General features: G+C 43.6%; 1 protein-coding gene, 1 non-coding gene and 1 pseudogene across 8 annotated transcripts; 2 read left to right on the top strand and 1 right to left on the bottom strand.

Moving 5' to 3' along the window:
• Nucleotides 1-24,414: 24,414 nt before the first annotated feature.
• LOC114680180 (uncharacterized) lies at nt 24,415-94,417 on the bottom strand. 7 transcript variants are annotated; one of them, XR_013397065.1, is made up of 9 exons: nt 94,031-94,417; nt 93,147-93,542; nt 86,736-86,845; nt 86,254-86,326; nt 55,826-55,948; nt 54,142-54,263; nt 35,070-35,159; nt 34,567-34,663; nt 24,415-26,418 (listed from the first exon to the last, which is right to left on the bottom strand). XR_013397065.1 is itself a non-coding variant. In XM_077943017.1 (7 exons), exons 3-7 carry the CDS (start codon nt 86,762-86,764, stop codon nt 26,282-26,284), a joined length of 426 nt encoding a protein of 141 aa, XP_077799143.1. In that variant the 5' UTR covers nt 86,765-86,845; nt 93,147-93,542; nt 94,031-94,410; the 3' UTR covers nt 24,415-26,281. The 7 variants fall into 7 exon arrangements, 1 of the variants encoding a protein (XP_077799143.1); XM_077943017.1 differs by lacking the exons at nt 54,142-54,263; nt 55,826-55,948 and having other exon boundaries at nt 94,031-94,410; XR_013397063.1 differs by lacking the exons at nt 34,567-34,663; nt 35,070-35,159; nt 54,142-54,263; nt 55,826-55,948 and having other exon boundaries at nt 86,254-86,323; nt 94,031-94,410.
• On the top strand, nt 47,328-47,428 carry LOC114680451 (U6 spliceosomal RNA; annotated as a pseudogene).
• Nucleotides 94,418-131,412: 36,995 nt separating the features above from the next.
• LOC114680448 (U6 spliceosomal RNA) lies at nt 131,413-131,516 on the top strand. The gene has a single exon (XR_003732674.1). It is a non-coding gene; the product is annotated as a U6 spliceosomal RNA (small nuclear RNA).
• Nucleotides 131,517-144,179: the final 12,663 nt, after the last annotated feature.

The raw sequence follows: 144,179 nt of genomic DNA on the forward strand, positions 1-144,179 counted from the left end.
AGACCAGCCTGACCAACTTGGAGAAGCCCCATCTCTACTAAAAATACAAAAAATCTGCTGGGCACGGTAGCGCATGCCTGTAATCACAACTACTCAGGAGACTGAGGCAGGAGAATCGCTTGAACCCAGTGGGCAGAGGTTGCAGTGAGCTGACATTGTGCCATTGCACTCCAGCCTGGACAACAAGAGTGAAACTCTGTCTCAAAAACAATATATATATGGCATGGTGTATATATATATATAGCATGGTGTATACACACACACACACACCATACACAATATATACACCACACACATATACACCATACATATATATACACACACACACCATACACATGAATATGGTATAAGCAGAGATTTGAGGACAGAGGCAAACAGAGACAGAGCGAGAGAAGACAAAGAGAAGGAAGGAAGACCGAGAGACAGAGGGAGCAAAGGAGTGAGGAAAAGAAAGAGGGAGGAACAGAGGAGGAGGAGGGAAAAGAGAGAGACAGAGACAGAGAAAGCATGATAACATAAACAGAGAAGCAAACAGAAAGATGGGGAGAGACACCGAGAGAGAAGGAGAGACATACATGAAGAGTTAGATGTACACACATGAGCATGCACACACATGAGTGTGTCTCCGGGAAAAATAAAAGGTAAGTCCAAGGTTAGATTTTGTAGTCAAAACCTTGGAAAGGCTTGTATTGGAACATAGGAAGTGGAACGGCTCATACAGTTGCTGAAGCTGTTTTGATGAACACAATCCAGTTCATTTCACGTAGATCTAAGCTCACGCTGTTTGGAAGGAAATTGCTCACTGCAGCTATGCTTTAGGGGTGTGATCAGAGGGGCTGGCATTGATGGAAAGCTTCTCCCCACCGCCCTAGGAGGAAGCCGGCAGATTGTGAACAGCTCTGTTCTCACAACTGTGGCAGTGTCATCTGTTTGTCAGAATCGTGCCCTGAATGCAGCATTTGGGATGTGCACATGCTTAGCCCGGGATTAGAATTCTCCTGGCTGCAAAATCGTTTTGCTTCTTGCTGATTTCTTACCTTTGGCAGAGAATGGCAGCACAGCAAGGAGAAATTGCTATTGTCTGGTTAAGAGTTATTTTCGGAGAGTCTTGGAGAGGCTATCTGTCCCTGAGGGAATGCAGGAGAAGGAAGCCAAGAGGTAATTATTTGGCTTGACAGGTGACATGGGGTGATGTGGCTGAAAGGCCAGCAGGAGGCTGGGGTCTCCAGGAAGAGCTTTGTAAACAGAAACTTGCTTTCACTTGGAAAATGCTGTGCATACTGCTCCTCGCTGCACATCGAAAAGGACAAACTGAGCTGCAGAAGGCCTAGGGAGGGGCCAATGCAATAGTTAAGGGCATGGAGATCTGGGAAGATGGCAAGCATTAGGATCTTCAGTCCAGAGCGGCAGAGGATGAGGAGGGAGAGGATAGATCTCTGAAACAAAGGAAGGGAAAGGGTGGGGTGCATGGGCTCGGTCACAAGATTCCTGGATATCAAACCCTTGAAGGTTTAGAAAGGTCATTTTAGGAAAAAAAATTTTAAAAAGCATGGATTTTTATGGTGAACAGTAAACTTGGGAAAGTGTTAGACAAACTCAATGAACATGTTTAGAAATGATAAATGTTGAAGATATTAATAGAGGCAGGAAGGGTGTAGACAAATCTCTACAGTGCACAAGAATGGCTTCGTCTGCTCACATCCCTTGCTAAGGGGATGGCCCTTTCCAGGCTTCTCCTGCCTAACTAGCTTGGCTTCAGTTTGCCCTTCCTGGGCCCCACAACCAACTGGGCTAGGCGGGGGCACCTAACCCAAGGGCAACCAACTCTATCCTATTGTTATTTCTTTTTTTTCCCCCCACTCAATCCTGCATGAAAAAGCTATACCTTAGACAATCCCATGACATAAAGAAGAGCATCGTCAGTACCCGGGACAGGGCAGGGCTCAACCCTCCTAAGAGTTAACTCTACATGACACCTACTGTATGCCGGGTACTCTGCTAAGTGCTTACCGTACATCGCACAGTCACATTTAATTCTCATAACTCAATAAGGCAGCAACTATTTTTAATTCCATCTCACAGAGGAGAAAGTCAAATGGAGAAGGATTAGCAAACAGCTAGGATTGGAGCTCCAGTCAGTCTGACTCCTGAGCCCAAGCTTTAACTCTATACTTTAGCTCTATACTGACTCCCATCAACTCTGGCCTCTATCCTCCTCTTGTTTTCCTTTTCTATTCATTCCCATTCTCTCCAATAACCCCTACCCTTTTCTGTGTCATCAAACTTCTATGACTGGTTGTGAAGCTCCTAAGTGTCATTTCGGGTACTTTCAGTAAGTCCATAGAAAACAAACTAAAATAATTTAAATAATAAAGATGATGATTTTTTTTCCTTCACATAACAGGAAGCTTAGAGGTAAAGAAAATCCAATGTTTTTCTAGCTAATGACTCAGCATCAATAACAAGGCTCTATCTTTCTGTTCTACCATCCTTTGCTTGTTGGCTAGCTCCCCTCAGGCTCACAAGATGGCTACAGCAGCTCTGGACAGCACATCCTTAAACCCCAGTTTCAGAGAAAACAAACATGACTCCTTTCTTATGCGTTTCCTTTAAATAATGAAGAAATATTTCTCAAAGTCCCTGGCAGATTTTTCCTCACATCTCATTGGTCAGGATTCAGTCATATGGCCATGCTAAACCAATCACTGGTAAGAAAAGTGGGATAACTGTTATTGTTTAGACCAACAATAATATACATGATTCGACAAGGGGACCAGTGAACAGAAGAACAGAAATCAGAATTCTGACAATGTAAAAGAAGGCAGAAGTCATTGTCAGGTAGGCGACCACAGTTATTTTCTTTTGATCCCAGCAAACATCTGCTTCAGTCAGTTAGCATCCTTGCACCTGACTCATTCATTCTTGCCTCATTAATTTCTCATACTGTTGTTTCCTTCCTAGACACTTTCTACCTGGTCAATCTCCCCAGGATCCAGCCTGGGTCTCTCCACAACTGTTTCTCTGATGTTTAATCCTTACTAACTTTTTCCTCTCTGAACTTTCTTATATTTACTGTGACTTTTTTTTTTTTTTTTTTTTTTTTTTGAGATGGAGTCTCGCTCTGTCACCCAGGCTGGAGTGCAGTGGCTCAATCTCAACTAACTGCAAGCTCTGCCTCCCGGGTTCTCACCATTCTCCTGCCTCAGCCTCCCAAGTAGCTGGTACTGCAGGCACCCACCACCACGCCCGGCTAATTTTTTTGTATTTTGAGTAGAGACGGGGTTTCACGGTGTTAGCCAGGATGGTCTCCATCTCCTGACCTTGTGATCTGCCCGACTCGGCCTCCCAAGGTGCTGGGATTACAGTCGTGAGCCACCACACCCATATAATGTAGCTATTAGCTGTTATGAAATTGTCAGGATTTACTCCTGTTTCTCAAAAAATAGTTTGAGAAATTTCATTGGAATAGAAATTAGGAGAGATGATCTTTAAAGAGACTTTCAACTCTCATATTTTATGACTCCACAAGTCTACAATAACTGGTCTCTCTCCTTTGAGACTGTTCACTCACTGAGGACAGGGTCCAAGCCTATGTGTCTTTATGTGTTCAACAACATGTAACATGGTGATTGATGCATTTTGGGAATTCTGTAAATAATCATTGATTGACTGACTGGTCAATGGCTGCTCTAAACACCACTAATTCACTACTCAAGAGATTCTCACTGACTTTGGACATGAACTCTCCTAACTAGATTCAAGCAGGTGGTTGATAATTTGTTTTTCTGTCATGGCTGGATCTTAATGTTGGTATCTGCCCTAGAATATAGGTGATTTGCCCAACGACATTTGGACACCTGGTGAAAGGTGGAACACAGACAAGTGAGCAGGTGTACAGAGCATGAAAAAGAAGGTGTTCTAGAAGTGAGCTCAATAAACACCCACACAGAAATAGCCAGCATAGACCATGACAGAGAGTCATGGGTAACAGCACAGGGAAAGAGCCTTAGGTGATCCAGAATTCACCAGAGAGGGTGGAGCAGATCCCCCTTGAATGTGACTCAGGGCCAGGAGGGTTAGGCATATTTAATATACTTCATGTCAGTGTAATGTTCCTAAAAATAGAAGATCAAAGGTGTTCAATCTGCTTGATTGGTAAAGATATTCAGGAAATACTTTGTGCACGGTGGCTCACACCTGTAATCCCAGCACTTTGGGAGGCCGAGGTGGGTGGATCACAAGGTCAGGAGATCAAGACCATCCTGGCTAACACAGTGAAACCCCATCTCTACTAAAAATACAAAAAAATTAGGTGGGCGTGGTGGTGCGTGCTTGTAGTCCCATCTACTCAGGAGGCTGAGGCAGGAGAATGGCGTGAACCTGGGAGGCGGAGCTTGCAATGAGCTGAGATTGTGCCACTGCACTCCAGCCTGGGTGACAGAGCGAGACTCCGTTTCAAAAAAAAAAAAAAATTAAAGTTAATCAGGAAATAAAGAAAGCATTGTAGTGAACATGAGATTAAAATATAGGGAAACACCAGTCTGGCGTGGATGTCCCCTGCCTGTCTCCTGTAATTCCCAGCATTACCTATCCCAACACCTGGCATGCTTCACAGCAATAGTCTGTTTATGTGTCTGACTTTGCCAGTATTGTGAGACCTGTGATGGCAGAAGCCCTGCGTCGTTCATCAACATATCCCCTGTGTCTGTTGGATGAAGAGACCCAGTGTCCACTTGGCACTAACAGGATATGTGGTTGTCACTGTGACCTCCATATATTTCATCTGCCCTTCCGGGGCACTTAGCACCCTCCCTGGGGCTCCTCTTCTCTTCTGTCCTCAGATACAGAAGCCACCCCATAGAGGATTCGATGTCCTTAGAGAACATGGAAGCTCCACTGCACAGATGAGGAAACCAAGGCTCAGATCAGGAAAATCAGGGGAAGCCAGAGGGAAGCAGTGAATCCGCAGCACATCTCGAGCCTCAGCTGAGACCACCTCTACATCCTCACTCTTGTTGCTAGGCAGCACTGCTTCAGATTTTCAAAGGTTGCTGAAATTCTAAAATAAACCACTGAAATTGGTTTGCTCACTTTTAGCTTTATGGAGGGTGGAAGTGAAAGGGGGTGAGTTAATACTTCATCAGTCCTCTTACACATAAGCTTTTATTTCCACTATAACATCGGTGAAGAGACATGGATAGTAACGTGAGTAGTACAGAGGTGAGGGGTAGGGGAAGCTGATGGAAAAGAGGAGCCCAGTGGACCTGCTGAAGCCATTGTTCCCCTTCACCACTCATTCAGTTCCACTCCTTAGCTTGGCATTTAATGTCCTTCCTGATTCTTGCCTCACCTGCTTTGTTGGCCATATGTTTCCTAAATAATAATAATAACGCAACTAGAATTTTCAAATAACTTTCACATTCACTCTTGATTTGATCTGCAGATGACTAGATGTATCAGGGAGTAGGATTTGTCCAGGAGGAAAGGTCTGGGGCATGCAGTCTGTTGACCTTGCTGAGGTCAGTATGAAGTCCTCCCAGAAGCCACCTCTTCTAGATCTTGCCTGGGGCTTTCCCCCAAAGCCCTGGTCTCCCTCCACACCTCACTCACTCACTCTGCATCATTGTCACCACTCAGAATGCACAGCTGGCTGAATCCTTCCTTAACTCCTTTATTTTTAATTAGAGACAGGGCCCTACTCTGTCACCTAGGCTGGAGTGCAGTGGCATGATCACAGCACACTGCGGCCTCAAACTCCTGGGCTTAAGTGATCCTCCCTTCTCAGTCTCCTAAGTAGCTGGGACTACAGGCACAAGAGAGTACACCCAGCTAATTTTTATTTTTTTATTTTTTTATTTTTTGTAGAGATGGGGTCTCGCTCTGTTGCCCAGGCTGGCCTCAAACTCCTGGCCTAAAGTGATCCTGATCCTCCTGCCTCAGCCTCCCAAAGTGCTGGGATTACAGGTGTGAGCCAGTGCACCTGACCCTCTTTCCTCAACTCCAAATTCAAATCCCACTTACTCCATAAAACCTTCCCTGAACACTCTGGCCCTCTCTCAGTCCTCACAACTTGAACCTGTTCCGATGGCCCCACCTTATGATGGGCTGCCTTGGACTACTCAGTGACTATGATGTATTCATGTCTGTCTCTCCTGAGCATGTCAGATACAACATGCCTCAATTTCATTTACCCACCGAGCCATTGTCAGTATCAGTTGGTGACTGACAGCTCCCCTAGGGTTGTGACAAGGAGCATGAGTCAAGCTGGCACGTACCAAACGTGAAGACTCAGTCTACTTGGTGGAACTCAACTAGCCCCAAAGATCCCCTGATGCCTAACGTCTGGGAAAATTACAGCTGAGACTGGGACCTCGAATGTCATTAATGTTTTCTATTAAAAGCACCATTTCCCGTTAATATTTGGAGGGTAATTGATTTCTAGCAGTGCAGCTCAGGGAAGGGCTGAAGGTGTTATGGCGAGGGGGGAATGACTTCATAAGTCTCCCACTGAGCTGCCACAAAGCCAAATGAAACTATCTCCAGCTCCCTGAGGACCGAGAAGGAGATTAGATAGAGCTCAGGTGAAGACTATTGGATGAGTCACTCAGTCTTCAGAGGAAAAGCCATGCTTGTAATAGCATTGGCTTGCCAAAGATAAAACAGAATTTAAAAAACAGGTAATTTTAAAAGCCCCAAATCAGGCCAGGCGCGATGGCTCACGCCTGTAATCCCAGAACTTTGGGAGGCCAAGGTGGGCGGATCATGAGGTCAGGAGATCGAGACCATCCTGGCTAACACGGTGAAACCCCGTCTCTACTAAAAATACAAAAAATTAGCCGGGCCTGGTGGCGGGCACCTGTAGTCCCAGCTACTTAGGAGGCTGAGGCAGGAGAATGGTGTGAACCCGGGAGGCGGAGCTTGCAGTGAGCCGAGATCGTGCCGCTGCACTCCAGCCTGGGCGACAGAGCGAGACTCCGTCTCAAAAAAATAAATAAATAAATAAATAAAAATAAAAGCCCCAAATCAAAGGTTGAGATACTTTATAAACTTTGAACCATGCCAAAAGAAAACCCTGATCATTTATTGCATCTGGAAAAGAGTGTGTTTACAACGAGTAAAGAGAAATTCATGAAATTTTCATATTTTATGACTGCCAATTCACTGATGTAATTATACCCTCATTTACTTATTCTCTCAAAAATGGTATTTTTCAGGATTTTCTCTGTGCCAGGCACTACTCAAAGGTTTGCGATAAAATCTTATGGGACAAATATGCTTACATACAAGTAACTCCTGTTCTAGTGGATTGTCCTTATGTAATAAGCAAAAGATATTATTTCCATTTAACAAAAGAAGAAACAAAATTTCAGAGGAACTTGGTGAATTTCTTATGTCACATCTCAAATAATTAAGAAAGCCTCTGGCTGGGTGCGGTGGCTCATGCCTGTAATCCCAGCACTTTGGGAGGCCAAGGCGGGTGGATCACGAGGTCAGGAGCTCAAGACCAGCCTGGCCAAGATGGCGAAACCCCGTCTCTACTTAAAAAAAAAAAAAAAATTAGCCAGGCATTGTGGTGGGCGCCTGTAATCCCAGCTATTTGGGAGGCTGAGGCAGGAGAATCACTTGAACCCAGGAGGCAGAGGTTGCAGTGAGCCTAGATTGGGCCACTGCACTCCAGCCTGGGCGAAAGAGTGAGACTCCATCTCAAAAAAGAAAAAAAAAAATAAAGCCTTTAAATAACTGTTGTGAGAACCTTCTCTCAAACCTTGACAACAGTCCCCAAAGATCTACATTTTATCACATAAGTCAGTAATTCTCAACTTGATACCTCTATTCTCTCTCCCTGAATCACAGTAAATCTTGAAGTCCACAAAAAATGGAGGTCTTGAATTGAGGTATGCATGTCTTCAGAATTCAGGATTATATGGCCAAACTCTCTATTGCCTCCCCCAGTGGTGTGGGGAACAAAATGGTTAGCCTGAGAACCCATGCATCCCAGATTTATGTGCACAAGTCATTTTTTATACAGACAAGAAACTCTTTTCTTGCACCAACAGAGCTAATCTTAGGGTCAGGAATATTCCTGAAGAATCTGGCAGAGACTCAACTCTGGGGTGCTGGGTAGCTTGTTTTAAGGTTGCATGAGACTAAATTTATTCTTCCCTCATGCTTAATTGGAGCATTCATTTCCCCCCTCTGGCTCCCTGATCTGAAAGAAACATCTATTACTGACACAGAGGAACAAAAGGACGTCTCCTCCAATTTGTTAATTATGTTCTGTTCTGTGACCAACAACAGGAGAATAAACTGTTGAAAAGAGAAAAAAACCCAAGTTCTGGCCCTTCTGGGAGGGGTGGGGCATCCGTATACAGGAAGAGATGGAGCCATCTCTTTAAAGGACGAATAGGTTGATTTTTGGTGGGCTTTGTCAGTTTCATTTCCACACATTGGCTCTGAGGGGCACCCGCGGAGCAGCTTGATTTGGCTGGGCCCCAGCAGCATTTTCATACTTGTAGGTGGAAGATGAGGAAGCCAAGTGGAGAGGAAGTGAGGGGCTCTGTATTAACAGACGATGACTTATTGCCGAACTGAATAATGTGATGGTTTCAAATGCTGTGTACCTGATTGATCTGTCCTTTTCTTGTCTTCAAGAATTCATGTATAAATGTTTTAGAAGATTGCTAATGTCGTGCCAATGAATCTCTTCAAGAGCTCTTTTTTGGGGAATAAATAGCTATAGTCTCTTCTGCTTCGATGTTGCTCATCTTTTCTGATGGCATTGTGTGGAATCAACGGGCAACATTTCAACTTTCCGCATGCAGACACAAACCACGCACACGCACACACACACACACGCAGAGACACACACTCTCACTCTCTGTTTAGAAATTGTTGCCTTGTAGCCTACTTTTTAAGGAGGCTCTTAGCTAATTTTTTAAGTCCCTAACTGGCCTTAATTTTTTTTTGTTTTTTTTTTTTTTGAGACAGAGTCTCGCTCTGTTGCCCAGGCTGGAGTACAGTGACAGGATCACTGAAGCCTCTATCTCCCCAGACTTAAGCAGATCCTTCCACCTCAGCCTCCTGGGTAGCTAGGACTATAGGTGCATACCACCATGTCCAGCTAATTTTTAAATTTTTTTTAAGGACTGGGTCTCCCTGTGTTGCCCAGGCTGGTCTCAAACTGCTGGGCTCAAATGATCCTCCTGCCTCAGGCTACCGAAGTGCTGAGATGAAAGGCATGAGCCACTGCACTGGGCCAGGCTTTTATTTATTTATTTATGTGAGACCGAGCCTCACTCTGTCACCAGGCTGGAGTGCAGTGGCCCAGTCTCGGCTCACTGCAACCTCTGCCTCTCAGGTTCAAGTGATTCTCCTGCCTCAATCTCCCAAGTAGCTGGGATTACAGGCACGAGCCACCACGCTCAGCTAATTTTTGTGTTTTTAGTAAAGATGGAGTTTCACCGTGTTGGCCAGAATGGTCTTGATCTCTTGACCTTGTGATCCATCGCCTCGGCCTCCCACAGTGCTGGCCAGCACGAGCCACCTGCCTGGCCAGCTTTCACTTTTTAAAAGCCTTACCTGTCTATTAACTCTCCTCAAGTGCATTCTTTTTAGACAATGGCAAGGCTGGAAATACAAAGGCTTTTTTGTTTTAGTTCAATGCTGGGCATAAAACAGGCCCTCAAACTATTGGTGAATGGAGGCGCCTACCTGGGGAAACTTCCTAAGCCATGAGCAATAGGAAGCCTTACTCCTAAAAGACAGGAGCTATTACCGTGATTTGCAAAACACTGTTGAGGATTAGAGCTCAATCAACAGACAGAAGGCAACTCCATCTTAAGCAGAAGGCAATGCTAGTTTTATCTCTGAGGACCAACATTTTAACCTTGAACGAGGTTAAATTAATCTTGCTTAAATTTTCTGAGCCTCCATGTCCTCGTCTGTAAAATAGAGACAATATTACTGCGTGGCTTGGAGAGCTGTTGTGAGAATCGGATGATACAAGCATGTATAGCATGTATAGCACAGTGCCAGGCATAGGAAAAACACTCTGTAATTGAGCTCTTATAATTTTTAGAATACTCTGATAATTATTCCAGTAACCCAGAGGCCTTCTGGTGGGGTAGAAAGATCACTGGCTTAGGAGCCAGAAACCAGGGAGCCTGCATTTAAAGTATCAGTCAAAAGGTAGCCGTGCCTATCACTGATTTCACATATGATGTCCCATTCCCCAGTGCAATTTAAATGGCAGTGGAGTTACACACATTTTCTCTCCCCACTAAGATGTGGGAAATAACAGGGAAAAGTCAAAGTGTGACAAAGAGTGTTTCCATTTAATTTATTGAGTAGGCTACCTTTATGGCCTTTTTTTTTCTTAAAATGCTTGGGGCCGAGTTGGAGAAAAGCTAATAGGAACATTTTCTGAGGAAAAGTGTTCTACAAGCTTCACTGGAAGAAGATGGACCATCTTTCTCTTTTAAAAGGCTTTTTGTGAGGAGCTCCAGATGAGCCACAAAACAGCAAGATCCATCATTTTGGCAGGATGGTTTTGCAAGGGGGCCCTGCAGCCCTAACCGTAGCCCTAAATGGCAATCTCTACTTATCTGGGACAATTTCATAGAAAAAGAGAAGCAAAACCACTTTTCATAGAGTTTCAGTTTCTTATTAGATCTGTAGAGAGCTCCCAAACTTTAGAAAAAAGGACAATAGAATGTTTCGGTGGTTTTTATGATGATTTCCTTCCATTGCTTATTCCTTATTTTTACTCGGCATGTCTACACAGCATACGGCTATTTCCAACCTCATTCTTCTACTTAATATTATGATGAATATACGTTTTCATGAATTGGCAGAGCTTACATATTCATCAATTATAATATTTCTCAGCTGTGAGATTTCCTACATGTCATAAAACTAGAATTATTAAATGATAAAGCTAGATAGATAGCTATATTACATCTCACAAAAGCCAACTTTTATGAAATCTTTACTATGTGTCAGGCACTGTGCTAAATGCTTTACATATTCATTTCATGTAACCATCCTAATAGTCCTATGAGATAGGTCCAACTAAACTTTCCATTTCATAGATGAGGAAACCAAGGCTAAGGTGGCTAAATGGCTTGTTCAGAGTCATACAGCTAGCAGGGCTGAAATGCAAACTTACACTTAGCCACTAGGCTATGAGCTAGGTACCATATGGTCTTTATGTTTCAGAAGAGGATCCTTGGAGTCCCAAAGAGGTGTGTGAGTTTGCTCAGAGCCATCCAGGGCTGGAACCCAGTTTTCTGGACTCTGAGGTCCCTGATCATTCCGCTGTATACCTCACTCTGCCTCTCAGCAAGAGAAGTGGGGCTCCTGTATCTTTTTGGAACTCTCCTTTTCCTTCCCGTGTTTGCAAAATTCACAGTGAATACTCTTATGTAATTGAAAATTAAATTTTTATGTAAATTAGTTTTGACAATGACACAGCTCCTGTTTTTTCATTCCTGCTCCTCAAGTCATATTCTCTTGGAGCAGTCTACATTTTCCAAAGTTTTAGGTTCAGAAAGCTCCCTTGAAATCCACAAGAACTCTCCTGGAATCCTCAAATGACAGCTCTGAGGCACCAGATTCCCCTGGGACAAGATAACTGTCCACTCCAGTCGATCAGTTGCTAGGGCTTTGTCTCTTTAGGAAGCAGAAGAAAACCCACGTGTCCTCCCCATAATAGAACCTAAATGAAGAAAATGATCAGATAAGAAATGCACCCAGATTCAAATTAAGTTTAAACAAGCTAAACAATCTTGTTTTCAGCCTGTTCCTTCTAGATATAGCCGTGGCAGATCCTTAAACAAATGGTCTCAATGTGCATTACCCACACCTGTCAAAATCGCATGCAGTCCTAGCCGATCCGGGTATCACTGTTTGTATCCCATGAGGAGAATGATGGATGAGACCTGTTCCTTGTGTGTGGCATTGTTTATTTACTTTCCAGATGAATTCATATTACAAGAAACCTCTGGAATGGTTGTTATCCCTGTAATCTAATTTACTGCTCTGGGCACCTGATATGTTCTATACCTTAGATAATGTTAATTTTATTCTTTTGTGAGCTGTGCCTGGTGTTCACAAAAAGCCATAAGATGTAATTTATTTCTCCCCACTTGCCTTCTAAATATTAATTCTATTGAAAAATGGTTAAATAGATTATGTAAATCATGGTCATTGCAACCACTTTAAAGGTTAATCCTGCCATCATGTAGCCAGATAATTAATTTGAATTCGCTTCCAAGCACTAACTCTCAGGAAAGCCAAGGTGTAATGGGTTGGAGTACCCTATTATGGAGGTCACTGTGTGCCTGCCTGTGATTAAATTTGGAAGAAACAAATCTCAAAGTTTTGAGAACAAAAGCTCCTTCGGGCCATCGAAGAGCCCAGTGCATCATGGGATTAGAGCCACACTTTGTCTGGAATTTTAGGAGATAGATTTTACTTATACATCTTCTGCTTCCTTTGAGTAAGTGCCACTTCCTTTATTGGGAAGCCAGGCATGGTTTTGTTTCAGGGATTCTGGGGCAGTCCTGCTGCTTCCAACGAAAAAAACTTCACCCACTTTCCAAAAATTACAGGCCAGAGGAGACCTTATCAGATGTTGTCATTAGCTTCAACTGTCTGTTGCCACACCTTACACCTGAGCACATCCACTGATGAGTCATCCATCCAAGGGCATGAGCCACCAGTCTGGGTTGATAGAGGATCCCTCATTGCCAGCTGAATCGGAGGATCTTTTCCACTGATTCATGCTCCTTAGTCAGGGTGATGTGCACTTGAAGCTTATTCAATTTTTCAGGCCTTCTTTTTTTTTTTTTTTTTGAGACGGAGTCTCGCTCTGTCTCCCAGGCTGGAGTGCAGTGGCTGGATCTCAGCTCACTGCAAGCTCTGCCTCCCGGGTTCCCGCCATTCTCCTGCCTCAGCCTCCCGAGTAGCTCGGACTACACGCGCCCGCCACCTCGCCCTGCTAGTTTTTTTGTATTTTTTTAGTAGAGACAGGGTTTCACTGTGTTAGCCAGGATGGTCTCGATCTCCTGACCTCGTGATCTGCCCGCCTTGGCCTCCCAAAGTGCTGAAATTACAAGCTTGAGCCACCGCGCCCGACCAGGCCTTCTTTTAAGAAAAAACCCCGTCTCTACTAAAAGTACAAAAAAATTAGCCGGGCGTGGTGGCGGGCACCTGTAGTCCCAGCTTCTTGGGAGGCTGAGGCAGGAGAATGGCGTGAACCCGGGAGGTGGAGCTTGCAGTGAGCCGAGATCACACCACTGCACTCCAGCCTGAGCGATTGAGCCAGACTCCGTCTCAAAAAAAAAAAAAAAGAAAAAAGAAAAATATAAATTTAAAATTAGATGCAAAATGAGTATGTACTTAGAATGTGAAAAGAAACCACAGTCATGAATTTTAAAAAGCTAACACTATAAATATAACTGAAGCCATAAAATGACACTATTTTATTTTTTAATTTCCTGACATGCCTTTATAATACATTTTTCCTAATTTTCTGACTGCCTACTCTTTGATCGTGTCTTTGTATGACAGCAATTTTGTAATACCATTTTCTATAGAGAGAATAGGAAGATAATTTCATCCTTCCTCTACCATAGATCATCGGAATTTGTTTCTTATTATTGATAGGTTGAATAAAAGATACCAACTTTACAGAGACATACTTGCTATTTTTAATACAGTTTCAGATTTAGACCCTACAAAAAGAGGAATTCTGATGAATTCTATTTCATGTAATTTCCATCAAAAAATTAAAAAAGTATATTTAAGGTGAGTTTATAGTTGTATATCTTGCATTATCGAGTATCTCCCTGACAAGAGAGAGCTTCAATTTTGACTAGGCATTGATGCGAACCAAGTCATTCTCTACTTCAGTTTTACTCGTGTGATGATTAGAACTTTCCTAGACTAGCTTGGCTCCAAACATCTCAAAGCTTATTTCTTCTCCAATACCCAGATACTTTCCTGCCAGTTGTGGTGAATTCATTTATATTCTGATGCAACTTCTGGCCTTGCATCTTAAGTTATGATGCTAAGTAAGTCAGCACAGTCAGTGTTAGGTATATTTCTGGAAGTATTCCTCCACTGAAATGACTACACATGGAAGTGATTAAAAGTCATATGCAGGCTGGGTGTGGTGGCTCATGCCTGTAATCCCAGCACTTTGGGAAGCCAAGGTGGGCAGATCACTTGAGGTCAGGAGTTGGAGACCAATCTGGCCAACACGGTGAAACCCTGTCTCTACTACAAATACTAAAATAAGCTGGGTGTGGTGGCGGGTACCTGTAATCCCAGCTACACAGGGGGCTAAGGCAAAAGGATCACTTGAACCTGGGAGGCAGAGGTTTCAGTGAGCCGAGATCAAGACACTGCACTCCAGCCTGGGCGACAGAGCGAGACTCCGTGTCAAAAAAAAAAAGAAAAACAAAACAAAAACTATATATATGTGTGTGTGTATATGTATATGTATATATGTATACATGTTTTATATATCTCCCCTTAAACCCAGACTAAATGTATCCCCAACTCAAATTCCCCTTAGCCAGCCCATGACCATTGCAGAGCCACCTGCTAGATGAGGAAGCAGGACAGAAGGGAAGTTGTAATGAAAAGCCACTGACCTCCCCTCCAATTAAAATATCCCCCCTCCAATTTTGCCCTTCCTATGATCATATGGATACATTGTTAGCACCTCTTATAAGCCCTGGAAAGGGGCCTTTGGAATGACTTTCAAACTTCACCTTCACAGTGTCTCTGCCTCTATTTCTCCATGGTGTTTAGTGGTTTCCTGTCTTCCCTCTCCTGCAGGCACCTAAACCTACTTGTCAAACTTTGAGCACCAAATTACATCTCTGCCTGCTTGACTTCATTTCTTTTTGACTGTCTCTTGGATCTCTTGGATTACTCTTCTCTTGTCTACAAACCTCTCATTCTAATTATCTAGAACATTCCAAAGTATACCTCAAATATTTCACCTTTTCAAGAAGCTGACATCTGTCGCTGACATCCACAGCCTCTATGATTTGTGAATATCTCAGGCGGGTGACACACAGCACAGACTCTGCCTTCTGGTCACCTGCATGTTCCTCCAGGGTTTCTCCCCTACCAGCCTAGCTCAAAAGCCCTCTTGTTTGATCCCAAGAAATTGCTACAGCACATGCTGTTGGGGCACCCGAGTGTGTAGGGGGCTCCTGGAGGGATCCTTTAAGCCTGCCTCTCCCTCTTTGGTAGTTATAACTAGAAAGGGTATCCTGCAAAAAACACCAAATTTCTCCCTGGATCTTCTCAGCCTCCTTACCAGGCAGCAAGAGCTGAGAGAACTTTGCGTAGAATATTCTAAACCTTGCTCCTGATCTGCTTCCTTGCCTTAAGAAAAATCTTTTCTCCCAGATTCTGCTGTCTGTAGACTCATTCTCAACTTACTGATCTCTTTAAAATTTCAGTCATTCTCGGAGATTATAGGGCAGAACGCAAAGAACATAACGTAGGAGTCAAATGGAGCCGAACACTTCAATCACTCATGAGGTGGCTGTGTGTGCTTAGGTAAGTTCTGTAGCTTCTCTGAGCCCCAACTTCCTTATAACATCACTGAAGTCCTAACAGCTGTGAGAATTACATATGATACCTGCAAATTTCATGAAACAGCACTTGGTGGTTAGTAGTTGGTTTTGAAAAGGTTGTGCTAAAATTCCAGGGCCTCTTGGGGGTGATGCTTTGCTAGGTTTTCCCTTTCTCCAGGTAGCTTTCAGAGGTAAAACCTTAGACCCAGACACTGCCCACCCCTGCTTTTTTTTTTTTTTTTTTTTTTTGAGGTGGAGTCTCGGTCTGTTGCCTAGACTCTAGTGCAGTGGTGGTAAACCCCAAACCCCAACACTGCCCACCCCTGCTGTTGTTGTTGTTGTTGTTGTTTTTGAGACGGAGTCTCGCTCTGTCGCCCAGGCTGGAGTGCAGTGGCGCCATCTTGGCTCACTGCAAGCTCCGCCTCCCGGGTTCCCGCCATTCTCCTGCCTCAGCCTCCGGAGTAGCTGGGACTACAGGCGCCGCCACCTCGCCCGGCGAATTTTTTTGTATTTTTTCATGGAGACCGGGTTTCACCGTGTTAGCCAGGAAGGTCTGGATCTCCTGACCTCGTGATCCGCCCGTCTCGGCCTCCCAAAGTGCTGGGATTACAGGCCTGAGCCACCGCGCCCGGCCTCCCTGCTTTTCTTTTTTGTGAAGAGTATAACAGACTTCTCCGGGCTTTGTGTGTCTTGATCATATCTATAGATTGGGCTCTAAAATATTCTGGGGTCTGGTGGATAGAGTTCTGTCGGCTCAGCCACGAAGTGCCACACAGCCTGACTACAGAGAATAAATATTCATTTCCCTTCCCTTAATTTTAAAAGAAGTTGATATTATAACGAACAAGCCCACTGGTGACAGCACAAACATCAGCATTGTCTGCTCGGTGAGACGGCAGCGGAATGTTCTGCACATCTCGTCTTGCAGGAAATGTTCCAAGCATTCAAATGCAAATGAGCACAGAGCCAGCCGGCACTGATCACTGATTTGCATTCGCTCTTCGGGAACCTGGTTTTTCCCTCTTAAATTCACATTATGTGCAGATACGATACTGCACTGATGGGGCCAAAATAACGTTTTGCCTTTTCCACTCTGTCCTTTTTATCCAGTTTTGCAAATCCTTCCCCCTAAACCCCATTCTTTCACCATATTGTTTAATTTTGCCCTCATTTTGCCAAAATTCCCTTGTGCTGTGCTCCCGCCAGCCCAGCCATCCTCTCTGGCTTCATTCTGTGTCCCAGTTCACTCGGTGCCTTCTTCTCCTGAGGGATTTTGCAGCTGTTCTCTTGCGTTCTTCTCCCACCGTGACCTCTTGCCCAAGTTCTACAAAAAGCACATGAGAGGCAGCCCATAGTGGACACATGTGGAGGACCAGGAAAGCTGGATATGCCTAGAATCAGATGCCAGACCTTGAGGGATTCAAGGCTCCGTTAAAGCAAATTTTATTGATGTCTCACATACATAGAGAAAGTGCAGAAACCACGGGATCTGGATGAATTTTCATAAAAATACAAAATAATTAGCCGGGCTTGGTGGCGTGCACCTGTAATCCCAGCTGCTTGGGAGGCTGAGGCAGGAGAATCACTTGAACCTGGGAGTCAGAGGTTGCAGTGAGCAGGGATCATGCCACTGCACTCCAGCCTGGGCGACACAGCGAGGCTGTCAGGGAAGGAAGGAAGGAAGGAAGGAAGGGAGGGAGGGAGGGAGGGAGGGAGGGAGGGAGGAAGGAGAATTAGAATAGTAGGGCATTGCTAGAAAGTAATCACTTCCCTCTCCCAAGGGTAACTACTCTTCTGACTCCTAGACTGTAATTTTGCTAATAGTGACCTTGACCTAATAGAATAATACAATATGTACTTTACTGTGCTGCTGCTTCTATTTTGTTTGTAAGGTTGATCCATGCTGCTGTTGCTTCTCACCTCTGTGTGCTGTCTTCTGTTGTGTGGGTATCTTGGAGTCCGTTTATCCATTCTGCCTGAAATGGATTTTTGGGTTGCTTTCTATTTGGAGCTATGAACATTCTTTCGTGTGTCTTTTGGTGAGTACATGGACACAATTTTGTTGGATATGTGCTTACAAGTGATGCTGTTGCCTCATAAGTAGACCTTATGGCTTTTCATGAGACTGTTTTGATGACAGGGGTGTTTTGAGGAGGTCTGAAGAACTTTGGTAATTAAGTGACTTGTAAAATTACAGGTTTGTTATGTGCTATGGACTGAATCGTGTCCCCCCCAGATTCATTTGTTGAAGCTCTAACCCCAATATGACTGTGTTTGGAGATAGGCCTTTTAGGAGGTAATTAAGGGTAAGTGCGGTAAAAAAAAGATGGGGTCTTAATGTGGTAGAATCGTTTTGAGAGGAGGAGGAGGAGAGAGTTCACTCTCTCAACGTGCACACACCAAGACAAAGCCCTGTGAGCATAGAGCAAGAAGGTGGCCTTCTGCAAGCCAGAAAGAGAGCCCTCACCAGAACCTGACCCAGCCAGACCTTAATCTGGAACTTCTAGTCCTCAGAACTGTGAGAAAATAAAATTCTGTTTAAGTCACCTAGCCTGATACGGCAGCCTGAACAGACTGACATTTTGTTCTGTTTTGTTCTTTGAAGTTGGAAAAGTACCTTTTTTAAAAAAAATTATGGGCTGGGCATAGTGGTTCACACCTATAGTTCCAGCACTATGGGAGGCTGAGGTGGGAGGAAACTTGAGCCCAGGAGTTCAAGACCAGACCAGCCTGGGTGACAGAGAAAGACCCTGTCTCTACAAAAAAAAAAAAAAAAAAAAAAAAAAATTAGTCAGGTGTGGTGGTACATGATGGAAATTATATGAAATAGAATTGATCAGAATTCCTCTGTTTGTGGGGCCTAAATCTGAAACTGTGTTAAAAATAGCAAGTATGTCTGTGTAAAGTTGGTATCTTTTATTCAACCTATCAATAATACTTAGGAGGCTGAGGTGGGAGGATCACTAGGGCCCAGCAGGTCAAGGCTGCAGTGAGTTGTGATGGCAGCACTACACTCTAGCCTAGGCAATAGAGGGAGACCGTATTTAAATTTTTTGTGTGTGTGTGGTAAAATAGACACAACAAAATTTGCCATCTTGACCATTTTATTTATTTATTTATTTATTATTTTTTAGACTCTTCCTCTGTCGCCAGGCTGGAGTGCAGTGGCATGATCTCAGCTCACTGCAACCTCTGCCTCCTGGGTTCAAGCAATTCCCCTGCCTCAGCCTCCGGAGTAGCTGGGATTACAGGCACCCGCCTCATGCCTGACTAATTCATCTTAACCATTTTTAAGTGTATAGTTTAATGGTATTAAATACACTCATAATGTTATTCAACCATCACCTCCATTCATCTACATAACTGTTTTCACCTGGTAAAGTAGAAACTCAATACCCACTAAACAGTAACTCCTCATTCCCCTCCCTTCATTCTGACAACTACCATTCCACTGCCTGTCTCTATGATTTTGATTACTTTAATCACCTCATTTAGGTAGAATCATACAATATCTTATCCTTTTGTGTCTGGCTTATTGCACTTAGCATAATGTCCTCATAGTTGATCCATGTTGTGGAATATGTCAGAATTTCTTTCCTTTTTAAGGCTGAATAATACTCCACTGTATGTGTAGACCACATTTTGCTTATTCATTCCTCTGTCAATAGACACTTGAGTTGCTTCCATATTTTAGTTATTGTAAATAATGCTGCCATAAACGTAGTATGCAACTATTTCTTTGAGACCCTCTTTTCAATTCTTTGGGAGTGCATACTCACAAGTAGAATTGCTGCATCATATGGTGATTCTATTTTTAATTTTTTAAAGAACCTCCATACTATTTTCCACAGTGACTATAACCATTTTACATTCCTACCAACAGTGCACAAAGGTTCCAATTCCTCCACATCCTTGCCAACACTCATTTTCTGTTTAGTTTTTTTTTTTTAATAGTAATCATCTTATTAGTATGGAGTGAGTGGTGTCTTACTATAGTTTTGATTTGTATTTCTTTCTTTTTTTTTTTTTCAGATGGAGTCTTGCTCTGTCACCCAGGCTGGAGTGCAATGGCCTGATCTTGGCTCACTGCAACCTCCATCTCCTGGGTTCAAGCGATTCTCCTGCCTCAGCCTCCCAAGAAACTGGGATAATAGGCACACGCAACCATGCCTGACTACTTTTTTGTATTTTTAGTAGAGATGGGGTTTCACCACATTGGCCAGGCTGGTCTCAAACTCCTGACCTCAGGTGATCTGCCCGCCTCGGTCTCCCAAAGTGCTGGGATTATAGGCGTGAGCCACCGCGCCAAGGATATACTGATTTGTATTTCTCTTATCATGAGTGATGGAAAGGTATCATTTTAACATTGCTTATAATTTTCTATTATTTATGGACCACTTTCTTCATTTGGGGGAAATCACCAATGGGCCCTTAGTCATGTAGATGTGAAGCAGTCACTGCCCCGTTTGAAGGAGCCCTGATGTCACCCTATTGGCTGCAATGCAGATGTTTCATATAAGAGGTGGGTTTAGTGCATTCTTAGCAGGACTGAGTCTTTGCAGGCTTGAAAAATGCTCATCTGTCTTGCCTCTAATTTGAATTTAGAGTGGATTGGTCCTAAAAATTGTTTGCTTTGGGGAGATGGGCGGTCCTCTATGTGGAAGGGAGTGGCTCAGAAAGGATCAGCCTCTATTGAGGGCTGCTCGGTGTCTTGGACCCTGAAGGGAGGGGGCCTGTGTCGCCCAGAGGTCACCATGAGAGGGGGACGTCACACCGCCTGGGGTTTCCCATTGAGCTGCCCCTTGTGTTGAGCACTTTATAGGAACTATCTCATTTAATTGGCATAAACCCATTTAAGGTGAGTAGTATTATTATCTTCATTTTATAGATGAGCAAAATAAAGATTAGCGAAATTAAACAACTTATCCAAGATCATAGAATTCGTGAGTCACAAGGCTAAGATTCAAGATGAGTCTGATTTCAGAATCTTTAGCCAGTGTGTCCTGCTCACACATACTCATACACATGTGTGCACGTGGGCCAGGAGAGAGATGCAGATTTAGTCTTCCCTTTGCTGATCATGGAGGAAAGATTCTAGAAGTACCTAAGACTAAGTTTGGATGTTGCAATTTCATGGGTGTGCCAGAGGCTCCACTGGTGTGCAGGTTATTCTCTCTCTGCCCCACTCCCTCCCCAATGCATTCTCTGCCCTTCTCTATTCTGTTCTATGCCATGGGACACTGATGCCTGTAGCCTGCATCTCTACAGCCTCTTGCTGGCTGACTGCCATGTCGATTTGATCCTGGGAGACAGTGGCAGGGCATCAGAGAGTGGAGGGAGAGGACAAACGGAAAACTCTCTCCATGACTTCAGCATCTGCCAGGTGGCCTCGCCTTCGCCTTCCAGCTCTCACCCAGCTCTGGTAACTCTATTTCTTCCTTATCTTTCGAATTTTGGGGTGCTAATAACTTCCAACGTTGCTAATCTCTGCATATCTTTAATCTCTGATGTGTTTCCATAATGCAGATCACACATCGGTAAATAGTTCTTCATAAAATCTCTCCATTTGAGGAATGAAGAGAGTCTTCATTCACCTATTCTGTGTCCTCTCAGAACCCTGAAGGATACACATGGTTTTAGTTAAGTCAAATGAGCCAGACTTTGGCAAAAGCACTGTTAACAATTGTTACCGTATTCCTTGGACTTGGGAGCAAGGTCACTGTCAGTCAGCTTGGTACTTCAGAGGATGGGAGTCTTGGACTTCTTCCTCTCTGGAGCCAGGGAAGTTTGAGGTCTGGACTTGAAGAAAGAGACCCAAGGTCTCTTTGGTGGGCAGTCATCTGGCCCCTGCAACATGGTGATAGGTGGAGGGAGATACTAAGGATAGACAAGGCCAGTAGGAAATTCCTCATGGAAAGTCATGGTCCATGGACTCAAACCAAATCAGGCTCAGATTAGTTAACAGTGGCTCAAAGATGGGGAAAAAAATACACACTTTCCCCTTTTATTTTTTGAGATGGAGTCTCGCTCTGTCACCCAGGCTGGAGTGCAATGGCGTGATCTTGGCTCACTGCAACCTTTGCCTCCTTGGTTCAAGCGATTCTCCTGCCTCAACCTCCTGAGTACCTGGGATTACAGGTGCCTGTAATCTTTCGTATTTTTCATAGAGATGAGGTTTCACCGCGTTGGCCAGGCTGGTCTTGAACTGCTGACCTTGGGTGATCCACCTGCTTGGCCTCCCAAAGTGTTGGGATTACAGGCGTGAGCCACTGTGCCAGGCCTCGTTTTTAACTAGTTCAGTTAAAAACTGATTTTGGCACCCCACCCTGCACCCCCCAAAAAAACCTTACAAAACCAGAAAACAAAAATAATGAAAAAGATAAGATACTCCAAACTTGAGGTTCAGCCAAATATATATGTATCTATTTAGTTGTCAGCTTTGGGGTTTGGGACATCAGTGCACTCTGCGACGACTTTGGTCACAATTGTCAGCATGTGATTGCAGAAAAACAGGAGGAATTCTCCCCTGATGTATCCTCTACAGTAGACATGCTCCTTTTTCTGCCTGCTCTGCCTCTCTTCCTTTGGAACTCTCCTACACTTCATATGATTTGTGGGTCCTGTCAGTCAAGAGTTCTTACTTCCTCTGCCATGAGGGCAGGTTCACAACCCAGTCTGACTAACAGGATTACTCTGGAACTGTGCATGCTTTAGGGACAGACCTGAGGCCAGTCAGAATCCTGCATTAATGTAGATCTTGGGAAAGGAGCGTTAAGAGCCAAGTAAGCTGGAAGCCGCCCCAGCCATCTTGCCTCACAAAGAGAAAGTCTTTCAGATCATAAAGCCAAGCAGAGTGAGAGATGGAATAGGAAGAGGGCCCTTGGCTGTTATTGGACCCCCTGAAACCAGTGAGGCCTGTAGCCCGCCCCTGGGACATCCATTCATGTGAGCCAATTATTTCCCCATTTAAAATTAAGTGGCCAGGTGCAGTGGCTCACACTTGTAATCCCAGCACTTTGGGAGGCTGAGGCGGGAGGATTACTTGAGCTCAGGAGTTCAAGACCAGCCTGGGCAACATAGCAAGACCCCATCTTTAAAAAAAAAAAATTAACCTGGCCAACATTGACGAAATCCCGTACATATGTATATGTATATGTATATATGTATGTGTGTGTGTGTGTGTGTGTGTGTGTGTGTGTATAAAATATCTGGGTATGGTAGTATGGTTATAGTCCCAGCCACTCAGGAGCTTGAGGTGGGAGGATCACCTAAGCCCAGGGAGGTCAAGGCTGCAGTGAGCCAAGATTCTGCCATTGCACTTCAGCGTTGGTGACAGAATGAGATCCTGTTTCAAAAATTAAAATAAGTAGAGCTAGTTGTGTTTCTATCATTGTAAAGGGAAAAGGCCTCCATTAATTCTTCTACCCTCGAGAATAACTAATGTTAATATGAGAGGGTGTGTTGTCTTTCTCCATAAAGCTTCAAAGAAGAGAGTTGTTGCTGTTCCACCTGTTTCAACAGAGAAGCTCCTCCTTCTACAGATCTCCCTAAATTCCTCCTGTGGCAACGTTACTACATAACTACGATTCCTTTGTTCTTTTCTTCAGTTTAATGTGCAAAATAGCTGGTTACCATCTTCCATAGAGTAATCTTTGTATCCTCCAGGGAAGACAATTGTTGACAGTTAACACATTACCCCAAAGCTCGTTTCCTCCAGGCTGACAATCCTAGTATAATAACTTAAGTCCTTCTCAAAGATATTTTTTAGTATGCTTATCTCTGAATTGTAGACTTTTAAACCTTCTCTTTTGATCTGGAAAGGTAAAGGAAGCCCCCCAAAATTGGCATGGAAGGTCTTTATTGAAAAACCATAAAAATTCTATTACTGAAATGAAGTAAGACTAAGTAAATGCCGTCCAAGTAAATAAGGCACAAAAAATTTCAGGCAGAAAAAAATACAAATATGTGTATCTATAAACTTTTTTTTGGTTCAGTTCGAAATAGTTTAAGAGCAGATGGCAGTTTTGTGGGGATGCAGTTAGTGGTTGGGTTTTGCCATCTTATCAATGTGTTGTGTGAAGAAGGAGGTAAGGGAGCCTTTGATGTGTAGGAGGTGGGGTCTCTATGGGGTTCCTCACTGCTTGAATCTTCAAAGCTCGTAAGTAGAGGCTTGGTTGCTCCCAGGTTCTGTAGAAATAAGCATTTTGGGAATCAAGCCAAAATATGGGCTTGGTGGCTCATGCCTGTAATCCCTGCACTTTAGGAGGCCAAGGTGGGAGGATCACTTGAGGCCAGGAGTTCCAGACTAGATTGGGCAATATGGCGAGATCCTGTCTTGACTATATATATATATATTTTTAAAGTAGCAGGCCCTTGGGGCACACCTGTAATCCCTGCTACTTGGGAGGCTGAGATAGGAGGATCACTTGATCCTGGGAGGCTGAGGCTGCAGTGAGTTATACTTTGCCACTGCATTCCAGTCTGGGTCTCAGAATGAAACCCCATCTCCGCAACAACGAAAAAAGAGAATCAAGCCAAAAAGACTAGAATTCCTAAAAGCATGTCTCATACCAGGAAGCTTTAATTAAAGTAGGGGAGGTACCGATTTTCCTAAAGAAAGACCTCTGTTAAAGATCTATTTGTGACCTTAATGAATATGCTATTACTTCAAAAGCCTTTTGGACAAGACCCAAAATTTTACCATGAGGTCCTTTCTTCTGTCTTTAGCCTAGGAACATGATACAAAATCCTTTAAATAGAAAACTTGTTAGGTTTAAAGAGAATTCTTCTCTCGGTAAAATAACGTTCAGAACAATTAACTTTCAATTTTCTTTAATTACTTTTAAACATACATAAGTTCTCCAACATCAAAATAACACTGTGCCCCAGGGAATCCTGGGGGTCGAGTGGAGGCAGGGGGCTTGGTCCTCAGATAAGCTGTATTGCAGATAATCAGCAAATATTGCATGCATGTTCCCCAATAAACCAGTTAACAAAAGTCAACTCTTCCTTCTCCTCCCCATTTCCCCTCTTACCTAGTGTCTAAATATAATTCAATCATAGTTTGAGTAACTTCATTAAATTACCACCACTATCTTCAAAAACAGTATCTATTCCTGGTTAGCTAAATTACTTTGAGGCAAATTGAACATGTAAAAGTGGCTTGCACCTCTGTTTGCACATTCACGTTACCTGGGGAGCTTTAAAAAAAATGCCACTATCCTGGCTCCACTCCCAGAGGTTCTGTTTTAATAGGGATGGAAGGGAGGGCAGCAGCTATTAGTATTTTTTTTAAAGATCTGTACAATTTTAACCTGCAGTCAAGGTTAAGAGTCACTGATTTAGAGACTAAAATAGATCAATCGCGGGTTTCAAAGCAACTCACTAGGAAGCAGTGTGGTGTCACAGGAAAAGCATGAGAATCAGAGCTAGGTGTTTTTATCCTGTCTTTGTTCACTGGGCTCGATCAGTGTGCACAGTCTCTTTGTGCATCATTTCCTCACTGGTAAAACTGGGATAATTATGCCCACCTTACAGGGTTATTTTGAAGGAAAAAAGCTCCTGGCTCATGACAGAACCTTTACAGCAAGATCTGCTATTTGTGTAGCATTAACTTTTCCTGGAAAAACCATCTTCTCCCCTGTTCCTCTTAGTTGCCTCCTTGTGCCAATAGGAATCCAAATCCACACTGTTTCTGTAGACTCTGAATTCTCTGAATGTGCATGGATGGCACCAAAAGCCACATGAAGGTTGCAGTGTCTTAGGGTTTAAAAGACTTATTACTTCCTGTGCTTTGCTGAGAACACCTGAAGTAGCGTGGCTCAGTGAAATAAGCCTGAAGGTCTGAGTTCAGTTTTCTTACAAACCTACTGCGTTACTATCTCTGTTACTATGGAAAAATTATTAACTAGCTCCCATCCTCTCTGTGTCTTAATTGGTAAAATAGGATTCGACTAGATGATCTCCCAATTTTCTTTTAATAATCAGAGCCTGTTAGCTTTAAAGAGACTGTACGATCCAAGCCAGAAAAGCCTGCACATATTTTTTACCTGCTACAGGAGAAAATAGTGTCCAAGCAGCTTCTGCCATGAGGAGGTTCCATGAAGAGAGTAGATTTTTCTTCTGGAAGGCTGATTCTTTTGTAATCAATAGTGGAAAGCAGTTCTATCCTGACTTTTGGCTTGAGGACAGCATACGTGAGTCTCCCAGTCAGTCTTGATGGAGAGTAAGGTCTCTCAATTGATCTTAGGCTCAAAATGAAACCACATCAGAGCCTCCAGAGAGACTGAGCTTTCTGATTGCCAGAAAGGGACTTTACTGAATCCATAGGACATAGAGATTAAATTGCCCATGCAAGATTTTGGACTAAAATTGTCAGTGCAGGTTGCACTTTAGAGGCTCTCTGGGTCCATTGTTTTCAAACTGAACATGCATCAGCATCACCTGGAGAGCTTGTTAAATCCCAGATTCCTGGAACCCACCCCCAGAGCTTCTGCCTGAGGTGGTCTGGGATGGAGCCTGAGGCTTTGCTTTTCTAACAGATTCCCAGGTGATGCATGTGGTACAGGTGGTGCTGTTCCTAGGATCTCACTTTTAGAAACACTGCTTTAGGTTTCACTCCACACACTTCTGTGTTGGTCTATTCTTGCACTGCTGTAAAGGAACCCCTGAGGCTGGGCAATTTATAAAGAAAAGAGGTTGATTTGGCTCCTGGTTCTGCAGGCTGTACAAGCACGGCACCAGCATCTGTCCAGCTTCTGGTGAGGTCTCAGGAAGCTTTTACTGATGGCAGAGGGCAAATGGGGAACAGGGGTGTCACCTGGTGAGAGATGAAGCAAGAGTTAGAAGGGAGGAGGTGCCAGGTCCTTTTAAACAGCCAGCTCTTGTGTAAACTAATAGAGCAAGAACTCACTCATGACCAAGGGGAGGGCACCAAACCATTCATGAGGGATCCAAACACCTCCCACGAGACTCAAGACTCAGCTCCACCATTGGAGTCACATTTCAACCTGAGATTTGGAGGGGGTGCTTATTCAAGCTATGTTAGTTGTTAAGAATCACCTGGAGCATTTGTCAAAAACACCAATTCCTGGCCCGGCACGGTGGCTCGTGCCTGTAATCCCAGCACTTTGGGAGGCCGAGGCGGGCAGATCACGAGGTCAGGAGATCGAGACCATCCTGGCTAACACAGTAAAACCTCGTCTCTACTACAAATACAAATATTAGCCGGGCGTGGTCACAGGTGCCTGTAGTCCCAGCTACTCGGGATGCTGAGGCAGGAGAATGGCATGAACCCGGGAGGCAGAGCTTGCAGTGAGTGGAGATCGTGCCACTGCACTCCAGCCTGGGCAACAGAATGAGACTCCATCTCAAAAACAAAAACAAAAACAAAAACAGCAATTCCCAAGTCACTCCTGATTTAGTAGAGAGAGTCTGATTTAGTAGATTTACAGTGTGGCCCAGGCTGTTCTTATCATCAGGGGCCATGAGGAAACCCTGAGTCAATCAACTACCCATTAATTGCATGAGAGTCACTTGGGGAGATTTTAAACTCTGAAATGCTGATCCCTGGGACCTAGTCCCAAGACTCTAATTCTGAAGAGTGGAGCTGGGAGAGACTGCATTTTTAAAGCTCCTCAGATGACTCTGATGTGTAACTAAGTGGTCTCATTTTGTAGATGAGGACCCTAGGGAGGGTAAGGCATTGCTCGGAGCTACTGGCAGAAGCAGAGCCAGAACCCACATGGCCTAAATCCCTGTGCTCAGTCCACACTACCATTTTCCTTCTTGTCTTGAAACTGTCCCCACAGGGTTGCTAAAAACTGCATGCCAGGTTCTAGACAGAAACAGAGTTATAATAAAGCATAATTTGGGCTTCACTGCGGCCCACTTCCTTCTTGCTAAGTTATGCAGCACTAGATACTAACCCATTTGCATCCTCATTGTTCCTGTAGACAGGATCTCTGACATTAGACTCACAAGCCTTTTGTTTAAGGGTTGCTTAAGATGTTTTTCAGATCCTGAATTCCAGCAACCAGTTTAAAGACTCCACAGAGGAATGGGACCAGCATGAGAATACAGCTTCTTCATTTCCCTGTCCCAAGATTTCACTCTGCCTTCTTCGACTAAACAGTGACCACACTTCAGCCCACTCCAAAACTCTTAAAAACCCTAACTTCAAAGTCCTTAAGGGGGTGCATTTAAGAATCCCCTCTCATTTCCTCATTCAGTGACCCTATGATTAAGCCTCTTTCTCTGCTGCAACCCAGTATCTTGGTGTATTGACTTGCTTTGTGTCCCAGGCAATGAACCTATTATGGTTACAGTCTGGTCAGAGACAGTGGCTGTTTCCTCTGCCATTGACTTTCAAATGGAGAAGTCCAAGGAATGGGATATTACACTAAGATCCAATACTAGCTCTCTGACACCAACTGGAAGTCTCACAATTCAATTCTAACATTGACCTACTCTGAGTTAGTGTCAGATCCCACAAGTTAAAGGGCAAAGTCTCCAACAAGACTGCCGTTACCTCAGATGCCAGTCACAAATGTGGTCCCCAGGATACCCACACTTCTGTCTAATTTGACTACAAATTTTCATCATCTCACTATACAACCCCTCAAGTTTGATAACTTGTTAGAATGACACAGAACTCAGGGAAGCACTATATTTTGGATTACTGTTTTATTATAAAGGGCACAAATGAATAGCCAGATGAAGAGATACACAGGGCAAGGTCTGGAGGGTCCCCAGCCTAGGATCTTTGGTGTTCATGGAGCTGGTGTGCACCATCCTCTTGGTACATTGATACATTCACCAGCCAGGAAGCTCCCTTCTACTTTGGTGTCCAGAGTTTTTGTGTGGGTTTCATTGTGTAGTCTTGATTGATTAAATTATTGGCCATGTAACTGAACTTAAATTCTGGTTGCTCTGTCTTCCACAGAGGTTGGGGGAAAGGCTGGAAATTCCAATCCTCCAATCACATGCTTGGTCTTTCTATTAATAGCATGATCAGTCCCTCCCTTGAAGCTCTCTAAGGGCCCACGACCAGTCACATTAACATAAGCTCAAATGTAGTCAGAAGGGTCTTGTTATCGCCTGTTGGGAAATTCCAAGTATTTTTGAAGCTCTGTCCAGGAACTGGGGACAAAGACCAGATCTATTTTTTATGATATCACATGCACCCACATCCTCCCAATCTCAGCCTCCCTTGGAACACAGCTTCTTAGATTATCATCTTCCTACCCCTCACCATTTACAAGGAGTAGAGCAATTAGGCAGATTCAAATGCAGACTGAACAGCTGCTCAGCTCAAAAAAAAAAAAATTATCTTTGCCTTCACAGAAACAGCCTCTGGGTTCCAGTTCTGCTTAGCCTCTTGAGCAATGTTTTCTCTCTAGATGTGCATAAGGGATTTGGTTTCTGGCCAGCAAGGTCCCAGCTGTAACTTGCTCATTCCAAGTAACACAGTTCAGAGAGCTCTGCATCTTGGTTAATAACACCTAGTTTTGGCCAGGTGGGGTGACTCACGCCTGATGGGAGGCTGAGGCAGGCAGATCACGAGGTCAGGAGATCGAGACCATCTTGGCTAACACGGTTAAGCCCTGTATCTACTAAAAATAAAAATAAAAATTAGCCAGCTGTGGTGGCAGGTGCCTGTAGTCCCAGGTACTCGGGAGGCTGAGGCAGGAGAATGGCGTGAACCCAGGAGGCGGAGCTTGCAGTGAGCCAAGATGGCGCCACTGCATTCCAGCCTGAGGGACAGAGCAAGACTCCGTCTCAAAATAATAATAATAATAATTACAATAATACCTAACTTTTGTTTATTGCATTACTACTTTCAAAATACTTTACATTTCTAAGTTAAGCTCCACAGTGAACAACCCTGTGAGACAGGCAGGAAAATGTAATAATAATTTCCTTATTTTTTATTCAACAAACAACAAGTGCTTACTGTGGATGTGCTCAGCACAATTCTAGCTACCGAGAAACAAACATGAACAAAATGTGGTCCTTGCTGTCATCAGATTGGGAAACCATAGTTCAGATAAATGGAGTGACACCTACTCAAAGCCAAGCAGACCTTCTGATTCTTTTCCCAGTGCTTTTTCTGCTACAGGGTGCTAGGAGCACGAGCCTTTCATTAGAAAAGTCTCAGGGTTAGGCTGACAAAGTGTGAGGTGTACCAAGGGGACCTGTGCAGGACATAGAGCTTCTCTAGGATGCAAAGACCCCAGGTGACTTTCCCCTTGTTTTAGCTTCCTGTGGCTGTTGTAAAAAAAAAAAAAAATGACCACAAACTTGACAGTTTAAAACAACAAAAATTTGGTATTTCCCAGCTCTGGAGGCCAGAAGTCTGAAATCAGCATCAGTATCACTGGGCTGAAATCAAGGTTTTAGCAGGGTTGCACTTTCCCCAGAGGCTCTCAGGGAGAATCTGTCCTCTGCCTCTTCTGGCTTCTGGTGGCTGCTGGCATTCCTTGGGTTGTGGCCACATGGCTCCAATCGTTCCAGCCAACATTGGAGAAACTTTTCCTGTTCCATCTTCACATCACTGTGTGTGTGTGTAAAATTTCCCTCTGCTCTCTCTTATAAAGATACTTCTGATGGTATTTAGGGCCCACCTGGATAATCAAAGGCTCTTTTTCCAAATAAGATAACACTTACAAGTTCCAGAGATCATTTATGACCGTTATTCAGCTTACTAAACTCCTGCAAACCAAAGCACTCTTTGAGAAGCGGTCATAAGTGTTTATCTTTTCATCTCCAAAGATGCTCCACACAGAGGCCGGAACACCGGCTCTAGAAGGGAGCATGAAAAATCCAGTCCAACGCAAGCCTTTCACAGGTTACTTGTGCCAAGTTAATGCTCACAGAAGGATCTGGCCTCCTACTTTCCAGTTTTCCAGTCTTGGGCTGTTTTGCAAAGAAGTTGAGACAGGCCACAGACCCTTCTTGGGGGCCTCCTGGGCACCCCCCAAGCATGGAAATAAGGGAAAATTTTGAGTTCCTTCAAGGGAAACTCCAGGCACCGAGCCAGCTTTGAAAAGTAAAGGAGCAACTGATAAGCAAGAAGGCAATAGTAGCCTAAAACAATAGCCAAGGAAGTCAGAGTCACAGAGTGTTTGGTTCCTTTATAGAAACTAAAGATATGGGTTTATTTGGGTTTTTTTAATACTGAGTCTCGCTTTGTTGTCCAGGCTGGAGTGCAATGGTGCAATCTTGGCTCACTGCAACCTCCACCTCCCGGGTTCAAGTGATTCTCCTGCCTCAGCCTCATGAGTAGGTGGGATTACAGGTGCCCGCCTCTGTGCCCGGCTAATTTTTGTATTTATTTTATTTTATTTTATTTTATTTTTTAGTAGAGACAGGGTTTCACCACGTTAGTCAGGCTGATCTTGAACTCCTGACCTCAGGTGATCTGCCTGGCTTGGCCTCCCAAAGTGCTGGGATTACAGGAGTGAGCCACCGTGCCCAGCCAATAATATCTTAATATATGTCCCCTGAGAAACTTAGAAACCCAGCCTAACTTAGAAACCTAGACCTCTACCAAGTGGACCCACTGGCTGCACAGACCTCAGATGAAGGGGAATGGAGGACTGAAGTCTGACTGTGATTCTTTATTCTAAATTTCTTCCTGAGGGGCCTGGATGGAGCCACACCCACAGGTCAGAATTTAAAGTTCCTTCCTGCCAACCCCAAGTTTTTAGACAAAACTTTCCTTCCTTAGCCAACTGCAAATCAGAAAATCTCTGAATCCACCATCCACCTGTGGCCCCACTTTGAGATGTCCCACCTTTATAGGTCAAACCACTGTGTAGGCTTCACATATTGATTTATGACTTTGCCTGTTACTTCTGCCTCCCCACCTTTAATGGAAGCCATTGAGGAGTTCGGGTCTTAAGCAGTAGCTGACTGATTCTCTTGCTTAGTGGCCTGCAATAAGTGCCTCACCTGTTCTCACTGCAAATCCTGATGTCAATGTTTGGCCTTGCTGCACCAGGTGGGCAGACCCAAGTTTGGTTCAGTAACAAAGTTTTCCACTGAGATCAGGATATACACTCTTTACATATATGAGTCCCTCCCCTCTGGACTCACTCACTGCCTGGGACTCTCTCCAAAAGTTGCTACTAGGGTGCTGATGTGAAGGCAGAGGGGATAGAGGGTGGGCAGAGGAGGTGGGCAGGAGGTCACAGCCTGGTTGGGAACTGAAAGAGGGTGGAGAGTGGACACTGTCCATCTGGCATAGGGAAGATCCTTGGTCTGGTCCAAGGATGGTCCGGAGACCACTGCCAACTATTCCTTCCCCCTCCATCTCTAAGCAATTCTGCAATAGACCTTCCCAAGGGAGCTGGTTCACAGCCTCCCTACAGAATCCCAGGCTGCCAAGGCTGATAAGAGACCAGAGCAAAGGCATTGCCATGTCTCATTAGAGCCAGGCTGCAAGGTAAGGGCTCTGGGAATGCGGAGATCAGGGAGCCTTTGAAGTGCAAATTCAGAACTGCTGAAGGGCCTTGGTTCTTTAAAGGGAGATTCCTCTTAGTGACTGGTTAGATGAAAACTCTGGAAGTTTCATGTCATATAGCATAAAAGCCAAATACTAGCAGGGAGCTTGCCTGAAAGGACAAATACATCTGGAAGAAAGTCATCCTCTTTCTTAAACTAGCTCCCCCTGCCTGCATGGCTGCTAGCAGCCTAGCAATTCTCTGCCCTGCAGGCTGAGCCTCCATTGTCAATGGAGGACAATGAATTCTCCATCATTCCTGATATCCAACCAGCTAGCAAATCTTAGAGACTTGCTCTCTGCAATTCAATTCACATCAGTCGTTTCCTTGTACCACTGCCCTGTTTATGGTCCTCATTTCTACGCCTCATCTTTATTTTAATTACAAAAATAGCACATGCTTGTTTCAGAAGGGCCCAAGAGCCAAAGAATGCAAGGAGTGAAGTTCTAGAAGCTGCAAAAGACACGAAAGCAAGTTCTCCCCTGGAGCCATCTTGATTTTGGACCAGTGAAACTGGTTTTGAACTTCTTACTCCAGAACTGTACGAGAATAAATGTATGCTGTTTTAAGTCACCACCTTTGTGGTAATTTGTTACAGCAGCCACAGGAAACTAATACAGGTTGTTTCCAACTTTTCAGAATTATAAATATTTTATTGTCTTATAAATCTTCATGGGAACCCTTGACTCCAATCTCCCCTGGCTTGGGTCTGTCCTAAGTAGCCACTCCTCTGCTACGGGGCCTGTAATGATTCCCCTACTGCTGGAAAGTGAAATCCAAACTCTTTAGCTCGAAGATCCTCCACAACCAGCCCCAAACCACTTTTCTAGCCTTAAAATCAGCTATTTGTTCTATGACCACTCCACTCTCAACATGCACTTTGTACATTCATTGCCGGCTCACAAGATTTTCTATCTATGAAATGGCTTCCTTAGCCCTTAGCTCTTCTCTGCAGATGGCTCGAAGCTCCGGCTCAAATGGGATCCCTTCCTATAAGGTCCCTCTTTGTCCTCCACCCACACCCAACAGGATGTTATTTTTGCCTTCATTGAACATGCATAACACTTTGCATCTCTTTCCTGGCAAATATCAATTCTATCTTGTGTTTGAGTTATACATTTATATATTATGTGCCTAGCACTTAAACAGTTTGCTGAATTATTTGTTCATTAAATATTTGCTGAATTGAATTGAAATGTGAACTATGCTATGTAGAGAAGAAGGCCTACTTGTTGCTTGTGCTCTAGTTTGATATGGTAAGATGGAATCACCATTGATTTAACCAATTTTTAAATTTATTTTTATTTTTATTTTTTTGAGACAGTCTCACTCGGTCCCCCAGGCTGGAGTGCAGTGGCGCAATCTCGGCTCACTGCAAGCTCTGCCTCCCAGGTTCACGACATTCTCCGGCCTCAGCCTCCCGAGTAGCTGGGACTACAGGCGCCCGCCACCACACCCGACTAATTTTTTGTACTTTTAGTAGAGATGGGATTTCACCGTGTTAGCCAGGATGGTCTCGATCTCTTGACCTCGTAATCCGCCCGCCTTGGCCTCCCAAAGTGCTGGGATTACAGGCGTGAGCCACCGCACCCAGTCCAACAATTTTTTTAATTTTAATTATTCTGAGTGTATAATAGTTGTATAAACATAATTGATTTTAACAACAAAAGATGGTCATTAGAAATGGCCAAGTAAAGTCAGCTTAAATCATGCTTCTAATTTTTCAAACCTAATCCTTAATTTATTGTGCCTTTAGAGATGCAAGAATAAATGTGATGGCAATTCATGAGAAAAGAACTGGAGAATATGAGCTGACCCCAAACTCAATAGTGATTCCCCACTGTGATTCCGTTGTTAAAAACACTAATACCATCTCAGATGCATTTACAAGAGTTGCAAGTCCAGAACAAAGAGGAGATTGTCTCATGGTTCTTTCAGATGCATCTTCTGTGGGAGATCTGATCAATGTGGTCACTGTGTTTTTCAGACCTAGTAGAGCCTCAGAATAACTTGTGAAGCTGTTAAAAAAAAAAAAAAATACAGACTTCTGCATCCCACCTCCAGGAAATTCTGCATTCGTAGGTTGGGAGAAAGCCTAGGAGTTTGTATTTTAACCAGCACAAATTATTGGAGGCTCACTGGTCTAAAAAAAATTCTTGTTTTTTTCAGTGATGGAACTCTATTATTCAGAATATTGTGTCCAGTTTCCGGTTCCAGAGTCTCAAGCTCCCTGATTATTGTTTCTGCCAGGTCTCAGCATAATCCATCCCAAGTGTTGGTCTTTGATGCTGTACCTACCGGGAAACCAACGGAGCAACAAATCAATTGGCTAGCAGGGAAGGTCTGGGGTTTTAACTAACTGGTTATTTTTTGGTCAGTCACTGTCTTAGTTCATTTATGTTGCTATAAAGGAATACCAGAGACTGGGTAATTTATAAAGAGAAGAGGTTCATGTGGCTCACTGTTCTGCAGGCTGTACAAGAAGCATGGCATCAGCATCTGCTTCTGGTGATGCCTCAGGCTGCTTCCACTCATGTTGGAAGGAAAAAGCGAGGCTGCCTGTGCAGAGATCACACGGAGAAGGAGGAAGCAAGAGAGGACGTGAGTGGAGACGCCAGGCTCTTTTTAACGATCAGCTCTACAGGGGACTAACTGAGCAAGAACTCACCCACTCCCCTCTACCCCTGTCTCCTGAGGGGCATTAGTCAATTCAGGAGGGACCCACCCCTGTGACTGTAACACCTCCCAGTAGGCCCCACCTCTAACACTGAGGATCGAATTTCAACATGAGGTTTGGGAGACACACGTCCGAATTATAGCAATGAGCTTCAATTCCTCCATCGGGAATGTGGGCTGTAATTCACAAGCTCCAGCCACCTGATTGATTTCACAGAGATGAATGAAACAGGCCTAGACTATCATCACAGCAGAGGAGCCACCAAAAACAAAAATACGTAAGTGTTACCGGTAGTCTTGTGAGTGTGGTGGTGATAAGATCCTCAAGTGACCGTGGTGCAGGTAGAACTGGTACCTTGTCTGAGTCGATCCTATATTCCTGAAGGAGATCTGAATGATTCAAGGAAGTTATATTACCCATAACCCTTCCCTCACTCCAGAGGCAGAAACAGTATCAGCCATTCCCACTGCCTGGGGTGGAAGCAGTGGAAGTGGTGGGGAGAGCCAAGGCCATGGGTCACAAAGCTCTGCCTCTCTCACGCTGTCCATTCTAATGTCAGAGATTTACTGCTGCCACCCACATTAACAAAGCCACTGGAAGAGCCCAGTCCAGACAGATGACCAAGAGGAAGGAATCATTTCTCAGCCTTAGCACTATTGGTTTATCTTGTGCCCACTGTCATTAACCTGTGAGAGTGAAAGCAGGCTGGCCCATTTCATTTTCCGATCACCCAGTTTATGGCATCGTTAAAATTAATAGAGCACTCATCTCAGCACATAACGAGCAGACCATGTTGAGGAGGCAGTGTTCCTGGAAAAATACTGGCAGAGGCCCCGAGTCTATGTTCACTGTCAGCGTGGTGCAGCCCGGGCCCAGGTCCCACGCAGGTGCTGAGAACAGCTGGGAACCTTAGCTAAGATAACTGCACTGTTAAAATGGGCACTCTGTGTTCTCAGCCCCATTGTTCCTTGGTAGAAGGCACTGATGAGCTGAAGCAGTACTTGGAGTCAGAGAGGAGAAAGTAAGACAATTTGCACATTGATTTCTTTTGGGTAAAAGAGGAAGTGGAGGCTTTCTGTTTGGGATGATGAAAAAGTTCTGGAAATGGATGGCAGTGACGGTTGCCCAATATCGCTCAATATACTTAACACCACTGAACTGTATACTTAAAAACGGTTAAAAGTTTTCTGGGTAAGTTTTATGTTTTGTGTGTTTTATCACAATTTTTTTCAAAAAAGAAAGTGAGTCAGCTCATTCATAGAGAAGTCCAGTCATAAGTCTGAAGGTAGCTAAACATTTGCCACTATGTTGCTTCTTGATTTTAAATGTCACACTGAACACATAACCCTCTGTCCTCTCAGTACAGTTGACTTATCTTGGGAACAGTGACAAAAGCTGCCTCTTGTGGTAGGGACCATACATGTGCTTTTGCTGGTTCTAATTATGGGGCATTTGAGAATAAAGGGGGCTTCTTCAAACACTTCAGTAATTTTCAGAAAGGCTTGAGCCCTGGCTGGGTGCGGTGGCTCATGCTTGTAATCCTGGCACGTTGGGAGCCTGAGGCAGGTGGATCATCTGAGGTCAGGAGTTCAAGACCAGCCTGGCCCACATGGTGAAACCCCATCTCTACTAAAAATACAAAAATTAGCCGAGTGTGATGGTGTGCGTCTGTAATCCCAGGTACTTGGGAGGCTGAGGCACGAGACTTGCTTGAACCTGGGAGGCAGAGGTTGCAGTGGGCCGAGATGGCGCCACTGCACTCCAGGCTGGGCAACAGAGACAGACTCTATCTTAAATGAGAGAGACAGCAAGAGAGAGAGAAAGGCTTGAACCCTTTTTAAGACAGGAATAATACAGCATAGTTGCAGGACAATAGAAAATTCCAGGCAGCAGTTTTACATGACTAGCAAAAGGAAACTATTAAAATAGCTGCAGAAGCTAGGAACGGCTAAGACCCTGAAAAACCAGGGTGTGGACCAAGCGCTGACTAAGACCGACTGGACCAAACGTGGTGCTGGACTTGAGCCAGGTTTCACCTAGGACCTCACTATCTGCTCATTAACATCCTAAATCACACATTCACCAGAGCCATGACAGTTCCAGGAACAACCATATTCGGTGTAAAAATGGGCAGCACCACAGTTCCAAGAAATCTCCACCTTTTCCCAGGAATTTTCATGGATCTTCTACCCCTTGGTTAAAGAAACCTATACAGGCAGCAGCCCCGAACCCCCTTGGTGGATCTCTGTCTTGAGTACACCTGCATTCCCGTTTTACGAGTGTGTGCTTTTCCCTTTGCAACAAATCTCTGTACTTTCACTACTATTTCCCAATTCATCTTTGAATTCATTCTTGCAATGGCGTCAAGATCCTGGACACTGGTTGTGGTCGAGGTTCCACCAGCATTTGGGGACCTCCCTCAGCCTACTGGTGTCACTTTTATCCTTTGAAAGATAGATAGAAAAGCATTTGTCCCGGGGGTAGACCATCCTATTTTTCCTATGGAAATAATAAACAATTCATCCTAGTTAGTGTAGATAATATATTGTTTATATACCAACTCACCATTTGTCTTTCTCTTCCAGAACTGGATACTTCAGTAGAGTGCTGGACTACGTAAGGACTTTTGCATTTCTGGCCCAGATTCACATCCCTCTGTTAAATTAAGTTTAGCCTAAAGCTGCCTCCTTACATATTTTAAGTTCAGCCTAAAGGTTTCTCCATACATTGTGAACTATTACCTAACTGGATGTGTGAATAGACTGTAACCTACTCTTTTGCCAGTCACCAAGTTTTGGCCAATCAAAGATAGCCAGCTGTTCAAACCATGTTCAAATAAGGCAAACACTGAGCTCTAACCAGTCCAGCTGTTTCTGTGCCTGACTTCCGTCTTCTGTACCTCACTTTCCTGTTTCTCTCCATACATCCTCTGCGACCACAGCACAGAGTTCTCTGAACCTATTGAGGTTCAGGGGACTGCCCAATTCATGCATTGATTTGCCCAACTAAAACTCTGTTAAATGCAATTTGTCTAAAGTGTTTCTTTTATCACCTCTGCCGTATTTAGGCCTCTGAATGTCTTCACCATCCAGAGACAAATAGAATGACAAGGCTGAAAGAGGCCTGAAGTGTCCACTTCTCTGAAACCCCATGCAATGCTTGTCAAATAAATGGTCCAGACACCTCTGACTTGGCTTTCTCTTTGAGAAAAGTCACACCCTGTAACTATTACTCATTCTATATCCCCAGAGTGCCTGCCGACATACATCAGAGCTCAGACATAAATTAGGTTTCAGACACAAATAGATTTTTTAAGTATCTTCCACCAATCTCTAGATCTCTATTGGCTTTAGATTGGGTTATTTTAATCTTCCAGGAAGACTTTTGTAGGCTCAGAAATTCCAGATCAATTCACATTTTCTACTTGCAGTTTCTAGCTGGAAATCATGTATGGAAGCTGAGTCATCTCCGTTTCTCCTAGAGCCTGAGCTGGCTGTCACCGAGGCCTTGCTCATTATGCAGACTCATTCACCTGCATACCAAAAGCAGCACCTGACGGTCGGTCGTGGAAGATTTCCATCCTCACAGGTCATGGAATGCGTCTGCACTGGAATACTTGTTGTTTATCACCTACACTAAGGATTTACAACTGTCTAAGCGTTGTATTTCTAGTGACTGTATTCTGAATGAAAATCTCCTGCCCTGAAGCAAGGACAACTTCTTTATTCACATGGAGAATTATAGCAGGTAAAGGGGGAAAAAAAATCCCTCTCTTCATATGTGCAGAATAAAAATCTTATTAAAATAAGACCTTTCAGGTGCTTCCTTTCACTGTTCATTTGGGAAGGTATTTCACAGATGGTACGAACACCCTGAAATGTTGCCCGGTCGGAAATCTTTTATCTGCATCTTTAGAAGAACAAAGGGTATAACATATGGAAAGGCAGTAGATGGCACAGCTAAGGACAGGGACAGGAATGCAAATTATGATTCTTGTCTCAAAATATTTCTGGTTGGTTTCTACCCACCGAGGGCCATCTCTGGGTGCAGGGTAGAGATTGCACATGGCGTGATTAAGGGCACTGTGACTTCTTGACACCAATGCAGAACTGCGAGCTTTGCAAGTCCTTGCCCTTTATCAAAGACACACTTTTTTTTTTTTTTTTTGAGATGGAGTCTTGCTCTGTCGCCCAGGCTGGAGTGCGGTGGCGCGATCTTGGCTCACTGCAAGCTCTGCCTCCTGGGTTCATGCCATTCTCCTGCCTCAGCCTCCTGAGTAACTGGGACTACAGGCACCCACCACCATGCCTAGCTAATTTTTTTTTTTTTTTTTTTGTATTTTTAGTAGAGACAGGGTTTCACTGTGTTAGCCAGGATGGTCTCAATCTCCTGACCTCGTGATCCGCTTGCCTTAGCATCCCAAAGTGCTAGGATTACAGGCGTGAGCCACTGCGCCCGACCCAAAGACATACTTTTAAAAGAAATGAGGAAGGTGGATTTTCATTTTTACAAAGTCATCGTCGGGATGGGTAAAACTGTGTTTCCCCAAAATTTGTATGTTAAAGTCCTAACCCCTAGTACTTCACAATGTTACCTTATTTGGAAAAAGGTCATTGTAAATGTAATTGATAGATGATACTGGAGTAGGGTAGGCCCCTAATCCAGTATCACTGGTGCCCTTATAGATAAAGGGGAATTTGGATACAGAGACAGAGAGAAGACCGTGTGAAGACACAGGGAGATGCTATCTACAAGGAACACCAAAGATTCCCAGAAAGCCACCAGAAGTAAGGGGAAAGGCATTAAACTGATCTTCCCTCATAGCCCTCAGAAGGAACCAGCCCTCTTGACACCTTGATCTTGGACTTCTACCCTCTTGAACTGTGAGAAAATACATTTCTGTTGTGTAAACTACCCAGCTTGTGGTTTTTTGTAATGATAGCCCTAGAAAACTAACACAGTGGTCAAACTGAAAGCATTTATTTCAGTGTATTGTTTTTGCAAAGTCATAGAAGCTGTAATACCTAAAAGTACAATTTTATTTTCAAAGCATTATGACTAGAAATATTTCTTACTATCTTGATTTCTATTCTATTGCTCATACACACTCCTCATGCACACATGTAGATTTGTATATAATTCATAGAGTCTTTCTCTATTCCTGATTCCTTATGTTTGGAATTCCTATTCTTGGCCCTTAAAAACATTTCCAAAGACTTCTTGTCTTAGATCCCTCCCTCCCTCCCTCCCTCCCTTCCTTCCTTCCTTTCTGCCTGCCTCTCTGCCTGCCTCCCTGCCTGCCTGCCTGCCTTCCTTCTTTTCTTCTCTTTCTTTCTTGCTTATTGCAGCTGAAAATGTTCTCTCACAAAGACACACAGAACCAGATGGAACAAGAACCTCTTTAGATGCTCATTTTCATTCCACTCTATCGATTGTGTAAAGGTTTTCGTTTAAATTATGCTAGTAATTTTTATTTTCTTTGATGTCAAGAAGTTCCTCTTCCTAACTGATCGCAAGGTACAGTAGCTCCCCCTTATCCATGGGAGATACTTTCCAAGACCTCCAGTGGTTGCCTGAAACCTCGGATAGTACCAAACCCTATATAGACTACGTTTTTCCCTGTACCTATTTATCTATGATAAAATCTATCAGTTATGCACAGTAAGAAAATAACAACAGTAACTAATAATCCAATAGAACGTTTATAACAATATGGTGTATTAAAAGTTACATGAATGTGTTCCTCTTTCTCAGAACGTCTTACTGTACTGTACTGTGAGTAACTAAAACCACAGGAAGTAAAACCACAGATGGTGGGGGGACTAATGTATTTCATTTTGGTATTTTTAGCAAATAGGTTAAAAAGTCATTAAAACTTTTTTTGAAAGAATTTTTAACAGATTTTTTTTTTTTTTTTTTTTTTTGAGATGGAGTCTTGCGATCTTGGCTCACTGCAAGCTCTGCCTCCCAGGTTCACGACGTTCTCCTGCCTCAGCCTCCCGAGTAGCTGGGACTACAGGCGCCCACCACCAAACCCGGCTGATTTTTTTTTTTTTTTTTTTTTTTTTTGTGATGGAGTCTAGTCTAGCTCTGTCACCCAGGCTGGAGACGCCTGGCTATTTTTTGTACTTTTAGTAGAGACGGGGTTTCACAGTGTTAGCCAGGATGGTCTCTATCTCCTGACCTTGTGACCCACCTGCTTCGGCCTCCCAAAGTGCTGAGATTACAAGCGTGAGCCACCGTGCCCGGCCCATTAATAGATTTTTGATAGTTTCTTTAAGTGTAATAATATGAGAGTTTTTATATGTGACACACAGAATTTTTAAAGTGAAAAAAAAATCACATAAACTTGAAAATGTTTCCAAATATTCACTTTCAAATTATTCTTTTCATAGCATGCATTTCTTCAAAAAGATCTTCTCACAGATTGGCCATCTTGTTTTAAAATCTGATAGATCATCTCTGATTTTTAAAATAACTCATGATGTGGGCAGATACAGAGCCTACTTGGCAAGTAGAATAAATGTCAGGTCTTCCTTTTTCTTGATGTTCTCTTGTGCGTACGTTCTTATTATCTTCAATGGACTACTCAGGTTGTTTGGACATTTTCTGGGTCAGAGTTTTCTGCAGTGATGACATAGGCAATTCCTTGAAGGAATTGTTTTAAGCCACTTGTTCATTTTGTGAGGATTAGTTTAATCTAAATACAATACCTGTAAGTGCATTTAACTGGGAGCATGTCCAGTGCAATATTGTCCAATAACCTGATAGCCTGATAGTTCATGGCTAAGTAAGGGGCTTCCATCATTATTCTTTTTTTTTTTTCCTTGAGACAGGGTCTTGCTCTGTCACTCAGGCTGAAGTGCAGTGGCACAATCTCGGCTCGCTGCAACCTCTGTTTCCCAGGCTCAAGTGATCCTCCCACTTCAGCCTCCCTAGTAGCTGGGACTACAGGCACATGCCACCACACCCAACTAATTTCTGTGTTTTTGTAGAGATGGTGTTTCACCATGTTGCCCAGGTCTGGAACTCGTGAGCTCAAGCGATCCACCTGTCTAGTCCTCCTAAAGTTCTAGAATCACAGGTGTGAGCTACTGTGCCCAGCCCATCAACATTCTTGATCAAAGAATCTCCACTCTTCTCTTAAGATCCTGGGAACACTACATGGGTCCCATGATGATGTTTGGGACCTATAGACTAAATGAGACTGCCAATTTAATACATCTATTAATATTAGTTAAGTTAAACGTCTTATTTTTTGATAAAACTAAATATAAGTGGAGGTTTTAGCATTTTCTCCAGCGCTCCAACGAATCAGTGCTGGACATTCTGTTTGGGACATTCTAGATCAAGGGCAGTTGGAAGGGCTGTGAAATTCTTTAATACTTAAAAAACAATTTAATTTAAAAAATGGACAGATAACATGATGTTTTGAAATATGTCTACTTTGTGGAATGGGAAAATCAAGCTCATTAACATATGCATTACTTCACATAAATCCTTTGATACTTTTGATTAGATTCTGCCACATTGCTTACTATAGCTTTGGGAAACACAGGGGCAATATGGATAGATCACCATTGTACAGTCAAAGAAACTCACAGTAAGGCACCCTGGTCACTTCCAAGATTGTGGATTACTGGGGCCATCTCTGTTTAATTACCTCTAATTACTAAGTGAGTCTTAGCCCCATTTTCTTAAGGCTGTGTTGTTCTTTTAGACTGACTCCAGTGGGGCTTCCAAACATAACCCATAGAATATCCAATAGCAAACAAGCTGCCAAGTTGGCCAGAATGATTTGTTAGGATTTCTTTTTTGGCCAATTAAAAAATAGCTGTCAAAAGCACTACTTTTCAGGACTCATTAAGGTAATGTTCAAATTGTCTCTAATGATTTTTTGACCATGATTAAGCAAAACAAATAACACAAAACAAAAATCTTCCTATTTCCCAGAGTCCTGGGTTGATCACAAATGCTATTAAGGTTACGACAAGTTTTGTTCTTTGATAAAAGAAGAACCAAGTTTGGAAATTATCATTACCCTTTATTTTTCAACACACACACACACTCCTACATTGATTTGTTTCTGAGTGATGTGTAAGGGAATTTTAAAAACCATTTGGTAAATACATGCACTAGTGTGAATGGGTAGAAGTTATTAGTTTTAAACACTTCATATAATATGGAGTGCAAGTAAAAAGGCTCCCAGCTGAAATGATTAAAAAGTGATATTGTAGAAGAAGATGTGGTCCCAGACTCTTCCTGTACCAGTGTTACTTGTTGAGATTGTTCCAAATCTGCCTATTCTCAGGTTCCTCCTCCGGGATGCTGATATAGCAATAACAGGGATTTTTCAGCCGATTCTTAGGAACACTGGAGTTTAAGCACCATTGGTCTAGGCTGTGTGCCAATAGAGATAAAGGTATCAACTCAAGCGTTTACATAGTGCAGTCTGCTGTACTGGAAATGACTTATTTATTCTAGGTTCATTCACAGCTTCTGTTTATGGCATAATACCTTCTGAGACTAGGCCATTATGACAACAATGCCTCTGTATCCTCCAGATTCTTGGCTGTCACTATCCTGACCTACCACCTGTGTCACATCCCATCAGGTTCTGTGGATGAGGCATGGTGCTTGGCACAGACTGACACACTTTGGGGCAAACTTGGCAGAGCAGCCTGAGCCAAAGCAAAAAACAGAAATGAACCAAGATACAACCTTTGTGGAAAACCCTATTGAACAAAAGCAACTCTGTGGAGTATCCTCTCAGCTGCAAATTGAGACAGAATTGTGGGGCGAGCTTGGCCACTGATGGAGGTGATGAGCCTGGGGCTGGCATGAACAATGGGGACACAGATTGTTGGCTCAGAGCCAGTTTCTCTGACATGCATTTCCCAGCGTGTGTTCTATAGAACACCGATCTTACCCGATATTCCAGGAATAAGGGGTTTCATGGTTAAAACCCTTTCTTGGATATTCTTAAGTCTTTTTTTCTTTAACTTTCTATTTTGAAATAATTATAGACTCAAGGAAAGTTGCAAAATAGTCTTGTGTATCCTTCATCCAACTTCCGCCAGAGGGACATTTTGTATAGCTGTTGTACAGTGTCAACCAGGAAATTGATATGATACAGTGCCATTAACTACAGGCCTTATTCCATTTTCAACGTTTTTTACATGCATGCATTCAGGTGTGTGTATGTGTACAGTTTGCTGCATTTTTATGCTGTGTGTAGATTTGTGTAACCACATCATCACAAAGTGGCTCCCTTGTACTATCCTTTTGTATTCATCCCCTCTTTCCATCCCTGTTCCCTGGCAACTCTGATCAGCTCTAATCTTTACAGTTTTGTCATTTCAAGAACATTGTATATATGGACTCACACAGGTATGTAAAATGTTGAGATGGGCTTTTTCCACTAAGCGCAATGCCCTTTAAGATGGGTCCAGGTAGTTGCATGCATCAATAGTTTGTTCCTTTATGTTGCTGAGTAGTATTCCCTGGTGTGACTGTACCATGGTTAGTTTAACCATTCATCATTGAGGGATACTTGGATTGTTCCCAGTTTGGGGTGATTATAAGTAAAGACATGACCGTTCAGGTACAAGTTTTTATATGGACATACATTTTCATCTTTCCAGAATAAACGTCCAAGAATATAATCGCTTGGTTGAGTGGTAGTTGCACATTTAGCTTAATAAGGAACAACCAATGCACCATTTCAAATTTCCTCCAGGGATACACGAGAAATTCAGTTTCTCTGCTTCTTCTCCAGCATTGTTGCTGTTTTGTAGCTGTTCTAACAGGTGTGTCGGGATATCTCATTGTAATTGTAGTTTGCATTTTCCTAATAGTTGATGATTATAAATATCTTTGCATGTTCTTATTTCATCTGTATCTCCTCTTTGGTGAAATGTCTGCTCATGTTTTTGCCCATTTTGTAACTGGATTTGGGGTTTAATTGTTGAGTTTTGAAGGTTATTTACATATTCTAGATTCTAGTCCTTTTTAAGTTACGTGTATCTCCTCCCAGGAGTAGGTTGTCTTTTATTTGCTCAACTGGGTTTTCCACAGCACAAAAATTTTTCATTTTGATGAACTCTAATTTACTTTGTTTTCATGGACTGCATTTTGGTGTCATGTCTACTAATCTTTCACCTAACCCTTGGTCCTGGAGATTTTCTCTTATGATTTATTCTAAAAGTTTTATAGTTTTACATTTAAATCTGTTTAAATACAATATATAGTCCCAGTTTTACATTTAAATCCATGATCCATCTTAGATCACCTGATCTAAGCTATGAGCTCATAAGCTAGGCTTATGGGTCAAGATTTATTCTCAACGCTTTGTCATATATTAAGGGCTAATTAACATTCCAAAGTCAAAGAAATGTATTTTTAAGTTTAACCCCAGTTTCTGAAACTTGGCCATCTCTTCGTGCAGTCAGTATTTATTGTGCAATTTCTGTATACAAGGCACAGGGTTGGATATTGGGAAAATGGGCAGAACCTCTGTTCTCTATGAACTGGTTTATTTTTATTCATTTGCATACATATATTATTTGTTTACACAACACCTTTGGAACTGTATTTTGTGGAAATATTACTGAAACACCAGGGATTCTGTCTGGATTCTGTGGCTTGCTACACAGAAAGCCAGTGACTGACAGCCAATGACTGAGACTATGAGTATTGCCAAGGAAGAAGGCTTTAATCGGGCGCTGCAGCTGAGGAGATGAGAGCTCAGTCTCAAGTCCATCTCCCTGACCAACTAAAACTAAGGATCCATATAGCAGGGAAGAAAACAGGAACTAGGAAGGGGCAAGGAAGCCATCGTGATGAATGAGGGGTCAGGCATCTCATTGTCTGGATGTGGCAATCTGGTGAGTTTCAGTTCTTTGATACTTTTTTGGGGAGGTTGGAGGTCATTTCCTGAGGAAGGAACTCAGACAAAATAAATGTAGTTTCAAGTTTTAAGACCAGAAAGGTCAATCTCTATGTTTGTCCAAAAAACTACCTATGGGAGGATTGAGTTGGTTTCAGAAATTCTTTAGGAATTTCTGCTCAAGGCAGCAGACAAACAGAGAGACTGAGTCAGGTACCAGTGGAAGCAAAGAGAGATGCAAAATCAGAATGGCACACAGGCGGGAGTCAGGATCTGTTAGAAACCTAGAGTCAAAAGCCAGGAGGGCAGACAGAGGAAGAGGGCTCGGGAGCTGGAGGGACAGTGCCAGGGATCAGACACGTCTGATGGACTGTGATGGTCAGTTCCCAGTCCAGTTTTTAAAGATCTGAGGGCCTTTTTCTTTCCTTTTTATTTGCTGGGCAATGCAATGTTAGTGTCTGGCAGGAATCAGCTAGATTTATATACACACATACACGTTAAAAAAAACTTTTTTAATGCAAGGAGGCTTCCTTGTCCCTACCAGTTTGGAAGCAAAAACATATGGTCACAGCAATACTTGCAATACATGTCTCTGGCATTTCCAGCTGCCCCGCATCCTGTGAAATCATGATGGAGGTGCCTATGTGTTGCCTGTGCTCCACGCCTCTTCCCAATGACCTGAGGAATGACCCCTTTACTGTTTCCTATTCCAGCTCACAGTGGCCACACCTGGGGCTTCTAATGTGAATGCTTTTGTCACGGATGCTGCTGCTGTTCCTGGTTCTTACTCTGCTTACACCAAGGAGACTGATGTCCCTGCCATAACCCTACTTCCAATGCAGGCAGCATTTCCAATGCATTGCAGCTTTCAGGATTTTCTCACTGTGTCTTTGCCTCTCGTTTTCTTTAAGACACGAGCATTTGTCTACGGGGATGGCCTGAAGTGCAGTCTCCATTACCCAGAGTCATCTCACTCTCTGACCTTGACTCATGATCTGAGAACAAGTGCTCCCCTGCTTGTCTTCCTGAGGGGCATCTGTCCCTCTTGCAAACAGATATCCTTTGGGCTCTGTCATTTAGAAATGCCCTTATTTATCTGAATTATAGTTCCAGTTCAGAACATTTACAAAGGAACAGATTGTTCCCAATTTAAAAGCAGGTAAATTCTAAAAGTTGGCGAGACAGTCATTTAGAATTTGAGCCTCATATTCCATAGGTATGAAATTATACATAATGAAAAAGCTCCCAAGGCAGCTCACAGAAAGTCTACTTATACAAAATAAAGCTAACCTGGGGTAATACAGCTCTATGGCTTAGCCACATTCAGCAACGTGTTTCCACTAGAATGCATGTCTTATATCAACTGGGAAGCCAAGAAGGCAGTTCAGAATTGAACTGAAATCTATCCTGTTGTTGGGATTTTATAGCCAGATATCAGTAAACCAGGCCCCAATGAGTGGAGAAATCTTGGATTTAGATTCTCATGAAATTCTTTATCAAATCCCGGGATCTTCCAAAAGACTGCGTAAAATGGTAATTTAATTCTGCAGAAGCAGAACCTCAATTGGATATCATCTACCAAAGCACTGCAATGTCTATCTTTTTGGGATCATGTCAAAGATCCTAAATCTGTGCTTACTTTGGCAGCAAGTATTCGTATTTAGTACATTAGTAATTAGCACATTGGAACGATACAGAGAAGATTAGCATGGCCCTGCACAAGGATGCTGTGCAAATTTGTGAAGTTTTCCATATTTTTATTGCATTTACTCAGTTATATGTGGGAGCTAAAAGAAGGTGATTTTATGGAGGTAGAGAGTAGAATGTAGTTACTAGCAGTTAAGAAGGACATGAAGGTGGGAGAATGAAGAAAGGTTGGTTAGAGGTATAAACATATAGTTAGAAAGAGTAAGTTCTAATGTTAGATAGTAGAATTGGGCAACTGCATTACATATTTTGAAAATAGCTTCTAGCTATCTTCTAGATAAGGCTTGAAATGTTCCCAGCACCTGGAAATAAATACTCAAGCTGGATACCCTGATACCCTGACTTGATCATAACACATTCCATGCATGTAACAAAACATCACATATACACCATGAATATGTGAAAATATTATGTATCAATTACAAAAAGATACTAAATCAAGAAGGAATGCAGGCACCGCTGTTGGGGGTGGCCCTGGCATCTGGTGATGAGTAGTGGACAGAGAGACACAGGTGGGACATAGGAGAGGCAGCAAACTGTAGGTGCCTGATGCAGGAAGCCCTTTTGATCCACTGTGAATGTAATTAAGTTGTGTTTTCTGTTCCTAAAGGATAGCTTTCTCTTTGCCATTTGTCTACTCCCCATTTTTCTGTACTAAGATTTCCTTATCTTACACTGATCAGGTGAAAAGATTATTAAATAATACAAGGAAGAAAACGTGAGAGATTGTCTTTAAAAGTGATCAAACAGCAAAGAGGATTCCTGACCAAAGGGAAAGAGGAATGGAGTGACACCTGCTATGTGCCAGTCACTGTGCTGTGTCTTTGTTTGTTTGTTTATTTATTTATTTGAAAGGGAGTCTCGCTCTGTCTCCCAGGCTGGAGTGCAGTGGCGTGATCTCAGCTCACTGCAAGCTCCGCCTCCCGGGTTCCCGCCATTCTCCTGCCTCAGCCTCCCGAGTAGCTGGGACTACAGGCGCCCGCCACCGCGCCCGGCTAATTTTTTGCATTTTTAGTAGAGACGGTGTTTCACCGTGTTAGCCAGGATGGTCTCAATCTGCTGACCTCGTGATCCACCCGCCTCGGCCTCCCAAAGTGCTGGGATTACAGGCGTGACCCAACCTGCCCGGACTGTGCTGTGTCTTTTCAACTGCCTATCTTTATCCATTCTCATTAAACACACGCACACGAAATGGGTATTGTTATCCCTACTTAACTGATGGAAATGGAAGCCTGGTGGGTTACAGTAGACTGAGAGCCTTTAGTCAGTAAGTAAGGGGCATTGCAGGGATTGAAACACAATTTCTCACATCAGAGTGACACTTTTTCTGCTGCTCCTACCACTGAAATAGAACATTTCCATGTCACCCCCTCTAGAAACAAAAACATTCTACTCAATTGTTTTTCAACCAGGAAATAAAAATATTCAAAAAGCGAAGATCACCCCTTCTCCTCTTAACTATATTTAATACGGGGAAAGTGATAGAGAACACAGTAGGTTTGGCAGTAGCTATACAAGGCTGGTCACACTGAATTAGAAGGGCACAGTTTGTTGACAGCCCCGATAGACGGTAGATTCTGTGAAATGGACCCCGAGCCAGTTAACAGTGATGGAGAAGAAGCCCACCTGCTCGTTAGACTTCGTGTGGGGCCCGGCTCAGTGCCTTAAAGAAGGGATCATTATGTATACAATTTGAGAGTAGAAAGAAAGAAAGAAAAAAAAAGCACCGTGCTGTAGAAAAAGTGTGTAAGCTTTTTAGATTACAAAATGGGAGCTATAACATCCACTCTGGTGGCACAAAAATTAAATCTAGCCACCAAATCATATCGAAGCCAAAACACAAAAAAGAGATGTGCTTCTCGTTAGAAGAGCCATAGGCACCAAATCTAATCGCGTTCCAGCTCAGCCTCCCCAATACCAGCTCCCGCGGTCCTGTTTCTGGTGCTGCATGACAAGCTCCCCCTAGTGGGAAGCAGAGACATTTCAGCATCCATGCTCAGCTGATTCAGAACAATAGAAATGTCTCAGGGTTTCCATTTTTTTAAATGCTGCTTTAGTTGGACACTGAGCAAAAACTGGAGCCAAAACCAGTGGATTTTCATGGAATGCAGGTAACAGTGGGACTTTTCACCCTCCCCTTGTGCTTATGCTCAGGAAATCCTAATAGGACACACCCTGAAAGTGCAGGGATGTGTGAACAATCCCGTTCGTGCCTATGCACACATCCGTCTCTCTCAATCCCTTACCTCCAATGGGATCCAACAACAAAATGTATCCTAGGTTGTCGCAAACACTGTATGCGGTGCACATCATCAGAAGGGCCCTTCGAATGCTGCTGACCCGTGACTTAGTTGGGTAGAACCCCAGCTTCACATCTGCTTTGCCTTCAGCTTTACCAATAGCCTTTGTGTGCACTCAAAGGGCTGCTGACAAGATATGTCCAGTGACATTTTTATGTGTCCTTTAATCTTATTTTACTGACAGGTCAGCAACCTGAACCAAGTGTGAGGAAGCCACTTGCTCCAAATCACAGTAGAAGGTTGAGCATATGACTATTACCAAGAGGAAGTGGAGATACAAGTGATGCCATCTTGGGGGCTAATTTGCTGTTTTCACTTCTGATTAGCCCTTGTCTCGTGAATGCCTCCTGATTATTACTTGATTTACTGTCCCTAATGTAAGAACATGTCAACCTGGATGTTGTTGCACAAATTACAGGCTTTGATGCATGCAGCATTCTTGCCTCTTCTGGAGGGTAGGCTTTCATTGTCTTGCACAGGGCACCCATACCCTTTCCCTATGGTATATAAGCCCTGGTTCTGGGGGTGACAGGTGCAGAGATCTACCTGTATTGCTGCCACTAAAGACCATGCTTCCATCTGTAAGTTCCCCCAGTAAAACATCCTTTACTAACAAACTGGAGTTGTCTGCCTTGTTCTTTGGTTTCTTGGCTCTTTTCACCTTTGGGGGCTACTTTGCATATATGACCCTTTCATGGAGCAGGCATGTTCCCATGATATTCAGCTGGCTGCCGCCACTGCCATAGAGCAACTCTCAGAGAGAACTCGGCCACCTCTCCCTTTAAGTGTTGAAAAGAGCAGGAAGTACAGGCTACTCCATAGGCCCAATGCCCAAGGCCCTGCTGGAGCTATCCAATTCTCACTGTTAGCCTAGGCACCCTCCAGGAGACCAAACATTTTGTACTTAGGCAGCCCTCAAGAAGAGGCAGTAGAAGAATTAAGCACACTTCCCAGGTTAAAAACTCCTTGTGTTACATACACCATGGAATACTATGCAGTCGTAAAAAAGGATGAGTTCATGTCCTTTGTAGGGACATGGATGCAGCTGGAAACCATCATTCTCAGCAAACTATCGCAAGAACAGAAAACCAAACCCTGCATGTTCTCACTCATAGGTGGAAACTGAACAATGAGAACACTTGGACACAGGAAGGGGAACATCACACACCAGGGCCTGTTGTGGGGTGGGAGAAGTGGGGAGGGATAGCATTAGGAGAAGTACCTAATGTAAATGACGAGTTAATCGGTGCAGCACACCAACATGGCACATGTATACATATGTAACAAACCTGCACGTTGTGCACATGTACCCTAGAACATAAAGTATTTAAAAAAAAAAAAACCTCCTTGTGTTGCAGATCTCAGGACAGGCTGAAGCTCTTCTGGGGAGCATTTATAGCCATTAATGCATTGTCATCAGGGTAGGGGGTATAACCTACAAAGAAAGTCATCACACAGTGATACGACACAGTATCCAGCTGCCATAAAAGAAAATCGATTGTGCTGCATGGATTTGTGCAATATAAATATTTCTTGAAAGAAAGAAATAATGAACAATGACATCACTAGTTTTTAGGCACTGATTTTTGAGAATTTGTATATGTAGAAGTTGGGTGTTCTGAAATTAGTACATTATGAATGGGGAAGGAGTCAACTCGCTTAAGGGAACAAAATAGCTGCAGGGAGCTGGAGACAGAGTAGGATGAGGCAAGAAGAAAGGCCTGGAGCAGGGCCAGGACTGTGAGACCCACAGTTGGTGATTTTTTTTTTTTTTTTTTTTTAGATGGAGTCTTGCTCTGTTGCCAGGCTGGAGTGCAGTGGCGTGATCTTGGCTCACTGCAACCTCAGCCTCCTGAGTAGCTAGGACTACAGGCATGCGCCACCACGCCCAGCTAAGTTTTCTATTTTTAGAAGAGACAGGATTTCACTGTGTTGGCCAGGATGGTTTCTATCTCCTGACCTTGTGATCCACCCTCGGCCTCCCAAAGAGCTGGGATTATAGTCGTGAGCTACCATGCCTGGCCCACTTGGTCCTTTTAACAGGGACCTCCTAGGGCCTAGGGGATGGGATTAGCCCCAGACCTCATTGTATCCAAATGTCTCTCCACTGTTAGGGAGAGAAGAGAGGAAGGCAGAGAAGGCCTGACCAAGCCTGGCTGGGGAGGGCTCCCAGGGTCCTTGTGGCAGAGATGACTACCCACATTTGGGAAACTGATGTGTCAGGAAAGCATGCAGAGGTAACTGAGATGCTAGTTCAAGGAATCAGAAAAGAGAGTCGGAAGGGATCTAGGCGTTGATATGAAAAGCCATGCTGTCAAACCAGAGTTCAGAGCCTGGGCTCGGAGGGTCTGGAGGGTGAGACGGCAGTGCTGGCCAACCACACAGACCAGGCACTGGAGCCAGTGAAGGCCTAGGTGTGCTGGCTGCAGCCCAGCTCAGGGCTCAGGGGAAGCTGGCTGCATTTAAAGGACTGAGGCACTGCAAAATGTTACACCCCTAAACTGTGGAGGTATTGGCCAAAGCTCCTTTCAGGAGTGGCAAGAGCTGTGTATCTGAACCAGTCCTAGTAATGGCCCTGATCCTGATAACGTGATTACGTGTGCTCTTGAGTTAAACCAATCTACAGAGGTCACCTGGAGTGTTGGCTTCATTCCCTCCTTATCCCACACAAACCCCCTAATGCTTTGCAGAATAGAGACCTCTCAAATACTGTAAGAAGAGGTACGTGAATTTGGGTTAGCCCAATTGGTTTCGTGGTTTCTGTTTGGGCTGTCAAGAATTTGTTCTGATGGGTTTGGTTGGGTGACACAGTTATTAGTTAACCAGACCTAAGAAGAGGTGGGAGCCATGTATAACCTGCGTAGCACTGGTAGTTGGCGTCAAACCCGAGAGAGGCTCCCATCTCTCTCAAGTGGAGTCTTATCAGGTACGTCTCTCCGTCCCCACTACTCCACCTCATTTAGTACAGAATAAAGGTACACATTTATAGGCTCCCAGAGGGCAGGGACCATGTGATGTAATCCTTTATATCCAATGTTAGACACTGTCTAATATGGTAGCCTCTAACCCCTTCAGAAAGGGCTACCCTGAATTGAGATGTGCTGAATTTTGAAGACTTAATATGGAAAAAATAATGTAAAACATCTTATTTGTATGTTCTTACATTAATTATGTTGGAATAATAATATTTTTGTTAAGGGAAATATATTATTAAAAGTAATTTCTTCGGTTTCCATTTACTTTTTTTAATGTGGCTACTCAAGAATTTAAAACTCTGTACAAGGCATGATACTTCTGATAGGTAGCACTGTTTAATACCTTCTCTGGTGGCAAATCCAAAACACAGATCTTATATAATTTGGATAACAAACCCCCTTCAGTCACCAGTGAGCCCACACTGATAAAAGAAACTGATCTCAGAGCCGCCGAGATCCCAACCCAATTAAATACTGACCTTTGTTCCTTCTTTTCACAGCCAGTTAGGAAAGAAATTACTCAGAGGAAAATCTTAACAATTTCTATCAACTGAAAGTCTTGTCTCAGACCCAGACTGACTTTCATTCAATCCATTCTCTGAAATTTGAGCATCTAACCACAGCCTGCCGGGGCTCGTCTAGCTGAGACAGGGATCCTTCTGGAAAGAATAGACACAGTCTCTGGGTGCTTCTAGCTTCTGGCCCTGTTCCCTCAAAAGGTCAGTTTCAATCTCAGATCACACAGGTCATGCGCTAGAACTCCTTCTCCCTGTGTTCCCCCAGGGCCCTGGTCAGCCCAGCAGAGCCTGTGTTATAGGTCACAGTTCCAGCCATTGTTCTTTCTTAGCTCTGTCGAAGCCACACTTAATATTGATCCTGAAGACTTTCTTTTTCTACATCACTTTGTGCTTGACTGGGATTAAATGGAAGACTTATACCATCAGCAAATTGGCTTTCCACACCTCACAAACCAACTCACACACTTCCTCCCAATCCTCGCGAATACCGGGTCTAATTCCCGAAGTCGGCTGGCATTTCAGGCCAGGATCCACCCGAGCCTCCATCCACGGCCTAGTGAGAATGGCCTGTTTGCCTAAGAGGATTAAGTGGAGAGCAGCCAGCTAAGCTTCCACAGAGGCGTTTTAATGACTTCAGCGCTAATCGCTTCCTAGGCCTCATCAGCCACCACCAGTCATGACTGGGCTTTTTTAAGACGGATGTCACTAATCTGTTCCACTCCAAGGATGCCAGAGCCCCTCTCTTTGTTGTCTCTTCTACTTCCCCTTCGCAGGCTCCACTTTTATTCTTCCGAATAATATAACTCCCCTACCCCCCACTCCTCATACCTCTCAACCTGCCTCGCTCACCTCACCAGTTTGGCCTTCTCCAAGAATTCTGGACAGGAAGTAGAACCTCGTTCACAGGCTCACATCATCATTTTGGAATAACTTACCTAAATGGAACATTCACTGTCACAAAAGGAAACTTACATTTCAGGGCTTGGTGCTGTAACTCGCCCCTGTAATCCCAGCACTTTGGGAGGTCCAGGTGGGAGGACTGTTTGAAGCCAGGAGTTCAAGGCCAGCCTGGGCAACACAGCAGGACCCTGTCTCTACACAAAATTTAAAAATTAGCCAGATGTGGTGATGTGCACCTGAAACAGATTAGTTCCAGCTATTCGGGAGGCTGAGGCAGGAGAATCACTTGAGCCCAGGACTTTGAGGCTGTAGTGAGCTGTGATTGTACCACTGCACTCCAGCCTGGATGACAGAGTGAGGCCCTGTATCTAAAAAATAAAAATAAAAACTTTGAAGAAAAAGAAACCTGCATTTGATTAGAGGAATCAGAGAAAATATTTATGAGCAATTTCTGGCCCCAGTTGTCTATGACTTGGAAAACCTGTTTATCTGCAGTTAACCTCTTGATTCTGATTTCAATTCTTTTACCCGGTGGTTCTAACATTCAGCTAGATCCAAAGACCATGATCAAAACTCAGTTTTCTCATGGTGCCCTTTTGTATTTTTGAAATCTTTAAATTATTTTTCTTTTATAATAGAGCTACCTTTACTCTCTGGTCAAGGAGCTGTTAGAGTGTGTGTCAGTTGCAAAAAAAAAAAAAAATTCTAATTACGGTGTCAATATTTAAAAAAATATTTTGGCACTAGCTTATTACTAAAACTTGTCTACTGTTTTGTGAGTTTTGTGTGTGCACTATCCAGTTTTGGTATTAGTGTTATGTTGGCTTTATAAAGAACATTGGACATGTTGACTTTCTTTAGAAAAGTTTTGAAAGTATTAGAATAATCTCTTTCTTAAAATTTTTTAAATTTAAAATTTCATTTGTGAAATTGCCTGTGTCCAGCATTTGGATAAATTATTCATTTCATGTATATTCATTCCTTAGGCTTTCTAATTTATTTGCATAGTTAAAAAGTGTTTTCTCTGTCTTTGTGTTATTTCCCACCCTCCTTTCTAATTTTATGTATTTGTATTTTGCCCCTCATTTTTTTAGGATATTAATGGTTTATCTGTTTTATTTAAAAGAACCAGGACTTGGAGTCATTTATTTTTCTCCCAAATATCCATTTTTTAATTTATTCACTTCAACTCTCATTTTTATTTCTTCATTTTGCTGTTTCATAATTATGTTCTCTTTCAAACTTTTTAAGTTGAATAACTAATGCATTATTTTGATTCTTTGTATTTATTAATGCTAAGAGCTTATGCCTAATAATTTTCCTCAAAACATTGTTTTAATCATGTCCTTAGGTTATGAAGTACAGCTGGCAAATTTATTCATAATTATTATTGTCTAGTGGTTTTTTTGTTTTTTTTTTTTTTTGAGATGGAGTTTCACTCTTGTCCCCCAGGCTAGAGTGCAATGGCGTGGTCTCAGCTCACTGCAACCTCTGCCTCCCGGGTTCAAGTGATTCTCCTGCCTCAGCCTCCTGAGTATCTGGGATTACAGGTGCCCACCACCACACCCAGTTAATTTTTTATATTTTTAGTCGAGATGAGGTTTCACTATGTTGGCCAAACTGATCTCAAACTCCTGACCTCAGGCGATCCACCTGCCTCAGCCTCCCAAAGTGCTGGGATTACAGGCATGAGCACCCGGCCTATTGTCTAGGTTTTCTGCACAAAAGTGCTGTGCTCTTTGCCCTGAAGACCTACCTACTTTTGCTCTTTGACTTTCCCCTCTTTTGTGGTGAGCAGGGCTAGTAGAGGGGTTGTCTTTGAACACACAGATGGGCTGTCCAAGGGTTTCTTCTTATGACATCCACATATCCTGACATTCTGAAATGACAAACTGTATTAGTCTGTTCTCATACTGCTAATAAAGATATACCCAAGACTGGGTAATTTATAAAGGAAAGAGGTTTAGTTGATTCACAGTTCTACAGAACTGGGGAGGCCTCAGGAAACTTACAATCATGGCAGAAGGGGCAGCAAACACGTCCTTCTTCACATGGTGGCAGGAAGGAGAAGTGCAGAGCAAAAGGGGAAAAGCTCCTTATCAAACCATCAAATCTCATAAGAACTCACTTAATATCATGAGAACAGCACGGAGGTAATCACCCCCATGATTCAATTACCTCTCACTGGGTTCCACCCATGACAAGTGGGAATTATGGTAACTACAAGATGAGATTTGGGTGGGGACATAGCCAAACCATATCACAAACTTCAGAATCCCACCATAGCAATGTTTGGTTTTTGTTGTTGTTGTTGTTTTCCCCTCCTGCTTCTTCTCTGGGAATATAAACCTAATTGTTCCAAGCATAGCGTTTTGGGTTGGATTTCACAGAATCCTTTCACCTACTTTCAGAGATGTTAACATCCTGCAGTAGATGTGGTGAGCACATGTTTCCTTCCTTACTTCATTCATTCATTCATTTACCAACAGTTACTGAGTGTCAAGCCCTGGTCTGACTGTGGGTATTTCTTGCTCCTGTTAATTCTTGCTCAGTCAGATCCAAATATTCCTCAGGATGGTTTGCAGAGCTGCAGATATCATTTTCTGTGTCTTTCAGAAAAGGAAAGTGACAGATAGCATTTTATCCCACCATCTGTTATTGGCTGTGTCAGTAGTTAATTTTTTGAAGAGTATTTGAAAAGTGTTGTAGACGCATGGAGCTCATGTGAAACTGAAGCTTGGTTTCCAAGTGACCAACTTCATCAACAGCGAAAGAATTCTCTTGGCTTAACCATTTACCTAAGCCTCAACTGATCTTTCATCTCCTAAATACTATTCAGCCTTTACGCCTTTTACCTTCCATCAAGCAGGTAGAGTTTATTGGTCAGAATTACTCTATTGAAAACATGGGCTTGGGCAGGCTGGAAACAAAGACAGGGCGCGGCCTTCTGCCCTTGTCTAAGGAGAATGCCCAGGCTCTCAGCCCTTTGCAGACCTGACTCTGAATCTGAAAATGTGCTCAGCTTCTTTTGTTCTTGCCTAAGGCTGTCTAAGGGAAGCTGGCAACAACAGCTGATGCGGAAGGTCAATAAGTGTGTCAATAAGCCCCCGCCTGGACTCTTTTTTTTCCCCCACCTGCAAAATTGCTTTGGTTAGCAGAGACCCCAACTGAGAGGGCCTCTCTGTCTTTGGGTCATGCAGTTTCTGTTCGCGCCCCTGGACAAGACTAACTCCAAAGAAAGAGAATCAAAACCTAATGATAAGTCACACTGGAGGCTTTACATAAAACTGGAAAATAATCAGAAGGAGTCGAGCATCTCTCAGTCAGACCTTTGCTTGGGGCCCACGGACATATCAATGTGATGGCCTCTTTCACCCTGTGCTGGATGCTGCAGGCTTCTAGAGAGCAGCTTGGGGACTGAGGCCAACTCTGCAATCAGGGAGGCTGAAGGCAGTGCCAGGTGAGTTTGGACACAGTTTCCAGCCACCTGCCTCACGTTACGATCCTGCGAAATGCTTCCAAGCCAGAGATCCACTCCATAGGCTGGCTCAGGCTTTTGAAATAAAACACCCGCCTGAAACAAGCATTGGCAGGTTCTCTTTCAGGGATGTGGCAGAGGCAGGGACCCTGGCCTTGTCTCCATACAGCTTTAGGTGATGGAGGGTTTTTTAGTTTGGCTTCTATTCCAAGCACTTTCTGAAAAAGAAGAGCATAACCAGGATAGTTCCAAGGCAGATGGTGCTTCTGTTTATTTTTTCACAGGAGTGTGTGAGAAATGGAGACAGAGTGATTGGAGAGATGAGGGTGGGGGATCTGTGGTCTCTGGAGCCCCCCATGCTTGTATGAGGGTGGGAGCTCAGGTGCAGGACAGCCTCTACATAAATTACTGGGGGATCCAGAAGTGACTTCCACATAATGCTTCCCTTCTGGACTTCACTCTGTCGAAAGGAAAGATTTGTCTAGATAATCAGGAAGGTAACTGATGAAAATATCAATAAAAGCAACATTAAAGTTTTTCCCAGGGTACACCAGCTTGGCCCTTCCTGAGAACTGACAGAGGCTCTGGGTTAAAAATTACCTCTCCTTCTAGAACTATCTTTGAAACACTAAATCTGATTTTCATCCCAAGGGCATTTGTTAAACTCCAGTGGCCAGGCCACAGGAGAAAAAGCCTAGGGTCTTTGCAAAAGTATAGAATCTAATAGAAGACCACACAGAAAACTGGGCCCCAGGGGTTTATATCTTTAGTATGATCACAAATTGGAGAGAAGCTTACTCCTCCCCTACAACTACTACTAACCCCAACCGCTGCTCTTACCATGGACATCAAGGAAAAACGCCTTTCTCCAGACTTAGTACTTGGATAAGAGAACAAAATGTCTGCCTTGATTATTCATAAACACCAGGCGATTGTACAATTTTCCAGCTTCAATTCACACTACCTGGTTAGTCCCAAAAATCTCATGCTGAGAATTAGTGTAGAATGCTGCTGACTTGGAAGTGGCTTTAGGCTCATGGTACTAAGAAAAGCAAATCCTTTCAGATTTGTTTCAAAGAATTCCCATTGATAGAACTTTCAAAACACATGAGGTCACCAGCACAGATCACAAAACTCACAAAAATACCATGCTCTGGAAGCATCATACACGTGAAAAAACAAACAGCAGATTTAGTTTCCAAAAGGTGTCACATATTGGGTTTTCAGACAAAGAATATGAAACAAGGATTTTAAATTATGTTTGAAGAAAAAAAACAGAGAAGGCTGTATTAGTTTGCTAGGACTGCCATAATAAAGTACCACAGACTGGTGGCTGAAACAACAGAGATTCACTTCCTACAGTTCAGGAGACTGGAAGTCTGAGCTCAAGGTGTCAGCAGGGTTCATTTCTTCTGAGACCTCTCCCCTTGGCTTGTAGGTGGCTGCCTTCATCGTCTCCATATGCTCTTTCCTCTCTGTGTTTTGTATCCTAATCTCCATTTCTTACAGGAAGACCAGTCATATTGGACCAGAACCCACCCTAATAACCCCATTGAAACTTAATGACCTCTTTGAAGACCCTATCTCCATATAAAGTCATATTCTAAGGTTCTAGGAATTAGAACTTCAGCGTATGAATTTTGGGAGTAAACATAATTTATAATAGAAAATATAAATAAAGAAAAAAAGGTTTTTTTTTTAGACAGTCTAGTTCTATCGCCCAGGCTGGAGTGCAGTGGCATGATCTCGGCTCACTGCAACCTCCACCTCCTGAGTTTAAGCGATTCTCCTGTCTCAGCCTCCTGAGTAGCTGGGATTACAGGTGCCCGCCACCATGCCCAGCTAATTTTTGTATTTTTAGTACAGACAGGGTTTCACTGTGTTGTCCAGGCTGGTCTTGAACTCCTGACCTCATGATCCACCCACCTCGGCCTCTCAAAGTGCTGGGATCACAGGCATGAGCCACTGCACCCTGCCAAAATTAAAGGTTTTTAAGGAGATTCAAGAAAAAAATCAACTAGAACTTCTAGAAATGAAAAATATTGTAACAAAGTCTTTATAAACCTCAGTGGGTGGTTTGAGAGAAGATTAGCATGAGTGAAGAAAGAATTAGAGAACCGAAAGACAGACCAGTACACTGTCCAGACAGAAAAAGGGATACAGAGAAATGCCCAGAATTAATGAGACTCCAATCCTTAGATTCAGAAATCCCAAGGAACCCAAGCAAGATTTTTCACAAAGATAGAAATATATACCCAGATACAGCCTAATGAAACTTCAAGACAGACAGATTGCTTACAAAGGAATGACAATGAAATTGACTTCTTGATAGCATCCATAGATGCTACAGGTGATAGTGGAACAATATTTTGTTGTTGTTGTCACTGTTTAATTTTTTTTAACTTTTATTTTAGCTTTGGGGTTCATGTGAAGGATTGTTTCACAGATAAACTCATGTCATGGGAGTTTGTTGTATAGATTATTTCATCACCCATAAATTAAACCCAGTACCCAACCGGTATTTTTTCTGCTCCTCTCCCTCCTCCCACCCTCCACACTCAAGTCTGTTGTTTTCTTCTTTGTGAAACAATATTTTAAATATGCTGAGAGAAAATAACCATCAACCTAAAGCTGTATATGCAGTAAAGATAGTTTTCAAAAATAAGAGTGCAGTTAAAAAATTGAAGTAAGGAAACACAGACAGTGATTAGAGGAAATTATGAGGGTTTGTCTTAAGCAGAGGGAAGGCAATTCGAGTGAGGAATGTTGAGATGAAAACATCATGAGCCAAGAAAGTGGCAAATACATAAGCAAATCTTTAAAAAACGGACTGCATAAAACAATGGCAATAAACTTTTGTAAGTAGAGGGATAGACATGACACACAAAGCAACAATAGCATACAAATTGGGAGATGTAAGAGGAGTAAAGAGTTCTGAGTTCATGTAATGTAAAGAAGGAGAGTAAACCTATTAATTAAATTTAGAATATGAGAAGTTAAATATGCTTGTTAACATTCTAGGATGAGTTTTAGAAGAAGGGAATTTGATATATAACTGTATTAGTCAGGGTTCTCCAGAGGGACAGAACCAATAGGATGTAGGTGCATATAAAAGGGAGTTTATTAGCGAGAATTGGCTCACAGGATTAAAAGGTGAAGTCCCATGATGGGCCATCTGCAAGCTGGGGAAAGAGAAAAGATGAAAGTGGCTCAAGTCCAAGTCCAAATGTCTCAAAACTAGGGAAGACCGCAGTGCATCCCTCAGTCTATGACCCAAAGAGACGGAGTCTGATGTCCAAGGGCAGGAGGAACAGAAGGAAGCGTCCCACATGGGAAGAAGAAAAAGAGCCAGAAGACTCAGCAAGCAAACTTATCCCATCTTCTTCCATCTGCTTTGTTCCAGCTGTGCTGGCTGCCGATTGGATGGTGCCCACTTACACTGAAGATGGGTCTTCCTCTCCCAGTCCACCATTCACATGTCAGTCTCCTCTGGCAACACCTTCACAGACACACCTAGAAACAATACTTCACCAACCATCTAGGCATCCCTCAATCAAATCAAGTCGACACCTAATATTAACCATCACAATAACTTTCCAAGTAGTAGAGAGAAATAAAAAGTAATCAGCACAAAGGAAGGCAAAAAAAAAAAAAAAAAGGGCAGGGGAAGGAGAAAAGAAGATATATATAATACACATATACATATATATGTATATATATGATTATATATAGATATATAGATATAGTATAGATATATAGTAAATGCAGGATAGTTATAAAAGAAAAAATAAGATACAGAAATAGGCCAGGCACAATGGCTCACACCTGTAATCCCAGCACTTTGGGAGGCCAAGGCAGGTGGATCACTTGAGGCCAGGAGTTTAAGACCAGCCTGGTCAAGATGGTCAAACCCCATCTCTACTAAAAACACAAAATTTAGCTGGGAGTGGTGGCACATACCTGTAATCCCAGCTACTCAGGAGGCTGAGACATAAGAATCATTTGCACCCTGCAGACAGAGGTTGCAGTGACCCGAAATTGTGCCATTGCACTCCAGCCTGGGCAATGGAGCAAGACTCTGTCTCATTAAAAAAGAAAATGAAAAAAAAAAATCTAGTAATAAAATATTTCAGTGATTACATTCAAATGAACATAGATTAAATGCCTCAGTTAAAAAAAATCAAAACTTGTTAGACTGAATTTAAATACACTTCTATGAGAGATCACGTTTAAAACACAAAGATCAAAAGGCTCAAAGTACACAATGGAAAAAGATACAACAGACAAATCTAAATAAAAGTGTCACTCTGTTTTTAGATTTTAGGGTAAAAATGTTTCTGGCGATCAAGAGGCTCCCAATGTATTGGTGGAAGTTTTAGTTCAACAGAAAAATACAAGCCTAAACTAATTGGTACCTAAAAACATTGTCTCAAAATACATAAAGCAAAATTTAAGAGATCTGATAAGGAGAAATAGACACCATAGTTACAGACTCAAATAATTCTCCTAGTGACTGGACAAATATATTTTTAAAATCAAGGAAAATAAACCACACTGGAATAATGCTTCAGACAAGCCACACAGAAATGGGTTCCAAAAATTTGTACTGGAGTCCTTGCAGGTCTATGGCTGAGAGTTATGCTGTATATACAATGGACAGCTACACCTGAGGCTCGCCAAGTAGCAGCTGCTATAGGGTTGAGGGAGAAACAATGGGATGAGAGATCAAGCAAGCAGTGCTGTGGACATTGAGTTCTGAGCCTGGCAGAGAGCAGAGATAACACCTCATGAACACCCCTGAAATCCAGGTCAAACACAGGAAGCTTGTGCCTTATGGGTACAGATGACATTCTGGAGCAAATATTTTCTCTAAAGAGTCAGATGCTAAATGTTTTAGACTTTGAAGTCCATATAGTCTCTGTTGCAAATACCCAACTCTGCCATTGAGGCATGAAAGCAGGCATAGATTAAGACATAAATAAATGAGTAAACCTGCTTTCCTGTAAAACTTTTTTTGCAAAAAAAAAAAAAAAAAAGGTGTTAAATGTGGTAATGTTGGCACAACTGTGTTACTATCCTGAAAACCACTGAGCTATATGGGTAAATTATATGATATGTGAATTATATCTCAATAAAGCTATAAAAAATAAGCAAAATAGACAGTGGGCCAAATTTGGCTCATAGGTCATAGTTTGCTGACCTTTGCTCTAAAAAATATGACTTGTAGGCCAAATTCAGCTGTTGCTTGTTTTTGTAATAAAGTTTTATTAGAACACAGCCATGCTCATCTGTGTACTTAGTGTCTGTGGCCGCTTGCATGTTACAATGCAGAGGTGAGTAGACATGACAGGATCGTATGGCTCTAAAATTTAAAATATTATTTTGCCTTTTACAGAAAAAGTTGCTGATCTCTGACATAGAACAGTGCCTATCAATAGAAGTTTCTGTAACAGAAATGTTCTGTAGTTGCACAATTTTAATCTGGTAGTCATTGACCCATATGGCTATGAAACACTTGAAATGTGACTATGGCAACTGAATAAGTACATTTTTAAAATTAAATTAAATTTTATTTATTTATTTGAGGCAAGGTCTCACTCTGTCACCCAGGCTGGAGTGCAGTGCAGATCATCGCTTACTGCAGCCTTGACCTTACAGGCTCAGGTGATCCTCCCACCTCAGCCTCCCAAGTAACTGGGACTACCGGCACATGCCACCATGCCTGCCTAATTTTTGTATCTTTTCTAGAGATGGAATTTTGCCACATTGCCCAGGCTGGTCTTGAACTCCTGGGCTCAAGAGATCCACTTGCCTTGGCATCTCATCCCAAAGTGCTGGGATTATAGACACGAGCTACTGTATTGTCCTAATTCACTTAAATTTGAATAGTGACTGTGGTACAACCTACACCGTACCCACTTTTAAAAAGCCTAAACCTGAGCCCTGATAGGATCGTCTTGAGAGACAGTTTGGAGAATGAGTCTTCTAAGTTAGCACTTAGGAAACACTTCTGATTTTTTGCTTATCTGTAATATGAGAGCATAAAACCAGACATGGACATTCCAAGGCGATCAGATAATAATCAAACTGCTTGCTAAAATGAGAATCAACATTTTTCTGAGGAAGATAGTAGAATCCAGGTCTCTAAAATATATAACCTACAATGTCCAGTATTCAGTGTAAAAATCACTAGGCTTTCAAAGAAACAGGAAAACATGATTGATAATCAAAGCAAAAAGCACTCAAAAGAAACTGAGATGGCTCAGATATTAGACTTGGCAGCAAAAGACTTTAAATGAGTTATTAAAACTGTTATCAAAAGCTGGCCACAGTGCCTCACGCCTGTAATCCCAGCAGTTTGGGATGCCGAAGCAAGTGGATCTCTTGAGTCCGGGAGTTCAAGACCAGCTTGGCCAACACTTCTATAGTAGTAGAAACCCCATCTCTACTAAAAATACAAAAATTAGCTGGGCGTAGTGGTGGGTGCCTGTAATCCCAGCTACTTGGGAGGCTGAGGCAGGAGAATCGCTTGAACCTGGGAGGCGGAGGTTACAGTGAGCCAAGATCATGCCACTGCACTCCAGCCTGGGCGACAGATGGAGACTCCATCACACACATGCGCGCGCGCGCACACACACACACACACACACACACACATTGTCAAATAGTTAATGGGAGATGTTCAAAGAAATAAAGAAAAATATAGATGTAATGAATTAGTGACCATGAAATCTCACTTGAAAAATGGAAACTATTTTTTAAACCCTATGGAAACTCTAAAACTCAAGTATATAATACCTGAAATGAAAAATTCCCTGAATGGGCTTATTAGGGATGACCGAATTAAAACTCAGTAAAATTGAAGTCAGATCAATAAAATTAAATCAATTTGATAAATAGAAAATTAATTGAAAAAATGATCAAAGCCTCAGGGATTAATAGGACAGTATCAAATGGCCTAACTCACCTGCAATAGGGATTCTAAAGGAGAAGAGAAGGAGGATGGAGGAAAAAAACATTTGAAAGAATAATGGCCCCAGACTTCCCAAAAGTTGTTGAGAAACACCAACTTTTAGGTTTAAGAAACTCAGTGAACCCCAAGCAGGATACACATAAAGAAAACCACATCTAGGCACATCATAGTCAAACTGCTGAAAACCAAAAATGATAGAAAATATATAAATCGTCCTGGCGCGGTGGCTCATGCCTGTAATCCCAGCACTTTGAGAGGCCGAGGCAGGTAGATCACTTGAGGTCAGGAGTTCAAGACCAGCCTGGCCAACATGGTGAAACCCCATCTCTACTGAAAATACAAAATTTAGCAGGGGTGGCACATGCCTGAATCCCAGCTGCTCGGGAGACTGAGGCATGAGAATCGCTTGAACCCAGGAAGTGGAGATTGCAGTGAGCTGAGACTGCATACTACTGCACTCCAGCCTGGACAACAGAGCAAGACTCTGTCTCAAAAAACAAACAAACAAACAAACAAACAAAAACACCAAAAACCAAAAACCAAAAAACAGAAAATACGGAAGTCATCCAAAAAACAAAAGACACATTGTATATAGGAAAACAAAAATAATTTCTGATTTTTTTTTTAGAGATAATGGAGGCCAAAAGACCAGGGAATAACTCCTTTAAAATGCTGAAAAAAATCTCACCAATCTAGAATTCTATATAGAGTGAAAACAAACTTTAAAATAATGGTAAAATTAAGACACTTTGAGATAAACAAAAGCTGACAGAATTTGTTAACAGGCAGAACTGCAGGAAATTCCTCAGGGCATTCTTCAGAATGAAGGGACATAGTAGAAGATACAAACTTGAATCTACGGTAAGTAAATGATGATTACTCGAAACCATGCTGCAAAGTATCTGACAGAAGAGAGTGATGAGAAGACAAACATTTGTGTGTTCTTCACTTTAGCTTAATTTCCAGATGTGGTGAGAGAAGATTCTATAGTTGACGACAAGCATTCAAGATTGCGGTCTTAAAAGCGTAACATAAAATGCTGTAGAACCTGAATGTTTCATATAACACATAGCCAATTTGTGTTGAAATTGCCCTATTGCCATGTTTTCCTCCTGAATTAGGTTTGCTCTTTTTCCAGTGAAGCTTTCTACCAGAAAAAAAGCCAAAGAACCCGGTTTTTCTGATAAAGTCCAATGAGAATGCTCTGATGACACTGGAAAAGCTTTATTTCATTCATCCACCCACTGCTGACTTGGAAAATAGCCTCTTTACCTTCTGAAGAGAGAATAATGCTGAATTGTTCTGAATTTTTTTTTTTTGGAACAGAGTCTCGCTCTGTTGCCCAGGCTGGAGTGCAGTGGGGCCATCTCCACTCACTGCAAGCTCCGCCTCCTGGGTTTACGCCATTCTCCTGCCTCAGCCTCCCGAGTAGCTGGGACTACAGGCGCCCGCCACCTCGCCCGGCTAAGTTTTTGTATTTTTAGTAGAGACGGGGTTTCACCGTGTTAGCCAGGATGGTCTCGATCTCCTGACCTTGTGATCCGCCTGCCTCGGCCTCCCAAAGTGCTGGGATTAAAGGCATGAGCCACCGCGCCCGGCCTGTTCTGAATTTCAAAGATGGGAAGTGATGTATCACTAAAACGGTGAGCTATCACTGAAACAGGAACTCTTCTACCAGTGTGGGTCTGAGCTGATCTCTCCCTCCCTCCCTCCAACCATGCAATAAATATTTCATTTTTACAATTTTTTAAATTTATTTTTCCTAGAGTCCTTGTTAAAACACAAAATGAATATTTTGTTGTTTACTTTTTATTCATTTGATTTATTTAGAGACTGGGTCTGGCTGGAGTCCAGTAGCCCAATCATGGCTCACTGCAGCCTTGAACTCCTGGGCTCCAGCTATCCTCCCAACCATGAATATTTCTATGGAAACAATTATTCATCATGCACAGTACTAGGTGCTGCAGGGAAGGGAATAAAAATAATATTTGGCCTTGAGGATTTCATGAACAAATAAGGAGATACATGCACAGAGCTAACTATAATGCAACTTAGATCGAGTGCTAGTGTTTATTTATCATCTATATATGAAGTGTTGAGGAGGAGATATTATAAGAACCTAAGTCATTTCCCCTGCCTTCAAGTGGCTGATCATCTCACTTGAGGTACAGAATGTAAACCTGCTAAACAAATCCCTGCAAAATTCCCATGAGTGACCTTGGATTCAGAGTTCGAGGAGCACAAACTAAAAGAAAAACTCGTCCTGGCCCATAGCTGTGCTTTCTCCCTGTCCTCTGGAGCAACAATGATATGTCTCTGAAAATGTACCTCATCTCTGTGTGTGGGCAGGTCTGCTGGCAAATACTTTTACAAGCTGTTTTCATCAGCCCTTCGCCTGCTCAAGTGAAATTCCCAGGGCTCAAGAGACCCATTGCTTAACCAGAGTAGAGCTGTATTTCCATGTACATTGACAAGCCTGGCATTTAAAGCACTAACAACAGCAGTGTGGATGCCCTAGCAGTCCCAGGAGCCCATTTTCTAGACCAGCTCTGTTCAATGGAACTTTCTGCAGTGATGGAAAGGCACACATGCTGTAGCCACCAGCAAATGCAGCTACTGAGCACTTGAGATGTGGCTAGTGAGACAGAAGAAAAGAATTTTTTTTTTTTTTTTTTTTTTTTTTTTGAGACAGAGTCTCGCTCTGTCACCCAGCCTGGAGTGCAGTGGTGCAATCTCAGCTCACTGCAAGCTCCGCCTCCCGGGTTCATGCCGTTCTCCTGCCTCAGCCTCCCGAGTAGCGGGGACTACAGGCACCCACCACCACACCCGGCTAATTTTTTGTATTTTTAGTAGAGATGGGGTTTCACCGTGTTAGTCAGGATGGTCTCGATCTCCTGACCTCATGATCCACCTGCCTTGGCCTCCCAAAGTTCTGGGATTACAGGCGTGAGCCACAGCGCCCGGCCAGGAATTATTAATTGTATTTAATTTCAATGCATTGAATTCAAGTTCAAACACCTTAATTTTAATGAATTCAGTCTTAAACCATAGCTAGTATATTAGACAGCAGAGTTCTAGATCCTGAAGCTGAAGGACAGGGTGAAATAAAAGAGTCCTCCTTGAGCCAATAGGTGGGTGCCCTGGTAATTCACAGACTTACGTAGCTAGCAGAGTGGGTAAAACCAGACCTTGGCCTTCAACAGCCAGATGGGCCCATGCCACAGGGTTCATTCTCTCCTCTCCTCTCCACTCCCACCCTCAGCTTCAATATAGTGGCTTCTAACATTTTGTATCTCCACGGAACAAGGAACTCACAAGGCCTCTTAACCTGACCTCCATTAGCCTTAAGGCTAATCCCCTTTTCCCCTGCCTTGGCCACTTTAAAGCTTTTCATTAGAGTGAATGGAAAGATTAGGACACTGTCAATGACACACCAATAAAGACTAGGATGGGGCTCAAAACCTGCATGATTTAAAATGTGTCTAGATAATCCTCCCGAACTGCCAGGCTTGAAAACCATGTGGCTTCATACTGCAAACAGAAACACAGTACAGAACCCACCATGACGAGATCATTTACTCACATAACAAATATCATTGAACCTCTGATATCAGGTGGGCATTCATGTGAGTTAGGGAAATAGCAGTGAAAAAGACAGACAAGGCCGGGTGCGTTGGCTCAAGCCTGTAATCCCAGCACTTTGGGAGGCCGAGACGGGCGGATCACGAGGTCAGGAGATCAAGACCATCCTGGCTAACATGGTGAAACTCCGTCTCTACTAAAAAATACAAAAAAAACTAGCCGGGCGAGGTGGCGGGTGCCTGTAGTCCCAGCTACTTGGGAGGCTGAGGCAGGAGAATGGCGTGAACCCGGGAGGTGGAGCTTGCAGTGAGCTGAGATCCGGCCACTGCACTCCAGCCTGGGTGACAGGCTCAAAAAAAAAAGAAAAAGAAAAAGACAGACAAGATTGCTTTCGTGGGGTCTAGTGCAGAGAGACAAAAATAAACCATAAATAAATAAAAAGATAAGTTGAGGTAGAGAGTATTGTTGACATGGAGAAAGACGTTTGTGATGAGATAAAGACTGGATTTGGGAGTACTTTAAGCTGCGTGGTCAGGGAAGTCCTCTCTTAGGAGATGACACTGATGCCGAGACTTGCATGGTACACAGTGAATTGTGCTGAGTTCACGGGGGAAAGTGTTCCAGGCAGAAGGCACAGCAAGCACAGAGGTCCTGAAACAGGAACAAGCCAGGGCTGCCCACAGGCTAGAAGACAGCCAGTGTGAACAAGCAGAGAACAGAGGCACGAGGGACAGGATCATGCAGGGTCTTATAGGCACGGCAAGTTACCTAAATTTTATTCTGAAATGTGATTATAAGCCATTAGCAGGATTTATGCAAGGGAGTGATACGGTAGATTTTACATGCTTAAGAGATTATTTTGCCTGTTGGGTAGAGAATGCATTACAGTAGGGCAAGTGTGGAAAACCAGATATTGAAATTCTTGCTATGGCCTAGGCAGAAAATGACAATGACTTGGATTAGAGCTATAGCAGCGGATGTGGTGAGATATAATTAGATTCTGGATATAGTCTGAAGTTAGAAAAAATAGGACTGGTTGGTTGAATGTGGGGTATGATAGAAAAAGAGGAGTCAAAAATACATGATTCTTAAGTTTTGGATCTGAGCTACTGGGTAGTAGTTGATGGAATTATTTGTTGGGCAAATAAAGAATGGGGAAGAAATAAGCTTTGGAGGGATATCAAGAATTTCATTTTGGATATTCAAGTTTGAGACATCTGTTAGGCATCTAAGCAGAGGTGTCATAGAGGCAGTTGGATTTAGGAATCTGGACCTTCGTGGGGTGATAAGGACTGGAAAGATAGATTTGAGAGTCATGAATGTATAGATGATGTGAGACTGAAAGAGATTACCAGGAGAGGGAGTGCAGAAGAGAAGGAAAAGGGTGAGAGAAGAGGAACAAAGGGAAGACAAGGGAAAGGGAGGGAAGGGAAATGAAGAGAAGGAAAAGAAAAGGAAGGGAAGAGAAGGGAAAGGGAAGGGAAAAGAAGACAAAGCAAGAGAAGAGATCTGGAGATTTATTTTGGGGGGTTCTAACATGAAGTAGTCAGGCAGAAAAGTCAAGCTGATAATATGGTAGGAGGAAAACCAAGAAAATTTATTGGTTTCTGGGACCCCAGAGAAGAAAAATCTCCACAAAAGAAAGAGGCGTCAACAGTGACAATAGCTGCTGGAAGACCTGTAAGATGGACAGAGAGTTGATCCCTGGATCAAGCAAGTGGGGCCCAGTGGTAGCACATGAACAGAATTGAACAGGTGGGTGAGCTTGTTGGGAGAGAATGGGCAGTGAGAAATAGAGACGGTACCAATCCATGACTTTTCAGAACTTTTGCTATTAAGGGAAGCAGAGAGCTTGGCCATGGTTGGATGGGACTATAAGGTCAAGGGAAAGTTTTTGTTTTGTTTTTAAGATGAGCTATTTCAAGTTAGATGTATTTGTCAATGGGGATGATGTGGGAGTAGGAAAGGTTTTAAAGGTGCAGAATGATGAGTAATTCTCACTATCCTATGAGAAATCAGTGGCCACCTGGAGAAGCCTTACAGACCCCTGCTTGTCCGTGAGTCATTCTATGAGAATCACTCCTGTGGGCTCTCTTGAGTTTCCATATGTGAGAAAAGCCTTTAACTGGATTGGATGAAGGCAATATGGCCACTTGACGTCACAGTCTATTAACAACTCACGGGTCCTGATATCATCAGTTGGCATAAATCTTACCACCCAGGGAGACCTGCTACTCAAGACATGGCCCTGGAGGAGTGGGAGGCACTAGGTGACTCACCAAGCCTGGTGTTTGCTGGAGTAAGAGCCAAGCATAGTCCATTGGCCTTCCATCAACTACCACAGCCTAGTGCCAACCTCACCATACCCCAAGATAACATGGACAGGGCTAGACTTTAGGAGCATTGACCTACCTAGCGGGGGTTGGCTTTTTTTCACCTTCATCCCTGTTTTTCTTCCTTCCTTCCTTCCTTCCTTCCTTCCTTCCTTCCTTTCTTTCTTTCTTTCCTTTCCTTCTTTCTTTTCTTTCTTTCTTCCTTTCTCTTTCTTTCTTTCTCTTTTTCTTTCTTTCTTTCTTTCTTTTTTCCTTCCTTCCTTCCTTCCTTCCTTCCTCCCTCCTCTTTCTTTCTTTCTTTCTTTCTTTCTTTCTTTCTTTCTTTCTTTCTTTCTTTCTTTCTTTCTTTCTTTCTTTCTTTCTTTCTTTCTTTTTCTTCTTTCTTTCTTTCTTAAACAAAAACACCAGTTCTTCCCTTTCAAGCAATAACGCACAAGAACCCAGGAACTTGGTACAGGAGGCCTGGTTCCTTCCCAAGTCTCTTTTCCACCCCCCAAATTTCTCTGCGGTGAGAAGTTAAGTGGAGGTGGAGCCAGGCAGGCTGTACACATTAATATGGGTATGCTTCCACAGAGCCTCTGAGATCGTGTATCTCTAGGGGGTAGATGACTGCTGCTGCTTTTCCCTGAAATCTCAGATCACAAGATTCTTAAGCAAGTGGCACTTAAGATCCAGTAATGCCCATGACAGAGCAAACTGCTGCCCTCTAGACCAAAGATGGGGTGGCAGTAGCAAGAGGCCCTAACTGACCTGTAGAGTCAAGTCCACAAGGAAGTGACACATGTTCCTGTCTGGCTGGAGAGCTGAGGGTTGCTTTCTTTTTTTTTTTTTTTTTTTTTTTTGAGACAGAGTCTCGCTGTGTCGCCCAGGCTAGAGTGCTGGAGTGCAGCGGCATGATCTCAGCTCACTGCCAGCTCCGCCTCCCGGGTTCACGCCATTCTCCTGCCTCAGCCTCCCGAGTAGCTGGGAGTACAGGCACCCGCCACTATGCCTGGCTAATTTTTTGTATTTTTTAGTAGAGACGGGGTTTCACTGTGTTAGCCAGGATGAGAGGGCTACTTTCTAAATGGCACTGCAGACAGCACTTCTATTCCTGGGGACAGCTGCCTCAGCCTCACCAACAAAATCACCAGTAATCCATGTCAATGAATGGGCACTCCCATGCTGGAATGTCCAGACTGAGAAAGAAGTGCCTCAGTACTATTCTAGAATAGTTTATAGGAGCTTGGCATGGTGGCTCAGCACATTGGGAGGCTGAGGCAGGAGGATCACTTGAGGCCAGGAGTTTGAGAGCAGCCTACACAACAGAGTGAAAATGCGTCTCTTTAAAAAAAAAAAAAAAAAAAAAAAAAAAGTAAGTAGCCAGCCATAATGGCTTGCACCTGCAGTCCCAACTACTCAGGAGACTGAGGCAGGAGGAGCACTTGAGCCCAAGAGTCCCAGGTTGCAGTGAGCTGTGATTGCATCCCTGCACCCCAGCCTGGGCTGGGTCAGACCCTGTCTACAAAAAAAAATAATAATAATAAATTTTAAAAATAACAATAAATAAAATAGCTTATAGGGCCATAACACTCAGAATCACAGGTAGTTAAAATAGAGTTTGCTTACTTAAACTAGAGTGGGAGGTGATTGTTGCTACCATAAGATGCCTTTTTGGGGAAATACTAAAAAGCACAGCTGTGTGGTATCCTGCAGGGCGACTGCCTTCTCTTTGGTTTCACTTGTGTTTGAATGAGAGCGCTCCAGTGGCCACTGGGGAACAACAGAAATGCAGATCCATTATCACTATGTAAGCAGTAAATAACTTGCTAGCGACTCCAGGAAATGCCATTGAGGCAAGAAGTCAACAGAACAGCCCTGTGCTGGCAGGTTTTTATTTTTTTCCCTTTGATTATTCTTGGGAAATCTGGGAAAGGGTGTGACTATGGAACTGTAGAACAGTGACTGTAATAACTTAAAAAGCAATATCAATTGAAATAGCGACTTGCCCCTGGTTTGCGACTAATAATAGAATAATGTCATTGTACCCATCAGACATATATTTATGAGTGGGAAAGAGCTCGACGACAAAGAGTGTTTCAATCAGAATGAGCAAAATGACAGCAGGAGCAGCAGGCTCTGGAAAGGCCTCTATGTTCTCACCAAATACGGAGTCTTGTCTGCTCTCCCCCAGCTGAGAATTTGACTCATTGACCAGTACACCTGGGAAGGGCTCAGCAAAGTGAAATAGTGTAGAGGGAGCCCTGGGAGTCACCTTTGGTTCTGATGCAAAAAATCTAAGGGAATGGCAATGTGTTCTCAGTGCAGAAAACAGGGCTGCAGGTGCCTAGTTGGTTGCTTAGTGGATGCATTTAACTATCACTCAATTTCTACATGACCCTGCTTTCAACGGACCTTGTGCATCCCAGGATGAGCAGACGTGGAAAAAATTGTGGAGCTGGTTTTGAGCAGCAGCTCCCTTTTGGCTGCTCTTTTCCTTCCTGTTAATACGACCCTCATAATCACGCATGCCTTCAATGAGTCAGAGAGACCCTGAGAAAAGCAATATTCACTTGAACCGGCAGCCTGGGCTTTTGAGACAGGATGACTGGGCTGGACATCCAGCATACTGACTGGTTATGTGACCCCAAGAAAGTTGTTTCACCTCTGGAGGCTCAAATTTTCTCATCTGTAAAATGGAGTTTCAATACCTACTTTGTAGGGTTGCTATGAGAATTTGATGATCTAATACATGCAAAGTGCTTAATGCATACAATTCCTGGCATTGGGTGGGCAACTCAATATACGTTAGCTATTACAAGTATTATTTGATAAATCAAGAACCACTAAAAAATTAGTTGGTTTCTAAGCAGATCTCCCAAAGGTGCTCAGGCATGAAAAACAGGTAGGGTGAAGAGTCAATGCTTAACCAAAAGAAATGAATATCCAATTCTGACATTCCAACCCAACCCTTGTGCCCACTGGGGAGACCTCTCAGGCAGGTAACCCCAAATTATAACAGACTATTCTGCCTGAACCTAAGGTCGTCTTGGCTCCAAATTCCTAGGTATGGTTACTGTGGCATTTGGTGACCGTGTGCCTTTCAACTGACCAACTAGTGATTAGTGATGTAGAAACTTCCCTTTCTTTCTTTCTTTTCTTTTTTTTTTTTTTTTTTTTTTTTTTTTTGAGACAGAGTCTCACTCTGTTGCCCAGGCTGGAGTGCAGTGGCACGATCTCAGCTCACTGCAAGCTCCGCCTCCCGGGTTTACGCCATTCTTCTGCCTCAGCCTCCCGAGTAGCTGGGACTACAGGTGCCCGCCACCACGCCTGGCTAATGTTTTGTATTTTTAGTAAAGACGGTGTTTCACTGTTAGCCAGGATGGTCTCGATCTTCTGATCTCATGATCCGCTCACCTCAGCCTCCCAAAGTGCTGGGATTACAGGCGTGAGCCACCGCATCCTTCCCTCACTCCCTCCCTCCTTTCTTTCTTTCTTCTTTCTTTCTCTTTTTTTCTTTCTTTCTTTCTTTCTTTCTTTCTTTCTTTCTTTCTTTCTTTCTTTCTTTCTTTCTTTCTTTTTCTTTTTCTTTCTTTCTTTCTTTTTCCTTCAAAACAGGGCCTCTCTGTCACCCAGGCCAACTAGTGATCTAGAAACTTCAATTTCTTCCTCCCTTCCTTCCTTCTTTCCTTCCTTCCCCCTCTCTCTCTTTCTTTCTTTTTCTTCTTCTTCTTTCTCTCTCCTTCCTTCCTTCCTTTCTCTCTTTTCTTTTCCCCTTCCTTCCTTGCTTCCTTCCTTCCTTCGTTCCTTCCTTCTCTTGAAACAGACTCTCTCTCTGTCATCCAGGCTGGAATGGAGTGGTGTGATCAGGACTCACTGTAAGCCTCAAACTCCTGGGTTCAAGTGATCTTCCCATCTCAGCTTCCTGAGTAGCTGAGACTACAGGTGAGCATCAGCCTGGCTAATTCTTTAATATTTTGTAGAGATGGGGTCTTGCTATGTTGTCCACACTGATCTCAAATTCCTGGCCTCAAGTGATCCTCCCATCTCAGCCTCCCAAAGAGTTGAGATTATAGGCATGAGCCACCACACCCGGACTAGAACTCCAGTTTTCATGTGTCACTCAGGGTCACAGAGAGTGGATCTCAATTCTTCCAGAAATCCCTCTAACTGTGAGTATGGGGCTTCCTCCCGGCAGTCAGGGCTTCATTCAGATATTTGCATTAGCAGGGCCACTGTACATACCCAGATCCAAGGAGTCTTGCTTGGTTCCTTCACACACAAAAGTCATGTGTATCCCCCCAGCACACACACAAGAGAAAGCAACTAATTAATATAATTTGACTTGGCTTGGTCCTTGATTTTTTTTTTATAAGAGATTAATGACTTGCAGTGTAGCAAATACAGTGTTTTCACAAACGCTTATGAGCAAATTTGAGGAGATATGAAGGTAAATCATAGATTATACTCAGGCGTATTAGTTCCCCAGGGCTACCATAATGAATTACCACAAACTGGGTCGCTTAAAACAATGGAAATTTACTCTTTCACAGTTCTGGAGGCCAGAAATCTGAAGTCAATGTGTCAGCTAGGACTTCGCTTGCAGGAAGCAACAGGGGCGACTTCTCCTTTGCCTCTGGTCACTTCAGTTTCTGCAGCTCCTGCTGTTTCTTGATTTGCGGCTGCAGAAGTCCAATTTCTGCCTCCATCTTCATTTGGACTTCTTCCCTGTGTGTCTTTCTGTGTACAAATCTCTCTCTCCTTTCTCTTATACAGACATCAGTCACTAGATTTAGAGCCCGCCCTACATCCAGGATGATCTCATCTCGAGATCTTTAACGAATTATATCTGCAAAAACCGTATTTCCAAATAAGATCACCTATTCTGAGGTTCCAGGTAGACACCAATTTTGGGGGACACTCTTCAACCCAGTATATTGGGGAATATATACTTTAGTGAGACAAATAGCCATTACCTAGAATACACAGTAGCACAGAAGTTCCATGAGAGACCTGCAATGAGTTCTGGGTATACAAAGGAAGGTATGTTCACATTCATCAGATTTGGGGGAAATGGGTGAATAAGGTCACTTGAAAGGTAGGTCTTGAAGGACAGGAGACATTTTACAGGACAGGGCATTCCTGGAAGAGGAAAAAATATGAGCACAAAAACAGAGAGAGAGAATAGCAGGGCTGTTCGGGAATCATAGGATTCTATTATTGTATTATTCTGAATAATAAGTATTGGCCACTTTATATGTGGCTAGGCAACTTGATTACAAGTGTCTAGCACAGCACCTTGCACACACCACAGAGCTGGTTCATATTTGTTGATTGATACCAAGAAAAAGCAAAAGGGTAACTTCACCTCCTCCATTCAAATTCTTGAATTGCTAAGCTAAGCTTTGTGGGCACACACATTATCCCTCACCAACTGGCACTAAATAATATAATCAATGTAATGATGACAAAAATTAATTCTAATAAACAGCTAATTAAAATTGAGTCTAGAAGGGTAACATGGCCCTAATTACTACATTGGCAAAGTGTTTTCCCTATTTCTGGAACAAATTCCTACTTCATTATCCTCCTTTTGTACAAGAAATTGAGCTTTCCCAAAGTGCGAAGCATGGATTATGGACAGTGTTGATGGCAGCCCGACCCGGCCCCTGCTCTGTCAGCTCAGAGGTGAACATGCAACTCAAATGCCCCCGTGCCACCTGCCAGTGACTACAACCTGAAGTCACATTTCCTTTCATACCCAAATTACAGTGACTCTGGGCTCCCACCTGCCACCTTATCAAGAGTTTCCTTCAACAAATGTTCATAAACAGCCACAAGGCTGTTAAGTTGGTCCCCTCACCCTCTGCTTATGGTCGAATTAGGAGGACAGAAACTCAGGCCAGTCCTCTTAGGCTGACTTATAAACCACCGACTGCTTCCTGACTCTTCTGTGTGCTGGGCTCTCTCCCCTTGGTGCTGCTGCCTCGTGCAGGAGGAGGAGCCCGGGCTCCCTGCTTGGCTGTGCCGAGGCTGTCTGCTGCTGGCCGAGACATGCTCCAGTCTCCATTTAGTATTGAGGGTCCCCACTGAGTCAAGATCCCCTCTGGTTCCTTGGTGGTTTGACTTTATGGCTGCTCAAAGCAGGCCCTCTCTCTTCCAGGTGAGCCCTGCCCCTCCTGGGTACAGCTGCTGTTTCTCAGCTCTCACTTCCCAGGTATAATCCACGAAATGGCATTAAATGGATCAATATATAAGAATTTTATAAAATCACAGAATGCTTTACCTGCAAGGGATTTCACTAACCACTTGCTCCAACGTCTTCATTTTACAGAGGTTAAAAGATTTTCCCCAAGGCCATACATACAACAACTTAATTTTACTGATGTACCTAAGTTTATCATTGATCTGTTGTCTTAGCTGCCATAACAAAGCATGACAGATGGGCAGCTTGAACAACAGAAGTGGATCGTCTCACAGTTCTGGAGGCTGGAAGTCTGAGATCAAGGTGTCGGTAGGGTTGGCTTCTTCTGAAGGCTGTGAGAAAGAATCTGTTCCATGCCTGTCCCTGGCGTCTGGTGACTTGGTGGGAATCTTTGGTGTTCCTTGGCTTGCAGGTGACGCATCACTGTAATGTCTGCTTTCATCTTCATATGGTATCCTCCCTGTGTGTGAGTGTCTATGTCCAAATTTCTTCTTTTCATAGGGACACCAGTCAGATTAGATTAAGGTCCCACCCTATTCCAGTAAGTTTAAGACCTCATCTTAATTAATTATATCTGCAATGGCCCTATTTTCAAACAAAGCCACATTCTGAGATACAATGGGGTTAGGACTTTAACACAGGAATTCTCAGTGGGGGATATAATTCAACGGATAACATCTGTCCCCACTCTGATTGAAGGATGGGTGGATGGCAGGGTCATCTGCACATGTGATTGGAGACTGTCAAGACAGAAAGATCATGAGTTCATGGAAACATGCACAGCGTTTTTGAGACAGTGCTGATCTGTGTTTATCTTAAAACCTTTAAAACAAACTCCATCTTCTGTCTTTTAAACTACTTTGCATCAAAAATGCTCAACGAATGTACACCAGAATTAATGCCTCTCAGGAATCACAGGGTGTCTTAGCACGATGGGCACAGTCAGAACCTCTGAGTCCTTCTCTGTGGCTGGCTGCTGATATTCCAGCCTCGCATTCACAGCCTCGCTCAGAAGCTATTGACATTTATTTCAAAACTAATTGTGCTGCGGTTTGGGACATGAAATGGAAAAAGACCGGTTCACATTGCAATCCATCTTGGAATGAAATGGCTATTGTGGCACCAGAAGAAAATTGTTCCATTAAGTCAAAGGCAAACCTCAATTTGGAGGACAAAAAGGCCAGCGCCTTGAGATGAGGGTCTCTGTGTTACAGAACCGTCACTGCAGTTTATAGCACTATAGTCATCACGACGCTCAGTCCCTTGCACCCATAAAACTCCCCTTTCACCCTCCCCTTCCCCAAACCGATAGTTCTCCATTATCCATGAACATTTTAACCACAGCAACATTCGACTCTCAGCCTGGCTTGACCCTCCTCTTCTGCAAGAGCTGTGACTCCTCCTCTAGCATTTGGGGCCATCCGTTCCTCTAAACTGCAACTGCATTTAAAATTTGGACCCCCTCAGTCAACGCCCAGCAGGAAATCTTGTAGGACACAAATTTTTCTGCACACTTATGTCTGATTTCTCCTGGGAACATGCTAGAAATGCTGAATCTTCGGCTCCACCTCAGGCTTACTGAAGCAGATTCTGCTTCTCAAGATGCCCTGTGAGTGAAATGGATGCTGAATCATAGAAGTGCCACACAGTGTCTCTTATAGTTAGGACTGAGTTCAGACCCTCAAAAGCAATTGTCAAGCTGGTGATTGACTCTCTCTTATCTCTCAGGGACTTATTCTGTCCTCTGGTGGCTGACTACCATTAGTGGTCATAGAATGTAGACTACTATTAGCATTAATTATTTTATTTATTTATTTATTTATTTTTCGAGACGGAGTCTCGCTCTATCGCCCAGGCTGGAGTGCAATGGCGCGATCTCGGCTCACTGCAAGCTCTGTCTCCCAGGTTCACACCACTCTCTTGCCTCAGCCTCCTAAGCAGCTGGGACTACAGGCACCTGCCACCAAGCCTGGCCAATTTTTTGTATTTTTAGTAGCGACGGGGTTTCACTGTGTTAGCCAGGATGGTCTCAATCTCCTGACCTCGTGATCCGCCTGCTTGGCCTCCCAAAGTACTGGGATTACAGGCATGAGCCACTGAGCCTGGCCAGCATTAATTATTAATATCACCAGACCCACTCAGTTCTCTGCAGAACAATCAATATTCCGATATGACACACAGGATGGTAAACCTGAATTTCTAGATCAAACATAAATGCTTTTTTGATTTTTTTTTTCCTGCTGTCTGGGATTCCCTGTGTCATGATTCTAACAATTCTCGCAAGATTATCATGATCATCAGTTAATTGGAACTTTTGATAGTTTTAAAATTGAAGATCAGAAAATGTTAACCTTGAAAGGGAACTTAAAGTTCATTGAGATTAATGTCCTTACTTGACAGATGAGGAAACCAAACCGAGTTTTGTTCTGGTCATAGCCTGAGACGAGTTCACCAGTCCAGGGAGTTTCCAGTAAGGACAAGAATCTACAATTTGGACTCCAGGTGTGAGCATTTTCTATACCACACTGTACTGATTTGTGTTACACTGGGCTGGTTAGTAGATTGCATAAGATGTTTCACTGGGTCACTTCTCAATTTCTAACCAAACTGAGGGGACTGGGCAGTGAATTCAAGTTTTTGGAAGGGTGGAGTAGCTTCTTTCTATTCTAGCCTCTAAACCCTTCCCAGAGCTCGCTGGTGTAGACTGGGGGGGAGAGTGCATGAAATGGGAGTTCTCATTGTTTTCTTTACGCAATAGAGTCGTTACTTAAGGTAGCGCTCTGCCCCCATCCCTGGTACGAGGGACCTGTGGAAGGGAGGGAATTCTGCCCAGACATCCAGAAACGCAGAGGCCCCGCCACCTCCAGTTTCACTTCATTCTTTGCAAAATAACCAGACTTCCAACATGACCTTGCCTCTCCAACTTCTGTGTGTGTTTACGATGCCAAAGAACCATCAGCAGCAGAATCAAGTTCCCAGGTTCTAATTAGTTCATTCATTCAACTAATGAGGTCAGGGGTGTTAACTATGTGGTTTCTGGAGGGCAAGGGCCGTGGGGTCTTCCTGAGGGAGATCAGCACTGTCTTCTCCAAGACCACAGCTCCATAGAGGCAACTGCCCCCACCAGCCCCACCACCTCCACCATACCCGCATATGCCTAGCCTGAGCTTGGCCCTTTGCATCTGTTACTAATGCTCAGCACTAGCTCTTTTTCCTGATATGCAGCCTGAGGCCAGAGGCTGAATCATTTTTCTCCCAGTGAGACCAAGGTAAAACATACACTGGGGCGGAAAAGAAATACTAAAATCTGTAGCCTGAGAAGCACATGGAAGGCAGAACAGGGTATTTCAAGGTTGACCTTGAGGTGGCCCAGGAATATCTATGCAACATTTATATTATATATTTACATATGCTTAATATATACTGTGTAATATATTTTTACATTTAAATAAAAAGAGATAAGTTGAATGTAGATTAGCTGGAGCTCATGCACACAAAGAAACATACATATCTCATAAATATCTCATACATATACCTACACATATATCCCATAGATAACTCATAGGTATATTTATGTTATTGTTTTCTTTATGTAATAAAGAAAATATAGATATATGAGGTATCTATGGGATATGTGTGTAGGTATATGTAGATCTATCTATGATATGTGTGTAAATATATGTAGATTTCATATCTATGATATGAGAGCTATCATAGATCTCTGTAGATGTATGTAGATCTCTCATATCTGTGAAATGTAGATATATAGATCTCATATATATGAGATTTCATATATATGAGATATTCATAAGTGTAGATACATGTAGATATATCTCATATCTCATGCATATTTCATATATGTAAATACATATGTGTATGTACATGTATGTACATGTTTCATATGTGTAAATACATACACACATAATCTGTATATGTCTATGAATACACATAATGTCTGCTACTCTGTGTCTAATGTGCTCATATTCCTAGGGACATTTCTCCTGGGCTGCGCTTTCCTTTGCATGCCCATAGCCTAGAAGGTTGTCAGGAGGATGCATTTTCCCAGAGGACAGTAGTAACCGGAAAAAAAATGAAATAAAATAAATGCTACCTGTAGTGAGCAGGTCTGTCCATGAGGTGGTGGTGTTAGTATAATGGAAGCAGGAGCGAATAAGGTCAGGGCAGAGAGAGGCCCTCTGTTGGACTGATGGTGGAAGGATAAATCCATGCCCCTCCACGAACTCCCACCACGAAGCCTGACAATGCCCGGCCACTGGCTGCCAGGGTGTAGGAGATTCACACACGCAGCTTCTCAGCAGCTCCTAGACCAGCTGGCCTGGAGGCTTGGAAGCAGTCCAGGCAGGGGACACAGGATAAGCCATCAGGAGCAACAGCTCTATCAAGTGGACTTGAGTAGAATGTTCTCATGGCACCTGGACACCCCTCACATTCTCCGGCCTGTGGGTGGTTTTCTTTGCCGCCCACTGAGGGCTACAAGAAGCATATTCCAGCCAACACACAAAGCCTGGCGCTGAGGCTCCTCCAGCTCAGCCTCCTGGGCAAGCTCTTCCACCCTTTCCACACACATCTGCAAGCTCCTGCTTTTGGAGTCCACAGAGATAGGACCCGGGCCAACAAAACATCTCTGCCTATTGAAAGCACTCCCAAACACCGCAATGACTGCTAAAGGCTGAACCACACCAAACTAGATACTCCCTCTCTGCATGGTCTTTGAAGGGAGTGGAGATACTATGAAAACAATTCACCACCGAAGCTTTTCCTGGTGCCAATCTTGCTTTCTAGTTTCTGAAGTTACATTATATATATATATATACACACACACACATATATATATATACATTTTTTTTTAAGGTACCCTGTGTCTTCACCAGAGAGAAGGGAGAAAGAACTTTGGTTGATTCTCTGTCTGTGGCAGGGGCAAGATCTATCTTATCAGTTTCAGTCCATTTAGCAACCCTGCTGTCTGAGGACTTCACAGAGAGGGAAGCTACGCTCTGAAGGGTGATGGAATTTGTCTGTAGTCGCACATGTGTCAGCCACAGACCCAGATCTCTCTGGTTTCCTTTGCTTTGTTGACTACCTTGTTGATATTAAACAACTGGCTTTCCAGTGAAAAGTAGTAACAATCATAGGATAACACCCTTAACATCTGTGTGGCTCTCTACAGTATACAAGATGCCTTTCCATTGCTGGGGCCCAGCCCAGCATGGAGATCGGCCCCCTCTGCCCTGCTTCTCCCTGACTCCACCTTGCCAGTCCCAGACTGCGCGTGTCCCCAGCTGAGCTGGTTCTCACTCCCTTTTGCAGACATGCTCCCTTGGTAGATGACTTCACTGGAAGCCTGTCTACTGATTCAGGGTGACAGGCTGTGCCAAAGCCCCAGCCCTCGTGGGGCTCATAAATCTTGAGATGGTAGGCGCTAGAGAGGTGCAGCTCAATGACAGTAAATTTGGAATGTCTCTCGGTTTCACCCAGGGCCAGCCTTGACGGATGCTGAGCAAAGTGTCAGTGATGAAGGACTTGTCAACACTGCCTGGCTTCCTTCCTCACCTGCCATCAAAGGTGGACTTTTGTCCAAAGCTCTTTAATTTGGGAATTAGGTCTTAGACGTAACTGCCAAGTTAAATTGGACCCAAGAGTGAATTTGGATCTGCATTGAAGAGGGAGTGGAAATTAGTAAGTTCTGGGGTGCCCTGGGCTTGGCACATAATCATAATTACAAAGACTAATGCTTTGAGCTCTTGCTGCAGGCCAGCTCTGTGCTAAGTGCTTCTTCACTCGATCAGCTTCTTACTTCACAACCCGGTCAGATACAGGCGATTTGTGCCCAGAGAAATGAGACACTAGGAGATGATGTGATTTGCCCAAGATCCCACAGCTGGCAATGGAGGCATTGGCATTTGAATTTGTACAGTCTGTATTGCCAGAATGGCTGCTGACCTCTCCAAGACCATGTGGGAGGTTTTTGACGAGGCCTGAAGCTCCGCGGAGTTCCTGGCATCTGGGGAGGCCTCTATTTAGATCCAAGCCTTGGGAGAAGCCCCAGGACAAAACAGCTTCTAAGGACCACATGGGGTGTGTTGGGGGCAGCCCGTCATGAGTCCTGAAGCCCAGCTTATTTTCTCTCTTTCTTTTCCTTCCTCCCAAATCCTTTCTGCCTTGCCTGCCATCCATTCTAGCTCCTAGGAACATGCTAGAAATGCTGAATCTTCAATTCCAGTTGATTCCAACTGATAACACTTCATTGGAGTTTTGTTTATTTGAAGATCATTAGTGACAAGGATGTAGCAGTCTCCGCCCCGAAGGACCATATCCAAGCACACTTTTTTATCTTGACTTTGAGTCCCAACCTGGACTCCAGCCTACAGCCTCTGGTAGGCAGATTATCCTGTGCTCACCCTTGTCTTGGCAGCACAATCACAAGCTCGTTCTGTGCGCTTGCCTTTTGGGCCCCAGTATACAAGAAACAGGCTTAATTGAAACTATAAGTGAATTTGTCTGGAACACAGAAAACACTCAATAGCACATCTCACTCTGACAGACACTGTCAATCTAATTAGAGGCCTTGAATTATTAAAGCTCCCTAGTCACTTAGAGCTGCAGGTCACCAAGGCACCGAACACACTTGCCTGAGTGGCACTGGATTAGGAAGCAGTGGGCTCACAGCCAGCTATTACTGTGGGCCCCCCAAATTTGTTTGATCACCGCTCTGCTCAGTCATGAAATCCCACCCTCCTTTCCCAGACCGGATCCTGCTGACAGAGCCCTGAACTGGCTCGGGTCCTGGCTTGTGGTCCTACCTCTGGAGTTCACTCTGGGGGTTTTGGCCAATCCTTTTTCTTCGTGGTACCTCCATATTCCCACCTGTATTGTGTGGCTACAAATATTTGCTTAGGATCATTTTAGCAGCTGTGAAGTGCCCTGGGAACTCTGAATGAAAGGCGCTCTATTCCAGCTTATGAACCAAGTGATGATTCTGGCCCTGTCCACACGGCAGGGCTCTGCAGGAGAGAGACTGGACCCATTCATCCTTCATACAGTCCTAATTTTATTCCAGTGCCTCACTGTGGGCTGAGGCAGCAGGGCTTGTCAGAGAACTGAGCCGTCTTCACACTTTCAAAGTCCCTTCTATTTGGTAGGGTTGCTTTTTTTCCTTTTTTTTTTTTTTTTTTTTTAAATCATTTCATATTAGCAAAGGTAAAATCTACCATGCAAGAAAAGGAACAATCATGAAAGGAGAAAGGCCTTCTCGAGGGAGAGCTGCTTATTAGATCTTTGGAAGGTCCAGAAGGCCATTTGCCTGAAGCCAGGATTTATACTATTAGCATGGTGGGCACATCCGGGGCCTACCCTGCGTAAATATCAGGGTGCCATTTTTACATTTATTTTTACATATGTGTGTGTCTTGTTTCAGGGTGCCCATGGTGCAAGAGAGCACAGCTGAGAATCAATAGGATAATATGTCCAGGGCCTGCTAGTGATGAATGTGGGTGTTTTGGCCCATCTGGGCTGCCACAACAAAGTACCCCATAGACTGGGTGACATGCAAACAACAGAAGTTTATTTCTCCCAGTTCTGGAGTGTGGAAGCCCAAGATCAAGGTGTCAGCATGGTCAGGTTCTGGTGAGGGTCCTTTCCAGGTTGCACACTGCAGACTTCTTGTATCCTCAAGTGGTGGAATGAGGGCAAGAGAGAGCTCTGGGGTCCCTTTTATAAGAGCACCAATCCTATTCCTGAGAACTCCACCCTCATTACCTCCCAATGGCTTTACCTCCTAATCCCATTGCATAGTAGGTTAGGGTTTCAGCATATGAATTTTGCAAGGACACTAACATTCAGTCCATTGCACTGAGTATTTTTGCTTCTTCAAAATGACTCCATTGTTGCAACCTATAATTGTGCATCTGTCTTGAGGCTAAAAGAGCAGGTCTTAGAGCTGGGATCTCCAGCTTCCCGGAATCCTGGGCCCCTCTACCGACCTCTCTAATACTTCCCCTCTAGGAGCACTTACTTACAGAACATTGAGTCTCTGCTCACTGTCTCCTGAATCTATTTCTGCTCCTTCTTCTTTGAACTCCTCACTAGCCCCAGGGGCCAGGTGTCCCATCCAGATATCATCCCCAGCTGCAGATATCTGAGAAACTCTGCAGTCACTCTCTCCCTCAGGGCTAAAGTCTTCACTTTCAATAGGTCTTCAATCACCATGGTTTCCAATCTCACTCTTCTTCTGGGTGTGCAGAGCATGGCTTCCCATTACTTTCAAAGGGAAGTGCAAATGTCTTATGCAAATTTACTGTATTAGTTTGTTCTCACACTGCTAATAAAGACATATCTGAGACTGGGTAATTTATAAGGGAAAAGAGGTTTAACGGACTCACAGCTCTACATGGGTGAGGAGGCCTCACAATCATGGCAGAAGGAGAAGCAAAGGCATGTCTTACATGGTGGCAGGCAAGAGAGAAGTGCCAAGCAAAATGGGGGAAAACCCCTTCTAAAACTTATAAAACCATCAGATCTTGTGAAAACTCACTCACTATCATGAGAACAGTAGCATGGGGGTAATCGCCCCCATGATTCAATTATCTCCCACTGTGTCCCTCCCACAACAGTGGGAATTATGGGAACTACAATTCAAGATGATATTTGGGTGGGGCACAGTCAAACCATATCACTTATCAAGGCCTTACATGATCTAGTCTGTGTCTTCCTGTTTGACTTAATTTTTCCCCTTATTCACCTCTTTGCTTATCAAATCCAGCCACATTGTTCTCTTTCCCGTCCTTCAAACTCATCCAGGTTCATTCCCACTTTAGGGTTTTGTACGTGTTCTGGTCTCTCTACTCAGTATACTCTGCCCACGAAAATTGGCATGCTGGCTTCTTCTTGTCATTCAGATCTTTGTTTAAACGTCATATTCCCAGAGCTAATTCCTTGAGCATTTCTAAAATAGCCCTTCCCTCTCAGTCACTTACATCTTATACAGCTAATTGTCTTCAGACCTTTAAGATCATTGACAATGATTGATGCTATATGAGCTATCTTTTTTCCTCCAATAGTGGAATACGGATTCTATGAGTAGAAACTTTGACATTTTCCCTGCTATATCCCTAACACTATGGAATATATATGGCACTTGATGGTTGCTCTATAAACACTTGTTAGATGACTCAATGAATGAACAAACTAGAAATATTTGTTATGGACTATAAGAGGTTGCCAGTGAACTTCACCTTGCAAACCTCATAGTCGTTAGTATTGGCCCTAGAAGTCTCATCAGGATCCCATGCCCAACCGTAGAAGGCCATAGTGTTGGGTCTGGGCTGGGTTGCAGTGTCCCAGTCACCTAGGCTTTGTGGTGCTTAGCTGTGGCTAGTAGAACAAGGTACCAAGGGTGAGCCAAGAAGCAACCTCCAAAACTTATCAGAAAGTCCAACCTGGCCGCTGCTTCTTGTAGGATAGGCAAAGTGTGAAGATCTTGATATGAAGCATAGGATATAAACTGGGGAAACCAAACCAGAGTTCCAGCCTGGAGGAATTCCCAGAGCCATGGGAACATGGTTGTAGAAAGCCCCTATAGTTTTGGGTGAGCTGGTGAAGGAGCAGTTAGACTTACTTGGTTCAGGCACACAATGATCTTCAGTCCTTCTCTTGAAGGCATGAGCTGGCTGCAGTTGCACTTTGCTCTGCTGGAGAGGAGCTGATGTCAGAGACTGACAATGGGTCAAGGGCTGGGTGGAGAGTATTCATTGCTGATTAAGTATTTCTTGATACTGAGTGAGAGTAGATTTAGTGGAGGGGAAGGGAAGACCACAGAAAGACCACCAAAGAGATTATTCTACAGTCCAGAAAAGAGAGGACAAGAGCTAGTGATGGCAGAAGGGAGGAAGAGAAAGAGATTCATGCAAGAGAATTACTAATGCAAAATGTGCAAAACGTAAATTCAATCAGATTAGGCCAATGGAATAAGGAAAAAGAAAGACTCCATGAAGCCCAGGAGGACCTGAGCATGCTCAGCATTGTAGAGGGTGTTGTGTGCCTTGATTAAGTGAAAGACAGCAAGGGAGAGGCACGCGAGGGCAGGGAAATGTGCTTTACCTCTGGACAGGCTGATGTGACCAGCTCATTGGGACTCCAGAGAGATTTTTTCCAAAAGTAGCTGGAAATACAGGCCTACAGCACAAAAGCCCTAGGAGCCAGGTGAATGCCTGGAAGAATAGAAGGAATTACATTATTTAAAGTAAAATGGGCCAGGCATGGTGGCTCATGCTTATAATCCCAGCACTTTGGGAGGCCAAGGTGGGCGGATCACTTGAGGTCAGGAGTTCAAGACCAGCCTGGCCAACACGGGGAGACCCCGTCTCTACTAAAAATACAAAAATGAGCCGGGTGTGGCGTGCCTGTAATCCCAGCTACTCCAGAGGCTGAGGCAGGAGAATCACTTGAACTGGGGAGACGGAGGTTGCAGTGAGTTGAGATGGCTCCACTGCACTCCAGCCTGAGTGACAGAGCAAGACTCCGTCTCTAAACAAAACAAAATAAAACAAGCAAACAAACAAAAAGTAAAATGGGGCTTTTGAAAGTAACCAAGAATTCTAGTGGAGGGAGGGGAAGCCAGGAGGACATTTTTAACTTGAATACAAACTAATGCTAATGAAGGGAAAGCTTGAAGCTGGAGGATGGTTTCTTATTCAAATGCAGTTTCGGATTGAATGATTTAAACTGTAGCATGTGATTTCAGAAATCAGCTCTTTTTGCTTTACAAAGAGAACTCAGGAGTGTCGTGAGAGTCAGAAGCCTAGGAACCAAACCCCCAAAGGGGCCAGACCAGGAAAACCTAGCTCTCTCCAGTGCAAAGGGGAAAGCGCTCCTGTTCACCGCTGCCTTCTGCACCACGACCACCTGTGAGGAGCACTCCGTGCAGGTAATTCTGAAAGCGCCATACGAAAGAGAGAATCGCATGTTATTAATCATAAATGCGAAAGCAAAAACAAATGACGGTTTCTCCTTGCCTTCAAATGAAGACAACCAAAAGCATCAGAGGTGAAAACAAGACAGACACGCCATGAAGATTGAAAACCAGATTATATCCTAGGGAGCACGCATAAAATTAAGAAAATAATTACTGACTATGAGACGCAGATCATAGAATAAAAGGAGTCCCAAAAGAACCTTCCTTCCACAATAGAAACAAACAACAACTTAAAAATGTGAAGAAAGTGGGGCGGACACAGTGGCTCATGCCTATAATCCTAGCACTTTGGGAGGCTGAGGCGGGCAGATCACTTGAACTTAGGAGTTTGAGACCAGCCTGGGAAACATCTCTATTAAAAATACAAAGTTAGCCTGGTGTGGTGGTGGGTGCCTGTAATCCCAGCTACTCGGGAGGCTGAGGCAGGAGAATTGCTTGAACCCAGGAGATGGAGGTTGCAGTGAGCCGAGATCACACCACTGCACTTCCAGCCTAGGCAACAGAGTGAGACTCCGTCTCAAAAATAAAATGAATAGAATAGAATAGAATAGAATAGAATAGAATAGAATAGAATAGAATAGAATAGTGATATTTCATAAGCTGGTGTTACATCAATGAGAGAATATTATCAAGGTAGCCTTGGGTCCTTCTCCCTGAGTTCTTACAAGAAGCCCCAGGTCAGGGTTACAAATATCAAGCAAAGGGAATACTAGGGAGGTAGGGTAAGGCTACGAGTCAGGGCTGATGGTAAAAAGATGGTCATGTAGAGCGAGGCAGGTGGGAAGCAGGGCAGGTCTTAGCTAAGAACTTCAGAGGAAGCCTCTCAGATCAGACCCAAGGCTACAGGGTAAGAATCGACTGCAGAGACGGGAGCTGCTGGCTTTCCGAGACTGCAGCTTCTGGTGCTGCCTCTTGGACTAGTTCCCACATTACAGGTTACCTACAGCTTCCCCCAGAAAAGAACATTTTCCTTTTGAAATATAGGACAAAGACTATTTCTTGGAGGGCCTCCAGGCAATGTGGACCAGGAAATAGGAGATTTGCTGGTCAAATCAACCTTGAGAAAGGCTGGATTCAAATAACCTTCTTTGATTTCTCGGTGACCATTGAATTCTCAGTATATGAAAGGCCCTCCAAAGTCCTGCTTTTATTTATTTATTTATTTATTTAGAGACAGAATCTTGCTCTGTCACCCAGGTTGGAGTGCAGTGGCGTGATCTCGGCTCACTGCAACTTCCACTTCTTGGGTTCAAGTGAGTCTTCTGCCTCAGCCTCCCATGTAGCTGGGATTACTGGCACTCACCACCACATCAGGCTAATTTTTGTATTTTTAGTAGAGATGGGGTTTCACCATGTTGGCCAGTCTGGTCTTGAACTCCTGACCTTGTCAAGTAATCCCCCCGCATTGGCCTCCCAAAATGCTAGGATTACAGGTGTGAGCCACCACCCCCAGGCAAAAGTCCTGCTTCCACAAAACACACTTTATCTTCACTGCCTTGGGGTTATAATTTGTAACAATCACAATATTGGTCACGAAATTGGAGTTGGCTGATGTGATTGGCTATGCCCATCTCTTCTTACTTCCATATTTCTGCTTTAGAGTGAAGTTGAAGAGAGCAACTTTCTCAGAGGAGGGTATCTGAGCAATATGTATTCTGGCTACAGCCTCTCAGCACACCCATGGAAAGCTACAATACAAAGTATCAATCTGTTTGTAGAGCACTCTGTGTTTTACAAAGCACTTTACTACTATTTATCATATAATAAATATGTAAATATGGTGAATATGTAAATATATGTGCATAAAGTAAATGTGGAATATGACAGGAGTTGGAGGTAGCCGAGTCAATCGTATTCTAGAAGTGCAATAAAACAAGCTTGGTTCCTGCAAGGTGTCTGTCAGTTGGTTCCAGAAAGGTGAAGATTTGGGATAACTGGATCCCACTTTCTACAACAGTTTCCACCGGTTGAAAGCACACCTACGGCTTGCCCTGGGGGTGTTTTCCCCACCATCCCTTCTCAAGGTTCATTTCTAATTACTTCAATACCCCTAGAGTGCTGAGTGAACAGGTTCATTTAAATGGGAAGACCTAAAACTCTTGTTTTTCAGCTCCTTGCTAAGGTACCTGATGATTATCCCATCGCCAACAGGGGCAAGTCCAAATGCCTTTACATCCCTTCACAACGTCATCCCCCATCACTTTCCCTGCACGCTGTGTTCCAGCTCCTTGGAACGGCCTCCCATTTCCTGAACAGGTTGCGCTTCCTCCGCTTCTCAACCCTCAACATACACACCCTGCATTCTGTTCCTGGTTGCCCTTCTTTCCTTTCTCTACCTGCAAAACCCTCCCCAGCTCCCCAGGGCAGAGCTAGTTGCTTCTTCCCCTGGATCCCAGGGCCCTTTCTTCCTAGGGGCCTCCAGTAGTGCCTAATGGCTTATAGATGATGCCCAGGAAACATTCATTGAGGGGAGGTCTCATGGAGCAGGAGACACATCTGCTCCCTCTTCACTTTCTGCCATTAGGAAAAGCTTCCGGAGGCCTCCTCCAAAACCCATGCAGGCACCGTGCTTCTTGCACAGTCTGAAGAACCATGAGCCATAATAAGCCTCTTTTCTATATGAATTACCCAGTCCTGGGTATTTCTTTATAGCAATGCAAAATAGACTAATACAAGGCATATGTAAATTTTTTTAAAATGCTTTTCTAAAGGAGCGTAGATTAAATGAAGATGAGGCCTGACAGGAAGAATGGTTCATTTAGGGACTGTCTTTTACTGTAGTGTCTCCAAATTTGACATTAAGACACAGGAAAGCATGCCACCAATTGCCAGCAGTCAATCAAGAGTGGTGGGAAGAGGTAGGAGCCAGAGCTGGCACTGGCTGGCTGGGGATGGTGGGACAGACCTAGGCAAGTGGCTGCCAAGTATAATCTCTTTGAGGGAAGAGATATGATATGGTTTGGAGGTTTGTCCCCTTCAAATCTTATGGTGACATGTGACCCCCCCCATGTTGGAGGTGGGGCCTAGCAGGAGGTGTTTGGATTATGGGGGTGGACCCCTCATGAATGGCTTGGTTCCCTTGGTGATGAGTGAGTTCTCACTCTATTAGTTATTGATATTTGATTGTGAACAAGAACCTGGCACCTCCTCCCTCTCTCTCTTGCTCCCACTCTCACCATGTGACACGTCTGCTCCCTCTTCACTTTCTGCCATTAGGAAAAGCTTCCGGAGGCCTCCTCCAAAACCGATGCAGGCACCGTGCTTCTTGCACAGTCTGAAGAACCACGAGCACAAAAAGCCTCTTTTCTATATGAAGTACCCAGTCCTGGGTATTTCTTTATAGCAATGCAAAATAGACTAATCCAAGGCATATGTAATTTTTTAAAAAATGATTTTCTAAAGGAGCATAGATTTAATGAGGATGAGGCCTGACAGGAAGAATGGATTCAAAGTAAGCCACATTGAATAGTAGAGGGAGGAAGAGATGGGGCAAAGGACTGTGCCTGGGCCCCGCCTGCTGGCAGGGCAGAGATCCCACTGCGGTGCCAGGGGCGCTCCTTGTCTCAGGGACAGGGCAGGGCTGAGGAGCAGGCTGAAGTCCCCCCCCACCCCCAACCTAACCTCCATGGTAAAGGCAGGGATTTGTAGCCAGGTCTCCTGGAAGGCAGTACATGATTTGCTACTGGTTTTTCACATATTTTCCCAATCATTTCCTCTTCATGTTTAACCTTCTATTATTTGACTAAAATCTCTAAGAAAAGCTTAGTTCTTTCTGAGCTCAGTCCGCCCTTGTTATCTTTTCTCAAAATTTCTGAACTCAAAGGGGCGGAAACCAGGTTTTCAGACATTCAGCTCAGCCAGGCAAACAGCCTCTAGTAATTCCAGGCAAGTGCAAAGACAAGCAGCAAATCGGGCAAACGTAGAGGTTGCACCTGTTTTCTTTTTGAGAGTATCCTTATCAGAGAGCCAGAACTAGTCATTACATTGTGTTTGTTTGCTAATGTTGCTTTACCTTGCTGAGCTCAAAGTGCCCCCACGGACAAAAAAGATCACAGACCGCTGCAATTATCAGGGACTGCGGAGTGTGTTTCGTTCCTCCCACCTCATTTCACAGGGTGGAAATTGATAGGGGGAAAGGGGAAATTCAGATTACAACAGACTTGATAGAATTCTTTTGCTGTTTTCCTCTAGACAACTCAGGCTCAGTTGAAGGTCCTTTTAAAAAGCCACCATTTTCTGATTTGCTCCTTCAGAAACAGGGCAGCAAATATAAGGATGGGAACCGAAGTGAGAAAGGCACTCTGAAACAGCGGACACAAAAGAAGAGCGATTGATGGACTGCCCAAGCTCGGGTAGATAATCCCACTCTGAACCAATCCTCGCATAGAGGAAACACCATAAAATATTGATCTATGATCTATACTGAATTGCCCATTCCTTCTTAAAATATACTAATGGACAGATGCAGCGATACAGGTACATATCTTAATTGCTAATCCCATAAACATGATTGAGCATCCACTCTGTACTAAATCCACAGAGATTAAAGTAAGGATATAAATATGTATAATGAGAAGAACAAACATTTATTGAGAGCTACAATGTTTCAGGTGCTGGACCAAGTTATAACCTTAATAGTAACTACATTGAACCTTAATAGTAAGTACAATTGTTAGTCCATTTTATAGGTAAGGAAACGGAGACAAGGACGATGAAGTAGCTTGCCTGAGGTCACACAGCTGACAGGTGACAGTGCTGAGATTCTGAATTAGTTTAGCCTGAGTTCCTAATCATTCTGCCCCAGTGACCTCCTTGAGACTAGATCCCTGGAACCTGTAGTAAAATGGGTGGCGCATAACCAAACCGAGTGCCAGTACCACGTGATAAAAACTTCAAATGAGAAAAGGGAAGATGGGATAAAGAACAGGGAGATTTGCTAAATGATACAAAATTACAGCTGGATAGGAGGCATAAGGGCTCTTGTTCTATGACACTGTAGGATGACTGCAGTTTATAGTAACATATACTTTCGAAGAGCTAGAAGGAGGATCTTGAAAGTTTCTAACACAAAGAAATGATAATGTTTGATGTGACAGATATGCCAATTACCCCGATCTTATCACCATACCTTCTATGTATCAAAAGTTCACTGTGCACCCCATACATCTGTGCAATTATTATTTGTCAATAAAATAAAATAAAAAGGATTCCAAATGGGAAAAAAGAAAGAAAGAATTCACAGGGAAGGTAATGCTAGAGCAGGCGCTTAAGGAATGAGGGAGGAGGCCGGGTGAGGTGGCTCATGCCCGTAATCCTAACGCTTAGGGAGGCTGAGGTGTGAGGATTACGTGAGCCAAGGGGATCGAGACCAGTCTGGATAACATAACAAGACTCCGTCTCTATTTTTAATATATATTTATATTATAAAATTTTTTTTTTAAAGAAAAAGAATAAGGGAGGAGATGTCCATTTGGAAACGAGCGGAGGAGAGGAAGCGCGCCTTAGGAATGCGGTTGAGATAACTAGGAACATCGTACCTGATGCTGTAGAAGAATCGAATGGTGCCAGGGTCAGACAAACGTACCCCGGGGGCTCAGATGGTGGCCTCAATCCAGCTGAAGAGAGAGACCAATCTCCATGCAGTCAGGATGAAGAGCTGTAGACCACAGGGTGAAAATTGCTGTTGGCCATCCGAGCTCAACCTTCATGGAGACTGGCGCACCGCTGCCCTCTCAGGTCACCAGCTGGACGCTGCCCTGGAGTAGACTGCATGGGAGGGTTGTGCAGGGTAGGGACACAGCCAAATGGAGCTGCCAAGAACCAGAGAAATTACTGAAGACGGTGTCAAGTCCTCTGAAACAGTCTCCTTTCCATAGCCTCTGGCTTCATCCAGCCTCACCCTTGGCGATCAGCACGTGCTGCAGACACGGGATCTGCAAGAAACGCAAAAGGTATCAAAGAAAAGGCTGGTTCCACGTGATATTGATGCCCAAGCATCTACCAAAGTCAACTTTCTGTTTTTTGCTCTGTGCTTGCTTAGGCAGGTCCTCAAGTTTGAAAGACCAAAAATCATGGCTAACACATGGACGTCAGCCAGCCTGAGCGGCCCTAGCACCTCCGCTAATACTCGCTGGCCTTCTTAGAGAGGCATCCCTTTTCTCTTTTGCACACCTTAGATTTTCTCTTTTTCCATTTCCCACTCTAATCCTCTCTGAGGTTCCCTGTTCCTTTCCCTTTCTTCTTCCTCGTTCCTCCATCAGTCTCTGGTGGACCTGCCCCATGGCTGGCAGCTCTGGGGCCAGAAAGTTGCCAGTTCTGGTTTTCCAGGCCCGCTTTGGAAGAGTGGCATCCCCTTGTGATCACGGACTACCTGCACCTGGATCCCCCAGAGAGCTGGGAAAATGCAGAGCCCTGGGCCCACCTCCAATCTGCTGAAATAGGCTTGCTGAACTGGAAGCTACGCCTCCAACAAGTCTTCTGGATCAGTTTTTGCTCACTAAGGTTTGAGACCCTCTGCTCTGGAGACAAAGGCCCTGGAAAGTTTGATCTCTCATCTCTCTCTCTGCTTCCCCCATTAACCCTTCTCTAAAAAATGGAGAAGCTGAGCTGAAGGCACAGCATCGAGCTTTTCCTTCCCTTTTGTCTTCTGTCTAGACGTCTTTCTCCTCTACTGGATGGTGAATCCCTAAGGATGGGAGTCGTGTTCTACTCAACTCTGGTACCCCAAGGTTCCCATGATGTCTGGGTCACCATGGACACTTAGAAATGTTTGTTGAATGAATAAATTGTTGATGCCCTCCCTCCCCCCTCCCTTCTCTCCTCCTCCTCCCCTTTTCTGTTCCTCTTTCTCTTGGGATCCCCTCGGCCTTGGGCACAAAACCCAAATGTTTTAACAGATTGTTAATGTTTAAAGGGGGACAGGTGGGCACAAGCAGGGCAATGGCAGGTTGCTCAATGGACAAACAAATCCACCTTCTTCTGTTGTCTCCTAAGCCAACAGGAAGCAGCCAGAAGACGGTCAGACGGTCACTCACCCAGCAAGGGCTCGGAACTGCTGTCCTGCCTGCCCCACGCAGCAGTTGCATAACCTTGCTGCAACAATCTGAGCTATAAATAGTCTTTACTGAGAAGCCCCAATCTGGGATTGGACAGGCCCGAGGAGTGGCCTTTATTTGTTGCCCCTTTAAACCAGTGGAGAAAACCATTTTTTGAAAGTCTCACTTATAGACTCTAAGCCTGGGGCAAAGTATTCCATGTTCTCCTTTGAGTTCAGCGTGGGGTCTCATTCTGTGACTGCATTTAGGGTGTCCATGTGGCTCTTTCTCCTTCTCCTTACTGTGACAATGTGTGACCCAGCTCCACTGATGGAACGATGCAAATAAAGATAATGATGATCATTCTTCACTAGATCTTCTTTTCCCCCCATTTCTGTCACTCCTATTCTTGTCTAGTCTTTTATCTCTTGTGTATGGGCCTGTCAGAGCCTTGCCCGTTGATTGGTGACTCTTATCTCCATCTTGTCTATAAGACCGATTCTCCTGAACACTCGGGTTTTTTTCATGTTTTTCCCCTGTTCAGAGTCTTTCAGTGGCTTCCCCTTACTTATAACAGCAGTCTACAATTCTCAAAGGGGCTCCTGTTCTTAATGTCATGTGTTTTGTTTGTTTGTGTGTCTGAGACAGAGGCTTGCTCTGTTGCTCAGGCTGGAGTGCAGTGGAGCGATCTCGGCTCACTGCAACCTCCGCCTCCTGGGTTCCAGCGATTCTCCTGCCCCAGCCTCTCAAGTAGCTGGGACTACAGGTGCCCACCACCATGCCCGGCTAATTTTTGTATTTTTTAGTAAAGACGGGGTTTCACTATATTGGCCAGGCTGGTCTTGAACTCCTGACCTGGTGATCCACCTGCTTTGGCCTCCCAAAGTGCTGTGATTACAGTCGTGAGCCACTGCACCCGGCCAATGTATGTATTTATTTATAAATTAAATATGTGTGCTACTGTCAGTTTATAGAAAATATTAGAAAAGCTTACTTTCATTGTTAATTTTTGACAAACCATAAATAGTAGTTCTAATACTTTCTCCCTGACGGCCAGTGGATCATTATGAATACCCCACAATGGATATCACTGAAGATAGCATTGAATCATTTCGCTGGGATATCAAAGGCTTCCAATATCTAGTTTCAGGCCATTTCTCCATTGTCTCAACATTTCTTAGAGATGACTATGGCCAGGCACAAGGCTAGGCTCAGGAGGTAACAATGAGTACTTACCCCCACCCTGCATATCAGGAGCTCACAGACTGGTAGAGGAGATAAACTCATAAACAGGTAACTTTTGGAGAGTCCTACGTATCATTAGAAAAGTTTGCATAAGGCATGAAGAAAGAACAGTGGAAAGAAATGGCAGCCTGTGTGAATCCAGAAAGGCTTCACGGACAACTATTTGAGCGGGGTCTTGAAGCATGAGTATTTCACCAAGTCACAAAAAGGACAAAGGGCCTTCTGGGCACAGGCAAAGGCACAAAGGTAAAAGAAGAGCTTGGTACACCAGGGAAGGGAGAAGCTGTTCACAGAGGCTGATGGGGCCTGGAGGAGAGGGATGGAAGATCAGGACTATAAAGGGAGGTTGAGACCAAATCATGGAGGACCGTATCTGCCATACCAATAAGACTGGCTTGTATCCTGAAGTTAGTGGGAGTCATGGATGTTGTGACAAGCTACATTCTTTCCTAAATCTGACTTTTCCTGACCTCCCTGCAGGAGTAACAGACTTTATATAAAGTAGGAAGAAGAAAATCAGCATTTTCCCCAGGGCTCCCATGAAGCTGATAGTCTGGGCTGCTCAGGAGGCCCCACACCAAGGGCCACAGCCTCAAGACAGTAGGACATGCCCTTCCCCAAAGTCTAAGGGCAAGGTCAAGAGCATCCAGTGTTCGAACTAAAACTAAGAAAAACCCGCACCCTACGACTGGGACTAGTGGTCATTGGAAAAGCTTTTCAGGGGTCCCTAGAAGTTGACTTTGTGATGAGATGAAGACATATCTCTTGTACATTGTCAGGCATAAATCAACCCAAACTCTAGTAAAAGAACAAAGTTGCAAAATATAACACAATGACAGATGCCTGTAGTTTAATGAAACCAAGATTGGAGGGTAAGAATTTTTCATCTCTGGCTCGCCATAGTTTCAGAGTGGGAGACACGGCTATCCATCTTCTCTCTTTATCACACTTTTACTAAGAAATTGATGTTTATACAGTGTTCCCAGAGAAGCCATTTATCTTTTAAGTTCATTAGCATGTCCAATTCCTCTTCTAAAAAGCTTCACCTCAAAAATCTTCGTAGAAGGGTTTTCATTCATTTAATCAACCTTTATTATGTGCCTAATGGTTGCCACGCACTGCTCCTGGCTAAGTTTTTGCTTCTAAAGTATTTCCCTTCATCTGTGAAGTAGTGCAGATGACCACTGTCTTCCTGATGGGGACTTGCAGTTTTGCCCAGAAGGGATGCTAGACAGACCCTGAGCTGTCTGCTCTGTCCGTCCTGTGAACAGGGCCAGGCATTTGTAAGCTCCTTGGGTCATGTTTGGAGGTGTGGTCTGTGTTGGAGGACTGGCGCCTTCCTCTGTGAGATAGAGTTGTCCTCTGTGCTGTGCTGAAACAGCAGCCTTGAGCTTTTAGCCTAATGTGCTAACAAAATGAAATAATCATCCAGAAAGAAAACGTTAGACTGAATTAGAAATGATAGAGATCCTCGTCTTGACAGGGACAAGACTGTTAGAGATTATAAGAATGAAATTACAGGCCTGACGTGCAGCTGTGTAGGGATGGGGCCAGCAAGGTACTGACAACCTGGGCAACAGCAGGGTGTCATAGAAGATGGACTGGACAGCCGGGCACCGTGGCTCATTCCTGTAGTTCCAGCACTTTGGGAGGCTGAAGCAGGTGGATCACAAGGTCAGGAGTTCCAGACCATCCTGACCAACACGATGAAACCCTGTCTCTACTAAAACTACAAAAATCAGCTGGGCGTGGTGGTGAGCGCCTGTAATCCCAGTTACTCAGGACGCTGAGGCAGGAGAATCGCTGGAACCCAGGAGGCAGAGGTTGCAGTGAGCTGAGATCAAACCACTGCACTCCAGCCTGGGCAACAGAGCAAGACTCCGTTTCAAACAATAAATAAATAAGTAAGATGGACTGAACTCAAAGTCAGAGACTGGAGCGCCAGCCTCAGCTCTGAAAATCAGCCATCTCCTTGAAATGCTCACACCCTTTCTGTCTCTCCATATACCCTTCTGTCAAAGGAGGATACTAGGTGTTTCTAGCTAAGACCTTGATTCTAAAGTGTTGCATTTATTTCATCATATTTCCACACTCGTCAACAAAAGTAAGATAGATTAGGGCAGCACTTCCTCTTGTATGGGTATATCTGAAATCTAACTGCTTTCGTCACTGTAGATAAGTGTTACTGACCTGCCATTTTTCTTTGGAATTCCTTTGGAAGGGAAGAGAAATAAATAAACATTCTTTGTTATCAGCTGTTCTCATTAAGGGCTTCATTCTGTGGCTCCTCTGATACCTTAAATTGAAGAGTGAGGCTGGGAAAAGGAGCAAGAGACACGCAAAGGGGAAAGGGGATCTCACGGGAGAGACGAGAAACCAGAAACATTGGTCCACCTCATCAGGAAAGTTGACTTTAGTGTCTTGAGTACATTGTTTAAATATCTGTCACCACAATTCCCCTGTTTGCAAATGGCAGTGATAATGCCAACTTATCTCATTAGGGTGTTATGGGAGGAATAATAGTTTAAACACACAGTCAACAAAGTACTGTCGGAATGCTCATTGTCACCAGTAACATGAATTGGTTTTTACATGGGCAGTAGTGACCCCCAAATGAAGATCCTTGTCCCATTCTCCCTGAGAAGGAGGCCATGCAGGAGCTATGCCCAGGCAGCACTGCCCAGGTAGGCAAGATTGTCTGCCCATGGTTTCATTTCTATAAGGCCCCAATGAACCTCTTAGGAGTGACAACCAGCCAAGCTGAGGCTGAAGGCTGGCCTCTAGTTTTAAGACTACTAAGCAAGTCAGAGTAGATGCTGTTTTGCCCAGGAGGGATGCCAGGCAGACTCTGAGCCACCTCTGGATGATTGTTCATTTGGTTAGGCGAGGCAATGAAGAATTCAGTGAATGGCAAAATAGGCGTACTCAAACAAGATGGCCCATGGGCTGGGGTTCAGATAATTACATGAGTGGGGACCACAAGTCTGAAAAAACATGTATATGTATATTCCTTTCTAGTTATGTATGATTCATATATTATGTATTTTAAATGTTTATTTAGATTTAGACTTATCACAACTGCTGACCCTACCTCCAGTCCTCACCTCTGATTTGCTCTGAGCAGAGGTTGGCAAACTATAACCTGCGTGCCAAATCCAGCCTGTGGTCTGTTTTTGTGTGACCAAGAGCTGAGAATTCGTTTTACATTTTTCAAGGGTTGTAAAACACACAGACAGGAATATGCAACAGAGGCCTGGCCTGATGCAGTGCAAAAAGCCTCAAATAATTTACTACCTGGACCTTTGCATAAAAGTTTGCCAACATCTAGCCTTGAGGACTTACTGGCCTCTTGTGTATGACATGATTTATGATTGCTTTCTCATTTCATCCTTACAGCCATCCTGGAAGGGGGGTAGGACAGCTGCTATTATGTCCATTTTTAAGGTGAGGAAACAGAAGGCCAGAACAGTTACATAACTGCTCGAGGTCACATTCACAGTGGCAAGGCTGGGAATCGACCCATGGCCTTCGAATTCCCCATCCAGAACTCTTATCAGTAGATCACAGAGAGAATGACTGACCCAGCTCTTCTGTACCAGAGGAAGGTTGAACTCAGTCCAAACGGATTCGAGGGCATTGAGTCTGTCTACTCTTTCTTAGCAGGCAGCCCATTGAGGGAAAGTCACGAAGAGGATTTGGAAATTCTAGCAATGTTTAACTAGCCTTATTACAGACTTAGGCAAGGCAGGCAACAAAAGTTCACATATTACCCTGAACTGATGTCTCAACTGTCCAAGCTGACAGTAGCCCCCGCCCTCTATCCTGCAGAGGAACCCCCGAAGACAGTGGCAATGCATTTGTAGCAAAGGGCTGCTCGCACCCCTGGGCTGTCTGCACTCCTAGTTCAGAATTCAACCCCCTCTGCCCCAGGGAGTGCTGCAGGGAGCTGCCGGAGTGCATGAATGCCCACATTATCCAATGCCCCGGACCGTCGGCAGCTTCCCGGCCACAGACCCGGGCAGACCGCGGGCGGCTGGCGTGGCCTGCTGTGTCCCTGACATAAACAGCCCACAGCTGAGTAGCAGCTTGTTCTCATCCCCACCCTAAGCAAGGTCTCCCTGAACCCAGGCCTCCCTGCTGCCCCAGGGCTGAAGAGGGGCTTTGTGCCTGTAATTCAGACCAGCTTCTGCCTAACCCCCTTAACTGCTACCAAGCAGCGACCTGGAATAAAGATGTGCATGGGGTTCGTCCCCAAGTCTTCCCCAGGCAGGCAGGGCTGGGGGCCGCCAAGACCCAGGCCTGTCTGCCTGTCAGAAATGATTTAGGGAGCTTTGATAGAATGGTAGGAGGCTGGGCAGGGTGAGTTTAGAGTTTAGAGGCGCTTCTAAGAACTTTCAAATCCAAGTCCTCAAATATCTTCCTTTTGGCTCAGTGTGGAGTGAGACTGTCATTCTTAGAGATTGACCTCTAAGAAACGAACACAGAGTCATTACTAATTTCATCATATCAGTAAGTTAGTAATTTAGCCCTTACTAGGCAGAGACCTGGACCCTATGGAGGAACCACAGAGAGGGGAAAAGGAGGAAGACAGGCAAGAGTGGGGCCCCTCCGAGGCAGGGTCCCTGCACACCAAGCCCATAGTGCGAGAGTGCTGAGAATCCGGGCCAACAGGTGTCAACAAAGGGACTCAGTGCGGATGAGGGCACAGCAGTATAAGGCCTTGCTGCCTTTGTAATTCTTCCTCATCTTCACTCTTCCCACAGCAGCTCAAACATAAGGAAGTCTTCTTGCTGTGTTCTCACTGCCATCTTCTCATCTCCACCCACCACGGCTTCCCCATCCTCTGTCTTCCACTGTCCCAGAGAACCTTTGCAACCTGGTTCCAAACTAGCAACTCTCATCTGAAAGATCACATGGATCTACAGCTCCTTATGCAAGTCTTGGCCCTGCCTTGTGCTTTTTATGGCCCTTATTTGTTTCTACCTTGAATTCCAATTTTTGGAGACCTGTCCTATTTCCATCATGAGACTGTGGGCAACTTGAAGGAGAGGCCTGTCTGATTCAGCCACAGCATCAAGCACAGTCCTTTGCCCACAGGTGAACCTGTAATAAATATCAAGCCATTTTAGTATTTCCTCATGATTCTTCCAGCCAGATGCTAAGAAAAACTTTAAAAACCCTAGGGAAGGGCCAACTGGGATCTTTACAGCTGCTCTAATCTAAGAGGGATTCTTTTCATGCTCAGAATTTTAAAAAATTTAATGTTTTTCAGGACACCAGGTTGCATCAGACACTAATAGAGATTTCCAAACTCCTGAGCAATCACCCATTCAACACTTCTGCCAATACAAACATGTCCAATGATGGGGGAGAAGAGACAGACCTCTTTTTCTTTCAAAGTCATTCATATGTAAAGATCGATTGGGATTTATAGAAGACAATTCTTACCAAGGGGCTCACTAGGCTTTAGTTCTGAAATCACGTTTTTCCTTTGCAATCACATTTTTTGTAGGTCTCTTATTAGACCTGCCAAGACGGGCAATCTGCTGTGTCTGCTTATTTGCTGAATCACTGCTGATGTAAACTCAGCAAACAGCAACAAAAAGCTGTTTTAATGAGATTTTAAAGTTCAGCTGTGAAAATTGAAAGTCACCCAATATCAAACCACCCAACCACCTGAGAATATTGCACTGAAATGTTCTTGTCGCTCACAGCAATTCTATTTCTGACTAGCCAGTTTACAGGAGCAGAAGGGAGCGAGGCAGGGAGGATAAGAAGCAGTTACCCAGGGACAATTTTGGGAGAATCAAATAGAGAATGTTTGCAAAGGGCCCGGCATAGGACCTGGGGTCAAATAGATGCTCAATAAATATTGGTTGTCCATTCTGCGGGCTTCTTTTAGATCTCATATGAGTAGGGTTCACTGTGGTGCACAGTATTCTTCAGTATAAAATCTGGACTTTGAATGCATTCATCTCTTTGAATAATTAAACAAATGCAGTCACTCACACACTTAAAGGCCATGATGAGAGTGTGTTACAAATCGAGAGTTATAATTAATCTAATTCTATGCACCTGAGGTCAATTAAAAACAAAAATATGAATGAGTCTATCTTTTATGGTTTCAATCAATCACATAGGCCCCTACTTGTCCGAGGAAGTCAAGTATCTCCCTCTGGGGGCCTCCACGTCTCATTCAAGAAAATACTCTTCCATTCCAGGCTGGCTCAGTACAAAGGAGCTGATGATCAGTTCTGGCTTCAAGGCCAGGCATCTGGAAACAGAACACTGTTGGTAGTTAACTGTGTCTCTCGCATGGCTGTGCCACACAGTATTGCAGATGAAGCTTCATGTGATCAGTCCCTGGACGCTTGCCCTCTCTGTGGCAATGCTCTGGGTTTCCTCCCAGGCCAAGTGGTATTCGGCTCCTGAGCTCAGATATGCAGCCTCCAGCAGCAGCCGCATGATGTGCAGAAACAAATCTTCCCTCAAGTTCAGGGACTGTCAGGCCAGGGATTGAAAGTCACATGGCTATACAGCAAGGCAGATAACAGAAATGAGCAAAGAAGAAGAATACACTTTATTCTTTATTATTATTATTTTGAGACAGAATCTCACTCTGTCACGCAGGCTGGAGTGCACTGGCACCATCATAGCTCACTGCAGCCTCGAACTCCTGGGCTCAAGCAATCCTCCCACCTTAGCCTCCCGAGTAGCTGGGACCACAGGCGTGTACCACCATGCTCAACTAATTTTTAAAATATTTTATAGAGATGGGGCCTTGTCATGTCATCCAGGCTGGTCTCAAACTCTTGGGCTCAAGCAATCCTCCTGCCTTAACCTCCCAAAGTGCTGGGAATATAGTCACGGGCCACCACACCCAGCCAGATTTATTTTTGTATTGAACTTTAATGTTAGCAGGTTATATGTAAATACACGTAATATTGACTACATTTTCTATGTATAAAATGCAAGTAGAGAATAAGTAACGCTTAATAAATATACTTTTTAAATAATTCATTTCTTCTTTAATATAACTCTGGAAACCAGGCATTGCTGTTTCTAGATCAAAATGTCAACGTCTCTTCTTCTGTTTTGTATTCTGAACATGGATTTCTAGAAGAGATACACCTTTAGATTTCTGGGACTTCAATATAGTTATGTTAAATTTTTAGTACTATTTTTCCCTACAGTTCAAGCATATCAATTTATAGTGCTTCCTTTATCCTATCAAGATTAGTTGAGGAAAGCAAACTCAACAATGTTATTTCATTAAGTTTGAAATACAATTTTTTGGCCGGGTGCGGTGGCTCAAGCCTGTAATCCCAGCACTTTGGGAGGCCGAGATGGGTGGATCACGAGGTCAGGAGATCGAGACCATCCTGGCTAACACGGTGAAACCCCGTCTCTACTAAGAAATACAAAAAATAGCCGGGCGAGGTGGCAGCGCCTGTAGTCCCAGCTACTCGGGAGGCTGAGGCCGGAGAATGGCGTGAACCCGGGAGGCGGAGCTTGCAGTGAGCTGAGATCCGGCCACTGCACTCCAGCCTGGGCTACAGAGCGAGACTCCGTCTCAAAAAAAAAAAAAAAAAAAAAAAAAGAAATACAATTTTTTGGAGTCTCGTCTTCAAATGGACAATTTTAAGAATATAGTTCCGTCTATCACTTTCATTTCTGGAAACTCATTCCAGTGTACTTAAGTGGGTCAGATAATTCTCCACGAAATGAGTTTCTCAGATGTAATTTCTTTAGAAATGAGTGGATTGCATCTTATATTTCTTAACTACAGCATCTAGGTATCTCACGCATGGACATACTTCAAAACAAATATTCCAAATGTTTGTTTCTGATGGCCTAGTCTTTGGTGAGTGGGCATGGAAATTTTTTCTTGGATCAATGAGCAAGTCAATTTATGTCAACAATTCAAAAAACTCTTTCTAGCCGGGCGCGGTGGTTCATGCCTGTAATCCCAGCACTTTAGGAGGCCGAGGCGGGCAGATGACTTGAAGTCAGGAGTTCAAGACCAGCCTGGCCAACATGGTGAAATCTTGTCTTTACTAAGAATACAAAAATGAACTGGGCGTGGTGGCACACGCTTGCGATCCCAGCTACTTGGGAGGCTAAGGCAGGAGAATCGCTTGAATCTGGGAGGCAGAGGTTGCAGTGAGCTGAGATTGCGCCACTGCACTCTGTCTGAACAAAACAAAATATCTTCCCAATTTTAAACCCCCTCGATGGATTACTCCCCAGACTCCATGAAATACAGCTGAATATGGTGTTCTGTTTCAAGAGGGGCATGAAAATCATTGTACTTTCAGCAGTTCAAAGCACAGAAGCATATACTCAGTGCTAATTGCAATGTCCCTGACATTTTCCAATTCTAACCTTTTAGCGCTAAGCAATTGCTAGTGAATAATGAATGGGCTGAAGTTCTATGTCCTTATAAATGTTGCCTTACTACATTTTCTAATAAGTCTGAAATTAACACTAACAGGTCACCTGTCACAGCCTGTCTGATACTGACTGGTCTACTGTCTGCTCAAACCATCAAGACTCTCCTGGCACCCCTAAATAGATCATTTCCTGATACTATATCTGTCATACTGATACATCCAAATGACCTCTTAGCCCATCAATCCTAATCAACTCCATGAACAAATATACTAACTTACCAGCTACAGCAAGAAAACACTAGTAATTATTTAACTTTCTTACGTAAGTTGTGCTGTGGATTCTTAGCCATACCTTCAACACACAGCGCAACATAATTTCTGCTTGTTTCTGTTTGGGATACATAATGTCTGTTGCATTCAATAGACACTCTTGTGTAAACTCACCATCTGTCAGTGGTATTGACACCCACGCAGAATTTTCTCTTAAGATATAGTGGCATTTAACTACAGCATCACTTTAAGAGATTCGGGTTTCTTTTTAAAGCCTTTAAAAATACCTGTCCTCTTTTTGGTTCAGTGTTTTTTTATCATGCATGTTTTTTTCATACTGGTCATAGCTATGACCATGTTTTGTTGCGTCATTTATATTCTTTTGACACAGAAACACAACAACCTCTCAAGGTATCTTTCATTTCAGAATAGCGGCAGATGGGACTTCAGTAGATCTGGTGTGTGACATTAAACCAGGCAACTTAGCTTCTCTAGGTCTCAAGTTCTGGGTCTCCTCTGTAACAATAATGGCTGACTGCTGACTAACCCTCTAAGGTCCTGTGCATTCTAATATGTTTAAATTTTATGGCCTGAAGTCCTAATGTATCCCAGGTTCCTCCTCTATCCCAGAGGCAAGCTGCCTGGAAGACGGACTTTTTCCTGAGGAAAATGAGTCTGTACCCCAAGCTATAACAGACACTCACAGCAAAGCAGCAACATTATTCATCCTAGCACTACCTAACTTTAGATGTGATTACCTGCAAAGTATTTCATTGCTTTTCACTTCATGCCTACATATACATACCATAAAAGGAAGAAGAAAGGATAAATGAGGTGAGAGGGGGCCTAACATTATGTACCTACCACAAATCAGGTGTATGCAAGGACTTTTATATACAAGCTCTCATTTAATCCTCCCAATAAATCCACGTGGGAGATTATGTTGTCCTCATGTTACAGATAAGGAAAAGAAGCTCGGAGGAATTCAATATTCTGGCCAAGATGACACAATTAGCAGCAGATCTAGGATCTGAGCAACTTGGCTTGACTGCAAAGCCCATGTTGTATCCACTATACACTGTGATTCTTGGTTCCTGGGCAGTCTTCCTTGTCAGTGGGTTTTCTTGGGTTGCCCATTTCCTGGGCTGTCCATGCTAGACAAGAATGCTTTATTCTCTTATGCCCCCTTGGTCCTAGAAGCCCTGGCTCAATCTTGGGTTGACCAGGTTGACGGCCAAAATGAGGAGAGCCAAGGCCAGGATGCAGAGCCTGGTGTGGGTCCAAGCTGGGTGAGCCTGTAAAAGGCAGGAGCGGGCGGAGGCTGAGAGGCAATGGCCAGGAGAGGCAGGGACAGGGCCCAGGGCACACACCTGAATGTGCTTAGGGGCTGTTGCAGGCCATGGCCCAACCCAAAACACTAACTGCTAGAGAGGCAAATCCTTTCAGAGGAGATAGAAAAACCAACCAACCAATTAGACTGATTTTATACCATCTGACACCTTGTGCTGGCTGGTATGAACCGAATATCTGTGGTTAGAAGTACTCTCTTGATGGTGCTCTCTCTCCTCTCTCTCTCCTTTCTCCAGTCATTTCCCCCTAGTGTTTATCATGAGCATTGTAAGAAGAAAAAAATAATAATGAAAAGAAAGAAAAGAAAAGGGGCTGGGTGTGGGTCACACCTGTAATCTCAGAACTTTGGGAGACCAAGGCAGGAGGATCCCTTGAGCTCAGGAGTTCAAGACGAGCCTGGGCAACATGGTAAGACTTCCATCTCTACAAAAAATACAAAGATTAGCTGGGTGTGGTGGTGCACGCCTGTGGTACCAGTGACTCAAGAGGCAAAGGCAGGAGGATTGCTTGGGCCTGGGAGGTTGAAGCTGCAGTGAGCTGAGATTGCACCACTGCACTCCAGCCTGGGTGACAGAGCAAGACCCTGTCAAAAAAAAAAAAAAAAAAAAGGAAAAAAATCAACAGAAGAAATTACAATGAAAACCTATAGTCACCACCCACCCCATTCTTTCCCATGCGCATAGCTTCTGTTCCCCAAGGCAAATGGTTTCTGCTCTTAATTCTGGAAGTTACCTCCCTGACGATAACTAATGTATATGCTATTTCTTGACTTATTAACTTAAGACATCATCAAGTCACTCATACCTACAGAAAGCTAGTGATTTAACTCACCTTAACCTCTCTCTTTTCTTCTTCCTAATTTTGACACTTATTTTGTCCTACTGTGTATTACCTCTGAATAATATAATACCTCTGTAATATAAAAATATTTTTATATTACATCCATTTTAGAAAGTTATTTCTTGATTTTCAACTCAATTAGATGAAGACATGAGAGCTCCTCTTCTTCCCCCCATACCTTTCTCACTTTCTGACAGTTGGAATTTGCTTTTACACTGGGAAGCTGATTGTATCACATTTTCTTCTATAACCATATTTAGTCTTCTGTGTCCTATGAGACTGATTCTCAAGGTTAAAAACCAATAAACACTATTTCTGTTATTATAAATCTGAAGTTATTGATATATGAGTCCTTTTCACAAATATTGAGGCAGGTGCTGAGCTTGGATTACCAGACAGGGGTCATGAGGCAGGGGACATGTGCTCCAGGTGTAGTCGTTTCTCTTCACCACATTCCAGCAGTGTCCCAGCAGCATGTCACCATCTGGCGGGGCTTCACTTTGGCTTAAACAGACAGAGGAATCTGGCCAGGACACCGCTCACATAGGGATTTAGAAGCCCCGATTCTCAGAAAGAATGTCTGTCTCTACAGAAGGGCACTCCGATTTTTGCCTGGTGATGGATGCCACACCTCCAAACTCAGGGATGCATGAGGAGAAGATGCCCCCCACCAAGTGGCCAGTTCTTCCCCAGATAATGAATTATCTTTTCTGCAACCCCACCCCTCCGCCTCCTCCACCATGTTGGGATATGGCTTCCATGTTCCGATTCTCCAACTTGTCAACTGGTTTCTATTATCTTTCTCTCTCCTGAAATTGTACAGGGATCTCTCCTCCACTGCTTCCTCCCATTAACTTGAAAATTATGAGTTTATTCCCATATTTTTATCTTATGTCTCTGGAGGGAGGAGTAAACCACGGTCATACGTGTATTTTATTTCTTTCTTGGTTATAACATAGTTTAGGTTTATTATAAACAAAAAGTTCAAGCAATCAAGAAAATTATAAAAAGGAAAGGAAAACTTCATAAAATCTTGTGTCTCAGAGGTACTCACTGTTAATATGTTTTTGGAAATTCTTCCCGAGTCTACCAACTCTTCCCGCTCCATGTGGAATTCCCAGAGGGGTTTCGCCTGTGCTTTTATCTTGGAGTCTTCACTCCTCTGGGAGCCATTATGCCAAAGGTAGGCATTCAAGTTACAGGGCAATGTTCATCCCTTTCTGTTGCAGCCCCAACCAGGGCTTTAGTGAAAGAGAAATTAGTCTGGGTAAATAGTTTTACTCAAGACTGCCCCTTGCTGCTCTACTTTTCCTGCTCCTGGCTTCTAGAGCATCTTATGGTGGAGGCGCATCCCTAAGGCTTCAGCCCTAAGGCAGCATCCCGAGTCCCTCTGCAGAGAAGGGCCCTCTCCAGCAGATTCTTCTGGAGTCTTTCCTTTCTCTGGGTCAGAGTGTAGGAATATGGAAAGCCAGATTGACTAGTTTATGAAATGCACATTTCACAGTTGGGGCAGCCTCCCGAGTAAGACATTACCCATCTAGTCTCCTTTTACAGGAGAAGGGCTCTTCATGGAATATACAGCTCCTGGGTTGGAAAGAGAGGGCAGAGGACAGATGTGCAAAGCTGAGAGAGGGCACTCATGGAATTTCCGTCCTTCCCTCCTTCTTCCTTTTAGGAACCAGCACTTTTTCTTTTTCCCATTTTGCAACAGTTGCATTTGTTGACTTATTTGGATGTGAATTAGAAGAGTCAAGGTTGTCTCTTTTTCAGTTGACTGCTGAGCCAGGGAGAGTTAGCAGCAGCTATTTTTGCCTTCTACCATGTGGGGTGACCCACAGGGTCAGAGACAAGAGAACTCTCCAAAGGCATGGACCTGGCAGACCCAGTTTCTCCGTCCATGCGAGGGGCCCGTGTGAAGGCATCAGATAACCCCGTGCTTTTCTGGGCCATCAGTCAACTCTCCAAGTCTGTGCTTTGCTTTTGACTTGGCCGGAGCTCCTGGCAGCAAAGAAGCTGAGGAGAGGGGAAGGCCTCAATCTCCCAGCCATGCACAGGTTGAAAGAAGGAAAGCCGTCACACTGCTTTCCTGAGGAAGACTTTGGGCTTTTTCTTAAATGTTTATGCTTCTCTCCTTCATCCCCATGTAAGGCATTTTAGGCAAACTCTGCCACCAAGATACTAAGCTTGTGCGTCCCAGGTAGGGAGGGTGCAGAGAGCGGGCAGAAGGATTTTGCCTGTGGGTGACAGCTTCAAAAATGGAACTTTGTAGGGCCAGGCCCCCTACTCTTATCATCATTTGCTGACTATCCTAGGGACCAGGAGACAAAATCTCTCATTTTCTTGGACACATAGATAAATCAGAGCACTCTCTGAGACTGATCAAATCATACATTTTTTTCCAGTAGTGGTTCTGGTGGAGATAGGCCATTTTATGATTATTTTTGGAAGCAATTTCCTCTATATAACAAGCACGCGTTCTGAGTTTGTTCTCCTGGCCAAAAATGTTGTCGTTACAGCATGGCAATGAACCCTTCCCAACATTTTTTTGTTTTGTTTTTTGTTTTGCAATGCATCAGGTGATTGAACTGAAAGAGAAAATATGGAGACACGAACAGGAAAATATAAAAATCACACCTTGCCAAGCTCACCACACCCAGAGGAAAAAAACAAACCAACAAAACTGTCAATAAAACAAGGGCCTATACAACTATTTATCCTTCTACACTGAACTCACCTTCCTTGTTCAGCATAGGCTTCTTGGACCCTGCAAGGCAGGATTGAGACTGCTGGCCTCTGTGTGACATAATATATTTCTTATTGCACCATTTTGCAATGATTTGTTTGTGTCTTTCTTTTTGTTGTTGTTGTTAAGACGGAGTCTCGATTTATTGCCCAGGCTGGAGTGCAGTGGGGCGATCTCGGCTCACTGCAACCTCCACCTCCCGGGTTCAAGCGATTCTCCTGCCTCTCAACCTCCTGAGTAACTGGGATTACAGGCGTGTGCCACCACACCCAGATAATGTTTTGTGTATTTTTAGTAAAGACCGGGTTTCACCATTTTGGTCAGGCTGGTCTCAAACTCCTGATCTCGTGATCAGCCCACCTTGGCCTCCCAAAGTGCTGGGATTACAGGCATGAGCCACTGCGCCTGGCCTATGTCTTTCTTGCCTATTATAATTTGAACCCCATTGACAGTAGAGACCCTTACCTGTTTTTGTACTCTATCATTGAGTACAGCACCTTACACCTACAAGGTAAAAAAAAGTCTATGAAGTGAACAAATGAATGAATAAATGACGGACAGATCATAGACTTTTCTTCCCAATACATATGTCCACAAAAAGATTTTGCCTCACATTATTCTAGGTGAAGTAACTCAGGAATAGAAAACCAAATACCATATGTTCTCACTTATAAGTGGGAGCTAAGCTATGAAGACGCAAAACCATACAGAAAGATTTAATGGACTGTGGGGACTCTGCCAGGGGAGAGGTTGGGAGGGGGGTGAGGGATAAAAAACAACATAGTGGGGGTCAGGTACAGTGACTCACGCCTGTAATCCCAGCACTGTGGGAGGCCGAGGCAGGCAGATCACAAGGTCAGGAGATCGAGACCATCCTGGCTAACATGGTGAAATCCCGTCTCTACTAAAAAAAAAAAAAAAAAAAAAAAATTAGCCGGGTATGGTGGCAGGCACCTGTAGTCCCAGCTACTCGGGAGGCTGAGGGAGAATGGCGTGAACCCTGGAGGCAGAGCTTGCAGTGAGCTGAGATTGCACCATTGCGCCACTGCACTCCAGCCTGGGTGACAGAGTGAGACTCCGTCTCAAAAACAAAAACACAAACAAAAAAACCCCCAAAAACCACATTGGGTGCAGTGTACGCTACTTGGTGATGGGTGCACTAAAATCTCAGAATCACTGATAAGGAATTAACCATGTAACCAAAAGTCAACTGTACCCCCAAAACTATTGAAATAAAAAAAAAGATTTGCCTCCTTGAACCACGTTCTTTAGACCTTTAGTAATAGCAGTACCATTTACTGGGCACTTATGTGCTAGGTACCATGCTACACACTTCATGTACGGTATCTCATTTAATCTGGATTCCTCCCCTAAGTTCACATAGATGTGATATGATCTTAAAGTGTCTTTTACTTCTTCATTGTGATGCCCGTCACACTTATAAATAATTGTTCACTCTCTGTCTACTCTTGGATTGTAAGTCCCATGAGAATAGAAACGTCTTTTCTTGCATGATGCTGAATCCTTCAGCCTGCAGCCCATATCACATGTGCCATGCAACACATACTGAATTCATCTTCATGACTTTCATGAGTCCCAGCAGACTGCTGGTAGGTGCTGTTTCAAGTATTCTCCAGTATAATTATTGCAATCCTGGATGTCTCTCTTCCTTTTTGATGCTCAGGTAGAACATAAAGGAAACTCACAAATTCTCCTTGTGGTAGCTGAAAACATTGGTAACCTCTAACATCACCATTTGTCACCTCTAATGTCACCATTGGATTACTCCGTACCTTGATCCTTGGAAGAAACTCCTTCCCTGCTCTCTGATCATCTGTTCTTTCAGTCTCCATTTTCATCTCAGTGTTGCTGTCTCCACCAACATGACATCTCTTCTAGGCATTGCTACCGCTGCTTTGAGATTCCAGGAATCAACAGAACTGGAATGAAGTAGGCACATCCGGGGCAAGACAGGGCAGGGCAGGGTACAGGGCAAAAAGCGTCTGATGTTGAGAGTGTGCTCAGCTTAGAAAGCTTCAGGCACTTTTTCCCACTTTCCTGTAGGAGTAAGGTGGGTACCCATCTCTGCCAATCTGAGGGAGTTCCCTTCTGCCTTCAACCCCCATGCCATCTCCCCACTGTGTACTACATTTAACGTTTCCATCCTAATAGGATTCTCTGCATGGTTTCTATAGATTTGTTTTTCTGTTTATTTGAGCTCCTTGCTAGCACCCTCACTCCCAACTTCTCACTGTTCCACTTCCAAGTGCAATCAACTCATTGATCTTGTCCCAAGGCCAGGAAGGAGTTGAGCAATTTCCACAAAGTAGGCTAAGAACATTCTCACTATCCCAGGGCACTAAACCGAGTTTCTGAAAGTGGCACAAGTTGGATGTTATTAATATTCTCTCTTTAATGTTCATCAATTCCAGAAAGGAGATTTCCTCTACAGACCCTGGACAAGCATGCTGCCAACCTCTGGAGTCATTGCCATTCTGGTCTGGGGTCATCAGGGATCTAACCATTTCCGAGAAAATTAATAGAGAGTGGGAGGGGTATTATTTCAAACTGGCACTGATTGCATTTGGTATCCTAGGCGTGTTGCTGGGATCATGCACTAAATCCCTGGTAGAAGAACAGAGGCGACTCACAGTTTCCATGATAATAATAAACTGCAGATGACTATTTAGAGCACTCCAACATTTATTTCAAAATAAAGACAGTAGAAAACAAACTGGACTACAAGATGGGAGTCTTGGTCACTCACTGTGTGATATTAACAGAGTCACTCAACCTCCTTGGACTCAGTTTCTTTTTCTCTAAAATGGGGCTGTTGTCCTCATTCAGCTCTAAGGCTCCTCTTAAAGCAAAAGTGATGGTTCTTGGAATTTCTTTTATTTCTCCAGTGAGAATCACTTCAATCTTCAGGCAAGGTACCTGCCTGTCTCCTGCCCCTCTCTCCCATTCTGTCCCTGGGTATTGTGAAGCTACTTCTTCAATTTCATGAACCTGGATTTTAGCCAAACCCTTGATCATTCATCTTAGAAGCCAGACTTCCTTTTCAAAGCCACAACTCTGGGAAAGGTCTTCACAGCCAGTTCCTGATGTTGCTGAGCTAGTCTTGTCCATTCTGAGTCAAGGTTTGTCCTGAGCTGTCAATTAATGTAGTGAACACCTGCCTGACCCTAGGCCTCTGCCAGGCCCTGTGATACTTATTTTCAACATCACTGGGAAACGTGGAATTATAAAGGAAGCAGAGAGAATGACTATTTAGTATAAGGAAGAGAAGATAGGTGAGCGCAGAAAAAACCCTAAATTGTATTTATCAGAGCCCTTATTCAATCATTGTACTTTAAACACACTAAAATATAAGAGAACCAGCTATTACTAGAATGTTCTGTGTGACTTTGAGTCATTCCACAGCTTTGCTGCACACCAATCTCCTCTTCTGCAAAAAGAGAAGCAAAAGCTAGAGTGATTTCTCAGGTCTTTTCAGTCCAGTATTGGATGATTCTGTATTTCTTCCCAGCAGTGTGAGGATAATGAAGTCACATGCTACAGGTACTTTGAAACAATTTTTGAGTTTGAGGTATTTTTCAAAATGATGATTGTTAAAATAACCATCTTTGGGGTAAGGGGTGCTGTATAAATGACACTAGGCTGAGTTTGGGATCAGATCGAATCTCAGCTTTGCTAATTGTTAGCCATATGTGTCCTTAGGCCAGTTATTCAAATTCCTTGAGCTTTAGTTTCTTCATCTGTAAAAAGGCTGATAGCAGAGCCTATCCTATGCTGTAGTTGGAGGATTAAACAGATAATGTATATAACAGGCACACGGGAAGTTCCCAGGAACTAGCATTGTAAGAACTGCTAAGTTTGGTGTGCCAAAATGTTCATTACTCTTAGTCCAGCAAGGGAAAGTGAGGCTCAAGGAATTTGCCCCTTGACAAAAATTACACAGTAGGTTAGTAATGAAACAAATCCCCTCTCTCTTACTTGTCTGGTTCACCCCTCCATTGTACATCATTCAAGAACTAACTGAATGAAGCTAGTTCCCACTGCTTTGGGAGGCCGAGGCAGCCAGATCACTTGAGGTCAGGAGCTCGAGACCAGCCTAGCCAACATGGTGAAACCCTGTCTCTACTAAAAATACAAAAATTAGCCCAGTGTGACAGCGCATGCCTATAATCCCAGCTACTCAGAAGGCTGAGGCACGAGAATCGCTTGAAACCTCGAGGCAAAGATTGCAATGAGCCAAGATCCGTTACTGCACTCCAGCCTGGTGGACAGAACAAGACTCCATCTCAAAAAATAAAAAAATAAAAAATAAAGAACTAGCTAAGTGAAGACAAATATTTCAAATGGAAGCTTAGGCAAAGATGTAATTGCTTTCCTAACCGTGGTCCAAAGTCAACTGCCAGTATTATGTATGTATAAGCTTATTTTATCCAAGTAAGGTGAGAAAGTTATAAATAGGCAGCACTGTGTGTAGGACAAAGTCTAAATCCCCAACCTGGTATTCAAGAGATCTCTGAGCTTAGCCTCAGTCTCCCTGCCCGTGCTTACCTGCTGTCACAGGCCCTCATGGACTCCAGGTTTCTACTAAATCCACAGGACATCGTTTTCCTCCTGCAGATTTTCACCACGGCCCTGCCAGAGCTGTAGCCTCCCTCTAGAAGAACTTCCCCCATGTCACTGGCAGCTTCCTCCTCATCCTTCAAGCACAGCCCACGTGTTAGCTTTGGTGAAGTCTCCTCTTTCCAGACATACTCATTGCTCTGGGCTCTGGCTGACTTACTATGGCACCCATGTTTTTCATCACATCTCACAGTGTGACCCATGTGATTTAGCTCCATAACAGACGGGTACAGGAAATCTTCCTCCATGGCACCTCCAACACAATCTGTAGTGGGTCAGATCTCCCCAAAGCTAGGCAAAGATTACTTCTGCAAGGTTTCAGAAACTCAGAGAGTCAACCTTAACGCAAAAGTGTGGTCGTTCTTTTAAGTAGAAAGTGAGAAGGAAAATATTATCTTTATTATTTTGTGTTCCATTTAGCAGCAAAAGCGAGTAAGAAATGAATATCTTAAATAGACTGTCATGCCACAATCATTATTTATGTTTTTCTTCGACTATTGTAATGAGAATCCATTTTTGTTTTTCACTTTTGAACCTGGATGTCAAGGTGTATTAGTTACCATACATGCTGGCTGCTCCGTGATTCACTGAATGGCCCTGGCATGAGTCAACCACTTACTCAGTGGCCATTGATGTGTCCAGCAATGTGCCAGGTACTCTGGAGACTGAAGGAGGCTGAGTGCAATAGCTAATGCCTCTAATCCCAGCATTTTGGGAGGCTGAGGCAGGAGGATTACTTGAGGCCAGGAGTTCCAGACCAGCCTAGGTAACATAATGAGACCCCCATCTCTACAAAAAATAAAAAATTTAGCTGGGAGTGATGGAAGTGTGCCTGTGGTCCCAGCTACTGGGGAGGCTGAGGTGAGAGGATTGGTTGAGTCTAGGAGTTCAAAGCTGCAGTGAGCTAGGACTGCCCCACTGTACTCCAGCCTGGGTGACAGAACAAGACTCCGTCTCAAAAAAAAAAAAAAAAAAAAAGAAAAGAAAAGAAAGGAAATAAAAGACTAAAGGAGACGCACCTGCTTTTTCAGCTAAACTCATAGCCAGCCACCACAACACTAAGCCTTTCAACCCTAGAGACGGTCACTTTTTGGGGTTGCAGTGGAGCCTTAGGGCCCCACAGAGGTCTCGGCAGTTCTTTGGCCCTTGCATTCCATACTCTACCCCTCTATGTTCATTTCAGCTTGAGGTCACTCCCCCTCCTTTCTGCCTGTGTAAGCTCCAACATGCTTAGACAGATCCTCTCTGTTCCTGAAGCCTTCCAGCCCCACGTAGGCTCCGTAACACACACTCTGTTCTGTTTTACTCTAGTGGTTTCATGTTTGCATGTCTTATCTCCTCTTTTTAAAAACTCTTCAGGGTACTTAGCAGAGTGCAAAGTACACAACTGACAATAAAGAATTCACTCATTGGTACCAACATTCTTCACATTCCATCAGAGGAAACTGGGATCCTCTGGTCTTGCTACTCACGGGTGGGCTGGAACAGCACCTGCATGGGCGTCTTCTGGGAGCTTGGGAGGAATACAGAATTGCAGGTCAGGCCCTAGCTAGACCTGCTAAATCAGAACCTGCATTTTCACAAGATCCCCAGGTGATTCGTGTGCACACTGAAGTTAGAGGAGCACCGCACTAAGTGATTTTGATTGCCAAATTCTTTATCTTTCTTCCGCACATGGTCCATGGATTTTGCTTCCCCTATACCTGGCTCTTACCCCCTTTTTCCTTCCTGTTCTCTCCCTAGTGCACCACTTTAACCATTTTTTCTCAGTATCCTCAATCCTCCCACTCTTCTCATCTCTCTATCCCTGCCTACGAAATGCCAACAATTCACCTTCTCAGCTCTTTCCTTGTTCTTCCTTGAGCCTTTGGCACTTGCCACTTGCGATGCTACCAATACACAGCAAGGCCTCCTGTGCTGTTGAATCAATACACATCTTGCTCATCCAATTGCCCTGTGAGAGGTGGTTAGCAAGAAATCTGACCTCAGTTTTCTCTTGAATGGGTTATAGCTCTTTTAGTATTTCTGTTTATCAACACACTAACTGAACAGTAGGAATTAATTGACCAACAAAAAAGTAAGGTGGCAATGAATCTATTCTCTGCTTATAGATTTACCAGCTAAAAAAGAATTTGAGAACTGCAGCAGCCTTCATTAGTTAAGATTAAACCTTTAACTCAAAAAAAGTATCACTTGAAGACCAACATAGAAAATCATACTTAGAAAAAGGAATGCTATGATTTGCTTTAAACAATAATTCTTCCACTTTAAAAAGAAAAAAACTTCAAAGGGTCTTTAAACTAGTAATCTTTAAAGTGACTTTCAAATTACATTTATTTACATCTTGATAAGAGCACAGGTATCTTGAAATTCAGGGGAGAGGGGAGACTTAGCCTTAGTTTCAGTTGCTGTATTCTGTGGGGAATCCAGGAAAAAGCAGGGTTGTGACCTGAATTATACAGAAAATTCTCTGATTCCTCACTCCCTTTATTGTAGCAGGAACTAGCAGTTAAGTACTAGCTCCTGAAGATCACATCCCTTTCTGGCTCGCTTCCTACTTGAGGGTTGATTTACAGTGATAATTTTCTTTAGACATTTTAAAAAGTGACTGCTCATTAAAAAAAAAAAAAGAAAGATATATTGGACAGCATCTTCCTGAATGTCAAAGGCTGACGATAATTGGGTCATTTGATTTCTCCTCATTTTTCTAAATTCTCTGATATCTTGCACAATAACTTTCTTCCCCCAATCAATTAGTCTAACAATTCATATCCATATTTTATTTTTAATGGTTGACTACTCATTTCATTAAAAATGTAAGTGCATTAGCTTCCTGTGAAATGATTCCATTGGGATGGGCATATTTAAATATTCATAACATAAAAATTAATAAATCTGAGCACAGTGTTTGCATTTTAAAAAGTCAGGCTACTGTCAGATGTACCATGTCCCAGATGAGATTCACTAAATTAAAAACCTCGAGCATCCTCTTTTTATTGATTCTTCTTTACAACAAAACAATGCAACAGAAATGCAATGGAAATAGGATTGCTACCCAATAACTCACTGCTTCTCTCAGCTTCATTCAATTCTAGCTTGCTTCTCCTCCTTCTCGTCTATCACGCTACCTTCCACCCCATCACCTGGATTCTGACCACTAAATCAGCCTTAATATCAAAGAAGTTAAATGCTGGGTGTGGGTAATATTTATTTCCCTTGTATTCAATATCTCTCTCTCCCTCTGCCAAAATAAATCCAGTGGATCCCAATCGTGCACAGCAAGAGCTCCAGGGAAAACCCTTCCTGATAAGCTTCTCCCCAACTGGAGGAAGGATCATACACTTCACGATGAGTAAAAGCGGTTTGTTGTTTGTGTGTTCATGAGCATTATATAGCCCTAGAATCAGCAAATTTGACAAATCAGTAGATTGATTTAGGAGGCAGAGGGAACCAGCCAATACAGGGCACCTCTAATAATTACCAGAGGCTTGAGAATGCCACTCAGAAAGAGGAAGGAACACTGAAACAGGCAAGACCTGCCCTCCCTGAAGAGCCCCTGGTAACCCAGCATGGATTACACTATCCTCACATTCAGCCCCAAATCACTCCTGTTAGTGAAACTTCCCTGGATTTTCTTTCTATTTTTTTTTTTTTTTTAGACGGAGTCTTGCTCTGTCGCCCAGGCTGAGTGCGGCGGCGCGATCTCGGCTCACTGCAAGCTCCGCCTCCCGGGTTCCCGCCATTCTCCTGCCTCAGCCTCTGGAGTAGCTGGGACTACAGGTGGCCGCCACCACGGCCGGCGAATTTTTTTGTATTTTTACTACAGACAGGGTTTCACCGTGTTAGCCAGGATGGTCTCCATCTGACTTTGTGATCCGCCCGCCTTGTCCTCCCACAGTGCTGGTATTACAGGCGTGAGCCACTGCACCCGGCCGAAACTTGCCTGGATTTTCCATGTTGGTGATATGGTTTGGCTGTATCCTCACCCGAATCTCTACTTAAATTGTATCTCCTAGAACTCCCATGTGCTGTGGGAGGGACCCAGGGGGAGGTAATTGAATCACGGGGGTCAGTCTTTCCCGTGCTATTCTCGTGATAGTGAGTAAGTCTCACGAGATCTGATGGGTTTATCGGAGTTTCAGCTTTTGCTTTTCCCTCATTTTCTCACCGCTGCTATGAAAGAAGTGCCTTTTGCTTCCCGCAATGATTCTGATTCCTCCCCAGCCATGCAGAACTGTAAGTTCAATTAAACCTCTGTTTTTTCCTAGTTTTGCTTATGTCTGTATCAGCAGCGTGGAAACAGGCTAATACAGTTGTTCTTCAAACAATACCTTTGAGTTAAATGTTTAAGTTAACTAATGAAGACTGCAGCAGTTCTCAAATTCTTTTCTAGCTGGTAAACCTATACACAAAGATCAGATTCACCACCACCTCATGTTTTTTTTATGGGCCATTGAGTTTCTACTCTGTTCAGTGTAAAGCGTGTTGATAAAGAGAAAGGCAAAAACAGCTATAACCCATTCAAAAGAAGACTGAGTTCAGATTTCTTGCTAACTACCTCTCACTACTGATGGCAAAACTTGTCTGGATTAGCGCCCTCCACTAGTGTGGATGATTTATTATGAACTAGGTTATTGGGAAGAACATGGAATTTGGAGTCAGGAGACAGAAGTTCCAACACTTAGATATCAAATTTCAAAGTTCTAAAATCATGTATAAAAAGAGTAGGTCTTGCAGGAGAAAGCCCAGGGTTGGACAGGCAAATAATGATTTAAAAAGGGACCCCACCCTATCCCTACAAGGATTTAGATTACACTCCTTTATTTGGGGTCCATATAGAGCCTCTGAGTCCTTCTCGGCCCACTCCTTTGTTCAGCTTCTGCAAAATGACCATGAGTTGAAACCTATTTGCCATCTCTAAGGGTGAGTGATTAACAGAGGAGAAAAAAATTATTTTCACTTGGTCAAGGCAGGGCAGGGGCAAATTGACTAACTTCCTGGCTCTCAAGGCCTCTATGAGGCATCAAATTTTGGAGCTCAAGCCCCAGGTTTAAGACTGAAAAGAGTGAGAAGCCATCAGGATCGCAAAGACAAGATCCCCACATGTATTTGAAATGGTCCCTGAACCTCTCAAGCCACATGGACACGTCTGTGTTTCGTTCTGAGAAAATGTGGAGCCATGTTTGTGATTCTAGTTTTCTTTTATAAATTAAATTCCTCTTCTGGGTCAAGTAAGGAAAGAAAATACTCAAATCCACATACTGTTTATTTGATTTTGCTGAAAACTTATAAAATTCAGTTCTAGTATAAAACAGGCACATGTGGAATTCATACACAGTCGAGAGAGACAGATGGTGTACAGTTTCTCGCTGCATGTATACACACAGGCTGTGAATGTATAAAATATACAAAGAATGGAATGTTTCGAGGTTTTATATATATTATACAGCTGAAAAATCCTGGAGTCATCTATTCCAGAACTTCTCAAAGTGTGGTCCACCAACCACCTGCATCAGAACCTCCTGGGGTATCTGCTAAAATTCGGAATGGAGGCCCCACTCCAGAACTTCTGAATTGATCTTCTGCATACCCCCACCAGACTGATTCTGGATCAATGATGTATGATTGGTTGACAGGGAGCCTTTTGAAGATACAAGTGTTACTCTGTAGCTCAGAGGGCCTAGGCATGTGTTTCTGGGCATGGCTGTATTTCATAGGCAAGTGTAAATAAGTTACCAGTGGCTTTAGTATTATCTTGACTCCCCCCCAGTCCCCCTACCCCCCCCCCCACCCCATCAGCTAATCATGACTTTAATTAAGTCTGGGTTGCATTCTTTTTTAGTTCTTCCTCCCAGATTTGCAGTGCATTATATTCAGCAATGGGGAAGCTTCTTAGAACAATCCCTTCTTATATCTGAACTTGCTTCTTCCCCCCAAGTCAATTATAGCCTCTTTGCAGTTTTCCAGCTGTGCTCTTGACATAATTAAATGGTCTTGATTTTCTGGAATCCAGTAGTTAATGGGAGAGAATGAGCTACAGTAAAAATGAACAATAGCAATGCTACATATTTATCCTCTTCTCAACTGGAGGCCCCACACACATTTAAGCTGATATGATTAATTGGGGATACAGTGAATCTCTTTATCATTACAGAAAATCAGGCCCCTTGGAGGAGTAAATTATGGCACCTGCTTAGTTGCATTAAAATCATGACTTAAAAGGTTTAGGCAGTAGTTAAGTAATATGCCAGAAGAGACAGAAAGTGAAGGGAGAATTCAGAAGTTAAATGTGCTCAAGAACTCAACTTGGCCCAAGCTTCAAGCACAAGTGCCCTAATTTGTAGACTCCAGTGTTGGCCATACAGAATAAAGAACTGGGAGGTTGGAGAGCTTTTTAGCATCAGTTCAGGACCAGGGAGGAGAAGGTAGCCATCCTCTGAGGAATTACCTGGATAATCCTGCACAAATATGGTAGGGCGACAGCTGGGACATGAAACAGTTGGTGGCCACAGGGTTCAAAACACTCAGCCAAGCTCCTGAAAGTTCTGATTGGCCAATGCTTTGTGGGGTTGAGAGCAATTTTTCTGCGAGAGAGTTTCATTTTTTCCCAGCATAGGCATCCTCTATGCTGTCCTTAGGGAAAAGAGCTGTTGTCAAAATCTCTGCTCAGGGAAGAATCTTGTAGATTTTATTATGCTATAAATTGTTGCATGTCACCTCGAGAAAGAATTTATCTCAACACTTCTGTATGATAAGGGGATAGAGGTGCAGGATAACTCTTGTGGTGGGGGCTGAGAGAAAGCTGTGTAGCTAGGGATACCAAGGCCCCTGCTTCCCTAGGCCTGCCTTGGTAGATATCATAAAAATGTGACAAGGCTGCAAGCCCTGCTTCGAGTTGTGTAGACAGCAGATCTGGAAAAGGGGCCAGTGGATCTACTCCAGTACCTGGGAAGGCAACAGAGACCACCAGTCCCCAGCATGGTAGAAGGCCACATTCACTGAGCACTTTCCAAATGCCGATTACTGTGATCAGTTTCCTTCCTTTCCTTCCTTCCTTCTCCTTCCTTTTTTCCTTCCTTTCTTCCTTCCTTCCTCTCTCTCTCTCTCTCTCTCTCTTTCCTTCTTTCTTTCTCTCTCTCTTTCTTTCTTTCTCAGGATCTTGCTCTGTTGCCCAGGCATGCAGTGGCATGATCGCAGCTCACTGCAGCCTTGACCTGTAAGACTCAAGCGATCCTCCCCCATCAGCCTCCCGAGTAGTGGGGACAATGGGTGTGCACCACTACACCTGACTAATTTTTTGATTTTCTGTAGAGACAAGGTCTTGCTTTGTTAGCCAGGCTTGTCTCCAATCACTGGGCTCAAGCAATCCTCTGGACTTGACCTTCCACAGTGCTGAGATTACAGGCGTGAGCCACCACTCCCAGCCCGTGATAACAGTTTCTTACTACTACTGCTACCACTGTCATCACTACTGTTACCAACACATAAGAACCTAGACACGTCATCTCACATAATCCGCACAAGAAGCCCATGAGGTTCACATGCTTACTGTACAGATAAGGAGAAGGTAGTTTAGGGAATTAAGTCACTTGGTCAGGGTCATGTGATGTGATTGCAGAGGAGCTGCTCTTAACCCCTCCTCTACATGCCTAATGTTTTCAGTGCTTGATGGTACTTCAGGCTCACAACAGCTCCATCCCCCTTCTTAGAGATAAGGAAATAAAATGGAGGCCTAGAGAGCTTAAGAGGTGTTTCCAACAGTCACGCCTCTGAAGTGATAACACCAAGACTCATGCCCAGGTCTACCTAATGCAGAGAACAGCGGCCTGGCTGGGGAAGACCTTTAGTTGTTGGAGAGTTGTTGATCTTCAACGCAACAACAAACATTGGCTGAAGGCTGATTCAGACCCTCATATGGGGTCTTGCTTGGTGCCAGCTCAGAGTGAAGCTAACATCACCCAAACCCTGGCTGCAGTTGTGCAGACAGGACACTCATACCTTAAGCCAAAGTACAAATTCAGACAACATAAGTGAATGCCAAAATGCATGGCTGAGACAACAATGGGTGATCAGGAGGGGCAGAAAAAAATCATTGTGAGTCAGTGGTTGGGGAAGGTTTCCTGGAGAAAGAGGATTTGAGATGCATAGAAAATGTGGGTGATATTTGAGGAAGCAAAGGATTATTTAATATGCGTCTTTTTCTCCAATATCTGCAGATGTTTTCAATGTGCTAGACATGATGGGGGAGGCTAAATAAATAGGAAATTCATTTTCTAGTTTTAAATGGCTGATAGTCTAGTCAGTGAAATAGGACCTACAGGAAATGGCAGTGATAAATACTAGCCAATATCCAGTTAATGGCTAAGTTAGGTTCTGTTCTCTCTGAGTACTGCAGAGTTTCAGAGGTCAGGAAAGGGTAGGGTGGTCAGGAAAGGCTTCATGCAGGAGGAAGGACTTGAGACATGCCTTGGAAGATGCAGCAGTGAGAGGAGCATATGAAGTCAGTAAATGCATAGAACAGGGAGGGAATGTGGGTGCTCATGGGCTGGTGAGCAGTGGAGCCGTCAGGGATGGTGGCAAACCTCAGAGACATCTTCCGTATTTGGGGGCTGGGGTAAACTGAGTCCCTTAAAGCTACCCAAATAATTTGGAATTAAGGTTGCTATCCTATGAGTTAAACTATAAAATATGCGCATGGTGGATAAAAGCAAGAGAGGCCAAATCATCTAAGAGGAAATGCCTCCAGCCTTACGAAGACTTAGAAGTGTAATTTCTTCATCTCTAAAGAAAGAATATGGCTATCAGAAAAAGAGATAGTCAACTCCCAAACTAGGAACCTCATGGGGTGAAGGTTGACTGTGCTCATCTCAGCACTGTCCAGGTAGAATGGATCCCAACCCAGTTGTCCACTCCCAGTGGCTGGTCTATGTCTTGTTTCTGATCATACCGGCACCACTAAGGTGGGTTCTTCCCTGAGAGAGGCCTCTATTCCCCTGACAAATGAGGTGGCTAAATCTCCAAAACTGATGTTCAGGCCCAGGCTGTGGCAAAACCACCCAATGCGGCCACTCCATGGAGATGTGTTTGTCAGCTGCTGGCTTCCCCATGTGACCCCCAGGCAGTTGCACATCCCTCACTGGTTATGCACTGCATACTCTAGGGGGTCATCACCTAGCACCCCCTCCATAAATGCACTGGCAACCTGTGCAGCCCCTTCAATGAGTTTCCACTTAAGCATCAATAAATATATTCCAAAGGTCCTCAGCCATTCCTAGTGCTAGGGAGCAAGGAGAGTTAAATCAGGGCCTACTTTTGGCCCCACCTTGGGCTCCAGCAGTTGCAGGAGCACAGCCCCTGGCCTCAGGAACCACACATTGAGGGGGAGTGATTCCCCTTCACTGCCATCATGGTGCAGCATACTTGACATTCCTATGCTATCTTTCACACAGCTCTGGGTTCTGGCAGCTGTCAGAATATCATCAGCCTCCCCTGCCTTGCACATGAAATGGACAAGATTGTGGAACCAGCTACTGGAGATAATTTAAAATTCTAGGCTGTGGTTTTCTGACCCAACATTGACCTGATTTCGAAGACAGTCTTATTTCCTTGGTGGTGAGTTTCATGCCAGAAAATAATCCGTTTTGTAAATAACTAGCCGATCCTCCTGGGCAGATGGGGGCTCCTAGTGTCAAGACTTGAGTCACAGCCCCAGAAATCTTGAATGGAAATGAGGATAGGCTCCTGACTAAGAGCGAGTGAGTACTGAGAGCCCTGGGGTTTCCACAGAAGATGAAGTTCCGTGAAATCTCTCTCTCCGGGTGATATGGTTTGGTTTTGTCCCTTTCCAAATTTCATCTTGAATTGTAGCTCCCATAATTCCCTCGTGTTGTGGGAGGGACCCAGTGGGAGATAATTGAATCATGGGGGCAGTTTCCCCCATACTGTTCTCATGGTGGTGAATCAGTCTCGTGATATCTGATGGTTTTACAAGAGGAAACCCCTTTCTCTTGGCTCTCACTCTTCTCTTGTCTGCCTCCATGTGAGACCTTCCTTTCACTTTCCACCATAATTGTGAGTCCTCCCCAGCCATGTGGAACGTGAGTCCATTAAACCTCTTTCTTTTGTAAATTGCCCAGTCTTTGGTATGCCTTTATCGGCAGTGTGAAAATGGACTAATACACCTGGTGAGTCCACGGCAGCCTCATAGTGATGTTTTCTCTCAGTGGAAGGAAGCCAGGTGCCCTCCCAGGCTGGATAATCCAGCTTGACACAGTAGGGGTCCAAGATCTCTAGAGGAAGAGAGCAGAGGTTGGGAACTTTCACACAGGGAAGAAAATGTGTGTGTGCGTGCGCGTGCGTGTGTGCGCGTGCATGCGTGCATCTTGGAGGATACTTAAATTAAAGAAGGGTGAAGGGTTTCCTCTGAATATTGAAGTTGTTTTGGATTTAGGAAGTTCACACAGAACACCCATTTTCTCCCCCTGAATTCCCACTCCCGAGAGAGGAAGATGCAGGTGGTCCACGGTTGGAGATTAGCAGGTCAACTGTGTTCCTAACACGCTGGTGAGCAGGTGTGGTCTTATACCTGACACCTAAGTGTTGTGCCAGCACTTTATCCCTGTGGACCCTCCCAGTTCAAGGTGAGGCCAGAGCCTACCAGGCCTTCCCCACAGAGCTGGGTCCCTCTGTAGGGACGGAGGCACCATGATGGGTCAGTGCTGTCTGCAGACAGATCTGGAGCAAGAAGGAATGAAGAAAAGCTGTGTCACACAGGCCCAGATTCTTCTCCCAGTCACCAGCCTGATGAGTGACTCTCTTGAGAGTGTGGGGGTAAATAGAGGCTCAGGTAGAGCAAAGTACCTTAAAGGAGGTTCCTTCTCATGGAAGCACACACCCATGGGGAAGAAGTTCTCCTGACCCTTAAGAAGTTCTATGCCAACATGAAGGAACAACTAGAATCTTTATTGCACTATAAGGTTTTCCTCATTTGTGATTGATCTAAACTGACTAGAAATCAGGTGTCTCTATGAATATCCCATAGACTTCCAAGATGTGCACAGGTATTGCTGTTGCAAGGCTTAGTTTACCAGCCCAGAGAGGCTTACATGTCACAATAATGATGTATGAGAATGGGGTCAGAAAAAGAGATGTGCGTACAGGTCAAGAGGGCACCCCCGAAACCTCCCTGGGCTTCTTACATTCCCTGAGTGTTTGACGTACTTCTATCCAGGTAGAAATGCAAGCACCTTGAGAGGAGGGCACGTGTATGATCTTTCTCAGAATTGGCGCTTTTCATCTTCGGTGTGGCTCAGCAATGGTTCCATGATTTTTTTCCTCCATCCACATGGGACTGAAAACTGGCAGATCTAGATATTAACTTGGATTGTTCCTACCAACTCTGACCTTGACAGCTATTGCAACCATTAAATGCACAGTTAGAAGGTCACCTTGTCCAATCTCCTACCCCTGAAAAATTCCCTCAACAATCCCTTTACATAGTAACTTACATAGCTTCTGTCCTCCACAAATTCCTTTAGTAACTGCACTGAATCCTGAATGTTTTGAGACCGTCATCTCAATTAGCTAGGTGCTTTGTGGCAGGATTATGTTTAATTTAATCTTAAGCTTAACTAGTGCCTTACTCATTCTTTTAAAATGCCTGCGATATTAAAAAATCTTTCTATAGTATGTGAGCTCTATATGCATACTAAAGGAAGAAGTTTAGGCTCTCCCTGCTGAGAATGGCAGTCAGATTAGTCTGAGATGGGACTAGGCTAATGAGATGAGGTTGAAGATTCAGATGATGGTGGGGGTTGCAGCCGGAAGCCAGATCCGGAACAAGGAAGAACAAGTCCAGCTTGCTAAGCCATGGGCAAGAAGAGAAGATGTCAGAGTTGGGAGAGATTTCACTTATGGCTCAGGGTCAAAAATAGAAGATAGTCAGGGGCCAATAGAGAACACAGATGTTTCAAGCACCAAATGACTCCTCCTCACTTACAAGGGTTGCAGGGTGGTTGTTAGTCTCTAGCCCTCTACCTCCCTTCAAGATCCTGGCATCCTGCTGTATGAGCAGGACAACCTGGACACAGCCAAAGGGCTTGCAACACCCAACACAATAATTCTGAACATTACAATTCTTACGCAAAAAGCCCTTATGTATATTTAAGATATAATTCTGCAAAGCGCTTCTATGTGCATAAAAATGGAAGTAAGATATTAAATGGAGTGCACCACCATGTATATTAAACCATCATTTAATATACATGGAATGGAATATAAGGTTATTGGCAATCAAGTTATGGAGCGTTTAGTGCAATCATATTTAATCTTATTTTCTGATCATGATATGATGATATACACAAAGACTAGAAAGCTCTTTTTGCAAGTCTCTACCCAGATCTAGAAAATGTTACTCTCCCTGATTAAGTAGATGGATCGGTCTTGCTTCCTGGTGTGACATTGGAGGGTATCCAGGCAATAGAAGTGAACGAGACTTTAGGAAATGATGGTCTCTCTGAGTCTTGTTTAATTCTGAACTCAGGAGGCTTCAGCAGTAACCAGTGTAGAATAAGTATATATGTGGAAATTGTGTCATGAATTGCATTCTAGCCAGCGTTTCTATCTCTTGCTCTTTGCCCTTTAATATAGTTGAAATGTCGCAGTATGAAATAGAAAAAAAGTCTATGTTTCTCAATGAAATCCAATTGCATGGACATTACCATGTTCATAAATCCTCCAGATTTAGTCCTCTGGAATTTTCCCAGATTGAAATCAAATACTCACACTCCTGCCTAGCTCACAAGTTCCAAGTCAGCAGTATCTCTCATTGCACACAGCCTGTATGTGACACTTTTGCAGGAGGTTATCACAATATAAGGACTGTCTTAGTACTCAGAGCTTATCTAATCAGGTTTTCTTGACACTCGTTTTATTGTGTTCAAATCTCACAGGCTGATCAAGTGACTGGACTGTTCAGTGAGCTGTAAGGAAGGAGAGCTTCCTTGCAAATGCCTGTCCTTGTTTTAAACCCATTCTCCCATAAGTTAGAGGAGTGTTGCCTCATCCAGCCTGACTGATCACTAACTTGGAAACTTGGGCCTTAGTCTTATCTCTCCAGTTTTAGAAAATATTCCTGAATGGGGTAGGTATTTGGATAAGATGATTTGTAAGGTCCCTTTGTAGATACTAAAATATAATCACCACAGCATCTATCACAATTCCTTCCTGCTCCTTATCACCAAAATGAGTATTTAATTATGGAATAAATGAATGAGTGAGTGAGTGAATAAATGAATAAATGGACAGAATCATCAAGTGACTATGAGGACATCAAGTCCTCTTACCAGATCTGCCCTGGAAAGCCATTTTGCTCTGGATAAAATCTTTTGCAAAAAAGACATTTCTGGTGCCAGATATGCTTCTTGGTATGCCAGAGCTCCAGTGGTAGGCAGGCAACCTTATCTACTCTTGGGTTTCTCACCAAATGGAGATGTAACTGACACCCTTCAAAACAAATGAGGTTACCACTTCACACTCATTAGGATGGCTATTATAAAAAATTGAACAAGTGTTTGTAAGAATGTGAAGACATTGGAGCTCTTGCGATTGCTGGTGGGAATGCAAAATGGTGCAGCTGCTATGAAAAACAGTGGTGGTTCCTCAAAAAGTTACACATAGAATCCAGCAATAACCAGGAAAGGACATGACCAAAAAACTACAGACCAAAACTACAGACCAATATCCCTGATGAACATAGATGAAAAAACCCTTAACTAAATGCTAACTAACTGAATCCAATAACATATCAAAAAGATAACTCACCATGATCAAGTGGGTTTCATACCAGGGATGCAGGGATGGTTTAACATATGCAAGTCAATAGATGCAATACATTACATAAACAAAATTAAAAACAAAAGTCACATGATCATCTAAATAGACGCAGAAAAAACATTTGACAAAATCCAACAACACTTCATGATTAAAACTCTCTGCAAAATCAGCATAGAAGGGACATACCTCAATGTTCTAAAAGCCATCGTGACAAACCCACAGCCAACATAATACTGAACAGGGAAAAGTTGAAAGCATTCCCTCTGAGAACTGGAACAAGACTAGGATGCCCACTCTCACCATTTCTATTCAACATAGTACTGGAAGTCCTAGCCATAGCAATCAGACAAGAGAAAAAAATAAAGGGCATCCAGATTGATAAAGAGGAAGTCAAACTGTTGCTATTTGCTGATGATATGATTGTATATCTAGAAAACTCCAAAGACTGCTCCAAAAGCTCCTAGAATTGATAAAATAATTCAGCAAAGTTTCAGGATACAAAATTAATGTACACAAATCAGTAGCTCTCCCATATACCAATGGCGAACAAGCTGAGAATAAAACCAAGAACTCAATGCCTCTTATAATAGCTGCAAAACAATAAAATACTTAGGAGTATACCTAAGCAAGGAGGTGAAAGACCTCTACAAGGAAAACTATAAAACACTGCTGAAAGAAATCATAGATGACACAAACAAATGGAAACACATCCCATACTCATGGATGAGTAGAATCAATATTGTGAAAATGACCATTTTCCCAAAAGCAATCTACAAATTCAATGTAATTCCCATCAAAATACCGCCATCATTCTTCACAGAACTAGAAAAACAATCCTAAAATTCATATGGAACCAAAAAAGAGCGCACATAGCCAAAGTAAGACTAAGCAAAAAGAACAAATCTGGAGGCATCACATTGCCTGATTTCAAACTATACTACAAGGCTATAGTCACCAAAGCAGTATGGTACTGGCATAAAAATAGGCACATAGACCAATGGAACAGAACAGAGAACCCAGAAGTAAACCCAAATACTTATAGCCAACTGATCTCCCACAAAGAAAAGAAAAACAAAGTGGGGAAAGGACACCCTATTCAACAAATGGTGCTGGGATAATTGGCAAGCCACATGTAGGAGAATGAAACTGGATCCTCATCTCTCACTTTACACAAAAATCAATTCAAGATGGATCAACGACGTAAATCTAAGACCTGAAACTATAAAAATTATAGAGGATAACATTGGAAAAACCCTTCTAGACATTGGCTTAAGCAAGGATTTCGTGACCAGTAACCCAAAAGCAAATGTAATGAAAATAAAGATAAATCGCTGGGACTTAATTAAAGAGCTTTTGCATGGCAAAAAGAACAGTCAGCAGAGTAGAGAGACAACCCACAGAGTGATAGAAAATCTTCACAATCTATACATCTCACAAAGGACTGATATCCAGAATCTACGATGAACTCAAACACATTAGCAAGAAAAAAAAAATAATCCCATCAAAAAGTGGGCTAAGGACATAAATAGATGGTTCTCAAAAGAAGATATACAAATGGCCAGCAAACGTGAAAAAATGCTCAACACCACTAATGATCAAGGAAATGCAAATCAAAACCACAATGTGATACCACTTTACTCCTTCAATAATGGCCATAATCAAAAAATCACAAAATAATAGATGTTGGCATTGATGCGGTGACAAGGGAACACTTCTACACTGCTGGTGGGAATGTAAACTAGTACAACCACTCTGGAAAACAGTGTGGAGATTTTTTAAAGAACTAAAAGTAAAACTGCCTTTTGATCCAGCAATCCCACTACTGGGTGTCTATCCAGAGGAAAAAAGTCATTATACGAAAAAGACACTTGCACAGTTGCATATGCATGTTTATAGCAACACAATTCGCAATTGCAACAATATGGAACCAGCCCAAATGCCCATCAGTCAATGAGTGGATAAAGGAATTGTGATATATATATATATATCTATATATATATACACACACACACACATATATACATATATAGAGAGATATATACACATACACACATGCACCATGGAATACTACTTAGTCACAAAAATGAATGAATTAATGGCATTCACAGCAACCTGAATGGGATTGGAGACTATTATTCTAAGTGAAGTACCTCAGGAATGGAAAACGAAACATTGCATACTCTCACTCGTAAGTGGGAGTTAAACTGTGAGGATGCAAAAGCATAAGAATGACACAATGGACTTTGGGGACTTGGGGGGAAGTTTGGGAAGGGAGTGAGAGATAAAAGACTACAAATTTGGTTCAGTGTATACTGCTCCGGTGATGGGTGCACCAAAATCAAACAAATCACCACTAAAGAACTTACTCATGTAACCAAATACCACCAGTTCCCCAAAAACCTATGGAAATAAAAAAGTAAAAAAAAAAAAAAAAAAAAGAATCTAGCAACAAACAATAAACATGTGATTCAGCATTTCCACTTCTAGGGATATACCCAAAGAATTAAAAGCAGAACTCAGGCCGGGTGCAGTGGCTCACACCTGTAATTTCAGCACTTTGGGAGGCTGAGGCAGGAGGATCACTTGAGCCCAGGAGCTTGAGACCAGCCTGGGCAACATGGCATAACATCATTTCTACCAAACATACAAAAAAATGGGCCAGGTGTGGTGGCTCATGCCTGTAATCCCAGCACTTTGGGAGTCTGAGGCAGGAGAATCTCTTGAACCCTGGTGATAGAGGTTGCAGTGAGCCAAGATTGTGTCACTGCACCCCAGCCTGGGTGACAAAGTGAAACTCTGTCTTAAAGAAAAAAAAAAAATAGCTGGGCGTAGTGGTACACATCTGTAGTCACAGCTACTCTGGAGGCTGAGGCAGGAAGATGGTTTGAGCCTGGGAGATGGAGGTTGCCGTGAGCAGAGATTGCACTATTACACTCCAGCTTGGGCAACAGAGCCAGACCCTATCTCAAAAAATAATAATAGTAAAAGTAGAACTCAGATATTTGTACACCACGTTCATAGCAATATCATCCACAAGAGCCAAAATGTAGAAACAACTGAAATAGTCATCAACAGATGAATAGATACACAAAATGAATATACATGTATGCAATAAAATATTATCTAGCCTTAAGAAGAAAGACTTCTTATACCTGCTACAACATGGATAAATCTTGAACACATTGTATTACATGAAATAAACTAAACATAAAAGGACAAATATGTACTGTTTCACTCCACCAATGTGAGGTGCCTCACAGGCAAATTCTTAGAGACAGAAAGTATACCATAGGTTACCAGCAGTAGGGGAACAGGGGGGTAATGGGTTATTGTTTCATCGGTACAGAGTCTCAATTTGGGATGATGAAAAAGTACTGGAAAGGGATCATAGCAATGGTTGTATGACATTGTTAATGCACTTAATGCCCCTGGATGTACATTTAAGAATGGTTCCAGTTCTTGCTTCAGCAGCCATATACTAAAATTGGAATGATACGGAGAAAATTAGCATGGCCCCTGTGCCAGGATGACATGCACATTTGTGAAGCATGCTATATTAAAAAAAATAAATAAATGAAATCAGCTGGGCACAGTGGCTCATGCCTGTAATCCCAGCACTCGGGGAGGCTGAGGCAGGTGGGTTACTTGAGGCCAGGAGTTTGAGACCAGTCTGTTGAGAGCAGTCTGGCCAACATGGTGAAACCCTGTCTCTATTAAAAATATAAAAATTAGCTGGGCGTGGTGGCATATGTCTGTAGTCCCAGCTACTTGGGAGGCTGAGGCAGGATAATCGCTTGAACCCTGGAGTCGGAGGTTGCAGTGAGTGAGCCGAGACTGTGCCACTACACTCCAGCCTGGGTGACAGAGTGAGACTTGGTTGCAAAAAACAAACCAAACAAACAAACTCTATATATGTATATATAATCCTGTCTTTTGCAGCAACATGGATGGGGCTGGAGGCCATTATCCTAAGTGAAATAACCCAGAAACAGAAAATCAAATACTGCAAGTTCTTACTTACAAGTGGGGACTAATCAATGGGTACACCTGGACATACGGAGGGAAATACTAGACACTGGGGACTCCAAGGAGGGGGAAGATGAGGGAACTGAGGGTTGAAAAATGATCTACTCGGTACAGTCTTCATCCTTCAAGTTAATGGGCACGCTAGAAGTCCAAATCTCACCGTTACGCAATATATCCATGGAACAAACCTGCACACGTACGCCCTCAATCTATTTTTACAAAATTTTTTCTGCACCCTCAAAAAAATACAATTCTAAAAAGTGTCTATATTGAAACTCTGAATAAAATACTCAGCACTTACATATAAGTTGTAACCATTTTTAAGTGTACAATCCAGGGCCATTAAATACAGTTTAGAAATATAATTTAAAAGATGGTTATGGGGTAAAATGTTGTTATGTTTATTTTAGCATAATAAAAAATAGTAAAAACAAAAAAGCAAATGCGACATTCGAGAGGCTGAAGATAGGAGACAGATATCAGGTAAGAAAGTGATGCCTCAAAATTCTGCTAACTCCGTTAGCCAGCATTTCATGTTGTTTTTTTTTTTTTTTTGGCTGGATCTCAGCTCACTGCAAGCTCCGCCTCCCGGGTTTACACCATTCTCCTGCCTCAGCCTCCCGAGTAGCTGGGACTACAGGCGCCGCCACCACGCCCGGCTAGTTTTTTGTATTTTTTAGTAGAGATGGGGTTCATGTTGCTTTATAGCTTCCAGGTGCCCTTATGTACCACTGTCTCTATCTTTAAAACATCTCTCAGGGATGGGATTGTACACCCATTCACAAATGACTGAAGCTCAGAGATGTTAACTCACCCAGCACCTTATCACTAGTCAGTAGCAGAGCTGTAACTTGAACACATTTCTCTTCAGTCAAAATACTGTGCTTTTTCAGTTTCTGCACAGTCACCTTCCTGCAGTGGTCACCACGCAGATTGCAGAAATGAAGCTCATTCCTAGTACCAGCGAGAAAGGCTAGTGAGCTGGCGATGTGTGCTGGCCCCAAGGACAAAACGGCCTGCACCCCGCACCTGGCCTTACTCTCACCCTCCCCTGGAGGGAGGGCAATAAAGTCTACAGTTGGGTTGACAGCACGAAATGCATTCGCTTTAAAGATACATCTTGACTATAAAATAAACAGACCCCCACCGCTCCCTCCTTAAAGCTTTATGTATTCAGGGAGCTTTTTAAGGCATTGACCTCAAATTTTAATCTTTTGCATGTTCGAAACCAGTACTTCTCTCACAGCCCCATGGCACTCTTTCAAGAAAGCTTTTCCATAGTTTCACATTTGAAGCCAGCATACTTGGCATGAAACCGCTATTTACAAGTATGACGAGTTTTCCCCACCTGGTGAAATTCATTCATATAATTTTCACTTTGTATGTGAGGTTAATCTCTTCAGGGCCCCATTTAGCACAAAGATAACCATATACCTTACACTTTTATGGTTGCAGAAGTCACTACATCAAACCATCCACTGGCTTTTTCTGAGCAAAGCCATGCATCTGTGTAATTAATCTAGACTCTTCTGCCTAAACCAAGCAAGTGCAGCTCTGCCTGTTGCAATCCATAGCAGCTTGAAAGATGGCAGGGAAGGCCCTTCAATTCTGATTTTCAACCCCCAGGTATCCACTCATGGATTTCCCATTGTTCTTGGCATTCCTGCAGTGTGCTGTTAATTAAACTCCCCAAATTGTTATTTCCAGGCCGTGACTGCCTTGAGATGCCAAGAGTGGGTTAAGCAGACTCCACCTACTGACCATCTGCCCTGGATTTGCAGAATGCTTCTCCGGAACAGCAAATGTTGGGTTTCCAGGCTGGGCAGTGTGCTCGCCCAAACACTGCCCACTGAAGCTGGGGAGAGACAGTGGAGCCTTGTGGTTAGGAACACAGGCTCCAAACCAGACCACTGGGGTTTCAATCCTGACTGCAGCACAAGCAAGTTCTGTGACATTGAGAAAGCCGCTTAACTTCTCAATACCTGGTTTCCTCATCTAAAAAGTGGAGATAATAATAGCATACTCACCCTGTAAGTAGTTGGGATTAAGTAGATTCTAATATGTAAAGTTCCAAAAATAGTGCTGGAAGTTGGGGAAGAGCTCAATATAGGTTAATTACTACCACTCTTAGTATTAATAATATATATCTTGATTTACAGAGTAATTCACTAAAATGCAAACCCTCAGACATTCCCTGGCAGTGCTTGTCAAAATCCACGGCTTTAATACTCAAAAGCAATTATGTTGAGTGACATCCCTTGGCCTTCCCCAAATCCTCTTAAATCTTTAGAGACTGCAGCAACTTGGAGGTTAAAGATGACAAATCTCCAGTTGTCAAAGTTTTGAGTCATTTACCTCCACACTTGTCATTTGAAGACCACTTTGTAATTTACAGAAGACTTTCTCTGATGACTCTACCCTGGCAAAACTCTAGCCTCGTGCCATATTGATTCATCTCTAAGGTCTCATGAATTCTGGTGCTCTCTCATCTTTTGCATATGCCTTTCCCTTTGTATAGCATGGCCACCTGGGAACATTTTGACCTTTTCCATTTTCCATAACTCTTCACGTGGCTGTAGCCAATTAGAAACTGTAAAATGTAACCAATTATAAACTGTAAAAAAAGGGGAATGAAAGAAAGGAAAGAAGGAAATAAATAAAGGAATTGCATGCTGCAATGTGAACGAGTGACTTACTCCCTAAAGTCCGCTAGGGAGGTCTGGCTAGGATCCCATGAGCAGTGCAGGTGAACTCCTTCCCAGAGAGCCAAGCCCACTGTGTGCACCCTTGAGCTTGGCAGCTCCTTTTTTCCTTCTGCTACACAAGTTCCCAATTAAATGGCAAATTCTCTTATTTTTTATTGCAAGTCCAACCTCAAATTTTCAAAAAGGCAAATCCATCCTTAGTTGTCCTGGAAGAGATGGTTCTTAGTCTTCAGTTGGAAGAGATGGCTCTTATTCTCTTGGCTTCATGTATGGCATGGTCAGTGGGCGCCCAGCTCTTCTGGCCCTGGCCCTGTTCACTTTGCTGATGCTTTGTGCTGAGACCAGCACCCTCTCAGTGAGCCCAGGCAGGAGGAAGGAGAAGGTCTTGTTCCGCTCCTCAGAAGAGCACTTCGGAGCGCAAATGGAGAGAAAGAGATTAGCTCTTTGACCTCCCAAGCTGCTGCTCTGCTTTTAGGACTTTTGCAATCTGAAGAGAAAGAAAGCACTCCAGGCACATGAGAAGCCCAAAGTCAGGCACTGAGAGAGAAAGCAAATCAGCACCGTGACCTACCTCGGCTCCCAAAATGATGGCTTTGGGATTATGAAGAGCTAACAGTTTTGGACTCCTGATGAGAGAAACTTCTAGAGAAATCATTTTTTTTTTATGCAGGAAAAGTTATAATATAAGGCACTGAGACAACACAAAAGATGCACTTCAGTTTAAGAAAACCCAACTAAAAAAAAAACAAAAAAAAAACAAAAAAAAAACCCTGGACTTTGAAGTTGGATGTGAAGAGTATACTGAATACAAATTTAATGTTTACAGTCTGGGTTTTGGGAACACCTCTCTGGTACCGTTGGGTTGATCATGAGCAAATGGCTTCATCCATCTGGGCTTTGAGTTTTCCCTTTAGATCCCCATGATACATTTCAGTTCTTGCTTTCATTTCCAGCAGTGTGCATTTGCAGTCTGAAATGCTTCTTGTTTTATTCATCGATGTCCTGTCATCTGTTATCCTAGAGTACGCAGAGCATCATTTCTCAGGATGCTGACGGCTCGTCTGAGCCAGGGGTGGTATGGGGGAAGGCGGAGTAACTAAGGCGCTTTATGCTAAATCATCCAGTGCTTTAGGCCTTCAAATAGGCCAGAGTCATGTCTAGTGCTGGCATCACGTGACTAAAGCTGGGAAGTGCCCACAATGAGGACCCTCAAGGTGGCAGCAAGAACTTTCTTTTGCACATGGACTTGTTCATGTGAAAATCACACTTCTGATACCGCCATCAAATCAGGACTTGTGTCTGTCAGTGTTTCAAAAACCTCTGGATGATGGGAGGCCGACACTTGCTTACTAGCAAGGATCTGAAAGTGGTTTGAAATCACTGGAACACATTTTTCAAGATGTTCTGCCTTTTGGGAGATCCTGCAAACAGTAAATAACACCAGAACTAACTGTGCCAAGCAAACATACTCTCACAATTTAAATTGAATTGTCAGCTTTGTGTAACAAAAGTTTAAAATTATGTGTTGCATGAAGAATAAATTTACCCTATTATTTGAGTCAAAATTAAATTAAAGACTAGTTGCACTTACTTTTTAATAGGCTTTTTACATTGTTATGGGATGTCCCTTAGTCATTTCTACCCAAGCCATATTTCTTTAAAGTGAGTAATATACATTTGCTATCTCTAGTGTCCTTGACATTGCCAAAGCACACCATATTTCTTCAATATAACTTTCTTTCCTGGTAATAACAGTTGATCCATCTTAATATTGCTAAAGTTTGGGCTTTCAGATTCGTATGAAGAATGATCTATTTCCACACAGTTTCACTCTCTTTGTTTAATTTTTGGTGACTCTGGCCACAATAGCAAATGCTACAGATACTGCTTCTCCTGTGGTCCAACAAACCCTCTAGAGTAGGGTGGCCAGGTAAAAGAAAGGACTGGGTGTTTCTTTTCTTATTTGCTAGGTCTGACAATCCTACAGCAGAGCCCTTCTAACATCCTCAGACCTCCTGTCTATACCGGCCTCTGCTTCCACCCTCTGTCTCCTCTCATTATCCCCCTTCTACTTGCTCCAGGCTTTCAGATCCCACAGGGCCCCCCTACTGGTCTCCCCTGAGCTGTTGCTTATGTGCTTACTTCTGTGCCTCCCCCCGACCCCCCATCTTGAAGTGCTGAATTTATAAGCAGGGTAGTCGCCACTGTAGAGTCTCGTCTCTAGCCTTGGATAGCTCAGCTTTCCTCTTAGCTTAAGTTCACCCTTGTGGCAATTTCTCCTATGTCTGTCATGTCCATGTGCTTGGCCCTTTACTGAGTGTGGCAAGAGGAAATTACCTTGGCCCAACGCATCTTTTATTCATAATGATGGATGACCAAAGCATCAGGCTGAAAGTAAAGAGAATTAAAAAGCCATCACTCTGGGGGTGGGTTGCTACCATAAAGGAACTTCTTAATGTGAAAATCATGTTTGCAATACCACAACCAAATCGTCCTGTGTGTCTGCAGGCCCTCCAGACAGAGGCCATGGGCTCTGCTTTCTTATTACCGAGTCACTGTTTCATTAAATGAGTTGGACTCAATAGAGTACAAGCAGAAAGCAATTACTTTTTTGTGTGTTAAGTTGAACGCTTCTGCTTTGCTCCTGGATGAAATCCGAGGCAGGTCTTACAGAATTACCAAATAGCCTCATTTCTCAGATAATAAAAATGTCCAGCTTAATTCAAAATTGAAATTTGTCATACAATTTAAACCCTTTTCTCCCCACCAGGTTGGACTTGATACAAGATTGGGAGCCAAGAGTGGGATAGCCACTGGTTGCTTCAACCTCTCATTCTGGCTCCCCCAGAACTGGAGAAGGGTGGGAAGAAGAAAGACACAAAAAAGGGCTCGCCTGGTTGTCACCATGAGTTTGGTGTTAGGCTGATTCTTTCTCCTGCGCAGCACTCTTCTGCGTTTGTTGGAGTCTTCCTCTGACATCTCACTAAACATCGTGGGAATCTCCAACCTGCAATTCTAAAGCTGGGCACTGTGGCTCGTGCTTGTAATCCCAGCATTTTGAGAGGCCGAGGTGGAGGATCACTTGAGCCCGGGAGTTTGAGACCAGCCTGGGCGATATAGTGAGACCGTGTTTCTTTTCTTTTCCTTTCTTTTCTTTTTTCTTTTCTTTTCTTTTCTTTTCTTTTTTTTTTTTTAGACAGAGTCTTGCTTAGTCGCCCAGGCTGGAGTGCAATGGCGCAATCTCGGCTTGCTGCAAGCTCCACCTCCCGGGTTCATGCCATTCTCCTGCCTCAGCCTCCCAAGTAGCTGGGATTACAGGCGCCCGCCACCACACCCAGCTAATTTTTTTTTTGTATTTTTAGTAGAGATAGGGTTTCACCACGTTAGCCAGGATGGTAGTGAGACCCTGTTTCAACAAAAAAATCTATAAATTACCCAGACGCAGTGGTGAGCACCTGTAGTCTCAGCTACTTGGGAGGTTGAGGTGGGAGGATCACTTGAAACCAGGAGTTGGAGGCTCCAGTGAGCTATGATTGCACCAGTGCACTCCAGCCTGGGTGACAGAGTGAGACCCTGTCTCTAAAAAATAAATAAATAAATGTTTTAAAAATAAATAAATAAAACAGGGAAAGTATCCATCTGCCCACTCGCCTGCCCACCCCTGCAGCCCCTGGTATTCTCCTCTCTCCGTGGGGGTGCCTTCATTTCTCAAGCCCTGTCTCTTCTCTGCTCCCTGGCAAGGGAGGCTCCAATCACAATCTTCTCTTTGGGCTTTACCAGTCTCTGTACCCACCAGTTCTGAGCCACACAGGAAATCTTTCTGAGTGATCTCGGAGGCCTCTCTTGCTTTGTCTAGAGTGAGGAGGAAATACCCACGCCGCTTCCTCCATGCGGGCGGCTAGGGTGCAGGTGGTGGGAATGCCCAGCTTCCACCAATCCTCTTCAGACCAATCCTTGCCACTGGTTGCTTCAACCTCCTCCTAAATTCCTAGTCTTCTCTTTTACGTCGTTGAAGGAGATGACCAGAACAAGTTTTGGGCCACCCCTACAAAGATGATCTAGAATCCCCTTGAGGTAGTTTTCAGCTTTGGGGGCCTCACCCAAATTTCAACACAGAAGAGTATCATCTTAATTACAGTTACTGTTTCCTTAAACAACTTCTATAGCATTGAAAAGTCGCTTTTGGATGGAGAGCTTCTAAAATGTAATCACGCTAAATTTTGACTTGTTTTACTCTTAAGTTTATTTCTCGGGAGAGAGAGGAAGCGACACAAAGGATGCTGTTCTGAACCTAATATAAGTGCTTTGAAGGGAACAGAAGACATAATTAGATATGCATCTCATATTTTAAGAAAGGAGATATCGGCTGGGTGTGGTGGCTCACGCCTGTAATCCCAGCACTTTGGGAGGCCGAGGTGGGCGGATCACAAGGTCAGGAGATCGAGACCATCCTGGCTAACACCATGAAACCCCGTCTCTACTAAAAATACAAAAAATTAGCCGGGTGTCGTGGTGGGCACCTGTAGTCCCAGCTGCTGGGGAGGCTGAGGCAGAAGAATGGCGTAAACCCGGGAGGTGGAGCTTGCAGTGAGCCGAGATTGAGCCCCTGCACTCCAGCCTGGGTGACAGAGCGAGACTCCATCTCAAAAAATATATATATATATATCAAAGGGTGAAGGGTGCATTTCAAATGCACCCACAGGGAGAAACTAAAAGGGAAGATGGGGTATGAGGCACTCAGAAATGCAGAATTACAACAAATATTCTAATAAAAAAGCTAAAGGAGCAGGTCTCTGGGAAAAGCCATGCGGTTGTATGTGCTGTTGAGGTGGGTGCTCTCAGCCCATGCGCATGAGCTAGAAAAAGCAGAGCACAGCCAGAGACACAAGCGAAGGGGCAACCGGAGCCTGGAAGGAAGGCGAAACGAGAGCCCAGGCCCAGGAGCAGCTGAAGCCTGCAAGACAGGACGGACGGCACAGTAGTTGGTGTTCAATGAAATAACTCCACTCTGCGCCAGGCTCTGTCCTGAGCCTTCCATTTGAACTTGTTTGATCATCACAGTACCTTGATGATATTATTATCCTTATTTTACAGGTGAAGAAATGGAGGCACAGGCTGGGCACAGTGGCTCATGTCTGTAATCCCAGCACTTTGTGAGGCCGAGGAAGGTGGATCACCTGAGGTCAGGAGGTCGAGACCAGCCTGACTAACGTGGTGAAACCCCGTCTCTACTAAAAAAAAAATACAAAAAGTAGCTTGGCATGGTGGCAAGCGCCTGTAATCCCAGCTACTTGGGAGGCGGAGGCAGGAGAATCGCTTGAACCCGGAAAGCGGAGGTTGCAGTGAGCTGAGATCACACCATTGCACTCCAGCCTGGGTGACAGAGCGAGACTCTGTCTCAAAAAAAAAAGAAAGAAAAAAAAAAAAGAAAAAGAAAAAAAAGAAATGGAGGCGCAGAGAATTAAAGTATCTTGTCCAAAGTTGGGTAGCTGGGAAGAGGCTAAGCCAGAATTCAAACCGAGGACCTCAGGCCTCAGAGACTGCCCTTAACTATTGCCTCGCTGCTTCTCTGTGCATTGGTCCATTCTGATCTCTACCAGGTCTCTGAGCCTCTGAGAGCATGGCTTATGCTTTGCTTAACTCTGTAATCGCAGCATTTAGCTCCATGCCTGGAGTGTGGCACGCACTTCAAGTTCGTGGGGTTGAACAAGTGGGTCTGGTGGAATGAGACTCCTCCTGTGTCTTATTTTTGCCAAAGCCTCCAAACTGAGGGTCATGGGTGATACGTGCCCTCCATATTCTGAAGGGAAAGGTCGGCCACGGTCACCTTGAATCTATACAGAGTGGAACACATGGGTCCGGAACACGTGGGTCCAGCAACCACCTATGCCTCTGACGAGGATAGCGGCTCTTGGAAGAGAAGAAAGATGTCTTCGAAGGGCATGTACAGAACTAGAGAGGGCAGCGTTGCCTTTCTTCTCCTCCCTGCCTCCAGCCCCACTAAAGGTAAGTGAAGAAGGGCGTTGGAGAACCACCAGGTGGGGGCTGTTTGCTGGAAGGGGAAGCTGGCACTCGCTTGCTGGCCAAGTGCGGGCTGAGCTGCCCACACTCGTGAGCCTCCCCCAGGCTGTGACTGCACAGGGCACGGGAGGGTCCCTGGGAGAGCTTGAAATGTGGCCCTTGGGTTTGAGGGTCCTGGAACTGGGGCCTGAAGCAGCCCAAAGGCAGAGAACTGGCTGAGGCCCCCACTAGGCAGGGAGAGAAGAGCGGGCAGCCGTGGGGGTGCCCTGTAATCCCCAGTTTAAAAAAGACCAGAGCCAAGTGGGATGCCTGCCAGAGGGGAAGGAGCCTGGGAGCAGACTGCAGGCAGGGAGAGCTCAGAGGCACCCTAAGAAATAATCTAAAAGCCCATGGCCTTTGTTGAGGATGGTGTCCTCATGCACAGCCACATAGATCTGAGAGAGTTGTTTGTCAGGAGGTAGGGAGCTGTCCCTAAAGAATCCACAAAAGGGTCCCATGGGAAATTTCCAATATGTGTACATAGGCAATGAGAGAAAGCATTACACAGCTCAGAGCAAACCACAGTTGGCTGAACCACAGGTCCCTGGACCAAACCAGGAGCAGGAGAGAGTAGGTTAGAGGCAGGAAATGTGGTTGGGGGAGAGAAGGGAAAAACTTCTATTGGATGAGAAAGTGAAGTTTTGGTTTAGATTATACTGGACTGGCTGATATCTGAAAGTTGACCAGACCTCTTTAAGTTCTGCCCAAGATGTCACCAAGCTGTGGTGAAGGGACAGCTCAGTCAGCTCTCTAGAGGCCATGGTGGAGAAACACAAGGCTATTTCCTGATGTGGCCGAGCACACCAGCCTTTTCTGTCACCGAGTGCACAAGGAAGCCGCAGGCAGGTGGGTGGGTAGCAGAATGTTAACAGGTAACTGCATTTCCCCAGTTCTAAGACACAATTTTCTTTAAAGAGAACATTTTGATGTTTCTGAAATTCAGTGCCCTATAAATCTAAGTTCACATGTATTATTTTTCCTCCAAAGACATTTTTACAATTTATGCTGTCTTAAAATATATCACATCTTAGGATGGAGACTAGTTTGTAGTGACAGAGCTGATGAGAGGCTTTATGTTTCTTAAAGTGCTCTCGCTGGCATTATTGCAGGTTGAATGTCACTCTCTGACCTTCCTTGTTCTTGTCCAGCCTGGGTAGGAAAAGGCCAGAATAGGAGTGAGCAGGGTTGGCCTGAGGTTGTGGGGTAGAAAGCACAGGGTACTCACGCCCAAGTTCTTGGCCGAGGATGTCCAGGAACCACAAGATTACCCAAGATTTTGAGTTCCAGTGGTGAGGTAGGGCCAAGAATATAATCTGAAGTACAAGGTTGGCAATATAGGATGTGAAAGTGAGTGAATCAGGAGAGATTTGTAAAGAAAGATACAAGGGAAGGAAGGAAGGAAGTGAGGGAGAAAGGAAGGAAGGAAGGGAGGGAGGGAGGGAAGTAGGAAGGGGAGGGTAACTGCCTTCAGTTGAATTCATGGAGAGAAAGAGAACTGTTAAGGGGACTAAGAGGATACAGAGAGTCACAACTACACAAACTTAGACAAAGGAAGGATTTTATACATGAGAAAATTGAATCCTATGAAACGTGTACAAGCAATGTGTACAAGGTTACACGACTAGTAAACAACAGAATTAATCAACTTCAGTTTTTCTTCAATTTTCTCCCCTAATGAGAAAAAAAAAGTGTCCATAATGAAAGGGGTAAAACAAAGATGCTTAGAAAGAAAATACAAATTCATATGGCTAAAAAAAAATAGTAAGAAAACATCTAGGCTGGGGGTGGTGGCTCAGACCTGTAATCTCAACACTTTGGGAGGCTGAGGCAGGAGGATGGCTTGAGCTCAGGAGTTAGAGACTGCCGTGAGCCATGATTGTGCCATGGCACTGTAGCCTGGGCAACAGAGAAAGACCCCGTCTCTAAAATAAAAAAAAAAAAAAAAAAAAAGAATCTGAGAGTCCACAAAAGCAAATAGTAACTTCATTTTTTTATGGGTGCAATATTAATCTCATTTTCTTCGTAGTGTTAGTATCCTAGCACATTAAGGGAATTCATAGAACAAAGCAAATTTGATAAAGTTCCTTAAAAACAGGGAGAAATACACAAGTTAAATAAAATACAGTTTGGAAAATTCCTAAGTGATTAAAAACTCACACCCAAAGAGAATAAGCTGTACTGTGAATGAATATTAATAAGTCATTGTCCAAAGGAAATGAACATTTATTTATTTCTCTATTTATTTCTTTTCACTGCCATTAAAGTTCTTATTAATGATTCAAAGCAATAGAAAAAAAAATCCTGGTGGAATTATCTAACATTTTTGCCACGACCGTGGTTATTCGAGTTAGTAACATGTGTATGACCTTTATTTGTGGGTGAGAATAACTTGGTTCCTTGTTTGTGAAGAACAGTGGTTAGTAGAACATTTTTATTTAAACCTTAAGTCCTGTTAGGTGATGAGAGCAGGTGTTTCATGCTGCAGGTACTACCTTTTTCTCTTCCAGCTCTTCCGGTGGTATATTATGGATAATGCTTCATAGTCATAAAATTCTGACAATATTCAAGATGTCACTTAATCACTCTCCGTGTCACAATCAATCATCCCCTCTAGCTAAACATACTGGGTTCTTTCAAGCCATAATATGTTGTGGCACTTAGACCTTTAACCTTCTGTCTATCCGTGAACATGGCCTGGTTTACCAGTGTTGCTCTTAAGATGTGACACCTAATTATCAACTCCAATTCTCCAGATAAGGTTCCTTAAAAACAGGTAGAAATACACAAGTTGTATTAAAAGCACTTAAAAGCACAAGATGATGATGTCCAGCCTTGATCTAGAAACTCTTCTTCTATTAAAACAGTCTGAAATCGTACCATTTCTGTAGTATGTGCTTCATGCATCTGGCACTGACTGAGTTTGTAAGCTGAAGCTCTCCAGTCTTTTTCACTTGAACTGCTATTAAAACAAGTGTTCCCCATCTTGTCCCTACTGATTTCCTAGAAATAGAATGGCTAGAAATTAATTTCTGTTGCATTTAACTTCTTAATTTTAGTTTAACACACCAGCTAAAAATTTTTTAACTTAAATGTATCATTGGTATATTAGTTTAGCACAAGTCATCTTCATTCATTCAACAAAATCTTGAGTACCTACAATACACTGGATATGTCATAAGCAATAAATCTTTAAGATATGAGGTTCAAATATTTATAATCCACCATAGAACCAATATATTTGAGAAGAAATAACCAAGGAATTCTAGATAGCTGGAACCTATTCCATACCTGCAGCACGTTTCTCTCACAGCATCAGTGCATCAGGGAAGGCAGTGGAGCTTCCCCTGGCTTTCTGCCAATTCAGCTCCCAATTCTGCTTGCTTCAGATGTGATTAGATTCACATTTTCTTCGTAGTCTAAACAAGCTCTTCTT

Source organism: Macaca mulatta, chromosome 8 (genome assembly GCF_049350105.2).
Source record: "Macaca mulatta isolate MMU2019108-1 chromosome 8, T2T-MMU8v2.0, whole genome shotgun sequence".
Classification (NCBI taxonomy): Eukaryota; Metazoa; Chordata; class Mammalia; order Primates; family Cercopithecidae; genus Macaca; species Macaca mulatta.

What these genes read in the sequence shown, in the direction of transcription:
- LOC114680180 (XM_077943017.1), bottom strand. Translation starts at nt 86,764, where the DNA reads ATGAGCTGGTCACATCAGCCTGTCCAGAG. An exon ending in TCACATCAGCCTGTCCAGAG is followed by an intron (nt 86,327 to 86,735) that starts GTAAAGCACATT and finishes GCTCCTCTCCAG; the next exon opens with CAGAGCAAAGTGCAACTGCA. An exon ending in CTTGTACAGCCTGCAGAACA is followed by an intron (nt 26,419 to 34,566) that starts GTGAGCCACATG and finishes ATCTCTCACCAG; the next exon opens with GTGACACCCCTGTTCCCCAT.